General features: G+C 41.8%; 9 protein-coding genes across 18 annotated transcripts; 3 read left to right on the top strand and 6 right to left on the bottom strand.

The window, feature by feature from the left end:
- The first annotated feature begins 5835 nt into the window (after window positions 1-5835).
- LOC105012708 (tumor necrosis factor alpha-induced protein 8-like protein 2) lies at window positions 5836-14407 on the top strand. 2 transcript variants are annotated; one of them, XM_013135609.4, is made up of 3 exons: window positions 5836-6038; window positions 9986-10310; window positions 10815-14407. In XM_013135609.4, the coding sequence occupies exons 2-3, from the start codon at window positions 9993-9995 to the stop codon at window positions 11055-11057; spliced, it is 561 nt and encodes a 186-aa protein (XP_012991063.1). In that variant the 5' UTR covers window positions 5836-6038; window positions 9986-9992; the 3' UTR covers window positions 11058-14407. The 2 variants fall into 2 exon arrangements, with proteins under 2 accessions (XP_012991063.1, XP_010872029.1); XM_010873727.4 differs by lacking the exon at window positions 5836-6038 and adding an exon at window positions 9375-9728.
- A 24931-nt stretch (window positions 14408-39338) lies between these two features.
- On the bottom strand, window positions 39339-48366 carry gabpb2a (GA binding protein transcription factor subunit beta 2a). Of its 3 annotated transcripts, none has more exons than XM_010873725.5 (8): window positions 48222-48366; window positions 46480-46587; window positions 46194-46361; window positions 45842-46036; window positions 45442-45652; window positions 43103-43273; window positions 42110-42222; window positions 39339-41928 (listed from the first exon to the last, which is right to left on the bottom strand). In XM_010873725.5, the coding sequence occupies exons 2-8, from the start codon at window positions 46585-46587 to the stop codon at window positions 41566-41568; spliced, it is 1329 nt and encodes a 442-aa protein (XP_010872027.1). In that variant the 5' UTR covers window positions 48222-48366; the 3' UTR covers window positions 39339-41565. The 3 variants fall into 3 exon arrangements, with proteins under 3 accessions (XP_010872027.1, XP_010872028.1, XP_019905835.1); XM_010873726.5 differs by having other exon boundaries at window positions 45499-45652; XM_020050276.3 differs by lacking the exon at window positions 48222-48366 and adding an exon at window positions 47463-47838.
- A 3450-nt stretch (window positions 48367-51816) lies between these two features.
- On the bottom strand, window positions 51817-55446 carry mllt11 (MLLT11 transcription factor 7 cofactor). The gene is made up of 2 exons (XM_010873724.4): window positions 55318-55446; window positions 51817-53113 (listed from the first exon to the last, which is right to left on the bottom strand). The coding sequence occupies exon 2, from the start codon at window positions 53105-53107 to the stop codon at window positions 52832-52834; it is 276 nt and encodes a 91-aa protein (XP_010872026.1). The 5' UTR covers window positions 53108-53113; window positions 55318-55446; the 3' UTR covers window positions 51817-52831.
- A 425-nt stretch (window positions 55447-55871) lies between these two features.
- LOC105012704 (CDC42 small effector protein 1) lies at window positions 55872-71760 on the top strand. 2 transcript variants are annotated; one of them, XM_020050277.3, is made up of 5 exons: window positions 55872-56037; window positions 62067-62389; window positions 66941-67045; window positions 68345-68416; window positions 69837-71760. In XM_020050277.3, the coding sequence occupies exons 2-4, from the start codon at window positions 62207-62209 to the stop codon at window positions 68411-68413; spliced, it is 357 nt and encodes a 118-aa protein (XP_019905836.1). In that variant the 5' UTR covers window positions 55872-56037; window positions 62067-62206; the 3' UTR covers window positions 68414-68416; window positions 69837-71760. The 2 variants fall into 2 exon arrangements, with proteins under 2 accessions (XP_019905836.1, XP_010872022.1); XM_010873720.5 differs by having other exon boundaries at window positions 62064-62389.
- A 2289-nt stretch (window positions 71761-74049) lies between these two features.
- On the bottom strand, window positions 74050-82342 carry LOC105012705 (BCL2/adenovirus E1B 19 kDa protein-interacting protein 2). Of its 2 annotated transcripts, none has more exons than XM_010873723.5 (10): window positions 82164-82342; window positions 81545-81627; window positions 79725-79795; window positions 79389-79628; window positions 78161-78370; window positions 77907-78009; window positions 77656-77787; window positions 76485-76571; window positions 76174-76272; window positions 74050-75909 (listed from the first exon to the last, which is right to left on the bottom strand). In XM_010873723.5, the coding sequence occupies exons 1-10, from the start codon at window positions 82296-82298 to the stop codon at window positions 75885-75887; spliced, it is 1185 nt and encodes a 394-aa protein (XP_010872025.2). In that variant the 5' UTR covers window positions 82299-82342; the 3' UTR covers window positions 74050-75884. The 2 variants fall into 2 exon arrangements, with proteins under 2 accessions (XP_010872025.2, XP_010872023.2); XM_010873721.5 differs by having other exon boundaries at window positions 79389-79631; window positions 82164-82341.
- Window positions 82343-83043: 701 nt separating this feature from the next.
- LOC105012702 (exopolyphosphatase PRUNE1) lies at window positions 83044-99926 on the bottom strand. The gene is made up of 8 exons (XM_010873719.4): window positions 99527-99926; window positions 91525-91629; window positions 90381-90586; window positions 88988-89172; window positions 88630-88788; window positions 88142-88236; window positions 87366-87524; window positions 83044-86701 (listed from the first exon to the last, which is right to left on the bottom strand). Exons 1-8 carry the CDS (start codon window positions 99563-99565, stop codon window positions 86219-86221), a joined length of 1431 nt encoding a protein of 476 aa, XP_010872021.2. The 5' UTR covers window positions 99566-99926; the 3' UTR covers window positions 83044-86218.
- A 1722-nt stretch (window positions 99927-101648) lies between these two features.
- Window positions 101649-109789, top strand: mindy1 (MINDY lysine 48 deubiquitinase 1). Its single transcript, XM_010873717.5, has 10 exons — window positions 101649-101841; window positions 102232-103829; window positions 104696-104753; window positions 105092-105156; window positions 106996-107154; window positions 107244-107346; window positions 107587-107729; window positions 107840-108037; window positions 108228-108395; window positions 108676-109789. Exons 2-10 carry the CDS (start codon window positions 103110-103112, stop codon window positions 108754-108756), a joined length of 1695 nt encoding a protein of 564 aa, XP_010872019.2. The 5' UTR covers window positions 101649-101841; window positions 102232-103109; the 3' UTR covers window positions 108757-109789.
- A 166-nt stretch (window positions 109790-109955) lies between these two features.
- LOC105012700 (phosphatidylinositol 4-kinase beta) lies at window positions 109956-131782 on the bottom strand. 3 transcript variants are annotated; one of them, XM_010873714.5, is made up of 12 exons: window positions 131643-131782; window positions 122950-124335; window positions 117388-117615; window positions 116295-116528; window positions 115884-115993; window positions 115648-115752; window positions 115257-115380; window positions 115055-115168; window positions 114348-114499; window positions 114061-114193; window positions 113676-113796; window positions 109956-113284 (listed from the first exon to the last, which is right to left on the bottom strand). In XM_010873714.5, the coding sequence occupies exons 2-12, from the start codon at window positions 124318-124320 to the stop codon at window positions 113103-113105; spliced, it is 2874 nt and encodes a 957-aa protein (XP_010872016.2). In that variant the 5' UTR covers window positions 124321-124335; window positions 131643-131782; the 3' UTR covers window positions 109956-113102. The 3 variants fall into 3 exon arrangements, with proteins under 3 accessions (XP_010872016.2, XP_010872017.2, XP_010872018.2); XM_010873715.4 differs by lacking the exon at window positions 131643-131782 and adding an exon at window positions 124536-124904; XM_010873716.4 differs by lacking the exon at window positions 131643-131782 and adding an exon at window positions 124547-124904.
- An 882-nt stretch (window positions 131783-132664) lies between these two features.
- Window positions 132665-142519, bottom strand: rfx5 (regulatory factor X, 5). 3 transcript variants are annotated; one of them, XM_010873711.3, is made up of 11 exons: window positions 142412-142519; window positions 140951-141100; window positions 140712-140745; window positions 140533-140615; window positions 139976-140059; window positions 139277-139396; window positions 138819-138935; window positions 138409-138487; window positions 137283-137481; window positions 136975-137069; window positions 132665-136880 (listed from the first exon to the last, which is right to left on the bottom strand). In XM_010873711.3, the coding sequence occupies exons 2-11, from the start codon at window positions 141058-141060 to the stop codon at window positions 135906-135908; spliced, it is 1896 nt and encodes a 631-aa protein (XP_010872013.1). In that variant the 5' UTR covers window positions 141061-141100; window positions 142412-142519; the 3' UTR covers window positions 132665-135905. The 3 variants fall into 3 exon arrangements, with proteins under 3 accessions (XP_010872013.1, XP_019906058.1, XP_010872014.1); XM_020050499.2 differs by lacking the exon at window positions 142412-142519 and adding an exon at window positions 141754-141859; XM_010873712.3 differs by lacking the exon at window positions 139976-140059.
- Window positions 142520-143534: the final 1015 nt, after the last annotated feature.

Here is a 143534-nt window from a genome sequence, read left to right as displayed (position 1 = left end):
CAAACAAACCAATAGGGACAAAAGACAAAACGGTTGACACATGGTTGAAATTAAATTATACATAATCTCTGATCTTCAGGTATGGTCTTATGGTCTAAGTTCTTGAAACTCTTTTCCAGTCTAGTTTCAGAACAAAGCACAGCACTACTACGGCTAGCGTTAAAATTACTGATGATATCCTGGAAGCAATTCTGAACAGCACTGTGTTGCTTTTTTCATTAATTTGACACAGTAGACCATAAGGTAGATCGTAATCTTGGACTATAAATGTGTAGGCTAGACCACAGACCATTGATAGACCAGAGGGGCCCCATCCCTTTTAGAAAACATTATCAAGTTGGCGGTCTCCTCTTCAATCTCTGCCAATAGTTAGCTAGCTTCCTACTCCCCTGAAAGCCAGATGTGGTGAACCCCCTCAGATTAGATTTTGTCTGCTACAATAAGCATTTTGCCTTCATCACATATGTTTCTTTTATCAGAATTAAAGCAAATGTGTTTACAGTTTCAGCTTTCAGTAAATAGTACTGCACACAACTGTGAATCACTCAAGTAAAATAAGGGAAGATCTTGGCAACTGCCACGTTTTGCAATATTGTGGATTTGCAATGATGCAGAAAATTATGTTGGCCTACTTCTACATGTTAGAAACTTTACGTTTGTGCTCCTTCATTTTATTCTATTTCTACTAGGTTCTGTGTTTGTACTTGCTGATTGAAAGTCTACTAACCTACAGATTGAGTACACCATCATTTGTTTTAAACAAATACATGTAACATTTCATAATACCAGTGAACACATCTTGCACACAGGACATTTAATTCTGCACCCACTGATATTTGCACATTATTCGTAGTGACTGCAAAGAAAATGTATTGATCTACTGGGATTTTTTTAAGACAAAACAATCAATTTTTTCTGCTTGGAGTCAAGAGAAATGTATGTTTGTGTTTCTCTTTCTTTGCTTACAGGTGTGTTCCTCTTCTTAGATCAACCCTGGAAGATTGCCCACCAAATGTAACTAACCTCATGAGTTAACTGCACATCAACCTTTGATAGAAGTTTCTTTAGACATAATTTTTCAGTGATGATTAAGCACACCACCGGTCACCGGTTCTGTTCGTAATTTTTATGGACAGAATTTCTAGGCGCAGCCAGGGGCCGGAGGGTGTCAGGTTTGGGGACCACACAATTTCGTCTCTGCTCTTTGCAGATGATGTTGTCGTGTTGGCCCCTTCAAACCAGGACCTTCAGCATGCACTGGGACGGTTTGCAGCCGAGTGTGAAGCGGTGGGGATGAAAATCAGTACCTCCAAATCCGAGGCCATGGTCCTCAGTCGGAAAAGGGTGGCTTGCCCACTTCAGGTTGGTGGAGAGTGCCTGCCTCAAGTGGAGGAGTTTAAGTATCTAGGGGTCTTGTTCACGAGTGAGGGAAGGATGGAACGGTAGATTGACAGACGGATCGGTGCAGCTTCTGCAGTAATTCAGTTGATGTATCGGTCTGTCGTGGTGAAGAAAGAGCTGAGCCGCAAGGCGAAGCTCTCGATTTACCAGTCAATCTACGTTCTTACTCTCACCTATGGTCATGAGCTTTGGGTCATGACCGAAAGGACAAGATCCCGGATACAGGCGGCCGAAATGAGCTTTCTCCACAGGGTGGCTGGGCGATCCCTTAGAGATAGGGTGAGAAGCTCGGTCACCCGGGAGGAGCTCAGAGTAGAGCCGCTGCTCCTCCACATCGAGAGGGGTCAGCTGAGGTGGCTTGGGCATCTTTTTCGGATGCCTCCGGAACTCCTTCCTGGGAAGGTGTTCCGGTCCCGTCCCACAGGGAGGAGACCCCGGGGAAGACCTAGGACACGCTGGAGGGACTATGTCTCCCGGCTGGCCTGGGAATGCCTCGGTGTCCCCCCGGAAGAGCTAGAGGAAGTGTCTGGGGAGAGGGAAGTCTGGGCATCCCTGCTTAGACTGCTGCCCCCGCGACCCGGCCCCGGATAAGCGGAAGAAGATGGATGGATGGATTAAGCACAATTTGTTAAAATGCATCGTGAACCTGTATGGAACCTGCATGGATGTTAAAATTTCATTAATTATTCAAAGTGGTGGTGTTTTTGTCTCATAGTGACATTATACTAAACTATCTTATTCTGTACTAAAAGTGTCATGTTCTTTGACAGGAATAAATCCTGTGCCACTGCCCATAACTGATGTCAATTACCTGAAATTACTGACACATATTTCCAATTATTACAATAGTCCTTTTATATAAGCACACACCTGGGTGGGTAAACGCTTCTGATTGCATATATGTTGTGGAAACATAAGCATCATAAAATAAACAAACTACATTTTGCAGTAACTGAACGTTAGATGCCTGTTAGCCAGCTTAATATAGCAAGCCATGGCCACATGTATCTAATCACTGATAAGTATATAAAAAAATGATGACAACAGACCCAGTGGCAGAACAAATTAAGTCACACAGTATTATATGAGAACACCAGAGCAATATCTGTCTGTTGAAGTCCCTAGCAATAAGTCACATGACGTACACAAGGGCCAGGCAAGTTAATGTTTCCAACGTTTTTGGACTAGGAAACAACTACTGATTTAAAACCATGGACAGTTACCACAGATAACACAACACACTAAGGCCCACTTCCCTTTGGGAAGCCCAATGGGGGGGGGGGGGGGGGCATTGTCTGTTCCACTTCTCTTTTCATGCTAGCAGCTCAGAAAAATTCAGGTAGAATAAAACATGAGCATTGGGGGTTTTTCTCACTAAACTACATATTAGTTATATTGTACAGTGTCCTCCGTAAGTAATGGGATGAAAAAATAAAAAATTACTATGAGATTAAAGTAGAGAATCTTACCTTCAAGTTAAGGGTATTCATGTACATACCAGTTTAACTATCTACAAATAGCAACAATTTTATTCACAGTCCCCCTATTTGCACCAAAGTTATTGGGACAAATTAATGTAATGTCCATATTAAGAATGATAGAATGCGTCTAAAGAATGCGACCCAATGACCCCACCAGATGCTGCGTATCTTCTCTGGTGATGCTTTGCCAGGCCTGCACTGCAGTCATCATCAGTTGTTGTTTGGTTTGATATCTTTCCGCTTCTAATTTCATTTTCAGAAAATGGCACGTTTAATTGGATATAAACTTAAGAGATTTACTTGGCTAGCTGAGAACCAATCTTTGGACGGAGAACAAATCCCGACTTATTATGGCCGTGTGTTTGGGTCATGTCTTACTGCATGATGAAGCGCAGCCCAATGGGTTCAGAGCTGAGATTTGTTTGTACACAAGATGGTAATTTACCATTCAAATCTGATGCCGTTAGCAGCTCATATATAAAGACTAGTGAGTCAGTTCCAGTGTTAGCAATACATACAGAGAAATATGTGTGTAACAAATGACGCAGCAGGCTCAAGATGCCAGTGTTCGAAGTCAAAGTTTAACAAATAAAATCCAAGGCAAAATAAACACAACTAGGAGCGGTAATAACAACAACAAAACATTTAGACTCTATTTAAGCAGACAGTGACCTAGCCTACGATAGAAACAATACTCATCAATGAAGCAGTGACAAATGTGTGCCTAAATAGTGTTGAAAACCAACGTAACAGGTGCACACAATAAACAGGAGACAATGATCGGGGCAACTCGGAAACTGTGGAAATGGACGTGGCGTGTTGGGAACTGGAGGCCTGTGCTCATGGCGGTGTGGATGTGACAAAATGAAACGTATAGAGAGCTTTAAAAAGTACCAAAAGCAAAGTAGCGTATAAACTAAAGAAAAGACAGGAGTCAAAACTAAAACGGGAAAACCCTAGATAAGCAAACACGAAACATAAATGTGGTAAAGGAGGGAGGGAATAGTGGTATGATTTTGGAACACATGAGAAAGATGTTGTTTAACTCGGGGTCATGGATGGTTGGAGACAGGGTATTTCAGAGCCTAGGAGGTCCCCTGGAGAAAGCCCTGCCACCGCAGCTCTGGAGGACCTGGGGATGGTGAGGTGGCCAACAGACTGAACGTGTGGGCGTGTAGGAAAGAATGTCAGAGATAGGGAGGCCCAAGGTGGTGGAGGGCTTTAAGTTAGTAGAATGACCTTGTAATAAATGCATTGGGAAACAGAGAGCTAGTGGAGTTCACAGATGATGCGAGTGATGTGCTGACAGGACCTGGCGTAGGGCCAGCGGTGGGTTGATCAGAGATTTGGTTCCTAGGTAAATCTGATTGTCATCAGCATAGCAGTGGAATTTAGCGTAAGGTGGCTCTACCAAATATGTTATATGTTTGGGGGTCAGAGATTGAATACTTTTGAAAGGCACTTTATATAAAAGAGCAGCAAATTAAATAATATAAACTAGGAACTTCCTCCAGTAAGAACATAAGCTGCTGCCTATTAACTCTCCCCTGACTATTTCATTTCTCTGCCCAGTATTGCCTACTACTGTTTTTATAACAAGAGATGCTTGTTCTTGTGGAATTAATTGTAAAACTAAATGCAGGGCCTGACTAACCCTGGAGGTTTAAGTGTTACCTTGACAAAGATCTCTCCACGCACTGACCAGATTATTTCCAGAATCCAGAAACCGTCCTCACAGAGCACATTTTATTTTATATATTTATATATTTATTTTGGACAAGAACAATGTATAACCAAGCAGTGTAGGCTGACAGCAAGCAATTAACTTTCAATAAACACAATGGAAACATGCACTTTTGTAATAATTCTAGTGAGTAACAAGAAAGATCTCATCTCTCATCTGAGGGGGGTCCTGAAATATTTTCTTGGAGGCAGACTCTCCCTTTCCAAGACATTGCTGCTCTCTGGTGTCCAGTTCAGGCATACACTCCAATCAGGGGTCAGAAAAGAAACAACCCTCACTTCAAAGGAACAAATGTGGCAGTAGGGATGACTCAGTGGTGTTAAGTGGTTTCCCCTCATCCCCTCCTTACAACCATCTGCGCCACCTTCAGGAGGGATGAAGGTAGCAAAAGCCTCTTCATGTAAAAAAAAAAGTATAGTAACCTTTGAGTTCTGGAATGAAGTGCTCCACCCTTTCCTTTTGCAAGCAAGTCTGTGCAAAATGTGCCTTCGATCTGACCAAATAATGCTTTCCTTGAATTAATCATCCCACCCCTTTCCAATGAGAAGTCAGAACTCCAACGGTACAGAACTAAAAAAAATGTTTAACGCAAATATCTTAAATAATGGAACAGTTGAGAATGCGATAGCCTTTAGTGTGTGTTAGCAATTGTACTGTGCTTGACACACTTCCTTTAGGCTTCCAGGGAACTAGGGAACAAACATGGTGTTGCACAAGTTTGGAAGCAGACCCAACGTTCTTTCGCTTTGAGACCAAGAGGTTTGATTTATTATTAAAAAAACGACTAAGTTACTGCAAATCCCTAAATGTTGCCAACCCAAACACACACACACATATATATATACATAATATATATATTTATTTATACATATATATATATATTTATTTATACATATATATATATTTATTTATACATATATATATATTTATTTATACACTATGTCCACATATGGGATGCATAGAGTTAAATCTGAGAGTTATCACAGATAGGAGTCACCAAAAGACAGACAACAACCAACAAATGACCACAGCCTTTTTCCTTTCAACACACAAACGTCTGGGGAGGGAAAAATATACAGATGTTGACTGAGAGACAGCGGCCCCAAAGAAAAAGAGGAGGGAACAGACAGCGGGGGGGGTGGGGGTGGGGGGTGGTGGGGGGTGCAACTGATTCACCGGGTGATAGTGAATGCTGCAAGAATCGGAGGCAGACAGAGTTACAGAGAAACACCACTCTTGGGGCGGGCCCAACAAAAAAAGTTAAGGAACTTAATTTGAGGTAGACAGTCACAGACAGGGCGGTGGATATATCAAGACAGGGAACTGATCGGTCTGCCTGCGCTTCACGTGTAGCCTCCACTAGGAGACTAATCATCAGACTGCTGGGTCAATCTGGAGCCGTGAGCGCACAGGTGAGCACCTACTTAGCATTCCGTTTTCAAAGGCCTGTGGTTTGTTCCAACGACGGAGTGTCTGCTTGTGTCCCTTGGACGGCATGTCTTGTGATTGTCTATGTCTGTGTGTGTGTGCATGTGTGTGTGTTTTGTGTGTGTGTGTGTGTGGGTATACCTCTATTGGAAAATGTTTCGTCTGATTGTGTGTTTGAGTGTGTGTGAGAGAGAATTATTATAGCTGTCAATAAGTGCTGAGTTTCAGTGCGGCTGAGTCTGTACTATTGCACAAAACTCTGTGTTTCTACAAGTAACCCCGGAAGCCAGTTACCATCAAACAAGCTCAGACATGCACACCACAAACTGCATTAAGCACTAAAGCCTCAGTTGTATGTAAGACATGAACCATGTCCTAGAGAAAATATGAGTCAGTTATACATCCGTCAAGGTTATTTCAGACCATCTTTTTTAGCAACAACACCATGTTTATGCTCATCAGAGCCACTCAAAGACAACACTTAAAAACAAGACCTTGCAGGAAACAGAATGATACTTGCTTTCTAGCAGCTACAATCATACTGAAAAAACTCTGTGGGGAACTGATTCTGTGTGTGTGTGTGTTCATGTGTACATACATTTTTATGCCTGTTATGCTGCTCATTCTCCTTTATTCACGCATCTAGTATATCATTTATGATTGCTTCACTTTAATGTGAGCCAATATCTTCAAAGGAAACCATTTGTTATAGTATGCACCCATCTCCTCGAGCTCCTCGGGTCTGCTATCAAAACATCCTGTGTAGAGTGGTGACAGATTGGGGCAGATATCACTGCTCTACTCAGAATTAGTAGAGTATAGTTGGAGATTAGTTAGAGATGTGGACTTTGTCGAGCCGTCCAACGAAATAATAAAGCTTGAAAATATTTCGCGGAAAATTAAGATGAAAAAAGCTTGTCATTTTCTTCCACTGTGGCCTTGGGACTAAGTCGCTGTGTTAAAGCATAGTAAAACACATTCTCTTCCTTTGCTATCAAAACGTTGAGCGTGTAACCGTGCAAACGCATGGTAATGCCTTTTTGAGATCAAAAGTATGGCCTACCCATGTGCTATTGGCAAACACTAACCCTAAACCAGTCAATTAAGACAAACAAACATCTCCCAGGTCTAGGCCTAGCACAGTTAAATAGTAATGATCTCCTCAGTGTTCCTGGCATCACTTTATTTGGGTGCTCAAGATAATTTGCATTAGACTTCTCCAGGAGAACCCAGTTCAAACTGGTTAATCCGCATGTTACACCCACATTTCAGATTGTCATATGGGTAAATGTGTAGCCATTCGGTACCTCACTGTTTGATGCAGCGAATCATCTGAATGTGCTCAGTGCCATCCCAACCCCATAGAGAGACAGTAGGATCTGAGGGGTGCAGTGTTGTTTAACTTCTCCAAATAAATTTTTGTTTCTCTGTCTTATGACAGTTTCACACAGGAAGTTGGTAACTTCCGTAAAAAGCTGCCTCACATTTTCTAACACAACTGCCATGGTACGTTTGGCAGGTTGACTTTCACGTGTTTTAAGGAATCACACACAGGAGAGCTGTGCAACTGCATTTAAACATTTAATTTAACTGTGCCCATTAACTGTGCCCATTTTCAATGAACTGACCCAGAAGTTTTTATCGTTGGGTGAATCTAGTCCTACAGAGCTGTATGCTGTGTGTTGTTTTTACAATCAACTATTGTTTTTCTTATTGGTGTAAGGCATTTTCAAATCAAAATGAGGAGCAAATATAATAAGTTGATGTTGTAATGCTGTAATCAGGAACCATTTGCAAGGTAAAACTGGCAAACAGTGATGGGTACAGCCAGCCTATTAGATACAACATCTTGAAGGGAAATCAGTTTATGGTGTCCTACTATACAACTTATTGGAGTGTCTGGTGGAATCTCAGATGAAGCTTTTTCACTCAGCATGTCCTCAGGCCAGATCTTAGCAGTGATTTGCGTTATCACATGTGCACAAGTGACAGTATGTACGGCCTGTATTTTGTCTCCATGAGTTCCAATAGCATGGAGCACATGGATGCAGAACTCATGCACTTGGCATATTGCCTTTTCACCATAGACTGTCAAACACAATCATCGGAGGTCGTGTTAGCTTTCAAAATGCAGACTCTCGTAACATATTTCACCTGTGTTCTAGTTAAATGAACAAACATGGACAAACTCAGTGTTCTACACTACAGCAGACCTATGGAACATTGTGTGAACGTATTCTTATTATTTTGTGTATATGTACATATATACCATAGGTTAAAGTAATACAATCTGGATGATAATATAGTTAATAATATTGTAGTCGAACGACAGCACTGACGAATATTAATGTATGTGTTGGAAAAGATGACAAGCTCTGGACACGCATCGATTGTTTTTCATTGAATGATTTATTTCAATAAGATTTCCTTTTTGATGTCATTATTTTCATCCATGTCAATTATCTCATTATTTGTCTCAGAAGCTAGAATGATATGGTTAATTAAGCATATTCATAATGAGGAGGGCTACCTCCCTGCAAAAAAAACTGCCCAGACAGACGTCTTTCCCAGAGTTACTGACAAAATGTGATTTTGAGCGATGTAGGTAAAATAATGGACTCTGAAGGTTCTCAGTTTCATAGTTGTGTTTAGTTGTTTAAGGCTGCAAACATAATGTGATTTTCTTAATCCATTCAATTAATAAATGACAGCATAGATTTTATACATCATGCTTGCTTGTCTTGGGTGTTAGCCTTGGAGAAGTTAGGGAAGACATATTTTTTTATGTCTTCCCTTCTGTCTTCATTTGTTTATGAATTGTAGGTACACTTGGAGCTGTAGTGCTTTTGTGACTTCCTGTGCTATACAAAAACTTCTACTTTTCATACTATCGGTATCATCTAACACCAAAGCCTGGGTGATGTTACAACGTTAATACTACTTCCTGTTGGTATCCAAGCAACCATGCAGACCGTCACCCTGAGTCACAGAGTATTTCACTGAACCCGTCTCCTAGACCTAGAGGATATCAGATCAAATAGATTACATCACATTTACTCATTGAGAAGCCACCCATTTCCTGGCCCAATCAGATCACTGTGTGGACATTTATCCACTTGTGAAACTAGACTACATGAGAGGAGTGATTTTGCAATAACAGGTCATGCAGTAATCATACATGTATATTTAAGAACAATTAGAAATAAAGTACTTCATGTACTGCACAATTCAGTTAAGTCAGTCATGGGAATTAAGTCAGTCGTAGGTGAAAAGTATGTTTGTTCTATCCAGGAGCTTCCATTGTATAGACATTTTTTCTTTCTGATTTCCATGCCTGCATTGTTGTTGGCTTATCTACATGGAGGTAAAAGAGAACCTCTCAAATAGAGTGTAGATGTTAGATAGGAGAGTGGTACAGAAGAAATTTGAATATGATATTCTAAACTTGTCTCCAAGGCCAGCATAGAAAATGACCTCTGACCCTAATTGCATCTGAAGGGAAACCCCATACTGCTCCTACAATAAAATGCAGCTCCTCCGGCCTGCACAGAGGCAGATTAATGCCTTTATTTATTTCCTTTTTTTCCTCTTGACACACCCTAGACCTCAAGGGAGCAATAACTTTGGTTGTCCAAGGTCATAGCGCATCTTCGAACAATACTACTGACTGCAGTGTGAGTTCCCTTTCCTCCATGTGAATAATAAAGATAACCTGTGCCAAGTGTTCCCATGAGAGTTCTGTTCAAGTTCCTAAAGTTAAGTTACCATTAAGTTGTCTTTAATAATTTGACAGAAAAAAGCAGGACAATTCAGTGTACTAATGTTTCTGGAACAAGTCTTAAGTATTTTATTTTTATAGCCATAGTTGAGAAACACATAATCAGACATTTCATGTAACCCTTGTTTTATCAACTCTCCACTTCCATCTTAGAGGCAAAATGGAGTCCTTCAGTACTAAGGACATGGCCATGAAGGCCCAAAAGAAAATTCTCAGTCACATGGCCAGCAAATCCATGGTGCAGATGTTCATTGATGACACCAGCAGCGAAATCCTGGACGAATTCTACCGCGTCTCCAAAGAACACTCTGGGAACCGCACAGAGGCCCAGAAGGTTGTCAAGGACCTGATCAAGGTGGTGGTGAAAGTGGGCGTTCTCTTTCGGCATGAACGCTTCAGTAAAGAGGAACTCAGATTGGCTGAGGACTTCAAGAAGAAGCTGCATCAGGGGGCAATGACAGCAATCAGCTTTCAGGAGGTAACTTCATAGATACATTCAGAACTCTTCACAACTATGATCTGTACACAGTGTCTGATATGTCAAGTGGGCATTCTACTGTACCCTTACTGATAATACAAAAAAAATGTTGAAGTATCCGGACAGAAACCATTGGGAAACCACAATGTATTACATTTATTATGTGTTACGATTTTAGCCAAATAACTTTGCATAAACGCTAACAAACTACCCCTAGAGTGAACGTTCAAGATATCAGAGTAACTACCTAATACTAGCATTGTAAATGGTGACTTAACCTGTTATGTCTGTAGTTGATAATTTTGTGTCACTAACAGGGCCGGCTCTAGCCTTTCAGAGAAAACATTTTTTGGGCCCTCTCACAAGCAGTCAGGGGCCTCCAAGCAGTCGGGGGCCCTAAGCAACTGCTAATGTTGCTTATGCCTAGAACCAGCCCTGGTCAGTAATACATGTTTCATTAATATATGAGTAGCTAATATCGTACTCTCCTTTTGTCTGGTTCAGGTGGAGTTCACGTTCGATAAAGCTGTTATGACAGAGCTTCTGACAGACTGTCGGGACATCCTACTGAAGCTTGTGGAGAAACACCTTACTACCAAATCCTTTGGGCGCATTCAGCATGTCTTCAACCACTACTCTGACCCAGACCTACTGACCAACCTCTACACACCTGGAGGCCCTCTTTGGCCCAATCTCACCAAGATCTGCAATGGTCTGAACAAACTAGTGGAAGAAGGGAAGCTATGAGTGGCAATTCAAAACACCGCGGAAAAACAAAGAAACTGTGGCAAGCTAATTCAATGGGTTTTGAATTCAGTTTTCCCAATGAAAATCTGAATGGGAAAGTGGGAACCAAATGGGAACACTTACTCAGTGTTAGTTATCATGCGATTTCTGTTGGGATCTTTACAAAGACATTTTGCTTCACAAAATAAGCATGAGGGCTGTATTAATCATTATCACAATATGAATGTGCATGTTATCCATATCTGAGTACCTCTACCTCTTCCAAAATGCATTTAAGAATAAGTTGCAGCTAAGTAAAAGCCATTTGAATATGATATATGGAAGAAAGACAAAATTTTACAGAAATCTCCAATTAACTACTCACATTTCTAGACCTTTAAGAGATTTCACAAATACAACCTTCTTCTTGGTCTGGACTCCCTGTTTCCACTAAGATTCAAATACAACCATGCTTCTCCTGTTTAAGACATTAAGTACCTGGCTACTGTACTGGACTTTAATGAGACAGAAGTCTGCACACCCAGTCACAAAAGTAGCTAACCTCAATTTACCATTCAAGTGTATTATCAAGGACAACCACCTTAATTAGTGTCAGAGGGCAGAATGATGCCTGCAGCCTCAGTATCTGTCTGTTACTTTCTGAGCCCAGCTAATCACATTTCATTTCTGATAAAAGACTGAATTAAAATCCTGCTGCAAAGTCCTTAGCAATGTCAGGATTGGGTCTACGTCAGATTTTGCTAGGAGTTTGCGATCAATCAGTGTTAATTCCACAACCTTATTCCTTATTCCTTTGGCATCTCTAGCTTTCTGGAAACGCAGCAAATGAACCGCTTTTAGGACATAAGCTCAGCACAATAAAAAAAGCTTTGCTATTAGCTCCCAAATCTGATAAACTTTTTATGTTTTAAGATTTCAAAATTAGATTGGTGACTAGCAATGCGACAGCTCACAAAAACAACTTACTCTAACCAACTTCAGAAGTGGCGTGCTTCCGAAGCAGCACTCTGTGGATGTTGTGCAATGCGAGAAGCATGAGGCAATAATTGGCCATGAACCAAAACAATTTCCACAGGAGGCACAGTAGACCTGCACAGGAAGTGACCTCTTATGGTGCTTCTTATGCTTTTGCTGTTGTCTTAAACGTTTAATAAATATAACAACAGCAGTGGGTCATGGAACAATTTTTTCATATCCATGGAAATATTGCCTGTATTAAAAAACTTAAACCAGTTTTAAATGAACAATCTGCTCCTAAGTTTTCAACTAACAATCTAGCAACCTCAACTTCTACTGAGGCATGCTAAAAGCAGTCTTCTCATAAAGATCTTCTGACAATAGCATGACCTTGAGACAATGTGTATCAAATTGAGCACTAATAGAAAAGATGTTAGAATATGTAATCAATTGAATTGTCAATGTAATTGTCGGGTGAATCCAGTTGCATTACATACCATCATTTCAACATGTTATTCCCTTCTAAGCGTAATCCAAATTGACCATGTTGCTGAATCAATGCTGTCCTCTAGTGGGCAAGATTGGAAATGGCACCTTGTTTTTTTTTAAGGGAACGTTAATATCACTTCTACCGTAATAATTGTTGCTTCTTTCAAATCCAATTAATTTAACATCTTACATAGTTCACTGTACAAATATTACAGCAGGCTACAAAAAAGCCCTTCTCAAGCAAGACCCATACAATTAGCATGGTTACAATTAGTACAATTAGTTTTCCAAAAATATATTATACGATCAAATTATAAATATATAATATTATTTTATGTATTTTATGATCATTTAATCCCCGTTGTTTGGATCAAAGCAGAGGGTCGATCTAAGACAGATAACCAATGTTGAGTTGAACTCCATACATACCGAAATCTACGTGAAATGTTTGTTTACAATGGGCAGATAATGTGAAAAAGCAACACCCAAGTCACAGTGCAGGTGGGAGGGCAACCAAAGTAAAACGAACTGGATAATTACCGTCCAATGTGACCCTTGACAAAAACATCCGAACAAGTCTCAAGGATCACTGATCTCACTGATTTTGAATGCGAATACTGCTTGCAGTTAACTCTCAAGTTTGCATGTAAAAAGCCTTTTCTACAAAAGCCTCTATGTTCCTTGTCGCTCCTTGTTTGCTGGCTCATTAAAGTACAAGTTGTCCTGTTTATATCCAGTGGTTTGGTTGTTTCTCGTCCATAACAGACGCATTCATAACACATTGTGTTATAAACCGATGTCTGAGTACCAAGTGCTGTTTCGATCGTCAGGATCAGTATTTATTTGCTTGTTTGAGTGTATGTCTGCCACAGTCAAGATTACAACCACTGCTATCAACAACCAGACACTAACACCTGTAATGTTTACCTTGATGGAGGAGGTAGCTAACATGGTAACATTTCAGTACAGAGTATAACTGCGGAGAACTTGCCATATTGGTACTACTGTTATACATTCTTTATTTGTATCCCAAAAGTGTGGCCTAACACCATGGACCTTTGTCCCTGTTGCCCGCAGAAAAGGTTTTCTCTATCCTACAGTACAGAGAGTGGCTTCCAAAGTAATATCAATATATTCAAATGTTCATTAACTAATGTGCAACATACAGACGGATAGACATCAGTTCAATCCTGAAATGTCAATTGTTGACATTTTTCAGGTGGCAAATGTTTTGAAACATTTACTAATCTACAGCTTTGCATGTGAAAGACAGTTCCTGCCACAAATGGCTGAGTACATTAAGTTACTGCATCTGCAAAAGCTAGAACATATATTATGTACATCAGTGTAATGACATTAGGGGAAAAAATGATGTTACTCTTTTAAACACAGGCCTAAACAAGGCAACCGTCAACATAACACCCCTCGGTAACAATGCACAGGCCCTCTGATCCAGTCTGTTACATTTTAGAACTGCCTCATCTCTATAACAAGACACACCATCTACCCAAGCTTAGCTAAAACCATGATTTTTTTTACAGTGTGTGCCAAATTTCACCACTCTGTCAAACAGGACAAGACATGTAAACTTGTGGTTGATATGAATGCTGTAGCCTATGTTGAGTCTTGACAATTTGAAAGGTTTACCATACGTTGTTACAACGTGAATATCCTTGGCTGATCGAGCCAGTACACACCCATGTGAACGTTTATTGGTAAATAGTGACCATTTTGGTATTCATCTGAAAAAGGTGTTAATTGATCTTTACAGGTTTTTCACAATATGTTAACACAACTTTTCCCTAGGCTTCATTTTCCATTTCTATGTAACATTGTTTCGGTTTTCGCATTGTAGTTCCTGTTCTTGTTTCTTCATGTTTTTTATTAAATGTCCTCCATTCTCACTCTGCCTGTGTCCTGCCTTCTACCAACAATGTTACAGCCAAAACCAAACATCGTAGCAAGTACCAAAACTCTTTCCTATATCTTTCACAATTTGCCCATCCAATAAAGAATAAAAATACCATAAACATGAAAAATGCAAACATATTCTCAAAATCTACACAATTTACGTGGCCGTCCTGTTTAGTGAGAACATGGAATATTACCAGAAAGAGAAAGGTTTGCCGGCCTGAAAGCTGAAAAATTTAGCAATTACCTAGACCTACTCTCACTAGGGTTTTTCTTTCTCACGGTTTGAATGTGAACATTATAGGTGCCCAAGATGCAACTTCCTTTAAAACTCTGAACTGGACCACAGCCACTGTCAATTTGCACTTCTGGCTAAAACCACTGAGGGAGTGTCAACTAAGAAATGGCTATTTTGGGTTTTGTAAACTCTTTGTGTTTTATTCATTTCTGTCTATTCCTATTTTGAATACATGACTTGTATTTTTTTAAGCAGCAGCTTAAAACAAACAACAGAACATTCCTCCAACTGGTTTCTTTGGTGAAACACTGTTCGCTCCCACCAGTTAATTTTTTTTTAATTTTATGTTTAAGAGTGATCTAGTATAGACAGTTTGACAGGATGGGGGCATCTTGGAGGCAAAAGAAAGCAGAAACCAATGCAACCAGCCTGTAAATAACGATTAATTCCAAGTGATAACGTAACCACTACATAAAAACATTTTAAATAATTAAGTCGTTTGTAGTCATATTCAAGGGTTGTGATCAATAAATGTATCTTTATTAACACAGGGAAAAAGGTTGTGTAAAAAACGAGGTTGTGTAATTTTGTTGGATTGTCCATCCATTAACAGGGTGCCAGTGCAGGTGTGATGTTACTCAACAGCAGGGTCTGGGAATCTGGTCAGCATTTTACGAAAGGATGATTGAGGAACAGGGCAAAATACAGAGGTCCTTGAATATAACCTGATTCACACCTGAGACTGGGGCGAAGACTGATGTATCTACACTACAACAAACCGAAGAAAATAGCCAAGACAACGCTGGAGTGTCTGCGAACAAGTCTGTACAAGTCCATTAGTTGCCAAAGCCTGAACTTAAACCCCATTGGACATCTGTGGGGAGGCCTGAAGCCTGCAGCTGACTCTCCCAATCCAGTCTGAAAGAGATTGAGAAGATCTGCAAGAATAATGGTAGAAAAAGCCCAATACCAAACCTGGAAAACGTATATCCAGGAAGACTGAAAGCTGTGATCACTGCCAAAGGCACTTCTACAAGTGACTCAACAGAGGGTCTGAATACTTACGTATATGAGATTTATCCGTTAGTTTTTTATAAATTGGCATTATTTTGCTTTGTCATTATAGGGTATGTATTGTGTAGACTGACTGCCCCAAACTATGTAATCAGTTATACATTCAGAATATAACACGACAAAATGTGGAGAAAGTGAAGGGGTTTGAATACTTTCCCAGGCCAGAGTACATATATGGCATACAGGTGCTGGTCATAAAATTAGAATATCATCAAAAAGTTGATTTATTTCAGTAATTCCATTCAAAAAGTGAAACTTATATAATGTATACATTCATTCCACACAGACTGATATATTTCAAGTGTTTATTTCTTTTAATGTTTACGATTATAACTGACAACTAATGAAAAGTCCAAATTCAGTATCTCAGAAAATTTGAATATTGTGAAAAGGTTCAATATTGAAGACACCTGGTGCCACACTCTAATCAGCTAACCCAAAACACCTGCAAAGTTTTGTAGGCAACACAATCATGGGGAAGACTGCTGACTTGACAGCTGTCCAAAAGACGACCATTGACACCTTGCACAAAGAGGGCAAGACACAAAAGGTCATTGCTAAAGAGGCTGGCTGTTCACAGAGCTCTGTGTCCAAGCACATTTATAGAGAGGCAAAGGGAAGGAAAAGATGTGGTAAACAAAAGTGTACAAGCAATAGGGATAACCACACCCTGGAGAGAATTGTGAAACAAAACCCAGTCAAAAATGTGGGGGAGATTCACAAAGAGTGGACTGCAGCTGGAGTCAGTGCTTCAAGAACCACCACACACAGACGTATGCAAGACATGGGTTTCAGCTATCGCATTCCTTGTGTAAAGCCCCTCTTGAACAAAACACAGCGTCAGAAGCGTCTCACCTGGGCTAAAGACAAAAAGGACTGGACTGCTGATGAGTTATGTTCTCTGATGAAAGTACATTTTGCATTTCTTTTGGAAATCAAGGTCCCAGAGTCTGGAGGAAGAGAGGAGAAGCACATAATCCACGTTGCTTGAAGTCCAGTGTAAAGTTTCCACAGTCAGTGATGGTTTGGGGTGCCATGTCATCTGCTGGTGTTGGTCCACTGTGTTTTCTGAGGTCCAAGGTCAACGCAGCCATGGTATCCCTGTTCTTAATTGGCCAGCAAACTCGCCTGATCTATGGGGTATTGTGAAGAGGAAGATGCGATAAGCCAGACCCAACAATGCAGAAGAGCTGAAGGCCACTATAAGAGCAACCTGGGCTCTTATAACACCTGAGCAGTGCCACAGACTGATCGACTCCATGCCACGCCGCATTGCTGCAGTAATTCAGGCAAAAGGAGCCTCAACTATGTATTGAGTGCTGTACACGCTCATACTTTTCATGTTCATACTTTTCAGTTGGCCAACATTTCTAAAAATATTTTTTTTGTATTGGTCTTAAGTAATACTAAAATTTTCTGAGATACTGAATTTGGGATTTTCATTAGTTGTCAGTTATAATCATCACAATTAAAGAAATAAACATTTGAAATATATCAGTCTGTGTGTAATGAATGAATATAATATACAAGTTTCACTTTTTGAATGGAATTACTGAAATAAATCTACTTTTTGATGATATTCAAATTTTATGATCAGCACCTGTACATGGGCTATTTTGTACATGGGTTATTTTTAGTGATCACAAACGCCTGAAACCACAATTTGGCTGCGTAGTACCAATTAGAATCGCAGATATGGTAATATGACCATGTGAGTCCAATATGGTCCTGCGAAGCTGGTTATTGGCAAGAACGGAAATAAGCCAAAAATTATTTTGGCCTACTGTTGCTGTGTGACGTTTGGTTGCGCTATCAAGAAAAGTATTAGGAAAGGTCCGCACAGGGTAAGGTCAAACGGAGGAACAAACTGCTTAGTAGGGTTTTGCGAAGGAAACATGGCTAAAGACCAAAATATCTCATAGAGAATCTTTCCAGGCATTTTTTGGTCGATTCTTTTTTTGACATATGTTCAGTAGTGCTTAACAACAGTAAATATTGCTAATTGTTGAGAGACTCTTAACACAAATGCCAATGCAATACTGCTCCACAGCTCTGTTACTGAGATACTTATTGGTGTGTGCCCTTTTCTGTACAACCACACCACGAGACAAAGGCATGAACACTAGCGTGACATATGCTAAATATGCTGTAGCGAGGAGACAAAAAACTGTTGCAGATAAGTAACAGCTAAGTATATATATAGCACAAGAATGACCAAATACTAGGCTTTTTCGACTGAAAAAGAAAGGGTATGCAACTAATTTAACAAGCTAACACTGGTCAGCTCATAAACATGTTAATGAAATACTGACACCAAGAAACAGTTGGAAGCACAATCAACCGTTTAAGGCACTTTTTAGCCATTGCATGGTCTCTGCGACCTTACTCTGACCTGAAGAGGGATTGGGTAGGGCGACCAGACGTCCCAGGACTGTCCCGATTTCAAGCTGGGTGTCCCGGGTCCCGACAAATATCAGGAAAACACTAACATGTCCCGGTTTCCGACATTCACTACCAAATTGTCCCGGTTTTCACCACAGTGAAAACATTTATAATAATAATAAGCTAATAATAATACTGTAATGTTTCCACACACGAGTCGGAGCCAAACCAATAACTGTGTAGAATTGCGTAAAGCAACAATCTCAAAATCGGCCCCGCTCCACCAACAACAAGCACGCATGATGATCAACATGCGTGCATAAGCGCATATGTGCGCGTGTATTATTAACGAGCTGTTAGACAAGGGTCCGGGTTTGGGGGTTTGAAAATATGGTCACCCTAGATATAGGCCGAGTTAGTTGGTGGCATTGTTTCCAAAATGAAAGGGGAAAATCATGGCATGTGCGCCCTAGTCATATGCATTTATTCCAATGTATTTTTATTTTTTTTACCGGAACTCTAGCTTACAACCCTCTATTATCGGCATATCCAACAGCAGTCTTCAAATGTTTCTTCTTGTACAGAGTAATCATTTGATCAAGTCGTCAATGTTTTGTGATTATAGTGACATGACAATATTAGCATGTCATAGAAAATTCCTCTTTCCAAAAATCACTACCATAAGACATTTTTGATTGTTTTATAAAAAACATTGTGTATGAGTAAATGAGTACACAGATAAGAATATCAATTTAAATGACCTTGCTCAAACGAAAGTCAATAACAAAAGATCAATAATTTAGAATTATGACTCCGGATAATTGACTAAGGGTAGGCTATTAGCAAGGTATTTACATATTTCCATTGGGGAACACCTGCTCTGAGTTCCCAGGTGCAATTACTCCACCATTATCAGGTGCACATGTGCAATTACTCCATCATTGGTAAGAGGAAATACTTCGGATTTTATACATCTGGCGAAACATGTCTTGGTTCTATCAGTGATATTACTCTCGCAACTGGTTGCTATGGGAGACGAGACACCACCAGTAAGTATTCTCTTGTGAGGGAGTGAGGTATGAGAAGCCTAGGAGAGGTGCCAACTGGTAAGACGAAGAAGACAGCGCCTGGTTGAAATTCCACTCAAAAGGATAAGAGGCAGGCAAAGTTTTAGGAATTTTTGCTTTCACTGGTTGATGAACATGATCATGAAGGAGTAAACACTACTTTTAATCAACTGCACTGAGCTATCACTAATGAATACCACAATTGTCCAGAGAGCGGAATCTCCATTAGGGCAAAACAAATCTGCTTGACGCTGTTCGCGGGTAAAGAGAGGCAGCGCGGACCGGCGGACTTGTATCCTGAGAGGTATGCATTATGTGTTTTGATATTTCTAATTAAAACTAGACAAGTAACTGCGTTTGAATGGTGTTATTTGGTAATGAAGGACAGTTGAAAAAATCCTGGGGAGTGGAGGTGCGGCTGCTGCGTGGGTTGGTCAAACTTGACGTGTAAAAATAAAACTCGCTAAATAATGAGTACACCAAAAATAACACCTACTAATAACACAGCACTGTGTTTATAAACGTGGATATCAGACTTCACCACTTAAGCATGTTTTTCGTTTTTGTGGCACTATGGATGACACTCCACCACGATCAATTTGTAGGATTTATGTCAATATATTGGCAAACTGAAAATACCTACCGGACTGCAGTTTCAACTGTCCTAAACAGAATATGATGTGTCACAAAATACAATACTTCTTATATTTGTTAAGACGAATAGTCAGTCATGTTTGACAAAATATAATGTAGAATAATTACTAAATTATGAGGCAAAGATGAAGGTTAAAAACCTAGAGAGGAATCAAACTCTGAGGGGAGGCTAATCCTATGGTCCTATGGTGAAGATTATAAGAGTACATTACCTTTTGGGCTAAGTAAATGTTTTTACATATTCAGTTGACAGGCAGGTTAATGCATTTGGGCTTTGTCTGGAGTCTCCAAGTCAGCTGCATGGACAAGGACAGGGTCAGTCAGCTGCATATCCAGGTGGACAAGGACAGGGTCAGTCAGCTGGATGACCAGGTGGACAAGGACAGGGTCAGTCAGCTGCATAACCAGGTGGACAAGGACAGGGTCAGTCAGCTGCATGACCAGGTGGACATGGACATGGACAGGGTCAGTCAGCTGCATGACCAGGTGGACAATTACAGGGTCAGTCAGCTGCATGACCAGGTGGACAATTACAGGGTCAGTCAGCTGCATAACCAGGTGGACATGGACAGGGTCAGTCAGCTGGGCTGTGGGCTGTGGCAACAGGAATCATCAGGCAGCAGCAGCTGTGCCAACATGAATAACCATAACTCTGTACTCTCGATCCTTGACCATTTTCAACGTAGCTAGCCCCAGGTTGGCCCCGGCGTCGGTGGCCCTGCCCCCTTGTTTAGATTAATGGCATAATTAATTCCACAAAGTACCAGGATGTTTTAGGCCAACACCTTGTTGCCTCTGTCAGGAGACTAAGATTTAGCCGTAGACCTTTCAACAAGATGCTTACCCCAAAACCTACATCAAAATCAACACAGAAATGGTTGCATGAACATAAGCCTCCCGACCTGAATCCAATTGAAAAAATATGACTCATTGTTTGTGTTGTTTATTTTTTGCATTCCGTTTTGCTCAGTTTCCTAAAAGGCATAAAATACTGAGTTGACTGTAAGCACAATTCCTACATCAAAATATTTAAGGGCATAATTAATGGTCTGCTCTACTGTGTCTCAGGCAATTTCAGTGTTATATTTGTTTTATTTAAAGGCTTTAATATAAAAGTACTGTACAGTGTCTGTTCTTACTGTGCCCATTTTAATGCACAATACACACCCCATTACAATGAGTCTGTTTTCATATTTGAACATACAGGTTTGTACAGTTATCCATTGACTCATTCATATGTCACTCAGAAAAAGTTGTCAGCAGATGATCTTGGACTGAGTGTGCTTCGAACAGGGTGTCAGTGCAGCATCACATTTCAATTCTCAGAGTATCACTGGAGAACAATGCGCCTTTTAACACGTCAGGCTAACTTTATTAATTTCTAACCCCATTTCCAAAAAAATTGGGACGCTGCATTATTGCAAATAAAAACAGAATGCAATGATGTGTAAATAATGTAATCCCTATATTAAATTGAAAATAGTACAAAGGCAACATGTCAAATGTTGAAACTGAGAAATGTTAATGTTTTGGAAAAATACATGCCCATTTTGAATTTGATGCCTGCAACACATTTCAAAAAGGTTGGAATAGGGGTATGTTAACCACTGTGTTGCATCACCTCTTCTTTTAACAACACTCAGCAAGCATTTGGGAACTGAGAAGAACAATTGCTGTATTTTTTAAAGTGAAATGTTGTCCCATTTTTGCATGATATATGATTGCAGCTGCTCAACATTGCGTGGTCTCCTTTGCTATATTTGTTGTTTCATAATGCGCCAAACGTTTTCAGTAGGGACAGGTCTGGCCTGCAGACAGTTTAGCACCCAGACACTTTTGCTACAGAGCCATGCTGTTGTGATACGTGCAGAATGTGCTTTGGCATTGTCCTGTTGACATAAGCAAGGCCTTCCCTGAAAAAAACATTGGATGGCAGCATATGTTGCTCTAAAACCTGTATATATTGTTCAGCATGTATGGTGTCTTCAGAGATGTACAAGTCATCCATGCCATGTGCACTAATGCACATACCATCATCCACTACATTCCACTAAAGAATCGTGTCTGTTTTTAATGCAGTGCCATCTGAGGGCTGGAAGATCATGAACATCCAATATTGGTTTTCGCCCTTGTCCCTTGCATACAGAGATTGCTCCTGATTCTCCGAATATTTTAATGATATTGTGTACTGTAGATGATGAGATCCCCAAACTCTCTGCAATTTTACGTTGTGGTACGTTATTATTGAATTGTGGCACTGTTTGCCCGTGCAGTCTTTCACAGGGTGGTGAACCCCTCCCCATCCTCACTTCTGACAGGCCCATCCTCTCTGGGATGGTCTTTTAATACCCAATCATTTTACTGACCTGGTTGCCAATTGACCTAATTAGTTGTGTGATATTCCACCAGGTTTAGTTTTTTAGCATTAACCAACGTTTCCTCTCTTTTGGTACCTCTGTCCCAGCTTTTTTTTAAACGTGTTGCTGGCATCAGATTCAAAGTGAGCATGTATTGTCCAAGAAACAGCATGTCTCGGTTCAACATTTCATATGTTACCGCAGTACTTTTTCTATTGAATATAGGGTTATAATTATTTGCACACGATTCCATTCTGTTTTGCAGTGTCCCAACTTTTTTTTGGAAACAGGGTTGTACACACTAGAGGCTCAAACCTCGTAGAACAGTTAGAAGTTCTGCTTCCCAACAGTCGCCTGCTCAAGACGCCTGTTTAACATCAGGGCCGTTTCAGGCCCTAAACCTTTTGCCTCATGGGAGCCATGACTGCCACCAGACGCCGGATGCATAAGTGCTTGGGCCGTTACTGGCTATAGAGCTCACCGTACTGGTGCTGCGTGAGTCATCCAACATGACAACGGCCATTACCGCCACAGATGGAGATCGCAACGGGAGATCAATAACTATTACGCTTGGCTAATAGCACTGCTGATGCATGGCAGTGCAATGCTACCGCGTTCCCAACTGGGTTGGGGTGCAGCTGAAAGGGTCAGCCACGAGCAGTCGGTTAGACAGGAGAGAGATGTTAATAAATCCTAATGAAGCCATTTGTGTACTCAAGGTCTATTAGGGTTGTACAAAATGAGATCTAGTAAAGTAAGGGTTGCTTAACTATTGCCTGGAAGTCTTATTTGTGTTTAAAAAAAAATTGCACTGAGCAACATTTAAAGAGAATTTCACTTCCTAAACAATAAAAGTCAACATTTTCAGACAAGACAGATTGTTATAGTGAAACACATCATATCTGATCATTGGTTTAACATTTTGTTGCCGATGTGATATCTTTTGGTGTATTAGTAGTTTTCACGCAAAGTGCTTGAAGTACTTCAAGTTCTTGAATTTGGAGCTCAGAAATCAAGTACTGGAACACAGACTTAAAAAACATACTGTTAGATTCTATTTTTTTACTGTGTTTTTCCCCCCAATTTTGTGACTCCCAGCATACTGGGCACAATCGATGCCGTTCTGGTTCTTTCCGCACTGCTCACTCTACCAGGAAGTCTTGTTCAGAACCCTTACACGATTACTAACCCCACAATCACTGTCAATCTTGACTAATTGCACCACCTTCCCTTGGTCCATGGGCTAATCCGCTAGCAGGATTTGAACCCCAGTCTCGCAGGGATGCAGTTAACACTGCAAGGCAGTGACTTAATAGTCTCAAAATTTTAACTGGTGTCCTATAGTGGATGCACCACAGTAGACTGAGTCAGTGCAGATCCACCTGTTTTCTGCACCCATCTGATGAACAGGTCCTTCATTCTGTGAGCTAGAATTTATCAGATGAAATAGTGCAGTCAAATTGAACATGGTTATTGTATAAACATGAACAAGAATTGTACATCAAATTATTTTTTTAAATGGAGAAAGTTTCTGTAGCAATGTGATGAAATGTGCAATTGGTGTAAGTGCCATTTACAAAAAGATGAAAGACAACTTTGACAATATTACAGATGTTTTATTATAAAGATTTTGTTTCAAGTAGGTTTCATACAGTTGTTAAAGTGATGCTTCTGCTTCAATTTGAGTTTGTCAGTGATCTATCCTCCCAGGTTGTGTTGTATACAGTATGCAGCTAACATGAGAAGACAGCAAAATGAGTCATGCAAAGCATTAACCACATTCTTGTTTCATATTTAACTAGTGTTGTGGTTCATGTCGACAATAAACTCCATTGGAATTTATGAAAAATAAAAGAATAGATTTATCTTAGCATTTGTAAAGGGTAGAACTTTCTTCAAAGAGAAATTCTGACATGATGATGCTGATGAGGGAATTTCTATTCACTAGACTGAAGCATGGATGTCATTATGAAAAGGTTTGGTTGATAGAATCAACTATGTGTATTTTTGAATCATCCAGAAATGCTAAAATACATGCAACACACACACGCATCTTCCCGTTATAAAAACATGTGTTCCCTACTGTCTCCAAGTGTAACACATCCTTACTATCTGTTCTCTCTCTCTGGTCCTATCTGCCAGTAGAAGAGGTAGAATAATCACATTTTAGTCATGTTACAGTAGTATTATATCCTCCCACATGGATGTTTGGCTGGGATTCCAAGAATGTCAAGTACATGACTGGTCAGCGTTCTCATGATGTAAGTAATCTGTGCTCTCTGTTTGGGATCTAGTGCTGTGTTCTCTAATACTGTCTGTTTTGTGATGGATGAGCCATAATGGATCTACTGAAGTCAGCAGTGTGTTTTCAGAGATAGGGAAAACTCAGTCAATGTAATATCCAGCTGTTGACACCTCTAGTCTGATGAATGAAGTATTAAGATAGTCATTCTCAATTCCGCATTAGAATGTGGTGAGACAGGTGTCTGGTTGATTGAGATGTGTTTTAAATGAATCATATTGTTCTTAAGGTAAGAAACATATGTAGGCATCCTGTCAAGGTCTTTGTGGATGCTACCGCCTTGCAAAATGCATAAATGTGAATATATCTGAAAAAACTTGCACATGTCTAGGTGCAGATGGTTCATGTACATACTGAAGTTCTCGGGTTGTGCTGAAAAAATATCATTTTGGACTATATTAGAATTATCTGACAAAGAGCCCCTGACTAGCACCTGAAAAGCGGACTGAGGTGTAAGACTAAAATAAGTACTTATGAAGGGTCTGGAACACATTGGGGTATAAGCTAACCAGATGAATAGATAGAGACATTCTAGAACGTGGGTTCTGATCAACTGTGGGCAACGAAGTGGTTTGAATGACAAGGTCACCCAAGTAGAGAGACAGACAAAGACAGACAAAGACAGACTAAAAGACGGGCTGACAGACATTGAAAGGTAAAGGAACAAACTAAAATATGGACTCTGACCAGGCAATGAATAATAAAAACAGATGCGGATGTGAACAGACTTGAATACAAAATCAAAGAAGGAATAGAGACATTATCAGAGCAGTGAGAGAAGACGTACGTAGGTTTGGACGCAGCCAAAATAAAGCCCAGAGACATCCCCACGTGCCGTTCTGGAACATCCCTGTGTGCCCTGCTCTGCCTGCTCCTGTCCACATCTCTACGACGCCCCGGTGATCCCCTTAACCCCCCCCCCCCCCCCCCCCGTCACCCCATCACCATGACGGCACGAAGCGTGACCGTGGATCAGAGGCTGCCCAGCCTCTGTGGACTCCAGCTTTAGCACCGGTGACAACTCCCTGACAGAGCAGCCCCGCGCCGGGGAGCCACGACATGCACAGGGCCAAGGAGAAGGGCAGCCATCACGGCAGTATTTATTTGATGCACTCGTCTGGCTGGCAGTCATCACCGCCTCACCGACCTGTTTACCACAGCCAGTTGATATTCAACGCAGGGGGTCAGACTTCTGTAGCTGGCGTGCAGGAAGCGACTATTCGTCGCTTTAATGACGAGATGCTTAAAAGTCAGGCGTGTTGCTTTCCTACTACGGTGACCGGATGTTTTAACTGAGACACGTTTTTTGTGAGCTCACGATATGTTTGATGTTTGTAAGCCGACGTTGCCGTTATGGTAATGTTATGGAACGCTTTGCTGCCATGGACATCGTTGTTTATGCAGGGGTTACTGGGGCGTGACATCACTGATCAAACATTCTCATAAAGTTTGCCCCCCCCCATGGGTGTGATCGAACTGTGAAGCCTTTATTTGTGTTTATTTTGGCTCTATTTGAAATCAAACAATTACTATGATGTTAAAGGACGAGTTGTCAGCTCTTTATTTTATTTGTGTACATATACTGGGCTCCCAATTACGGCATAACAAAGCCTTTTATACATAATTTACTATTTCAGTACAATTTTGTACATTTTTAGTAGTACAGTAAAATGTATTTTAAAATATTGATTGAATATTTTTATTAAATAAATAAATCTGACTCATATTTAGATATGTAATATAAACATATTTCTGTACTGATGTATGTAAATGTAAGGCTTATATTTAGATCTGTAATTAGCAAATATGTGTATACATTTTTTACAATATGTCACATTTGTATATGGTTATTTGCACAAATATGATAGGTGAAATCATCAGAAATGACATATTTTCATTCTTGTATTCAACCGCTACATTCTATTCAACTGTACTTGTATTCAACCGCTCTGCATTGTAATGATGCACTCCACTCAATTCACACCATGCTCAGAAAAACGGTCTGATGGAAATTATATTTGAATCAATAAAAAAGAAGCCTCCGGGCAGTTTGTAGGAGGAAGAGCACTAGCAAGATTAAGGACCTTAGGATATTAGTAGAACTTCTTATGATTTATTACCAGCTAACTCCTGAAGAGGTTGAGAACTGTGCTTGTATTGAACTACACCAAAGGTGCAGTTTCCCCTGGAACTAGTTTTGAGGATACACTTACAATGTGAATGCATGTATTTATAAAGGTTGACGTGACTATGACATGGGTTACTCCTTTCTTTTATTTTCACTCTCCAACACAGTGACTCATTTTGGTTTTCTACAGGCGCCGGCCGTGACTCCGTCCTTACCTCTCCCGACCACACGCAGAAGACACTTGTGACAGCCAGTGAGGGTGAAGAAGGGGGGGAGACCCGACTTTGCCCAAGATGGACGAGGATTTCCCGAGCAGTACCCTGACTGCCTCTGGGTCCGGCCTGACCTCTGCCTCCTTCCTGACGCTGGAGGCGAAGGCAGCCTTCATCTTTGTCCTCATACTCTTCCTCGTCCTGGGTCTCCTTATCGTGCGCTGCTTCCGCATCTTGCTCGACCCCTACCGCAGTATGCCGTCTTCCACCTGGACTGACTACATGGAGAAGGACACGTTTGACTATCGCATCGCCTGAGGGGTCTTCCACATTGGAGGCAGCTGTACTGCCTTGCCTGAGGGGCTGGTAACCAGGGCTGGTAACCAGGACATCAAGGAGAACTATCTTAAGGGTACTTCTACAGGTCCACATTCGTCTCATTGAAAAGCATGCTGGGATATGAGCTGACGGCGGGTTTGAGGCCGGGAAGATGGCAGAAGTGCTGAAATACCAAAGGACTTAAAGGGTGTTGGAGGGACAGGGCAACAAATAGAAAAGCCAGGAGGAGGGAGCTTGTGTTATGTATGCAAACAATTCAGCCGGTCCAATCACGTAGCACAGCTGAATCCCAGCAGCTCCCAAACCCAAACGGGCATTCTGAGAAGACCGCCTTTTTGGACACAGGCCTTTCTAAAACATGTTCTAAAATGTTGGTTTCGGTAAAGAGGGTGACTTTCACAGCTGTAATCCATGGCCTAGGTTTTAAGTTAACTTTACCTAGTCATTCGTATGCAAAATCACAACCCTCTTGGGCCCCGACAATCATTCAGTCACACCTAAAAAAAGAATAAATAAGAAAGCTGCGATCACAAAACAATGATAACCCCTCCCCAGGAGCATCAGACTAACGCACATTAATTCTGGTCAGGTCAGGGTGAGAGCAGCCCCGAGGCTGGATGTGTGTGTTGTTATCTCTCAAATTAGCCTAGAATGTTGCTGTTTCCAGGTCTGCATTGAAATGTTGCCTCAGATCTGTTAGGTGTCATTTCTGTGGCTGTCACTGCAGCGAGGCCTGAGGAAGAGGATTTCCCCTCCCGTCTTCCTCTGTGTCACTGTCAACGGCATAAAATGCCCAATACGCATCTGTATTCCCAGCCTCCCTGGGATCTTACTGTTCACCGTAATGATAATCCGCGTGAAACAAATCCACAGAAACAGCAACTCAATACCGTGTACACGCACTGATAGGATTGCACTGTAGGCGTACTCGAACAAGTCACAGATAAAGAGGAATAAAAACGCAGCTGTGTGGGCTGTGGTACTGGTATTGTACAGCAGGTACTGGCATTGTAAGATGAGGCCACTAACATTGATACCTCAGTGGTACTTAGTTGTGGGAATGCAGTGTTCTACCACAGCAAATATCACTTACTGTCACACTTGATGCTGTTAGTAGTGTAGCACTTAGCTACGACGAGACTCTGATAGAACACTTGGCTAGAGAGACACTGCTTACACATGAGCAAAAAGTCAATGAAAGATAGTAGTAGGCTACTACTACCGCAACGCACAGCTCCAGAAAGTTCTAAATCCTCAGATTAATTTACTGTTGCTGAACTGGTGACCTGTCTCAAACCTAAGAGATTCATATAACCAGATTGTATTGTGGCTGTATTTCGGCACGTTCACCGAATGTTTTTTGCAACAAATTCTCTGTTTCTAATCCCTTTATTGCAATTGGTTTGGTCAAACCTTGCCTTAAGAAACGCTTGTTTATATTTTTTTAGATAGTTGCCCTCTTTAGGAGTTCAACATCTTTGATGAGAGTGTGTTATTTCATGTGATTTTTGTATTGGATCTCAAACGGTTGTTAGAGCAAGTATGCCCCTCTTTTGATGCTCTCAACTGGCCATTGTGCATGTTAAGGAAACAGGTGATTTGATTGTGTTATCAAATTGTATTAGATTATTTTGTTTGGTAATTTGACTGACATGTACACACACTGCCTGGGTTAAGTTTGTCATTTATTTTAGTACTCAGACTTACTTCAATGGATCAAAAACATGGAAGGCGAGAATTTCTGTTATTTCCTTTTTCAGTTTAACCTGGGACCCTTCAAAGTTGTGAGAAAATAGTTTTTGCATTGTTAGTGCAAACCATTCTTACAATTGTCTTAGTGCAAATTACAAATTGAATTACCCTCTGTAACATTTAAGACTTTTAAGGGCCAACCTGGTGTTTATGGAAAATGGTCCAGCGTTCCCTTGAGTCTTAGATCTCTTTTACAAGGATTCTTCTTGTTTTCATGTCTTCTTGTCTTGAATTTATATATTGCTCACACTAAATACTTTAAAGCAGCCTTGTAGAACAGTAAAACACACAAGCCATCTTGCATTTGATATCATCCAAGGTTTCCTGAAATATGTCATGTCTCTATTAGCTGTAGAACTGTTGGTCCCAAAATGCTGCTTAAAGTGCTTCTTTAATTCAATAATAACCAAATGTCAGGAAATCTTGTTGTCGTACACTGGGCCACCACAATTGGTTGCTTATGTAAATGACAGAATTACATTATTTATGTTTTCAACTTACACAAGGTCCAACTGAAATATAACGTCCACATTACATCCAACCACTCTAAACTGAAGGTGCAGCATTGGCCTGTAGTGTTACCAAAAATATCAGACATGGTCCAGCGTGGTCCACTGGTGGTAACCTCTGGATCTCCGCTTCTAGTACACAGGGACAGCTGCAGTGTAGGTTTAAATATGACCTACTACTCTTTCACCAAAAATTCTATCATCCATCCTGTAGCACCTTCCTGTCCAATAAAGCATTAAAATGCCTGAAAAATATACATCTTACAATAAACGTCTCACATAAAAAGAAACTCTACAAACAGGTTTTTTTCTTGAACAGAACAAATGTCATTACATTTCTGCATACTTAGAAGAATCAAACCTTTGACTTTGGCATCGGTCAGCTAGATCTTTGGTGTTGGCGACCATGTTAATTAAAGGCCCCCAACAGACGGTTGGTGTGGCCACGAAAGGAAAAACCCTGTTGTGATCTTGCACGCCTCAGCACACGTCAAAATCACATGCCGGCACAGCAAGGCGACATGAAAAATCTGTCATCGCACTGTCTGCTGTGTATGCCTTATGTGGCTGGTAGAGATGCCAGATTATTTTCAGTCAGTGGCAGTTTTTCCTTGACAGTCCCACAACTTGTCATATTTCTAGCATACAGAGTGGGCAGATTTAATCCTGAATGAATTCATCCACAGTGAAATCTGTAAGGCTTTGGTGCTGTTACACTAGCTGGAGGAGCTCGGCCAGTTGGACCGGTGTTAAGCCCTTTTAGATTCACAGACGGATCACATACATTTTTGGCACTAACATGGCTCGGACACGAAAATGATACCATAGTCAGGGGTTTGCTGTTTTTCTTATTTCTGAATGAAGCTTAAACTCAAGCTTAAAGTCTCACCCGCAAGGCAAAATATTAAAAACAACTGAACACACTTCAACTGTTTTCCAGTGGTGTTCATTTAGGAGGTAATCCAAGATTGCACTGAACACTGATCTCCGCTTTCTACTACCCAAAAGACAAACAGGCTTGTGGAGAAAATTACATCTTTTCTCAGTGGACCTGTTCCAGACTGATTAGACATGAAGTAACCATGGTAACAGTTTGATGTTTAGGCCAAACTGGTGTATCTTGTTGCGCACAGCCTGTCAATGGGTTAGGAAACCTCACTATTGTAAGTATAGTGTACTTCAGGCTTCCTGCAGGGTGATAAGTTATCAATATGTACATAATGTACAGTAAACATTTCTATCAAAGTATAAAAAATAATTTGCCATTAAAGTTTTACAGCCTTTGGCTATTTCACGCTTTTTTTTTCTAATCCTGCTGGATTCAGACTAATACTATTGTTTCAGCACCATCAAAATTCAAATGTCATTGTTTGGAGAGAAACTGCACAGTCCCTCTACATTCTGAAATCATTTATTGATTCAAGACACAGGAAATAGTTTGGTTAGACGTTCCTATAGAGCACATATTCATATTGACAGAGGCTTCCTTTTTCATCAGGGTGTTGAGAAACAGTGCTGTTGTTTAGCCACACAATTAGTGCAATTACACTTAATATGTACTGGTATTATCGGGAAATTCCGCAATAACCTTGGTACAAAGTTGCACACATACCCCTCCTTATTACAGGATATCGACCTTACGGATGGAAAAGCATTTCCTCATATTTCCCCCAAGCCAGTTTAGTTTGAATGCAACTCCCTATGTATATTAAACTTGTGTCAATGAGAATTCAGTTTCTCAGAATAAGATGTTTTAACAACAGTGAAATAGGCAGGACAAAGAACATGTTCTCCTCCTCATTCATATTTATAGCGTAAAACAATTTTTTCTCCTACGTCTAAACATTGAAAGTTGAGAACATTATTGTAAGGTGTTGCTGAAGAGCTCAGCTTTCGGCAGTATTCAAAGTTAGGCCACTTAACCAACACATTGTTTGCAGGAGCTCTGTGAGTGACAGGTCCACTTCCCACCTCCCACCCTACACCTCCCATATCACCACAACCTGCCTTCCGTTCTACCAATCTCGTGGTTGCTATGGAAACCAGATCCAAAATAGGATATGGGTAACATCGTCACCGGCTAGGGATATAGGGAACTATGGACCAGAGTAAATCAATGGGATCACTGTAGTCATACCTGTGAACATTTTCGATGAGCTGGTTTGGCGCTTATGTGGCAAAGATATACTAGCGATTGTATATAAAGGTACATGCGTTTAAAAAACCAAGGGCCTCATGCAATGTACCGTCTCCATGATGGAACCAGTGTTGACACACTTCCACCAAACAGTCTGATCTATAGTTATCACCTGATGCACACAGTCAAACCTCCATCAGCATCACTGAGATGAAAATGACTCATTCATCATTTCTATCCTCTACACCTCCCATTTCGTCTCATAATCCCCCTCTGCAAAATGACTAAAACTGTTACACAACCGCTCCTGGTAAAGGAAAAGGCTCATTTGTGCATAGCTTGTAGTTTAGTAACCTGCATGGGTCTCTTTGTGAACATTGCAACGAAGATTTTCATTGCGCTTGTGACTGGGCCATCTTGGAGATGGATTCCGGACAATGTGTCCTGATCGGACAGCCATTTGCTCCTTGACAGTCCTGACATTGCGGGTCTCCAAGGGCATACACCCAGGGCTAATTACTTTCTTTCAATCTCAAAAAAACCTTTCCCTCATGGTTCAGTTAATAGCTCAGGCTTGAAAAGACAGTATAGCAACCAAATTAAGTTGCAGCTGTGTAAGAACATCGAAGTCAAAGGCACTCTCTAGTGTGGAGAAGTTAAAAAGCGACAGCTACTTGGGCAAACACCCATAGTCCCTGCTCTCCTGCATTCTTGATTTAGCTTTGTAACATTGACATTTTTGTGGGATCAGACCATCAGGGAAGGTTTTGCTAGCTAATCAACTCAGCTCTATGGAAACTCTGTCACGAAAGGTTTGTTTTCATTGTTCCTATGGAACCTAGCTAATGTTTGTGGCGGTGACATTTTCTAAATCGTAGTATGTTTAGCATTGTTTAGTGTGTGATAGAGTGAGTGATAGATGCTTACAGTAGGTACTGTAATTCATAGGAAAAGACCGTCATCATATAATTGTCGTCAATTGGTCGTGCAGACTGCTCGGACAAGTGTCAGGACAGAGGACACAACATGGCAAGCCTGCTTTCTACCTAGAGATGTTACTTCTAACTTCCCATTTGACAGCTCTGCAAGAGATATGTCAAAACATTCTCAGTATTCCCCTGAGTATATCATTTTGCTTTATTGACTTCAGTTATGTCAGGACTGTATTTGAAATGTACAAGCAAACAAAAAGCAACTTTTTTGGAAAGTAAAAACAGTAGTTCTCAAAAGTATTCAGCCCCTTGGACCTTTCCAGATTTGATGGTGTTCTAACATTAAATTAAAATAGGTTTGATCAGAGGATTCTGCCACGAATTCACACAAAAAAAGTCCAGAATGTCAAAGTGAAACAGAGTTAAAAACTCCTGATCACATTCATTACGACTTAACACAAAATGTGGAAAAGTCAAAGTAAGGTGCCTGTGTAGATGTAGTGGTTTGTTTTTGATAAAATGAGAAAAAAAATATATAATATTACTGCAGAGAGTGCTTACAAAACCTATATCGGTGTAGTATTCCTAAAAAAAACAGTCATCTATAAACAATGAGTGTACAAATTGGTGCAATGAAGCAGGGCCTTGAACACCAGTTGGATATCACGAAATCGAGGGCGGGGGAACACAAACATAAACAAATGGTAGCTGTGGGGTGAAAGGCAGGCCTTGGCACCATGACACTAATGATAATTGTATTTTGTTCACTCTGATTAATAAAACAGTCTATGAACCACATCAGACTGTTTACTCTTGTCATTTCAATCAAGTGTATCATGCCAGGAATATACAAATGGAAAACAAATCAAGGATTAACCTTATTTGATGACTTTAAACAGGCAGTCCAAAATGCTTAAGAAGGAACATCAGCGCAAGCAGCAAGGAAAATAATATTCATAGAATGACTTTAAAGCATTAACCTGAAAGACAACAGCAGGGAAATGACTGATACTCCTGAGAAACCTGTTCTGGATAAAAGCCACAATGAACAAGAACGAAAAATGCTGACACAAAAAAACTGAACAGAAAGCAATAACAACATTCCACTAGATGACACTGATTATGATGACAGTCTTGATGAGACAACTGATGAGACCACCAAAACTGCAGTGGATGACTACATTTTCTACTTCGCCACTTTTGAAAACATGAAGTGACAAGAGAATTAAAAGCTTTAGCCAAAAAGATAAAACGGTTGTCCCACTTTATTGCAACAATAAAGTAGACTGTCGACAAGTGAAAATACTCAAACTTTTGCTTAAAGCCAATCTCCATGCCCTATAATTTTCATTTTTTAGTTATATGTATGTTTCTTGTCATGTACTGTACAATTCACGATTATGGCCTTGTCTCATCACAGCGACTCCATAGCAGAGGAAAGTTGGAGATTGAACAATCCTCCAATGCACATCTCGCCCAGACGTTCTTCTTACACCAGTACTTTAAACCAGGATAGTTTTGCCAGCACACAGGTTGGAGGTGAGTGCATTGCTCGGCCAACAACCATGATTGAGCTTGCAGGTGCCCAACCGTCCAAAAGAAGTTGCTCATATAGAGCACTAACAAAAGACAATCCTATTATCCACCAGTGGGGTGGCGCTGAGACAGTTTTGCATTGCCCCCCCCCCCCCCGCAGTAACTTCAGGCCCTGATTAATCCATATTCCAAGGCAATGAAAACCACAATCAGTTCAACACTCGCAAGTTTCTATATGGAATTTTGCAGCAATATTATCACTTCTTCATAGCAATTGCATTATTCAATAATGTAATACACATATGTGAATAAATTGCACATAAAAATGAATGCACAATACATTGAAATATTCCTTACATTGCCTTTTTACAGCTGTTTCAAAGGTTTTAATGCAACACATTCTCTATTTCAGATCAAGCCAATTTAATTTAGCAAGGTTGCATATGTTGCACATTCAACAATGTAACAATTTTATGTAGCAATTCATTTACAGTGGGGAGAACAAGTATTTGATATACTGCTGATTTTTCAGGTTTTCCTACTTACAAAGCATGTTGAGTTCTGTAATTTTTATCATAGGTACACTTCAACTGTGAGAGACAGAATCTAAAACATAAATCCAGAAAATCACATTGTATGATTTTTAAATAGTTAATTTGCATTTTATTGCATGACATAATTATTTGATCACCTACCAACCAGTAAGAATTCCGGCTCTCACAGACTTGTTAGTTTTTCTTTAAGAAGCCCTTCTGTTCTCCACTCATTACCTGTATTAACTGCACCTGTTTGAAATCGTTACCTGTATAAAAGGCACCTGTCCATACACTCAATCAAACAGACTCCAACCTCTCCAATGGCCAAGACCAGAGAGCTGTGTAAGGACATCAGGGATAAAATTGTAGACCTTGCCAAGGCTAGGATGGGCTACAGGACAATAGGCAAGCAGCTTGGTGAGAAGGCAACAACTGTTGGAAGAGGTTCAAGATGACGGTCAATCTCCCTCAGTCTGGGGCTCCATGCAAGATCTCACCTCGTGGGGCATCAATGATCACGAGGAAGGTGAGGGATCAGCCCAGAACTACACGGCAGGACCTGGTCAATGACCTGAAGAGAGCTGGGACCCCAGTCTCAAAGAAAACCATTAGTAACACACTACGCCGTCATGGATTCAAATCCTGCAGCGCACGCAAGGACCCCCGTGTCCAAGCCAGCGCATGTCCAGAGGAGGAATGGGAAAAGGTAATGTGGTCTGATGAGACAAAAATAAAACTCCACTCGCCGTGTTTGGAGGAAGAAGAAGGATGAGTACAACCCCAAGAACACCATCCCAACCATAAAGCATGGAGGTGGAAACATCATTCTTTAGGGATGCTTTTCTACAAAGGGGACAGGACAACTGCACCGTATTGTGGGGAGGATGGATGGGGCCATGTATCACGAGAACTTGGCCAACAACCTCCTTCCCTCAGTAAGAGCATTGAAGATGGGTCGTGGCTGGGTCTTCCAGCATGACAACGACCCGAAACACACAGCCAGGGCAACTAAGGAGTGCCTCCGTAAGAAGCATCTCAAGGTCCTGGAGTGGCCTAGCCAGTCTCCAGACCTGAACCCAATAGAAAATCTTTGTAGGGAGCTGAAAGTCTGTATTGCCCAGTGACAACCCTGAAACCTGAAGGATCTGGAGGTCTGTATGGAGGAGTGGGCCAAAATACCTGCTGCAGTGTGTGTAAACCTGGTCAAGAACTACAGGAAACGTATGATCTCTGTAATTGCAAACAAAGGTTTCTGTACCAAATATTAAGTTCTCCTTTTCTTAAAAATCATACAATCATTTTCTGGATTTTTGTTTTAGATTCCGTCACTCACTGTTGAAGAGTACCTATGATAAAAACGACAGACTTCAACATGCAAAATCAGCTGTGTATCAAATACTTGTTTACACACTCCCCACTGTATATATAATTATTCAACATTTTAATATATTTACATCAAATCCAAAAGTTTAATGCAAAATGTTCAATAGTAAAGCCAGTCTTCACAGTGATTCCATCTATGTCTCCAGTGGTCTCCTGGCTTAATAGTAGGGACGGTTCTTTGTGCTGGCTGATTATTCTGTATTTTAACAGGCATCCATCCACTAGTACCTCTGAAAATTACAAGCTATTGTACGGGTCCAAATATCCGCTCCCGTTCAGAAGACACTTGCACAACAAAATAATGATTTGTCCAAAGCAAAAGATCTGTTTGCGTTGGTTCTCCGACAGTTCTAATGTCATGCATTGTTTAAAGGACAAATCTATGATACCATTTATCAATTAACCTGAGTGATTAGGTTAAACTTTTCTGGTTGCAGTGCAATACCTATTAAGCTCAAATCCTGTTTGAATCCTGTTGCACATCAACAACACCTGGGGGACTTGGACCAGTGCTGGGATGGGAAATGCTTTGCCTCTTTTTGCTCTAGCAACTTTGTGTGGCAAGTCAGGAACCAGTAAACTCATCCACGGTTGTTGACCGGTCAATGCATTCTCCAAGCGCATTGATCCTGGTGAATACAGAAACAGGTTGTTGAGACGCACTCCCGAGCTTTACCTCTTCCCGAGCCTACTGGGAGTTGCTGTTATGGGGCTAAGCTATGAGCATGAATTGGACTTAGGTAAATTAGGACAGGACAAAAACTGAGTGCATTTCTTAAAATAATTTGGGGTGAATCTAACCAACCCAACATAAGTGCAATAACTCTTCTTGCACTGAGTATTTTTTGGGGTCCTGAATTAGGCAAAATGTGATGAACCATTCAACCTTATGTATATGTCATTTTCTCTACTGTGTCCGTTTCCATAGCCTTGTACTTAGTTATAATCCTTTTTGAGTCAGCCCTACCCTTGCAATCTGTGTCCGTTACATCATGGGGCTATTTTGTTTCCATTTTTTCTCAAGCCCTACGGCCACTGCAAAACAACCCCAAGCACAGATCGAAATACAAACTGCACCTGGGTTCACCAGAGACAGTACAGAAACAAAAATAGTCCACTCAAAGAGCCCCATTCTACATGCCCCTGTTGCCTCAGGCCTGAGGACGGCCAGCACTGGGAGGGAGCTGTTTTCCATTCCTGTACCACGCCTGAGCCATGCTGCATCTTGGCAGAGAAGAAACAACCCCCCCCCCAAATAGAATTCACATCACGCAGAAAATAACTACTAGGTGTTGTTACCCCCCAAAAATTGGTTTTCAGTTGTATAGTTAGCATATATTTACACTAACCTGGAAAGAATAGACAAGCAAAATGAAAGTATACAAAATCATACATTATTATTTGTCGCCTCAAGATTGTAAAGAGGAATGTCACCGTTTTGATGTCAACCATCATCATAACAGCACTCTAGTTGCTGTATCACAACGGAGCTACATTTCCACAATTTTTTTTGTTTTTCACCAATTAAAATACCAATGCTTTTTAGCACACTATTTACGTTTGTTGGATGACATGAAAATCGAGTTGTTTTGCCACAAGGTTTGCACAGGCATGTTCAGTCTATCCAGATGTGATTTACAATGCATTCTCATCGGAAATAGCAGGTTGAAGGACAGCAGGGACACATTTAAGAAAATGTCTCATTTTTAGTTCAGTTATGTTTTTGACAGACATACTGATACCAGTTAGCCAATTTGAAAAGAGCAGCACCCAACAATCTGAAAATCACACAAAATGAATCTGTTCTCACTTTCAGTTTGCAACAAATCAATCCAGAGGATCATGAAGGCTGTTTATATTTGTTTCCACTAATTATAATTAGGTTTTCTGACCAATCACATCTGTTCAGAATAGCTGTCACTTTAACAAGCTGAGGTATTGAAAACGTGTCAATCTCATCTACAATAACCTCTGTCGTTTTGAGGAGGAAAATAAATGCTTGTTAGACAGAATTCTCAGATTAAATAACTATGAAAATATAATTGTATTATTGAGCATACAATGCACATTCTAACGTTTTATGCAGTAATTCATGCTCAACTTTTAAGGGTGTCAATACTTTCCCTGTATACAATCTGCCTCAATTGGCTATTTGCAGCCATATGTGGTAGTATCTCAATAGGAGGTGATCAGTGTTCTGTACTTAATTTAACATACAACTTTGATATTAACGGAGAACGCTGATCCTAACACCATGTCTATTTTTCTTTCGTCTCTATCAATATTGGCATGTTTGTTGCCACTGTTTGTTGGATCGTAACAATGTATCTGGTAAAATCGGGATAATGCTGAAGAAATGAGACCCAGGTCATTGTCGGTTAAAGTGTACCTGCTACAATAAATATCGAACCGTGCAGAAGACAAAACATAGGAAATGGTACACGTACTCCACCCAAAAGAAATATCAAAGCATGTGCCGGATACTTCTTATACAATGTTTGAAAAACTTTAAGTCAAAGCTAATCAGATCCACAAGTCCCTCATGGTGAAAAGGCAGGGTAAAAAAGCTACAACTCTGAGCACAAAGAGGAAGTTTACATCACTATTTGGGGATACCTTTATTTCCTGCCAGAATTTCTAGGGACCGCTTATTTTTCTAGTGACACCCAGAAAGTTATTGCGACCCCACCGGATATACATTTCAATTTCTACATTCACTAGTACTCTGTTATAAGTAGAAGGAAATTGTTTGGATGTCTAAAGTTAACATTTCACCACATTCAGTAGTATTGGTTAAGGCAATATAATCAAGGGGAATGTACATTGTTACATAGGTAAAGATGAAAAGGGTGTTAGTAACATGCCTGGTCATAGTGCATACCGGCCATGCTTTTCATCCCATCCAGCACTAGTCCTCTGCACACAGGCAGAGCCCATAGAATGGGCCAGGTATGAAACCTGCTTTGAACAACTCCACTCCCAGTGGTGGACATTGGAGAACCACTGGTTTAGTGAACGGGTGATAGGTTGATATCTGCAATAGCCATTCAAAAGCCTTTGTAGACCAAAAATGGTTGAATGGGAGGATTGTAGACTAAAAGGCTAATCATTGTTCTTGCCTGTGGAAGATGCTTCTTGCTACAACATTGTTGGATCCCGGTACATAAGGAATACCTGTTACTGGGACTAAACTACCTTCTAATGTCTTCTGTGGAGTTCTGCTCCATAAATGGTCCAAAAGTAATACTGTCAGAAGATCAGAGGGACATTGATATCTAAATTGTACAGATTTAACCCTTTCTTTCTGTAGGCCTAATGGACACATCATGCTCAACCTTGTATAGTTTTAATAGGTAAAATGTTGATAAAGTCGCACAAAGCAGATGAACTGTAGTCATGTATTAAATAAAGCTTATGCTGACAGTCATTCACATGCAAACAGCCAATTGGTATTCCATTTCCATTTCAACTTTTTTTTAATCAAAGGGCCCAAACAGGCCATGACAACAAAGCAAACAGAATCCTGAAAAGTCCTTTGTTTTGGGGTGATGTCTAGCGAAAACATTTTTTCAAATCAACACCATGTCTCAAAGACTTCAAGTCTTGAAGCTCAGTGGGTATTCAATCAATTGTAGTCACTGTAGATCTGAGATACTTTGGTTTATGATATAACCGTAATCACATTTCTGTTTAATACAAAGGGTTTAGAAAACATGTCTAATCGATGAAGTAAAATGCAACGTCCACTTATGTTCGGCTATGTAAATTAACATTGGTTGATCTTAGACTAGATATTGTTCATTTGGAAATATTGTCTGCCTTTTTATTGGAGATTAATTACATTATGTAACTGAATTTGGGTAATCCAACTGATGTTACCGATTATAATTTGACAGGTAACTAGTGACTGTAACAGATTACATTTACATAGTAACCTACCCAACCCTGGGGTTATATACAGTCTGTTCACCTATAAAATCTGGCAGAAAAATGTTAAGCTATAGGGACCGTGTGCTTATATTTCATATATATATATAGGCAGTCTGCATCCCAGTGCATTCAGATACACTTAAAAAAATACCACTTTATATTTACATTAAAAAAAAGGCTTGCAGAGAGCATATAAAAAATAACTATCATACTTAAAGTGTATTGACTTCTCAAAAAGGGACAAGTTTACAACAGGTGAGTGAAGAGCCAATAAGCAGAACAGCCAGCCCCTTCTTCCAGTAATGACAAAGGGGCACAGGGTGGAAAAGCCAACAGGTCAGGAGGGGGTTTGTATTCTGTCCAACAACCTTCCATTGAGGAAAATTATATACACAATATTTACTCAAAAACAGACCAATGATCATTGTACATAAACATTTTAAACATAAAAATTGGAGTATATGATTAAACTCACAAAATGTTTCTCTATTTAAAAGCTGAACTCTAACAAAGAACTCTAAAAGATGGACAAGATGATCCAATACATTAGGGACATATCACAACTTGAGATTTACAAGCCTAACTCTTATTCTCATGAAAATCTCCCCATTGACATCAATCCAATCATTTCAGGCACAATGTAAAATAGCGTTCGCATCTCAAGTTTAGATGGGGCCCTTGGTGAATGGCAGGCAGAGATGACTTTCCTTTTACACCCTTTGCCCCTGAGTGCTGAATGTTCACCTAGAATCTGTCATTCAGTTTAGGAGGACACAAACTAAGAATTACAGTCTATGGCTCACTGCACAATAACTGTGGCAGGTACGTTAGGAACCGTCATAGTCAGGACACAGCTAATCTGACAGCCTTATTCCTCGCTCTGCAGCACGGTGCGATGGGCCTAAGTGATAAGCATCCAAGGGGCTTCGCGATGGCGGACACGTCAGCATCGTCATCGCCGGGGAGGAGCGCTGGAGCTTTTGCAACAGTCGACCTACAGTCGACGCGGCACCCTACGGAAGAGGCCCCATAACGACCACCCGAGAGAACAAAGATAAGACGCTGTAAAGAAAGTCAAAAACACTGCCAGTTACAGCTTTGAAACAAGTCATTATTATTCTGTCAATGATCAGACCAATAACATGCTGGGAATAGCGGGTGGCAACTCCATTCTCTGTAAGTCAAGATTGTTCTTTTGAGGCATAGAAATTTCCTTCGGGGGGGGGGGGGGGGGGGGGGGGGGGGGGTTGGCTAGATGGACGGGGGAACGGGTACACGGAGACCTGAAGGAGTTGAACGAAACAGTTCTCACCACGCACCTGTCCTATGGGCACGCTGGGGATTTCAGACTGTTAGAATGTCTTCACCATGCAGGCACCAAACTCCATAAATACCCCCAGAATGAGTGGACAGTGGCTCCCACGATGCATTGTTCTGGTGGGCACCTTAACTGAGCTGCAGGCTAAGCAGATCCTGCTTCCCAATCAACTGCCTTATTCAGCTCTTTGCTTTGCTACTTGTCAAGAACCCATGATCAAAGAAAAGAAAAACAAGGCAAACAGCACTAAGAGCAAACTAAATATGATACAAAAACATAGCAGGGAGTGGGGGGGATGGGGGCAAAGGAATAAAAAAAGGGTATGAAAACGCCTCAGTCAGTGTGTCCGTAACATCCTTCCAAGGTTAGGAGATTATCTCTGTGTGGGACGGCACCGACTCCACCAGGGTCACCTGCTCCTCGGCCGAGTCCAGCTCCTCGGTTTTGATGATGATGGCGCCTTCCTGAAGCACCACCTCCTCGCTGCTCGACATATCCACCTGCGTCACCTCCTCTTGCACCTCTTCCTCCTCCTCCTCCTCCTCTTCCTCCTCCTCCTCCTCCCCCCCTACAACCTCCTCCTGCTCGGAGGTGCCGTTGGTGTGGTTGTGCGACATGGCTTCCAGCTTCATGCGGTACTGCTCAGCTTCCTGCTCCTTACGCAGCAGCTGCTGCCGATACTCCTGGGCCTTCCGGTTGGCCTCCTGCAGCTGCCTCTGTAACTGCTCCTGGATGGAAGACCCCAAAAGTCAGACCGAAGGTCAGTCGCACCCCATGTCCACCAACAGCACCAGTATCAAAGCACCGAAACACCCACTTTAAGAATTAGGAGTCCAGAAATGTTAAATACAAATAAAACATTTCAATAAAATCGGTCGGATGCTTTGCACAAGATGTGGTCCCACTGACCGTGTCTCCAGACTCCGTGTGATTGGTCTCTAGTTTCCTCTTTCGGGCAGGTGGGGGCTGGGGATCCTCGTCAACCACCTCCTCCGTCACCTGATTGGCTGGCACCGCCAACACTGAAAATCAACAGACCAGAGCTCAGAGCCTGAAGGACCAGACGATGTCAACATAATTGGCTCTACATTTTAAATGGTTGATGAGCCCATTACTGAAAGACATTACTTATAGCAACACGTACCTGAACACCTAAAACACAAGCTGTGCAGTATTCATTAGCAGTGAGACATTAATGTGTTGAATAAGTTAATACCCAAGGGAAATTATTCGATTCCCAGAAAAAACTAATATCATAGCTTACATATTAGTTGATTATCCCTGATTTTTTTCAGAACATTACCATCTTAATGAATTTCAATCACTCAGCAAAAGACTACCTTCAAGCTGAAATGTCCCCGTTACATGATTTTTCATACTGAACCTCACTGAGATAATGACATTCTGAAGATTCAAAAGTATTTTACACATTTTATTAGGAAATCCCTGAATGTGCCAAAATAGACAATACAATTAAGTTGATTGATGTAATTTGATGGTGTATACTGACACCAATCACAGCTATTGAAGATAGAATGACACTAGCCACTTCGCAATAAAAGAGACTAACCAACACTAAATGTTATGACCAAGTTTGACAGGGTCATCCACCAGACCTTAATACAATGTTGACTGGGGTCCTTCCAACCCCCGTTCACCAATGGGTATGTTGGTTCGCAGAGTCTGATTCTTACGGTGTTTTTAACAAAAGTGGCTCCCTCAGAAATAGTGACATCTACTGTCGTAGACAGAAAAATAGCTATCAACTGAGACTCTTCTGAGCATATTTTAGTCCAGGTGTAGGATGCAGTAAACCGTTCAGAAACTGGACGGGGGCAATCGAGAGTGGCTACTGGCTGAAATGGAACCGTCACTGACAGTGACCAACAGAGTGGTTCTTACTCTGCTGCCCGTGTTGCATGGTGACAAAGAATGGCTGACCAAGCCCTCCCGTCTGAAGGTTGCCGTGTTGGTCAGTCACTATGGTGATGACCCTTTGACCTTGCTCATTCACCATGTGCTGGATGCTGCCAGGATCCAAAGAATTTGCGGCTATTGCTTCCTCAGAGTCCCCTGTGGTCACAGAAAAGGAAAGCAATAGTTAACGACAAAGGTATTTACTTGTGCTGTTAAGGGAGCATTCATGTGGGTTAACTAGGATGCTAACAAACTATCCAGAAGCCACAGATGTAAAGTTTCTATGCAAATTCATTAAAAAAAGATAGTGGGGAGAACAAGTATTTGATAACCTGCCGATATTGCAGGTTTTCCCACTTTCAAAGCATGTCGAAGTCTGTAATTTTAACACAAAGGTACTCTTCAATTGTGACTGACGGTTTCTAGAAATCCAGAAAATCACATGGTATGATTTAAGTAATTAATCAGCATTTTATTGCATGACATAAGTATTTGATACATCAGAAAAGCAGAAAAGGTATTAAAACAAACATTTGTTTGCAATTACAGAGATCATACGTTTCCTGTAGTTCTTGACCAGGTTTACACACACGGCAGCAGGGATTTTGGCCCACTCCTCCATACAGACCTTCTCCAGATCCTTCAGGTTTCGGGGTTGTCGCTGGGCAATATGGACTTTCTGCTCCCTACAAAGATTTTCTATTGGGTTCAGGTCTGGAGACTGGCTAGGACACTTCAGGACCTTGAGATGCTTCTTACTCCTTAGTTGCCCTGGCTGTATGTTTCGAGTCGCTGTCATGCTGGAAGACCCAGCCACGACCCATCTTCAATGCTCTTATTGAGGGAAGGAGGTTGTCGGCCAAGATCTTGCGATACATGGCCCCATCCATTCTCCCCTCAATACGCTGCAGTCGTCCTGTCCTCTCTGCAGAAAAGCATCCCCAAAGAATGATGTTTCCACCTCCATGCTTCACGGTTGGGATGGTGTTCTTGGGGTTGTACTCATCCTTCTTCCTCCAAACACGGCGAGAGGAGTTGAGACCAAAAAGCTCTATTTTTGTCTCATCAGACCACATGACCTTCTCCCATTCCTCCTCTGGATCATCCAGATGGTCATTGGCAAACTTCAGACGGGCCTGGACATGCGCTGGCTTGAGCAGGGGGACCTTGCATGCGCTGCAGGATTTGAATCCATGACGGCGTAGTGTGTTACTAATGGTTTTCTTTGAGACTGGGGTCACAGCTCTCTTCAGGTCATTGACCAGGTCCTGCCGTGTAGTTCCCTCACCTTCCTCATGATCATTGATGCCCCACGAGGTGAGATCTTGCATGGAGCCCCAGACCGAGGGAGATATGTCGTCATCTTGAACTTCTTCCATTTTCTAATAATTACGCCAACAGTTGTTGCCTACTCACCAAGCATGCCTATTATCCTGTAGCTCTAGATTTTTGTTTTAGATTCCATCTCTCACAGTTGAAGTGTACCTATGATAAAAATTACAGACCTCTACATGCTTTGTAAGTAGGAAAACCTGCAAAATCGGCAGTGTATCACATACTTGTTCTCCCCACTGTAAATGATTTCAATGGCACTTCAAGTTTATTCAAACAGAAAAGTACCTGCATATTTTTATGGTCATCTAGTTTAAAGCAAGATAAGAACATGGCTCAAACATTCAGGTTCCAAATAATTAGTTTTGTTGCACACAAGGGGTGAGAAATGTGCTGATAGAACAGCCAGCTGTTGCAAATGCACTACAATGGTCAATTAAACACTTCCAATTACAAGAAGCAAAAGAAATAAACAGCACAAAAGGTATAGTGCTTTCTAAACCTTTGCCATTATCCGTTTAACACTCGATTGCAATTAGAATTGCAGTACAATGATTAAGCGTTCAAAAGCATGATTAACTCTTGCAACAACCAACAGCAATGACGTTACAGCAAGACCTTATGCTGTGCAGGTGTGACAAATTTACAAAAACACACAAGCACCAATTCCTTCCAAAAATCTTTTGACCAGTCAGTTGTGTTTTTGGCAGCTAACCGATTAATGATTAACCATCAACATCCCTCAGATAGATAAAGACCTAAAGGAAACGTAAACTTGTGCCATAATACTTTGTGGCTAAAGGGATCCTGGAACACAGATGGTGCCGTTAACTAGGGAAACCGGCAGCTTTCATTTCCACTCAACATGGTGGACGTTTCTATTCTGTCCATAACAAAGGTAAACAGGAGCCTGCCAGCCAAAGGGCCTTATTTCATACAGTTAGAAAACTAGACAAGTAAGTTTGGTGTCTGTGTATAAACCCAGTAGCTACCAGAGTTGATGTGGTTGAGGAGGTCAGCCAGGTTGACCACACCCCCCTGGAGCCTACCCGAGTTGGCCTTGGTAGCGTTGTTGAGGAGGTCGGCCAGATTAACCACACCCCCCTGGAGGCCTGGAATGCCCTGGATGATGAACTGGGGTTGGGCTGGGCTCCCCGTCATGCCAGCCTCCGCATTCATGTTCACCTGGTTTTGCATCCCCTCCTGTAGATCGTAAACACATTGTCAACCACACTATTAGAGCATAGAACACATCATACAGGGGACACTGACAGGATAGACACCTAAAGGGTTAAAAACACCAGAGGACAGCTGTGTGGAGAAAAACTGTGGTCCATTGATATTGTGCAGGCCTTTCCAGAGGACACCACATGCAAGTTATGGTGTTTTTACCTGCAGTAAGAGCATAAGGTCTGCATTCTGGATGTCTGCCGCGATGTCAAACGGCGTCTTATCGAATTTACTGAGAGCGTGAACATCGGCTCCATGTTTGACCAGCGTTTCTGCAACCCTTTGGTGGCCGTTCTGGGCGGCCCAATGGAGAGCAGTCATCTTCAGCATGTCTTTGGCGTTAATGTCTGCTCCGCTCTGTACAGGTAGGGACCCAGGGAATGGAAGAGATAAATAAGACTTTGGCCAAAGAGAGATTAGGTCTGGATCTGAAATTGGTAAACTATATTTACAGCCAACCTAGGTTTTGGTCTTAAAGGCTTTAACCTCTAAAACAGATTAGAGACATGGGTACCCTGACTAATAGATCTACGATGACTGTGTGGCCTTCTGAAGCAGCCATGTGCAGAGGGGTCCTGTCGACTTTGGTTCGGGCGTCCCTGCTGACGCCTGCTCGGAGCAGAACCTCAGCAGTAGAGTAGTGTCCATGTTGGGCAGCCAGATGCAATGGCGACGTGCCCAGCTACTCAGAACATGGAAGATAAAATTCAGTCAAAACACCACACAAAGATGCTATCTTGTTTAGCCCGTTTTATTAATGTTGCCATTATAACAAACAGTTGCTAGAGAGGAATCACTACCCAGTCTGTGGTGAATGGAGCCCCGTTGGCCATGAGTGTCCTGACTTCATCGTCCTGGCCTTTCCGTGCGGCCTCAAGTAGCCGCTTCCCCAAATCCACCAGCGACATCTGAGGCACAATACAATTACAAAGGTGGCAGTATATTTTCACTTAGCGGCTCGTCTGCTGTTACTCAGCTGTTGTGAAGTTACCAGTTTACACCCATTACAGCTCACAGTGTACACATTAGCATTCAAACCAGCTTTTGAAAACAAAATAATGGGTTACCATTCTCATGCACCAGATGGATATCAATTGAAGGAACTCAGCCCAACCCATATTTACTAATAAATATGGGTTGCATGCTACATGAGGTTACACGTAGAATGAGTTTTGGGTAACGTCAGCAATCATGGAAGTATTTTAGTAAGGGACTAACAACTCAAACAGGAGTAATGGGGAGTAGTGCACAAGGCAACAGAAGGAGGTCCTTTCGTTCTGTCAGCTGCACAATCCTCCCAGCACTAAACGCAGATCCAAATAATTCACAATTTATTTTATTTAGGATTATTTGAATCTGCTGTGCAGTGTTAAATGGAACCAATGGGAGGGCACAGGATTGACATTTGGGAAGTCATGCTCTGAAGATAAAGTTGCCAAAAACTGCTGCTGAGTTGACTCAAGTGAGTCCCGAGTTCAGTCTGTCCTTCCTGCATGCTTATCTGACGTTCCTTCCACTTGAGCACAACACTGATGTAGAAACGAAGTTGGTTAGAGATCATGTACATTATTCGTTATTAATAAACGCTGACATCACAGTGACGGTTGCTAGTTTTCAATAACTTTTGACAGGGAATAAGCAGGCTAACTGAGGCAAATAGTGCTGTTGTGTAACTAATTACGTTGGCAAAAAAAATATGTTAATTAGTCGTCAAATGTATATAGTGCGCAGTTTTCAGCAAATAAATATATTGTTGTTAGCTGGTGGGTTTACAGAGACTCACGATTGCTACATAATGAGCACACTAACATCAGGCTCTCCAGGACGAAAGCCTGTTGATGATGGAGACGATGAGTAGCCATCTTATGAGCCTCGGTGGTGAAAACGAACAGGAGGCGGCCATGTGTCCCATTATACGTTAAATCATTCACACCCATTATTAAATAAACATCAACAAAGACATTTAAATACAGGACAGGAAACTCTTTGATATTAAGTTGTTGGTTTTCCGGGGGAAGTCAGTAGAGAAATCCCTATTTTACACGAAGAGAAAAAACTACTTCCACATCCGGTTAACAGCATTCTTTCTCGCACGCCTCATCAAAAGCTTTCGCGCAAATTTCTCAAATTTAGTGTTCGATTTATTTATTATGGCTTGATTGTCAAAGACGAGAGACGCGAGGACATTTACCAACATGTGCTAGTATTTATACCGTATCATATGAGCATGATGGTGCCAGGTTTGTTATCTAACCAACCAAGTAGCTAGCTCGCTAACCTTAGCAAGCGATTACTTCACTGGTAGCAGCAAGTGTTATTTAGTTAGCGAACTGTTAAATTATTTTAACGACACCACAAAACTTGGTATAACTGTTTGGCACGTAATGTGCACCTCGTTCCTCTTTTACCATCGTACATGGGTCTAAGCAGGCTTTACATAGTCAGATGTAATAGTGAACTAATAACAGCTAACGCTAACTAGTGTCCGAATCCCGATTGGAAGCCAGCTAGCTACAGTACAGTAGTTAACTTTAGTCCTTACCTTGATAACGGCGCTTCAAATTTATGCGCTTATGCTGCGGGCTTAAGTTCCTTCACTAGACCAGATTATTTTATCTGTTCACCTTACCTAACTAAAATAATGAAATAAATATTAATTTTTGTATTTTAACGGATACAAAGATGGCGGCCACACGACACCGGAGGTGGAAACCGAGCCCTTTTAACCCTCCTGTGGGCGGGCGCATTATTTTTTTTTAAAAAGTGGCAAGTCCTCTTATTAAGCGCAGATCCCAGATCAGCCTTTTGGCCGTTAATGCCGAGCATAGCTGATTGCGGTAAACATGCGAAAATGAATGTACCCTTTCCCTATCTGGTGCGTGGGGGGTTAAATTCCTTTCGATGTGTACTTTGAGCAGCAGTTTATTTACAGGTGTCCAGGCCTCTTTCTAAATCATTTCTGTTTACTACACAGACGTTTAACAGTTTGTCTCAAAAGCCAATTTTTAATTTTTGTAACTTTTAATTGAAATTATAATCACATTAATGGCATGCCTGAGGAACTTGTGAGGGACGTCAAAGGTGTGCTACTTGGAATAGTAAACACTGGGAGACCCGTTTTAGGATATTTTGCTTATAAAATCAAAAGGCCTTAGAGCTTCCAAACGTTTCTGCACATGTTTATTCTCTATTTTATGCAGTCTGCTCTATTTTAGAGAACACGTCTCTTTGGCAAATCAATCAAAGTATGTGTCAATCTTTGCAAGATGAGATAATGATCCATATTCTAGTTAACAACCTCATGAAATAGCATAGTGTGTTATACAATAACTCTATCAAATTGAATCTGCAATGAACATTATTCAATATTATTCATCCGTGTGGTATTATTCTGCATAATAACAATTTTCATGGGCAAAGTTGTCATCAGGGCAAGAAATTGGTACTTTGAAGAATCTACAATATGAAATAGATTTTTATCTGTTTAACACTTCTGGTTTCTACATGATTCCATTTGTGTTATTTTGTAGTTTTGATGTCTTCACTATTATTCTACAATATGGAAAATAGTCAACTAAAGAAATACCGTTGAATAACAAGGTGTGTCCAAAGATTTAACTGGTTGATTTTGATGATTGAATAAAGTTTATAAAGTCTATATAATGAAATCTCTCCTGGTGTTTTTTTCAAGTTACTTGATAACAGCATCAGCTATATCAATATATATATATAACCCAAAAGGAGGAGCCAGTTCCATTGTTATTGTAAACCTGCAGAGACTTGATTTCTACAATCAATTATCAGGTAGATTAGAAAATAATATTGGATAAATAAAACTTTTTAAAACCTTACCAAATCCTGTTTGTATAATAAACTACAATAAATACTGCAGTGCATTGTTGACGTTTTGATATATGGTTAAGTGACATAATGGTCCCATGCACAGTCTGGAAACACTTAAATCACAGGCTATTCTAAGAAACCAGTAGCTTTGTTGTTAACCAAATGTTTTTATGAAGCAGTTGTATAGTATTGTTCCAATAAGAATTCTGAATTCACTGAGAGCTATCCGGTAAATCATATTTAGGTCCTGTTTAATTTGTTTTCTGCTAATATTATGTTTTGGGCTTTTGCTGCACAGAATGTATTGTATGGGACTTCGGTTTACTTCTCTGCTCTTCCATATCTGAAACAAAAAAGACAATCACTATCAATCATAAGATACAACTGTTTTAGTATGCCCCACCACCTATGCTCACAGCATCAACAATGTCAATTACACATTTATTTATTGAACAATATAGCTCATATTACTTGGTGATTTCAGTGACCATTGCTCCATAACAACTATTGTTATAAAGTTTATAAACTTCCTATAAACCTAGGACAATTGTTAGAAAAAGCAGCAGTTTTGGTGCTTATAAGGCCATTTATATATCTGATATATTCACTTTTTTTTGTCAGTTGTGATTTTTTTATCTAACGTGTTGTTTTTATTGTAATACCGGACTCAGCTGTGAAAGAGACCTGGGTCTCAGTTGAGTTCTCTGTATAAATAAAGGTAAAATAAAAATAATAGCTTAACCAGATTTGTTGTTAGCTTAAAAAATTTTTTGGAAGGCTAGCAAGCAAGCAAGTTAATTTATATAGCACAATTCATACATAGAAAAATATAAAAATTCAACAACATTAAAACAACAAAACAACATCATAATAATAAAACATAGAATAAGAAAATGAAATTGGATAAAAACAGGATAAAACATAGGAAGCTATAAAAGCTGTAAGGCTAAACAGCGCGATTAAGTTTAAGTGCTCAGTCATAGGCGCGTGAAAAGAGTAGTGTTTTTAACCTGGATAAAAAAATGTATATGTTTGGGGCACATCAAAGATCTTCTGGTAGTTTATTCCAGTTGTGTGCAGCATAACTGCTAAACGCAGCTTCGCCATGTTTAGTTTGGACTCAGGGCTTTACTTGCTGACATGTGTTCATGGATCTATGAGCCCTGCTCGGTTTATATTCTTCAAACATCTCAGAAATGTATTCAGAGCCTAAACCATTCAGTGATTTATAAACTAAAAGCACCACTATAAAATCTATTCTGTAGCTAACTGGAAGCCGCTGCAGATTTAAGAAGTGGAGTGATGTGCTCTGTTCTCTTGGTCCTGGTTAACATTCTAGCAGCAGCATTCTGAATGAGCTGCAGCTGTTTTACAGTCTTTTTGGGGAGTCCAGTTAAGAGGCCTTTACTGTAGTCAACCCTACTAGAGATAAAATCATGGATGAGCTTCTCTTGGTCTTTTTGGGACACCAAGCCCTTGATTCTGGCTATATTTTTAAGATGATAGAATACTGTTTTGGTGACCACTTTGATATAACTGTTAAATGCTAGGCTGCAAAGCCACCACACATTTCTAAACTACCCATGGGAGCATTGCATAAACTACTCTTATGCAATGCTCCCATCCCAATGGCAGTTGAAAAAGCAAGAAGATTGGTGAATCCTTGTTTATTTGCAACCGGGAGGCACATTTTATAATTTTTGCTACTACTATAGATTTCATTATATATTTTCTAGTTGTACTTTCTTTAGACCACTAGTTGTCCTCAGTCATAGTCACCAAAGCTGCATTTATCAAGCTGGTCTCTCCCTGCTCCTAACTGCCTGTTTTGTGGCTATTTTGCTTCCTGGAGTCTTGAATCCAGTATCAGAATATGTTAATTCAATGCCTGAAACTTTTTAGAGAAATATTCGTACATATGACACTCTTCTACTTCCATTCAAATCTAGAGTAAGAACACTTCTTTCACTACCACAAAAAGACTGTAAAAATTTTAACTTTACTTAATAATTTATCATAATATGTTGTCCATATCACCATGCTAGAAGGTAAACTGTTTGATTTTCTCTGTTGTTAGAATTATGTTTGAAAATAGTTGTACCATGCATAATTTATTTTTTTAGAGTTCTAGGATCTATGTAGGAATAGAGACTACTAAGTCTGTTGTTTTTAGTGAAAAGACAACATTATATACATTGTGTAGCTACTCAGCAATGATACTATCCATGCACCAGTGATGCTATCTGTGTGATTGAGGCATTTGTTTAAAATCATACATACATACATTCACAAGATATCTTTATCAATGTTTCTTTTATTTCCAAAAGGTCAGACAAAGTATGATGAGTCACATTTATGAATGTACTGCTCAGGCAATCTCACACAAAAGGCAGCTAAAAATAAAAGTATGTTACAACTTCTACTACCCTACTTTTAAGAACACAGTCTGACACAATTAAATACATTCTTTTTCCTTCTTTTCTTACAGACAATTCCTTGCCATGATATTCAAACCAAACTTCAGACAGTACAGCAGTTTAAATGCAAAAGATATACTTTTTAAATCAACTCTGCATTCACATGTATCTTGTCATTAGACTTGGTTAAGGTCTGTTCATGGCAGACTTAAAGCAGCACACTAAAATAATTAGGTGGATTTGAGCTAACTAGTGTCTGTTTTTGATACAACCAATGCAAAGCGCAAACGACAGTCATGTTTGTGGCCCCCAAAGAGCTTGTACAATATCTGTTCTGTGTAGAGGTGCTTCAGACTACACCTGGTGTTTATCAAGCAAGTGACAAATACAAATACCTTCTCCTGTTTATAAACACTACATTTAGACACTTCTAGGCTTGGTTGGCACTACATATTAGGCTAGGTCATAGGTCAAGGAAAGTTGTCATTGCACTTATTAGTGTTCAAAAATGTAATGTGGCTTCTTTGTGTCACCATACAAATTACAAGTGTGTACATCTTTAATGTGTGAAAGAAATTCACTGCAAAGGCTTTCCATTTCAACTTAGTTAATGACTCACATTAGTAAGTCAAGTAGCCCACATGTGGAGATGGCCAAAGCAGAACTGCCTATACTGATATTCACAATGCCAGTCTCCAGAAAGTTAAAACGCCCACCATTCTTCTGGTATTAATCTGAGGTTATACAAAATAAAAAGCACATTACAGATTTATACAGATGAAGTACTTCTTGGGCAGACCAGAAACTTGACAAAAGCCATGGTTATCCAGAAAGGGTCAGTGAGGACATGGTGGGGTTTTTACAACGAGTTGGTTGAGATATTGGATGTTCCTCACAGAAGCAGATTGAAGTCGAGGAGGTCGATGCTGGGGATTGGCTCTCTCCAGTAATTAAAGGTGGTGTACTCTAACAATTCAGCCTCCTTGGCCTCTTGCTGCTTCCTTTGCTTGGCTTGGGCAGCATTCTGTTTCTTGGCTGCCTTCTTGCTTTTCTTGGTTGGCTTGGCGTTAAGCAAACCTAGGTCTTCCAGCTCAGACAGATCTGGGGCCGAAATGGGCTGTCTCCAGTAGAGGAAGGAGTCATACTCGCTGTTAGATTTCACCAGCATTTTTATCTGAATATAAAAGAGGACAAATAAAAATGTGATTTTGGATCACGGATTTAAATGGATTAGACATACATACTGCTCTGATGTTAGTCCATACATTATATTTAACCTGTTACTATGTTCTAATACTTTTCAATGGCTCCTTAATAATCATCATTTATTCCCAAGGATCCCTATAGCCAATATCTTGATACAGTATCATAACCTTCAGTCAGAAGAGTTCAGGTAAAGATACAGAAACACAAATGGTCCAAGAATTAAGCAGGTTTTTCTTGAGATGTAGATCTAGGAAAATCCCTGTTGCTCATTTTAACCCATGAGTGTTGGCAAACTGAAAGAAATAGCGTGTATGATTTCTAGTTATAGTGTTTTAAAACCTAATATGCAAGTGGTTGTAGATATCAATCACAAAGATAGCAAAATCATCCCAATTTCTGTCTCATTATGGCATCAGGGATTTCATAAATACCGCTATTCTGGCAACCTTGTGATTTAAAAATAATAATAATAATAATATTCCAAAGTATTCTTTGGTTGATCTGTCCTGGTGACCTATTTGAATTCCTGTGATAGTTGCTTAACCCATTGGTAGTGTCAGCCACATAAATAAGCAAGTGTGACATGGCATACATGAGAACATTTATGCTATTTAAAAACATTTTATTTTTAAACTTCAGAGCACCTTCATGGTTCTACTTCCAGTTATGGTGTAGTTTAAAATTGCCTGTTTACAATTGCAAAAACTTTTTCTAAAACAAATGATATCAACACAGTAAAGCCTAATTTCAATATAATTTCCAACTATAACTAGAAGCTACCGTGCTTATAGTGTCTGTCTACAAACCCTTGAAGTTTTTCACATTTTGTTGTGTCTAAATCTCAACGTTTCCTGCATTTAAATTACGATTCTGTCCCATTGATCTACACACCATGTTCCACACCTTAAGAGCGATTTTTGTTATTATTATGAAAAGCGGTATGCAATATATATATATAATATATATATATATATATAATATATATTATATATATATATATATATATATATATATATATATATATATAATGCTATATATACTGCTCCGGAATAGATTAAGAGACCACTGCACCTTTTTCTTTATTTTCTTTCCTTTCCAAAAAAAGAAAAAGGTGCAGTGGTCTCTTAACGTTTTCCTGAGCTGTATATATAGCATACCGCTTTTCATAATAATAACAAAAATCGCTATTTATTTGGAGATGGCCAAAGCAGAACTGCCTATACTGTCATTCACAAAAATATTATATATATACCCTTTCCATCCTTTGTTTTGCGGACGACATGTTTGCTTTTTACTAGAGTACAAATGACCCCACCCGGGTCAGCAGGTTATGACCTATTCAGTCGGGTAAGGATGAGCTAAAGTATCAAGATGCTCTACAACACGATTTTTAAAATGCTTCAATCAATCTTACTTTAATGTACAGCTGTAATATAATGATAAGCGTCCTAATACGCTTTGATTTATCAACAGAAAAGTATCTAAACAAGAGCGGTAGAGAAAATGCACCTTATGACGTAGCATAGATGCCTTAATGATGCCGACGATGGTGCAGTGGTTAACGCCCATAGGCCTGAGAAATCATTTGAGATTTTTATTTGGACCTGTATCTATTTTTTAATAATGTAAATAAAGATTCACAGGCCATGACATTGCCTTTTTTGACTGAATGTCATCTGTGCGAACGATGGAGACTATTTCAGAAACTGGGTCATGAACTAAAAATAGGGAATCTGAAGAAAACGTTCCAAGCATTCAGGCCTACCTCAAACAAAGCACGATCACGCGTTGTATTTGCACTTTTGACAATTCGAAAGTTACTCATTTTGAATTGTGTGTTTGATAAATGTTAGGCCTATTTGATTTAATAGCATAATATTGCATAATTATACTATCGACTACTGAATTGAGCTCGTTTCTTATTCTAATAGAGAAAGTGGAAATCACATAAACGTTAGGCTTACTAGTTACACTATCTCATCGTCTTAAAGGTCTATAAAAAAAGAAACATTTGTTAGTTTTGGCTACATATCATTATTGCGTATCCCCAGCACAGGTGTAATCTATTCTGTAATATATTTTAAATGTAGATCGCCGACGATAGGAAAATGAGATCAAAAAAGAAAATCGTTTACATTTCAACAAAGCAATGAAAATAAAATATTGTCTTACAAGGGTTGGCTGACAAGGCTCCTCTGTGTTTTTGCTGGGTATGCTCGTTCGAGTCCGGTGGCGATACTGTAAAATCCTAGCTCAACCGGCTTTTTCAGCACCAGGGACAGCCACTCCCACAACGCATCTGTGACAGTAAAATGCGCGTGCATTCGTGACTCCAGTTAAATCTCTCCAACTCAACAACCTATTCTTGAGCATGAAGAAAATATATATGGGTTGGTATTTTAAAGAATATATTTGAAATTATATATATCATAATGAAGATCTGTTAGGGTAATAGAGATGGACAGTTGACTTATAAAGACTGGACAATGCCATCTGATATAACGAAGGTCTTTAATAGTCACAACAAGGTTATGTTTAGTCTAATGACTCATGTAAATGAGAATGGATTGCGTAGTATTGTGTGCCTAGTACCAAAACTGTCCTGTAAGTGGCAGTATTTACGACGGAATGACAGAAGTATCTTCTACCTTAAAATTTAAGGTGCGGCCTTTTACATCCATAAGGGGCGCTGTTACACTTACTGGCAATAGATAAGCTTGAAAAATGTTTTTTTTAAACATCTGAATTTCCTCATTGAACAACTTTGAACCACACCTCAAAAAGCCAGAGAAATCGTACTAGTTCGTTGAGTTCTATACGCTGGGATCTGAAAAGTCGTGAAGCCGACATTACTGGATATCCTGATTTTTTGGGGCACATTTAACAACGAGGGTAAGTTAGCGCCAAAAATCTGCCGCTTGAGATGAGAATTAATTCTTAATGTGGGCTACATATTCTGCAAATGAAAGCGGGAAATAACAGTACATCGCTTATCAGTAGTCGGCTACTACGTGTAGTTAGGATTAAACGGTTACAATGTAACGTTGTTTCTTAATAAGAGTCACTTGGTCAAACCCAAATACCATTGTGTTAGATTGTCGGCTAGATCTGTCCTGCACTTTGAAAACAGATTTTGAGCAATGATGGGATTTATTTACTCAGAAACAGTTTGTTTCATAAAAATGTAGTATTAAAAGTACTATTTAGATTAATACATCATTAGGCTTAGCTTATTGAATAAATACTGTAGGCCAACTTTTTATTTGTTTTTTAACAACTTCTCACGAGAAGCTTTTGAAATAGCTTTCTGTCCATTCCATACCATTGTCAGGTGTATTCAAACACGTGTTAGAGTATTTAAAGTCCTCACAGTTTCATTCACTGTTTTGTGGTTCAACACCGACTTACAATAATGTTTAAACATTTAATGACATTATTCCCTCCCTCAACTAATAATCTATAAATCAGGGCTGTTCAGTGTCCCACACGTCTGGTTGTCAATGCTCTCCTAGTAAAGGACTCATTCAGACCTACTAACTAGGCTAGCAGGTAGTAAACAATTGTGTTTTGGCCATTCAGGAACAGAACTGAACACCCGTAGACACTGAGTACTCATTTAGTTTAAGAGAAGGCAACTTGACAAATTACATACTCTGTCCACGACTTAACATTTTTGGGCAGTTCTGAATTAGAGGTCTACACTTTTTTTTTTTTTTTTTTTTTTTTTTTTACGGAAGTCATGCTTGCGACAGTGACTCAAAGTTGAATGCATGGGGTAAAATCTGCCGTTGTGGTCTATTTATAGGAGGACTTTATTTTGGGTTACAACGATCGGTTTCGTACTAGCACAGAGCTGAGTTTTGCTTCCCTTCACAATGTTGTGCTCCAACTTGATGGATATCCTCACAGCTTTGGTGTCCTTCTCATTACATTTCACTCTTTCTCCCTGATCCTTGTACCTCCACATCCCAACCACCTCCCTGACAAAGCTATTCGGTTCAGAATCTCTTCATCTTCATGAATTATCTTGCTTTATTGACTTTCACAGATCTCAAGTTTACCTCACCTTACATTACCTCCAACTTCCACTGGCTTGGAACTTGGTCTCTGCTGCCAGTTTTTGGTATAATAATACGTGTTCAAAACGTGGTAGTGGTAGGATATAACTCTATGCAGGGACATCTGTTTTTGGTTTGTTAGGGTATGAGGTGATCTGCACTGCCAACATGCAAAACTGAGCCTGCCTGGCATGATGTAAGTGCACTTTACCCTTGCTAATGTGGGTCCCAGTGGTGTAACCTATGACCCGTCATACACAGGGAACTTGATAATTCCAAAAAAGAGGGTAGGAAATGTCAAACTAGCGGATTTGAGTCATCAAAGTCAAGGCTGCTGTTGTACAGTAAGTGGAATAGTCACATTCATTAATTTGTTGGTTGTCCACAAATGATGTGGATACATCTCAATACCAGACCACTTTGAAACCTGAAAACATTTCAGTACCTTGATTCTTTTAGAGATCTATCTCCTTCATTAATTTAGGCTTTTGAGTCAGTGTCGTGGAGCATCTCTACATCTATTTATTTGGTTGATTGAAAGCAACCAGTAGATCTGAAGTTCCAACACAACAAATATAAACGCCTAAACCATCGAAATGAGGATGGCAGTGCAGACGATTACATATCTACCTGAACTAGGACTGGCATAACTGCTGTCTAACCATGTGACCGACTGTTATGGATGAAGACTATAATGAAAATGAAACGACATGAGAAGTTTACATTGTTCTGTGGAAAAAACAGCTGAATGATGAAGGGATGGCCAGGTGTATGTGTAGTTCATTATTTATTCTGCTTTAACGTGGAGTTTACAGTCTGGTGTGATTCAACTTTGTTGCTACTTGCTGAAACTATAATTATGAAATAAAATGTGTGGTTGAAAATAAGCAAGTTTTTTCCCCCCATTTTTTATGTTTACTGTGATTATCGTGGTCATTTGGCTGGATAAGAACCATCATTAAAATTCTATGGCTGTAACACACCCCAAATTGGATTACAAACGAAAACACCTGAACCATTGGTTTGACCGTTGGTTTTGATGGTGGGCAGTGCACTGCGTTTTGTCAAAGAGCTAGGTTGTTCCCAGGCTGTTGCTTTAAAACTGACATAGGCCATATTTTTAAAGGTGCCGTTAACCAGTTGGAAAGTAAACCCGGCCTCATGAAAGGCCTCATTGTAAGTCTACCTTTAAAGAGACTGGCCCTTTCCTGTCCTGACAGTGGGCATCTGAACCACATCCAAGATTAAAGCAGGTTGTTAGGAAGGTAGCTTGCAGGACTCGTATTTATCTGCATTTCTGCTTTCTAATATACACATTTTCTTTGCTAGGTCATGGGTTGCCGTTAGAGCTGGATCTATTAATGGTTTAGCGCATTGTTAAGTTACTCTGTACTGGCAGACGCCAGAGGCATTGTCTTATTGCGTGTAATGCGTCCTGGCACATTAACATTTGAGAAACACGGCATTATGGGTTTAGGGATCTTTCCATGTGATGTTTTGTGCGCTTGTGGTGCATTTACTCTAGGCTGAACATCTTATATCATCAATATATGAGCTTTTGCCCTAATTCTTTTATATTATTTGTCCATGCCATTATTTTTCTATATGCAGTGATGGCGACGTTGATGGTTTTTATTTAGATTGACTGGAAGTTCTGACAATTTTGCAAGGGTGTTAGTTTTGCCACTAACCTCTTACAGGGGGGTTATTTTAGCACGTCTTGGCATTTTTAGCCTCATCTGTGTTTAAGTTATCAGGAGGTAGCATCACTTTCAGCCTACCCGATGAGAAATTAAATGAACAAATCCAGGCTGAGTATAGCACCTTTTACTAAATGCCTTAAGTCAAATTGTTGCTTTTTTTGTTGAAGTCTCATGATGCATCACATGCAACCTTCTGCTGTAGCTACATTGTGGGGTTTACCACATCTCAGTTAGCATCATTTTAGAAAGGTTAGTTTCATCTCACCATGGTTCTTAGTCATACTTGTTGTTGTGGCTTTTCTGCCTGTTTATCACAGAAAACTGTGAAGCCTCTGCTGATTACGCGCAGATCATGTGAAATCTAGACTGACCCGAGTCCAGGGAGGAAGAATCCATTGTGTTTTGTACATAGGTCAACCTGAAATCCCCTGAGGTAATAATCTATCCGACAACCTTTAAGGTTTTTCGGTACTTTCTGTGAACACTTGAGTGGTTCCCATTTGTCAATAAGATACACAAGCATTCATAGTTCGCTGGATGGCTTTGGCCCAAAGGGGAATGATTGTCATCGGGGTGTCCTAACAGGGTCAACCATTTGGACGGTTTATATCTTGGAAAAAGGAACAATTTGCGGCACCTTGAATGATAATTGACTAAACTATGGAATAAGATCCAAGTGTGTCCAGCAATTTAGCAGATTATTCTCCAGAATTGGCTTGGCAATGTTCTGACGAGGTCAGGCTGTCCATCGTTACTCTTCAGGGGTGAGAAGGAGTGAGCTTGAGATCTCTGGAGACCCCTTAGAGATGTAGAGGGGTCTTACATGTATCTGTGCCTTTGACCTCATGGGCAGTACCAATGAGGCTATTGCCATTTTAAAGTAGTACTTTTGATTGTTAAAGGTGTGAAGTCAGTATATTACCAATCCATATGCTCCTAGTCTTGAACCAAATCTTGTCGTTCATATATTGTGTCCACTGGTTGGCTGTGATCAATGGCTGATTGCTCCCAACCCACGGGAATCCTCACCCAGTTTCTGACTGTAAAGTGTTAGAAACCAATAAGGGCAAAGTGCATGTAAAAACAGGTTATATTCAAGTAGAGAAGTCTTTACACATCTATGGGAGAGCCCCATTTTATTTATACCAGATGATGAGCATGCCATCAGCCACCAGATGAACCACAGGAGGGAATTTCATTGAATCCTTACCTCATGGGACAAGTATTTTAGACCCCCCCCCCCCCCCCGTCTGGTCTTGTCTGTGGTTTGAGTCATGGGTAGCTTGGTCATGAGGTTTCCTTCCTCTAAACTGTGTGCCTCAGGAGTATTCCTGTTGTGCCACAGACAGTTCTAGTTCTCCATATGAGTACAGTGGTCTCACAAAGCTGTGTCCATCCGACTCCTCAAATGCACCTGTGCTGTGGGTTGATATTAAAAGGGCCAGACATAGAGGGGTTAAACCCACAGGTGTACCTGCCCGAATCGCACAGACATTGAGGTTGTCTCAGCAAGCGTGTGACTCAAGGGAAATGTCTCACGAGGCACCCATGTCCTGTTTGTCTCATGCCGGCTTTCAGGTCCTTACGTTGGTGATCTAACGACAGAGTCAGTTTTTCTGGTGCTGCCTGCCTCGCCGTCCCAGAACTTCTCCAATCCCCGGCCGTCACTGTCCAGCACATCCCCTTTGGAACCGCCGTGGTGCCTAGTATGCCGTCAGTGCTTGTGCAATCAAGGGACCCGCTGTGGTGTTTTGCCCCACCCAAATGTTTTCCAGAAATGTGTGCTCATTTTAATGTCTGAAAGAGGTTATTTAAAGCATTTGTGTACATGCTTATTTCCTTTTTCGAGACCAGAATGTCCTAACCTTACACGAGGACACGAAACCTGGGTTTGGTGTTAAGGTCAAGCATAGAAGTTTGGTTCTTGCGGTTTGGAGAAATATTTTATTTCTATTTAAGAAACTGTTGTCCTGTAAATATGCTGTGTTTGTGAGAGCCTGTGAGACTCCCATCACACACATTCCAAAATGGTTTCCTGCCTGTCTCTTACAGCCTCTGGGCATGAAAAGGCAGAGCTGGATGACATCCATGTCATTATGAGAAGTGTAATCAAACAATCGGCTGTGTGCCCAAGGTAACCTTGAGTTCAAGCCCGGCGGTGGAGGACAACCTGCAGAAGCAGATAACCCTGAGAGGAGACGTGAACCAAAGGCATCAATACTCAAAGAAGGCTGTAACATATATTGGCGGGGTCATCACTGACCACATGAAACGAGGCATTGAAACAGTAGGTAGTAAATAAACCTGATAACAGTGTGGGCACGGTTCTGTTTCAGGCAGCATGGAGAGTATACTGGAGACGTGGGTTATCATGTTGTCTCGTCTCACTTCCACGCTTGATATGCCCGATGAACCAGATGGGAATGAGCGAAAGGTGAATGGAGGATGCTGAAGTCCTTAGAAAGGAAACTGGTCCTTACAAACATGTTTCGTCTTTGGAATGTATTGTCCCACGTCTCGTTAGGACTGTTATTGGTCTGCTAAATGACCGGTTCATCATTACAACTGTTTTGAAAACATTTACTTCGTGGGTAGATTTTCGCCTACACTCCTGACTGCATGTGCTGCTGTAGAAATGGAACGATTCAGGCTATTTCTGTGTGCTCTGCTGAGGGAGGGGCTTGGTTGATACAATATCTTTTTTGTTTAAGTAAGGTGGAACAAAGTTTCAGCACGTCCGATCTTCAGTCAGCTGTTACAGTGGCTACAGTGTTCTCTTAATATTAATGAATTAATGTTCTGTGACAGCAAAAACACACCGTTCGGGAACCATAATCAATTGTGATACATGCCATATACGTTTAATGTAATGAATGTTGGTCGAGTTTTAAAGTTGTGCTTCTCTAACATCTCCGAAGACTGCATGTGGGCTTACTGTAACAATGTCTGTACTTTGATAGTGAAAATTGTTTGTCTACAGACTTGCTGGTACATGTCCATGCACATCCGCACACAATAAGTGGTCTGTTATTGAAGATCTAATGGACGTGTAGCGATTTGACTGTGCGCTGCCATGTCCACCTGCAAATGGTTCTTCTCATTCAGTCTGCGTTGACATTAACTTTTCCTTTAATCCTCTGATGTCTTCCTGTCTCAGCAGGTTAAACCCTAAAGTGGCAGTAAGTTCTTCAATCTGATTGGATTCTGAAGAAGGATTAAGACGACGGAAGGACTGAAAGAATCAGGACCTGATCATTTTGGGGGTCTGGGTTTGGGGTTTGACCCAACTTTGGATATCTGATGCAAGGCATCTGGATGCACCAGGAATATCCCAAGATTGAGGGTCACAGGGGTTACCCGTCTTCACCATCCTGCAGGGCGGCGACAGAGAGCAGGGCGGTAATTCGTCAGAACCGGAGGAGCCCAGGAATGAGCGACTTCTGGCACAAGATGGGCTGCTGTGTGGTGGCCAAACCCCCACCGGTGAGTCTGGGCCAGATTCTCTTCATTTACCCATAGCGGTTTAAAATTCCCATAACTCTAACATTCTCTGTCAGGTTTCACAAAACACCCCATTTAACAGAGGTATTGGATACTATAATAAACACACAATGCACTATGGATTGTACTCCATAAGCTTACTCTTTATTAGACCTTGTCTTGCCAACTTGTTTCTCAGAGATAAAGGTTCCTGGAAAATCTTGCAGCCAAAGGCAAGATTTTTACATCCCAGGCTGCCAAGGAAGCATATGCTGATGTACCACACACTATAACTTAGAAGCATTTTATAAAAATGTTTACATTTGCAATCAACAAAATAACTAAAGCTTTATTTGTATATTAAGTGCATTTGGAAAATATTCAAACCAATTTGACTTTCATCAGATTTGTTTTTGTTACAGATTGATGCCAAAAAGTATTAAAGAAATTATAAACAATCTACATACTATACCCCAAAATAAAAAGCGTAATAATTTATTAAAGATGGAATATTAAAACAAAGATCTCGTCTACCTAAGTATTCAGACCCTTTGTCATGATGCTCCCAATTGAGCTTTGATATGTCCTGTGTTTTTTGGTCGTCCTTGAGATATATCTAGAACATGATTGGAGTCCACCTGTGCCACATTTCTTTGATAGGACATTGTTTAGAAAGTGTCCTGTATGTATATGGTCCCAGACTGCACTGTGCATTTCTGAGCAAACACCAAACCATGAAATACAAGGAACTCTCCACAGACCTCTGAGAATTGTTGAGAGTCATAGATCTGAGGAAAGTTTGAAGCATTGAAAGTTTCCAGAAGTGCAGTGGGGTCCATCATTTTGTAATGGAAGATGTTTGGAACCACAGAATCTTCTAGAGCTGGCTGTCCAGCCAAACGAATTAACCAATGGCCACTAACAGAGCTCCATATTCTCTCTGCGTAACCATCTCTGCATCAGTCAGGTCTTTGTTGTTTAGTGTCTAGACAGAAGCCACTCCCAAGTAAAAGGGATATGACATGCTGTTTCAAGGACTCTGAGAGCGTGTCATATTCTCTGCTCTGATGAGACCAAAATCAAACTATTTGGGCTGAATGCCAATATCTGTCTGCCAAAATTCAAGGTACTGCATAGTGGTGGGTGCATCATACTATAAGAATGATGGTATGCTATCTTGTGCACTCTGAACCAGAGTTCACAGGAACGCAAACTGGGGTCAAGATTCATCAAGACAACAACTCATATCACAGAGGGAAGAAAATGCTGGGGTGGCTTTGGGACAAGTCTATGAATGTCCATCAGTGGCCCAGTCAAAACCCAGACTTAACCCTTACTGAACATCTGTGGGGCGACCTGAAGATCACAGTTCACTGATACTCCCCATCCAATCTGATAGCTTGCGATCTACAAGAAAGAATGTTCTTCAAATCCAGGTGGGCCAAGCTGGTTGACGCATACCTAAAATAATTAAAGCTATGATTGTTGCCAGGCGCTTCTACAAAGTACTTAATAGAGGGTCTGAATACTTAAGTACATGAGTCAAATTTCTTTGATAATAAAAACTAATTAATTGGCCTAATTTTCTAAAGATGTTTTCTCTTTGACGTTATGGCATATTTTGAGTAGATTGATGGCAAAATGTTTTATCATTTATAAATTTAATTTATACCACAATAAAATGTGGAGAAATTGAAGGTGTCTGAATACTTTCTGAAAGCCCTGTAAAAACACAATCAGGGGCTTCTTAATGCACACTTGGAACAGCCAAAAGTTAAACACTGCCTAAAGACCTTTCTACTCATTAGATTATATGGCAAGATGTTACGGGAGACCCCATTAAATGCATCAAAGTCCAATAAATTTGTTGGCAAAGCCAGATGTATTTATGGTGTTTTTTAGAGGACATCTGCAATCATTTACAGACATATCTTTAAACGGATGAGGTTTAATAGCCTGACGTTAAGGGGGCATACACATCGTGACGGATATATTGAAAGAGTGCCATCTTTTGTTACTGCGCTCTCCCTATACTCAGTTAATACCAGCAAGGGTGTGTGGAATACAGAAAATCTTGCATGTAAACAGATAGGAAATCAAAAAGGCGAGGAGAAAGAACATGGCTGCTGTAAGGGATATTCCATGTTGTAGCATCAGAGTTTTGTCTTTTAGTTTTTTTTTAAGTTCCATTCCTGAACTACTTTGGCTAGCTTAGTTGCTTGTATGGGCCAAGCTAGTGGTAGTGGATGGAATCACAAGAAAACCCACAGCAATTTACCCACAAGAAACTCCACAGCCATCTCATGTCTTTTTGGGGTATACATTCAAGTCAATATCAAGACACTAGGCTATTTTCACCACTACGAACATAAAGATGTCCAGCTGTCCCACAATTTGTGTCTGTGTGTCTATTTTTTCTCTTTTTTTTTTTACACACACAGATCTTTATGTTCATTATGGAAAACAAGATGTGGAGTGAATTATAAAACCATGAAATTAAGAGCAGCTAAGATGTTTGAAAATAATGCATGCTCTTGAAATAATGAATATTGCACATAACCTTGTTTTTAAGTGTTTTACTTTTATAAACGTTGTAGTAAAACAAGCTGATATTATGGGTTCTGCTTGGGTACAGTTAAACTAACCACATGATGCACTTATCCCAAGGTCTGGATTGCCCTTTAAGTAAAAGTGCTATTACTATTTATAATTTACTCACGTGAAGGTAGCCTAATAAGAAACAACAATCGAAAACCATGTTAAATCATACAAGAGAGCCTGTTTTAGGTACTCTGTGTAGAAAGGAGTTCTCATTCTCCTTGTATCTTTCCTTGAATACACATTACACATTCAGCCCTTTATTCAGAGTAAAAATTGTTCCAACGTCATCAGGAGGATTACCTCATCATCAACACACCCGTGTGCTTCCCGGCATCATTGACTGGCCCATAGCTTAATCTGTTATGTTAGCTAGCTAATATGTGACATTGGTTTGCCCATCAGTAATTTTTACATTTGTTTGGAAGAGCCCTGTATGGATACGTGCATCTATGTTATCTTATATTGTGATCGGATGACTTATGAATAATGTCTAGCTATTTTATATAATATTCCTCTAATTTACTATGTTACCCACAACATTCTCATTACCGCTAGAATCAGGGGAATAGTTACATGGTAGGAGAGGGGATGAATGAGCTAATTGGAGGCTGGGGATGATTACTTGGCCATGACGTTATGAGGGCCATATTTTACATTTAGCCAGGACGGCAGTGTTAACACTTACAGGAATGGCTAGACCTACAGAAGCCTGGTGTCATCAGGTTTTTCAAAGCAAAACAAGTAAATGGAATCATGGCAAGCATTATAAGGGTGAAAACTGAATAGAGGTCCTTCCGATGACTGACAGAAAATATCAACGCAAAGTGCCCGCAGAGTGAATTAACTTCCCTTTTGCTCCCCAGAAGCGACCCTTGACCTCCTCAGGGCGGAACCCTTTCCTGACCCGCTTTCTTTCCATGCCCAGGTTGTTGCTGGTAGAGTTGGGTAATGGCCATTTGCGTCCGTCCATTCCCACTCGTCAACAATGAGCCCAGGGGCTCAGCAGAGAGGAAGCCGTCTGGGCCACTGTCCCACGGGAGGCCTTTTTCCCTCCCTCCTTCCTCTTTTTTTTTATTTTTAGGGCCGGTGTTTGTTCCATTGTGGGGGAAACACAATATACAGAGACACTGCTTTCAATAAACACTTGATTTGGACCGTCTCGGGGGGTTGGGGTGGGGAATGGACCTGTGCCATCACTGTATAGAGACCCTTTTTGTGGGCAATCTCTGGAGACGTTAGTAGTTTGGATCTGCCTGTGTCATTCCTGTAATTGCTACCCACTTTTTCTAAGCATAGGCTATGCTGAAGGCATACAGACACCAAACTGTTGCCATTCCACAACAAGGCATCGCCTAAAATAAGTTGCTTAGCGACTGTTTCTCTTTTGCAGCACACACAGCTGACCAATTAGCTAGGCCATCCGTCAATCGGCCACTGGATTGTACAACCTCCAATTAGCATAACTTATAGTTTTGTGTTACTCAATGCATGCATCGCTGCCATTTAGGAGTAGATGTCAATCAGCTTGGCATGTCTTTTCATGTTTCAGAGGCGGTTAATGAAATGCCAAACCAGTACGGTGTTTGTTCTAGTTAAAAGCCGTAATTTATACTCAAGTGATGCACACCGTAAGGTTTCCGACGGCGCTAAAATGACCAAATGTTTTATGCAGCCAATACCTGATGACGTTCACGGTTTCCATTGACAGTAAAACGTTAGGTGTAGTTCACAGAGTCAGTTTGGTGACAAAATGTCTGTGGGAATGACTGATACCTCTGCCATGCCAATGTGGCAATGAGAAGACGCCTGATTCATTGGTTATGTAGGCATGCTGAGACCGCACCCCCCCTCTGCCTGCCACAATTTTCTTTCATTGCGGTTGCTCTGTGACCGAACTGTGCATTTGCCTTGCCGGGTTTCAGGTCACTGACCAACAGTTTGCGTTTCTTTCAGAAGAAGAAGAGGAGGAAGATTGACCGCAGCATGATCGGAGAACCCACAAACTTTATGCACCTTACACACATTGGCTCTGGAGAGATGGCAGAAGGTTTGCCACCAGTATGTATGAGATTTATGAAAATATTGCATTGATGAATACATGGGTTTGTTACTGTTTTATTTGTATATTTTTTATATATATGTTTTACACATACACACGCATGCCAAATTAATTTAATGGCCCAATTTAGTCATGTAGATGAACTGTAAAGCCCACGTGATAACCAATGTGGACAAATATAAAAAATGTACAGGTCCGTACAGCTACGTAGCAACTACCGATTGCTGCTTTAAAGTTTCCCTTGGACAAAATGTATAGAGAAACACAAAAAAACATAGATACCCTAATGAACCGCTTCACTAGTCCAAGCCAAGTCCATTCGCCGGCTAATAGATATTCTGCTAACCAACCCGTCATCTGCAACCAGCCACCTGCAGACCCACTTATGAATAAGGCTCAGCCTGTGCCAGGGGAAAAGGGTTCCTGTGAAATGAAGGCCCTAAAATGCACGCCCTCTTAGTTAGCAGTTCCAAAGGGTACAGAGAAGGGACAGGGACGAGGGTGCAGCTGGAAGGCCGGGACCAGTAAATGAAAGGCCCCCTCTGTGTCCCGCAACCCTGGTGGAGAATTGACCCAATCATCTAGGACAGGAACCCAAAACACAAGGCCTTTCCTGTCCCTGTTTAAGGGGAAGTCTGACATCCCGCTGAAAACCAAGTCGGCTCGTCGCCGTGACTATTTGTTGTTTAATTAGATTTGACGACCTTTGAATGCAATAACGAGATTCGAGGCAAAATGAGACCCAGACATTTTCTGTTTACATAAAGTAGTTGGCCGGATTATGAACCACAAAGCAAACTGATCAGAGCCAACAGTGTACACAGACAAGGTAGACAAACGCCACTCCCACTTACATAACCCCATTATAAAACCTCTGAATAATCTGGACACTGCCTCACCTGTTTTGTGTTCCCAAAGCTGGTCTGAGTTTCAAAGGATCAGTCTAACGCCACAAAGTTAGTTAGAATTGTAGACTTGTGTGTGTGTGTGTATGTGTTTATTTTTATTTTATTTTTGTCATTCGGCAGATGATCTTATCGCTCCAGTCCACATACCTTTAGTTTTATCTGTTAAGTATTTACCAAAGTGTTGCCATTGGCATACGAAATATACAGTAGTAATAGGGGTCGGAATCAGACCTGTCACCCAGCTGCAGTTTCAGTCAACCAGCAAGCACTCCATGATGACAGTCATGCCTGGAAGAATGGCAGATTATTAATGTGCTCTGTCTCCACTGGCTAAAACTCTCCCAGGGACTGATGTTTCTTACAGACATTTTGTTCTTGTCCCCTCTGCAGTCAGGGTCGGTCCAGGAACAGATGAGGTCCAAAGGACCCAGTACTAATGGTAGAAGCAACCTCTTGTAGACGGTAAGTGCATCCAATGCTATGCTAAACACCCATGTACACACACACACTCTTCGGATCATGCTGTTTTAGAGTTGGATAAATATTATGACATCCTGGGGAACATTGGAACATCGGTCAACCAGTCGTTACTGAGTATGAGAGTGTTTTCTTAGCAGTGGTGAAACGTGGCTATTGGACCTACAGTAGGCATACATGAGAGGACATATTCTCTAAAACATTTGATCAAACTGAATAATCCAGACAATCACAGCATCACTCATAAAATTTATGTAATGCTTTTTTTGATGACATCCTAAATTAATCAAACAGTGCTCAATCGGAGTACGAGAGGAGCTGGAGTGGAGCGAGTGTAATTTGATTAGAGTGCAGAGCGTTTAAACGGTTCGCCAAATTCGCCAGCATAGCCTATAACTTGCTGTTGAATGTTGACAGCTTTTTCTCAGACTACCAAGATGTTTTTAAGTCCTCAGTGAGGGATGTGTGGTAGTACGGACTGTTTAACTTCGCTCACAGCCAACTCTGACCTGTGCTTTGGGCAGCAAAACAACAGGATCCTACCAGCTCAGAATAATGTAACAATTTGGAACACCCACAAGGTGTACTGACCGAGCTATGGTCCACCTGTACTAATATAACCCCAACAGTCATGGACACATGATGTGAGAGCCGGAGTCCCAAAGTGACCAAATGCACTCCATGTAGGCTAATCACATTTTATTAAACCGATCTACAAGGTTGTTAGGAAAAAAAAGACTAAATAAACAGCCAATTCAATTGCCAGTAAGCCCCAATAATGACAACACAAAACACATTGCCAAATCAAAATGTACCACTAATACTTCCCATTGCGACATAAATTACCAAGTTCAACACACAAGTTGAAATGAAACATTTAGTCTCGCATGGACACACAGGGGCATGGACACACATGGACATGGACTTATCATAGACTGCTAACAGCAAGCAAGCTGCAAAAAAAGACACTTACCAGATTGAAATGTGAGTTTTTGCTGAAAGTGTATTTTCTAAAAGGCAGATGTGGACAGATTAGCCAACATAATTGTTGAAAACACCGGCTGGAGCAGCTTTGAAAGTATAGTTATTTCTTCCCTGTTAATTATTTCTTCTCTGGGCCTTCTCATTAAGGCATAACTAATTTGCCTCCAAAACAGTTGCGGCAAAAAATTATTAAACTATCAACACAATGTATTAAATAATACAAAATTATTACATACAAAATATATCTGTATAAATCATTAGGGATTCTCTGAAGGTGTAGAAGGCTTTGGTGAGGCCACCACTGGTTCTTAGTCAAATTGCCTGTTAAAATATGGGTTAAAAAAAAACCTTGACTGTATACTGTGAATATTTTTTTAACTGCTGCTCTCCAATGACATCAGGTTTTTTTTTACTGTTTCAGACATAACATGGACCGGTTGAGAGACTCGATGTAAGCATGTCATTCGTTTCCTCGGACCCAGCCTCAAGTCAACCTGTGTGGACCACCTCTACACATTGTACTTAACCACTCCAGCAGGCGAAATCAGACCCCTTCTGCTCCCCATCCAGCCTGGCCCCCTCCATGAAATGACTTCATTTCCCAGAGTCCCGATCAGCCCCCACCATCCAGTTTCAGATAACCAAAAAAAAAAAAAAACTTGACTCTTGTCTTGCAGAGGGAAAGTACCCTGGATTCACCCTCAGCATTGGGGACTAGCTCCGATTGTGTGTGGGCTTTTAGGTTTCTTTGTTAGAACATAAGTCTTTTTTAGACTGCAGACTACTGGCAGATTCAGATTTTCCTATCGGTCTTAAGCAAGGTATTGTCCGAACATTTCACATTTCTTAACAAGATCGCCTAACAACTGATAGTGTACTTACAAAACCACAAACAGGTTTTCCTTTTTTAAACCCAGTAATGGTTTTACTGCCTTATAAGTGGTGAACAATGGGAATTGAGACCAACTGTTTCCTATAGCACAAAGACAAGCAGGCATTTCCAATATCTATTGCCAAAGTGCTGTGGCACTTTTTTTTTTTTTTTTGTGGAAACAGAGTTGCTCTAACTGACGACCAGGATGTGGCATCAGACATGGCTCCGCCCACTACTTTTCTGGAATAGTTTGATATCCAATCATGGCAGGACTGGTGGAATGGGAGTGGTCACTGCTGGCACATTGCCTGTTTCACATGGAGGATTCTCTAGTCTTTCTCACACTCACTCCACTGTTATTAGTCACCCGGTTTGTCTTGCCAAAAATCAAGTGTTTCATTGATAATCCCTGAAACATGCAACTACCTTAAGTGTTATTGCCAAAGTTTTGCCTTTGTTTATTCAGTTGTTGTTTTTTTACCATACATGCTATAACATCAGCAAGTCATCGCTAAGGCTTTCTGTCTAGAATTACTTTCAGACTCTCTGTCCCAGCGGTTTTTAACAAGTATCCTGTAGACCATTCCACACTGAAAGATTGCTGAACAAGACCAATTTGGGATTGAACCAATCGACATTCAACCATTTGCCAGCTGAATGTCAGACGCAAGAACAACTCATTTGCTTGATCTATAAAAAATGAATTCTGCAGGGTTATGTCATCAAAACCTCAAATGGATCACAAACCATGGCAACTTGGCTTTTGGTCTCCTGTTGCACTGTAAGTCGATGTTGAGACATGCTCATTGGCTTTTCAACTATTCTGAAAGGAGACCTGATGGGCTTTCTGTTTCAATGACAATCTCCAGTTCAGGTTAGATGAAACAGAGTCTACAACCGTTTAGAAAGTGATGCCTGATATTCTTTAATTTATTTCTTTTTGCTTTCATTATTACACCACGCATGAATATTGAGTGCTAAACACTGCAACAGTTTTCTTCAATATTAGGTTTAGCGGCTAGCATGCTACAGTTTGGACAATTGCTTGCAGTATGAGTGAGTTTGCATAGATTTTTTTTTTCTTCCAATTATTTCTTGTTTATTTGCATTGACAGTACTTTTTGTCAGCTGTGGACCTTTTTTAAAGTTCAATACATTTTGTCTGTTTTAAAAAAAAACATTTTCTTTGACTGAAGAAATACAATGTTTACAATGTTTGCATTTTATTTGTTCCAGTCTGTCTTGGATGTTGCACTGTTTCCCTGGGACCCCTCTTAGATTTGTTTTTAATTGCACATAAAACACAGTCCTGCTATGACGATAAGTTGGCGTATGGATATTTAACAACTGGTTTTCAACTGTTGCAAACCTGCCCTGTAAGAGTCTCCCCCCCCCCCCCCCCCCCCCCTCATTCTTTTATCCTTTTCTGGGCATTTTCCCTCGTGAAAATACAGTTGCCATTTCACAGATGTATCCGTGTGTTTACTTGAAAGTATTCCCACATAGAAATTATACCCTGTTATTATAGAGTATAGAATGTTGTATAAAATGCTAAACAGACCTTTCCTGAATTCCCTGAACTCACTCCCTGTTCCTTAGTTTTTGTCCAGATTAACAGAAACATTACAAATAATTATTGATCTCAATCTCTGTGTGCTCTGAGGAACAACACTACAATTCAACTTCCTTTTTTATAACAGCCAGAGCAAATCTGCAATATCTCAGGTGGAGTCCTTTGATGTTATGGCAGGCATTGTCTAGAATCTATAGACCTCTCTCTGCACAACTCATCCTACTGTTTTATTACAACCAGCTGCCTAAAACCACAGTAATCTCAACAACCTATAATAACATTTCTAATCTGTGTGAGTAGCAGGATTCTAACCATGGGGCAGAGCGCAGACTAACACATTATTACCTCCTTGACTGAGGAGAGGGGGTATGGAAAAACCCAAGATGTGGTAGGTGTAGTTTGGCGTAAACAATGTGTGGGGAAAAGACTGGAGCTATTGTCTGCACAGAATTGAGCTTGAATGTGACAGAAGGGCAGGGATGATCCATGGGCTACTGGTTGGCTTGAGTTAAGCTACTGGTCATTTATCTACGTAGACTTAAAGACTTTATATTTGACTTAAATGTAATACAGTATAGGAACCAGAAAATATAAGTAGCGACTTTTTCCAGATTGTCCATTAATGACCGATGAAATGGATTAAGACATAATTTAAGGTTATAGAGGATTGAGAGCTTTCAATCTTTAACATGAAACTGAATTGGTCACAGCTTAAATTACAGTAAAATTCACTGTTATTTTTCTCAGCATTATTAATTTTACTACCGTTCCTATATATTGCAATCTCTCTTTGCACCCAAGGCTACCGTACATTATATATATCTTTACAATATATTGTCTTTGTTTTTGTCAAGTGTCTCCTGACCAGCCCTCACCATGAGGTTTACAACTTCTCTTACCCGTCCCTCTCCAAAAAAAAATTTTTCGAGGATATTATTCCTTCAACAACACTACTTCCTCCTTAACAATGGACTCTGATCCTTTATAAAACATTGGGCATAGCCAACCGTTTGGACCTTGGGCACATACAAACACACACACTGCCTGTCCTTGGCAGGGCCCATCGCCTAAATGAAGTCTATGGCCCATTGTGCTTCTTGATTACTCTAAGGGCCATTGAGCGATAGGATCGGGGCCTTGAACGAGATAACAGCTCCTTTCCGAAGCATTCGGGAACAAGAAGTCAGGCTGTTTGTTAATACATAACATGGGCTGTTTATAAAGGGGCACTCCAAGTAATGACTGGCAGTAAAGACTCCGACTGCGTTTATAGGTGATGTTATCATCAAATTATTGTGGTTAAATGAGGCAATACCAAGAAAAAAACAGAACCAACATCAGACTTCTGCGCAGTCTCTTAGAATGATTGTGACTCAATGCAGTCAATAAAAATGCAAGCCAAAGATGAGCCATCTACTCAATATGCAACCCAGAACATTCCATGTGTTTCTAATCAAGGGCTTCCTTGAAAACAAATCGTGATGCATGCATAATGAAGAAAAGCACACTAGTGGAACAGGGTGGTCTAGTGGTCAAAGCCTCTGTCTCTGGCTCACATAAACTGATGCAGTAGGGGTTGGAATCCAACCTAATCCTATTTCACAACACTGGTCTTTTCTACTGTCTTTTTTATCTAAATAGCATAAAATGCCCAAATATAGTTTCGGAAAATATTAAGAGACCACTGCACCGTTCAAAACATGCATTTTAAAACCTGAATGAACCACACGGTCCTCGATCGGATCTTCCAAGCCTGGATTTCCCGAACAAACCAGCAGTCCCCTGTCAAACTTAGTACTCAACACTTTGCAAACGTCAGCCTGGTCCCAGTCTCCCACTTCTTACTCTGTTCCTGTTTATTGAGTTTCCCCACAGCCACCTCACTTCCTCTCACTGTCAGGGTCCATTTCCTGTGAGTCCTGTGGATTTGTACAGCCATTCTCACCTTCAGCGCTCTGGATCATATACCCCCTAGTCTACCTCTCTTTCCCCCTCCCCCTCTTTCCCCCTCCCTCTCTGGGTTCCTTTATTAAGTGCTGTATGGAACAGGAGGAAGCCGATGGAGGCCAAACACCCCCTCTGTACCAAACAGAGCTCCTAAAAACAAAACACTTCTCCTGTCCTGGAAAACATGTCATAGTTTATCTGTGGTCCAATTTAGAGCTGCTTCCAGAGAATGACACTGGACATGAGACAATGGAGTTTATTCACAAATATGTGTGTCTCTTTCACATGGACAAGTTTCCTATTAATAGAAATGTACAGTAGATGTTGGTGGAATCCAATTCGGTAAACATACATTCATGGATCTGTACATTTATGACATAATCCACTGATTCTCTTTACATGCTGTACCAAATGGAGCAACTTAGACCGCTGGATCAGTCCAGGACAGAATCCCTAAGCGTTTTACAGGAACAGGGTTGGGATGAACACTCAAGAATCAAAATCAATCAAACGAGCACTGCAGCATGCACAGAAGCTTAATTTAACTCGGGTGACTTACATGAGATAATATAATAAGAAAAAACCTACAACTACTACCACTCCCACCCCCTCACAAGCATTCTTTCACATGTTTAATTTTCTAAGCATGTGGGCTGGGATTATTATGAATACACAACATAAACATTTTTGTGACCGCTTTGACTAGAACCTAGCCTTAGTTAATCAGAACCCAAAATAAATATAAGTTGAAAAAAATATACAAACATACCATATAGCTTACAACACGGTTAAAACATTCATTCTAATATCATGGATGGGCTGTCGTTGCATTAACACCTCTGGCTATACATCTGAGAGGGATAACATTCCTTTTTTTTATTAAATCAGGGGTGGCCTGTCCGCTTAGTTATTATTATAATTTCATTATAAAAGGACTAAATTAAAATCACATTTGAAGAGCATTGATCCCATCAGACATATCAAAGTCAATCAATTCGTTCAACAATTGCAGTCGGATATAAACGAGCTTGCTTGTCCCTCCTGGATGCATCTGTCTGACAGCCTTTATACATCAGCTAACATGGTTTTATTGCAGATGGATGGTTACTCAGTGATATCCCCGCCTTTCATAAATATATCCCTTTTATCAAAGTTGCTATTGTTATACATAACCGTGCATAACAATAATGAACATAATAAAGAGTATCTGGACATGGAATGATATAAATTGAAAACATTATGCCATCTGATTATGCCAAATGTCACTGATTAATTGGAGCAAAGTAAAGAGAAAGATTAAAGTCGCCACCCGAGAGGACTAAAAACCAAGTGAAGTCATAGGTTTTACATTCGTGTTGAACCACAGCTTTGGTAGGAAGCCATTGTCAATCTGCCCGCTAACATTAATGACAGCCATCCATTATCTAACGTCAGTGTAGTTAAAATTAAATGAAATCCTGCCGATAGTATGCAGTAGTTCATCGTGGACTAAATCTGTTTTCTAGAACTGTTCCTTGTAAATATGCGATATGATGTCAACCTTTAAAATGAACTATGTAATGGAAAGACGTGATAACCTTTTGCAAAACCCTGAAGTCCAACTTATTTACATTGTGTAAATAACGTATCTGGAGCTACAACAATTTATCATACTTACAACTGATCTCTGTCCTTGTGGCTAAAATAAAGGTAACAATTTATTTGGAGACTTTTCATCTGTCTTCTAACCCTTACCCAAACCTTGTCCCTAACCTTAGAAAGCAGTTGCTTACCAACAGAATTTGTTCTATGTCATGTATGACTTTACATAGTGCAGCTACAGATGGATATCAGGACTCATAAAGTGTAACATGGATTAAACATCCGCGTCTATAGTCCTTGACCAGCAAGATACTTTGGAAAAAGCTGTCTTATGTAGTGTCATAGGACACAACAGATGGTAATGTACTCTGATACTGGACAGCAAGTGTCATCCTCTGGGTCAAGCCGTTAGTCGCCAAATTTAAGCCTTTCTGGGCCCCTGTTTTGGCTTTCTTACACCCTGCACTCTGGTCCAGATCACCATTTTGAGCGTGTCACCTGTACATGTTTTCATCAACCCTGTGAAAATGGAGAAAGATCTAACTGAACTGAAAATCAATAAATCCATACACAAAGCATTACATGAGATGTCATTTTGGGAGGTTTTAACACTTTTAAGCATACATTCGCTAGCGGTGGTTACAGAATGATTAAGAATGACTGATTAAGAATGATTCAATATTAGTTACACGTCCCACATACAGTGTTCAGAACTTGTCCATTTAGGGGCACATTATTCTAGCTGACTGTGAATGTGTGAGAGAATCTGATGAGGTCACTCACTGTCTGACACAGTCAGGGATCTGCACACGCTCAGTAGGGATGTGCTCTGACAGCTGCTGTAGGCTGCCGACGAACTGAAGCTTGCGGCTGAACTTGGAGCTGTAAGTAGGATGTGAAGTCATCAGTTTCGTGTGAAGACGTAGTCATCATTTCATGGAATAAAAGAGTGGATTGGAACAAATTAAAATAGAGATTACTGTTGTAATATCCGTCCTGCTTCCTCCTGTATCTGTTTCATCTTAGTTCTGTTTTATTGATACGAACAGGGCTGATTGAGTAAAAAACAGCAGCCATGACAGACTTGACGTCACCTAAGGAAGGGCTTGATGATGGTGATCAGGGCCTTGATGTACCAGGTTGGGTGGACGACATATAGAGATTGAAGATTCTTCCTCAACCTGTGTGGACGAATAGATAATGTAACACTTGTTGTTTCTGTTGATTAAATACAAATATATATGAAAAGAATCAATCACATAATAATACTTCAAAATAGTAAATAGTTTCACCAGCTCTCTCTCCATCATGATGCCCCGTTATAAGAACCATATCTTTACAAGAGGTTCTTTATGAGACTTCCCAGACATAAAAGGCTGAGCTCAACCTCTCTCAGTTAAAAGTCAGACAAGAGGAAGAGAGAAGGGAAGTTGACTGAATGTGTCAGGTGTCTAAAGACTATGCTATTAATAAAATAATTTTAAATCCTCCCATTTAGTGCATAATGTGTAATATGTTCTAATGTATAGGTAAAATCACTACCATAACTAGCCAGGAAAGCAAGTGTTTTGGTTACATGGGGCACAAACTGGCACACGCATCACATGGTACACACATTTTGGGGACACTTTGGCTCGACCTTGCCACTTTTACCACCAGTGGCCATAAATTGCAGACTGCATCTTTAAAAGCCATTTGGCAGGTGGAAATTAACAGCAAAACTGACTAGAAATATGGGCGATCAGGTTAGTGTGTTAGTGTCTCTACTGTGCACAAGCCTTTAGACACTGTTGTACATCCTGTTTCAAATATGTACTGGACATTACTGGAAGCAACAAAACAATGACAAAAGTAAAAAGAAGGAGTGATTCACTTTTGAACATATGTAAACAAGAAGGACAGAGAATCGAAATAAAACAAAAGAAAAGCATTGACTTCAGAGATGAACTGAGTTGAAAAACTTTGGACTGGAGAGAAAATAAATAACTTGAGACATAACACTGGCTGTGTCCCAGGCTAACAATCTTGCAGTAATACCTTGATAGGTTCCTCTCTGAGATAATAACCTGAATGAATAAATAATCCATAAATGGGCAACAGATGACAACTTCAACATACTCAGACTGGAACATACCCAACGACTTGAAGACTCAGGTCTTGACTGACATCTTGAGGATGAGAATGACAAGTGGGAAGACATAAGTTCTGTCAACCACTGTGGATACAGGACCACCGGCCAAACCTGTTTGAATAAACATAACTAACCTTTTGTCAATGGTGGTGTAGCACTCCCTCAGCCAGCCAATGGTTGGGAGCTTGTTGCGCTCGGCCATGGCACACAAGTACACAATGACATAGTTCTCCTCCACCATCAGATCCAACGTGCCCACGAGGTACCTGCAATGTATTGTGGTGTTTGTTTGTGGTTACGAGTGTCATCCTGAAGGGTGGTCAGTTCCACTTAAAGTGTCTTAAGAATGTGGTTAGCTTTCTTTTAAGAAAGTTAGCTTTCTCACCTAAACAGGTTGTCCATGACAACATGGTAGTTCTCACTGGTGTTTTGAGGGAGATAGCAGGAAGAGAACACAATGATGTCATTAGATTCATCTCCATAGTAACCTGGAAGCAAAACAACATTTGAATGAGGAAAACAAGAGGATATAAAAAAACGGTGATCGTGCTATTTGTGTTATCCATGTATGTCTTACAACAAAGAGCTCACATTCATTGTGTGTCAAAGGTTACGAAAGCAGTGGGATTCAGGACTGACCCCCATGAGACAAGACTCGAAGGTAAGGTTCCAGTACACTCATGTTGACTAGACTCTCCTGAGGTGGGTCACCTGTGCAGAACCGGCGCCACCTAGTCCCTTGGCTGTCCACCTGGTCGTGGTCCAGACAGCCCACCCCCATCTCCTCAGGTACTGACCCACTGCAGGGTTTGTGACGAGCTGATTTCATGCCTAGATTAAGGAGGTCATCTGTGAATGAGAGAAAAAGTTCCATTGACCATTTCCCAAAAAGTACGGAACACAATTCAGCACACATCTTGCACCACTCCTTTTTGAAGCGCTTGGTGTCATTGTACTGCTGGAGGAACCATGACCTTTGATGGGAAGCCAGCTTTCTGACACTGGTTTCAACAATGCACTCCAAAATGCCTGGGTATTCTTCTGATTTCATGATGCCATGCACATGTACATGCACATGTACCTAGTGTCAGAGGCAGCAAAGCAAGCCTAAAAGTTCACTGAACTGCCTCAATGTTTGACTGTGGAAGGTGTTCTTTTCTTGGGCTTTCTTACATCTTCCTGTCAGCATTGGGTGTCCTACCATACAACCCCCTTTTCACTTGGTTGACAAGGGATGATGCGAGTTGAAACTGCTGTGTCTGAAGGTCAGCTTGAATCTGGGTAACAATTTTTCTATGAGATCTTCTATCAAGTTTTCCTGGCCACGTTCAGGGATGTTGCCTACAGTGGCGTGGGCCTTAAACTTCTTGAAACACATTGGACACAGGAATATACAGGAACACAAATGCCTCTACAGATGGAGTTGTAGCTTGTCCATGCTCAGCTACAATCTTGTCTGAACTATTTCTGTGGTTTTCTTTATTTTCTAACTCACATAAAACAGGAGAACGAGTCCTTTTCTGTATTCAACCTGACTGAATGACTGACTTTCATATAGCAGGTACCTGCAACTCACCAGAGGTGGGTTCAATTCCAAAGTAAAAGGGATTCACTTGCTTGAAATCCAATTATGTTAACCACTTCAAGAAGATGCCAATAATACTGTCTGGGTCATTTTAGAATGTTTTCATGGAATAAGGTAATATTTAGTTATATAAATAATTATCACAGTTTTGTTCCACTGCAACCAAATATAGAAATTATTTGAATAAAGTGCAATGAAAATGAAAGAGGTTCAATGACTTCAGGGACAGGTCTTGGACCTGTCAGAGTGAACCAACAGACCTGAGGTGAAGCCGTTACTAACCCTCTAAATCCAAGTCCTGCCCCGGAAAGTGGAGGGACTCGCTGTCCGAAGGTGTTTCCATGGCGTCCAAGTCAATGTCCAGCCCCAGGTCTTCGTCGTCGGGGGAGGGAGAGAGGGCAGCCGTGGCATAATCATCGGACACGGTCGAGTCGCTGCGATCTAGCGTCAGACTCAGGGCGGGGGCCACCAGGCGCCTCAGTCTGGGTCGTGACCCCGTCAGAGATAGGCTCCTGGGCGGGGCTGCTGTGACACAATCATCGTGATTTGCATTAATACGGAGGTTTAATAACAATGACGGGGATGTTACCACGTTAGTGCTTTAAATTGAAGTGTTACCTGGCCTGCCTTGGGTGAACTTGGATTTCTTCAAAACTTCATCATTGCAGTCAGCATTGCTGGTAGATGACCTACAATGTTCAGAGGTTACATTTCAATTAAATTTAATACGATTGAGATGTAACCTCCTAAAGATGTATAGGTATGTCATTGTGTGAAATAATGTACAGTGAGGGAAAATATCATTTGATCCCCTGCGGATTTTGTACGTTTGCCCACTGACAAAGAAATGATCAGTCTATAATTTTAATGGTAGGTTTATTTGAACAGTGAGAGACAGAATAACAACAAAATAATCCCGAAAAACGCATGTTAAAAATGTTATGAATTGATTTGTATTTTAATGAGTGAAATTAGTATTCGACCCCTCTGCAAAACATGACTTAGTACTTGGTGGCAAAACCCTTGTTGGCAATCACAGAGGTCAGATGTTTCTTGTAGTTGGCCACCAGGTTTGCATACATCTTAGGAGGGATTTTGTCACACTCCTCTTTGCAGATCTTCTTGAAGTAATTAAGATTCGAGGCTGACGTTTGGCAACTCGAATTTTCAGCTCACTCCACAGATTTTCTATGGGATTATGGTCTGGAGACTGGCTAGGCCACTCCAGGACCTTAATGTGCTTCTTCTTGAGCCACTCCTTTATTGCCTTGGCCGTGTGTTTTGGGTCATTGTCATGCTGGAATACCCATCCATGACCGATTTTCAATGTCGTGGCTGAGGAAAGGAGGTTCTCACCCAAGATTTGATGGTACATGGCCCCATCCATCATCCCTTTGATAAGGTGAAATTGTCCTGTCCCCTTAGCAGAAAAACACCCCCAAAGCATAATGTTTCCACCTCCATGTTTGACGGTGGGGATGGTGTTCTTGGGGTCATAGGCAGCATTCCTCCTCCTCCAAACATGGCGAGTTGAGTTGATGCCAAAGAGCTCGAATTTGGTCTCATCTGATTACAACACTTTCACCCAGTTCTTCTCTGAATCATTCAGATGTTCATTGGCAAACTTCAGATGGGCCAGTACATGTGCTCTCTTGACCTTGAGGGTGCTGCAGGATTTCAGTCCTTCACGGCGTAGTGTGTTACCAATTGTTTTCTTGGTGACTATGGTCCCAGCTGCCTTGAGATCATTGACAAGATCCTCCCGTGTAGTTCTTCACCGTTCTCATGATCATTGCAACTCCACCAGGTGAGATCTTGCATGGAGCCCCAGACCGAGGGAGATTGACAGTTCTTTTGTGTTTCTTCCATTTGCAAATAATTCGCACCAACTTCTCACCAAGCTGCTTGGCGATGGTCTTGTAGCCCATTCCAGCCTTGTGTAGGTCTACAATCTTGTCCCTGAAATCCTTGGACAGCTCTTTGGTCTTGGCCATGGTGGAGAGTTTGGAATCTGATTGATTGATTGCTTCTGTGGACAGGTGTCTTTTATACAGGTAACAAGCTGAGAATAGGAGCACCCCCTTTAAGAGTGTTCTCCTAATCTCAGCTTGTTACCTGTATAAATGACACCTGGGACCCAGAAATCTTTCTGATTGAGAGGGGATCAAATACTTATTTCACTCATTAAAATGCAAATCAATTTATAAATTTTTTGACATGCGTTTTTTTGGATTTGTTTGTTGTTATTCTGTCTCTCACTGTTCATATAAAACTAACATTGAAATGATAGACTGATAATTTCTTTGTCAGTGGGCAAATGTACAGAATCAGCAGGGGATCAAATATTTTTCTCCCCCACTGTATGTGTATATGTATGTATGTACAGTACATTTAACATTTGTTAACATTTGTTATGTTAACCATTTAATATAGGTGACCTAGGAATTGGAATGTCCTCCTCTTCTTCCTGTTCCTCCTCTCTTTGCTTCATGTTGTTGCTGTGCAGGTTCTTGCTAATTTCCTGTAGTTGTTGAGAACACAGGAGGTATGAGCACAGCCTGTTGTTAGAGTCATAACAAACCATTTGGCCTGAACAAATGTCTAAACAGCTCTAACAACTCAGAAGCAACTCCAACTGTCCATTCATATTATCTTTGAGGAGAATGACAAGCATGAAAATAAACAATGTCATGGATTTCATATAATAAAAACAGTTAATATTAGAAGATTGACACCAATAACAAGTTCACATAAAATTATAGGAGAGGATACTGAGGGATTTGTTCTTATGCTGGCCTCTAGTGGGAAAATGTAGAGATGCATGCCGTTTTATTGAGTGTGGTCAAGAAAGATGGATCTTTCACCTTTTCGTACCTTATTTTTCAAAGCTTGTCTAATAATGAAAATACACACTGACCTCTGCTAGACCCTAACACCAGAAAGAACACATCAGGCAGGGTATCTCGCTTCGATTCATGCAACAAAGTAGCGAACAAGACTTGAGACAGGAATGCAAATGCAGAGTTCCACTATAAAACAACTAATGTGTACCATTACCTTGTGGACGGTGTTCAGTTCACGGGCCAGCCAACTTGGTGATGTCTTGGGAAAAGTGCAGTAACTGTAGTGAGACAATTTTCGGCGAAAATAGGTAACTGTTAAGGCTTTGCTGAACTCATGACGAAGCCTCATTTGTGCTGACACAATTGCCACACCTGAAAGTCAAGGTGTGGGGTATTTATTGTCAGCGCTAGCCCATCCCTGTAACTAAGGCAATGTGCATAAACTGCACATGCTCAGCTTTAGGGTGAAAACATGCAGGAGCCTGCCCGCTCAATCATCTGGCACTGTAGGCTATTAGAGGCTATAACATCACTGAAAAACAACTTTGCACGGCGAAACTAACGATTGTAAAATAAGCAGACGTGAAATAAGCGACGCTTGGTCTCAAATGTTATACAACGAAACACAGTAGTCATAACACCTTATGGCCTACCCTAGACATGGAAAGGTCCATGTAGAAAAGTGGCGTAGGAAAATAAGTTAGCCAGGATGTTTTGGGAACCCTGCACCTCAGTGATTATGTACACATGATTAGCTGAATCACTGCTACACCAGAAGTACTTTTTTACTGTTTAAAATCACTCCAAACGGTTCCTCATTCATTCAAATAGGGCTGGGCCTTAGGAGTTGACAAAGATCATCGGACAGCTTTGCACTTTGTTTCCCCTTGGCAGTGTGTGACATACAGTCAATTCACAGAAAGATGTTGAGACATGACCAGGAATGGAACACGCTCACACGCATGCTCACATACAGCATATAGTGAGGAAAGTGGAGAGAGCCTATGAGGCAAGACAAAGCTGACCGCTGGGTAGTGAGTTAGCGAGAGAAAAAATGCACTTGGAAGCTTTGAATCAGATAACCAACCCAGAATCAGAGAGCCTGAAGAAAACCTGAAGGCAACATAAAGTGTTAAAAATCCATCCATTTTTAATATGACTGCGTATTTTAACATTTTCTCTTACTTTCTAATACACGTGGTTTCTAGTTTACTCTCACTTACATAAAGGAATCAGACAGCAAACACTTAACATATTGCATAATTGATAACAAGGGAAGGATGATTCCTGATTGTCCTGCATTATAACATTCACAAAACAGCATGTGGAGTGGTTAAGGGATATCTTTGGATTTAAGTCATGGAAAAGGTGAACTAGTTTGGCAAGAAACTTAAGAAACAACATTGTTAATTACTTGTTGTCATTCAACCTGTTTGGACGTTCAACCAGTTGAGCAAGTCAGTCTCTTAATTCTTAAACATTTTGAGAGATTAAAACAGAACAGAGTATATACAAAAAACGTAACCAAATATTCAAATAAAAAAGCAAACTAGTTTTAGTACCCTCAGATTTCTTTTTTAAAAGTTCCCTCAGAACATACTGTAGTGAATATATGACTGAGGGAATATAAGGCTATGGGAACATAGAACTGAGGGAACGTAAGGCTATGGGAACATAGGACTGAGGGAACGTAAGGCTATGGGAACACAGGACTGAGGGAACGTAAGGCTATGGGAACATAGGGCTGAGGGAATGTAAGGCTATGGGAACATAGGGCTGAGGGAATGTAAGGCTATGGGAACATAGGGCTGAGGGAATGTAAGGCTATGGGAACATAGGGCTGAGGGAATGTAAGGCTATGGGAACATGGGACCGAGGGAACGTAAGGCTATGGGAACATGGGACCGAGGGAACGTAAGGCTATGGGAACACAGGACCGAGGGAACGTAAGGCTATGGGAACACAGGACTGAGGGAACGTAAGGCTATGGGAACATAGAACAGAGGGAACGTAAGGCTATGGGAACACAGGACTGAGGGAACGTAAGGCTATGGGAACACAGGACTGAGAGAATAGGTCCCAGAGAACCGAGGTGTGTATGCACATCTCTGCAATACAACCATTTCAAACAATTTCACCTACAACCAGCTAATGAGTCAGACACATCTACGTCAATGCAGTAACATTACCTCAAATAAACTTGTCACTAGTCTCAACACATTCCAGATCTGATACCATCATCAGCAAAGAAATTCATAATTTTCTTGTCCCAGACCTGTTGCTGTAGCATTAATAACAGTTGACAAGAGTACAAAATTCTGTGCGATGTCTTCTCTAATCTTTCTTGCTTACATGAATCTACTGTGCTGCTTGAAAGTATGTGAACCCCTTGTGCAATTACAGATTTATTTTGTGCTCACCATATAATTTTTTTTTAAATCAGAAAAAATAAAATATTTGACATAATAGGCTTATAGTTCCATTTGTTTGTTTAGTAGAAGTCATGGCAAAAAAAATGAAACTAAAACGGAATTAGTGCAAGTGCAAAAATAATTGAACACCAAGTTGCATTGGTTCCACTAGGTAAGTAGAATAAAGGGGGCAAATAATCGGGTACCAAATATAAAAATAAAGTAGGGATCTTTAGGGAAGTGCTTGGATGGGACTCTGATGAACTGAGCCAAGAAATACAATCAGTTTGGGTTTACCCATAAAGGTGAATGTAAAACACCCATGTCGAGAGGAAAGGAGATCTCAGAGGACAGGAAGAGGGTAGTGAGAGTACATCAGTCTGGGGAAGGCTAAACAACCATCTTAAAATAGTATTAGCTCCATCAGTCCACTGTGATGGAACCATTTACAAATGGAGAGCATTCAACATGATTGTACACCTTTCCAACATATCACCATGACCCACAAGAAAAATAATCAATCAGGTAAAGGCCAACCAAACACAACATCTGGAGATTTGCAGACCGCCCTTGCTTCTTCTCAGGTTACTGTGCATGCGTCAACAATAAAAATAACACTGAAGTGAAATGGCATTCATGGGAAGGTTTCTAGGAAGAAGCATCTGCTGTCAAAAAAGAACCAAATGTCCCGTCTTAATTTTGGGTACCAGGAGATTCTTGAACAGAACGTCAGGCCATCAGTCAAGGAGCTAAAGCAAGGCTGAAAATGGTGACCAAAGCCTTCAAACAAATATAACAAACAAAATCTCAGGAGAAATAATATTGGTGTGCTAATGGAGATGCCACAATAATTGAACGAAGAGGTTCGCATATTTTTGTTAAATAAATCACGTATGTTCAATAAACAATGAAAATACATGATATATTTTTGTGTCCTTTGTTTGTAATTACTTAATTACGAATTGGGTTTAGCGTTTAAGGATTTTACGAGTGTATTTTAATATTTGCTACATATATCTCCACATCTCTATACATCTCTCCCTCTCTGGCAGCAGAATCTAGGACAGTATGAATTTTTTTCTTCCGTTATTCTCAGATGGATTTTCACAATTAGTCGAACTGAGGGATGGGAATAACCCTAATGATAATGTCTTCAGGACATCACAGCAACCAGGAAAACTCACACGTATCAGGAAACATCACATGTTCAATCATCAGCTCACTCACAAGCTATACATAGATTCTGTACACTAAAGATCAGACACCTCAGCAATGTTCCCAGACCAGAACCACACGGTGCAATGACGGATGTCTCACACAGATGCAAGATTCTCCTTCGTCATAAAGATTCACTCAGTTGTCTGTGACACGATTTACGTACTTTAGTCTTTTAGGTATTCTCCATAGATTGTCCTCATTTCCATTTGGAGGTGGTCTTCACCTGTAAAGCATCTGCAAGCGCAGGGTGATTATAGTTAGATGGCCACGGAAGTCCAGAGTCATGTTCATTGGGGCTCTCAGCGGGGCAAAACATTTTGCAAAATGAAACAAAGTTCATGGACAGGCAGTTTCCTTCCGTTTTGTTTCTCTGTTACTTTCCATTTTGTTTGAGCCCAATCCTGTTTCCATTCAATGTCGCTGGATATGTGGACAGCAAACCTGGAAGTGCTGTACAATTTCTGACTCACCGTCCACGCCCCCAATCCGACTGTCATTTTTATCCGCAATCTGATGGCCCTTATCAAATTTACAAGTAGTATGCCTCTTACCTGGAGCTCTACTTGTTCCAGTCTGTTGCTTCAAGGACCATGGTAACAGTCAACAGGAGTCACGTGAGTATAAAGGCACCAGCAGAAGTCTATTGTTCACCTGGCCAGCTGTCATCTGTATTTCCCTCTGCCCCCCCTCCCAGGTGGCTAAACTTCTCCAAAATGGCTTCTGCGCTGATCCGGGGCAGGCCGTCGTCCAGAGGACAGCCCTCTACCAGGCTGTTCATGGGAGTGGCCGGCACCTGGAAGTCATCCTCCATCCCAGAGTCCTCAGAGCCCAACAGCCGGCGACGGTGATGCCGGGAGGCCGAGAAGCAGCGGGGTCGATTGTCAACGTCCATACCGGGTGACCCTGTGGGGTCAAAGTTGTCTAGTTCCTCAAAGTCCTCGGCCTCCCCACAATGCACTTGCTTCAGGTTCCACTCCTTGAGGAAGTCCTTGAGGACTGGCAGTACTTTCTTGCGAGTGGCGAGCGCGTTGCCTTGGAGATAGGACCTGATGTCATTGTAAGGGCTGCTCATTGGAGAGAGACTCAGGGATGGATTCCGGGCCTTTTCCAATGCGTGACTTACCTACAGGACACAGAAAAACATGGTTAAAATGTTATACTATTAACAGTTGCCCCTTTTGACATTCACTAATATTCTCAAACTATCATAGATGTATAGACTGTGGAGTGAAAAGCATTTTTATACACAATGACAGGCTGTGTAGACTAGATTAATTTACATTACAAATCATGGAATATCATAGAATAAGACAAAACAATACTTTACCATCGTTTCTGAGGGACAATGTTAAAAAGCTAAAACAAGGTTCTGTTGGTAGGTTTGCATACTTAACAGACCAAATCCAAATATTGTGGGATTATTTCATGTATTTGAAATAGTCTCACAATATTTCTCTCACAAATGGACCCTGTGGGCATCATTAACCAGATAAATGCTAGCAAAACTGTTGCCACAGAGGCAGAAATTAATTTATGCAAGAAGAAACAAACCCCCTAAGAGAATGTTGTTTTTAACATCCCAGCATGAATCCGTAGAAGTACTTTATTTTAAGCTTTGCATCTTAAAAAGTACATAAGTAACTTAATATATACTGTATTATAAACCACTATTTTATTGTGACTGTTGGGTGTCAATCTTCTAGTCTAATTAGGGGATTGTGGGAAGTATACCGTGGTAACACATCACAGGGTGAATATTAGATTAGACGTGACAGTGCAGTTCATACCTGCTCCCTATAGAGGGTGCTGGAGCTATATACCGCCAGCTGCCGATGAGGCTCACATTGTTCATTAAACGAGATTGTCATGGCAACCACGGCGCCAAATCCATGCTTATGACAGAATTCACAAAGCTCCTGTAGTATGCTTCTTCGCTGTAGGAACATCTGTCAAACAAACAGGATGTACAGTTCAAACAGTATTTGAACACAAATGTAAAAATGCCTTTCAGTTGGAACTGAGAAACTCTAGTTGAACAGAATGACTTTTCTGATGTACACTCCATGAGTTACAATTTCTCTATTGACTGTGGATGATGGCTGTTAACTAAAAGACCCTGCTCATGTCAGGGTCTTTTAGTTGCTACAAGTTCGGCTTCTCACTGCTAGAGAAATATAACGGAGCTGTCAGTGCTAACAGTCCTGCGTGCTTGAGGCAGAGGCTTTATTGACAATATTTAGTATTATGAAATTATGGTCCCTCAAGATTTAAAGAATGGCCTGCAGGGTAAAGGCAAATTTGTTAAGAATAATCATTGTTTTTTTTAAAGAGCAATTCCTGAGAAAAACAAACGCTGCGTAAAGCTTCACTCATCTGCATTTGTTGTCAGGCAGCTATTAAAGAGCAACAAAGAGGCAAACTCCTTTGGTTTACAGTGCGAGCGCAGTACCTCACCTCATGCCGTCTGGTTTCACTGCTCTTGCGAGTGTGAAAGCATAGTGGGATAACAAAGTGACAGCAGAGTGGTTGAAAGGAAGTAACGGCACGGATAGACAATACGTACGTCAAGTGTCATGTACACAGCGCTTATTGCCAGTGTCAGGTCGCCACAGGAGACCACCTTCATGTCCTTCAATAGGATCTGCTCTGTAGAAAGACCTGTGACAGAAGCAGATTTTGGACAGGCTTCATTACAATGGCAGTATAGATCATATGAGAAGTAGACCGAAGAACATAACATAATAAAATACACCTGGAACAGAGCAGGGGCTCCTACCTAAAGGTTTTGACATGTTGTTTACTTCTAGATGGTCACTCCAGAACATTCTTTTGAGGTTGTGTGAAATGTCTCGCTTACTCTACAAACCTGTCTATCAAACGTAGGTAACACATCACTGAAGCCCTATGCAAAAAAACAATGCTGTGATATTTCCATAAACATGACACTGTTAAGGTTAAAACACGATTGCCCTGAATGTCGAGTGATGAGGCGGCATCGTTTTGTGCACCTGCTAGGCCTGTACCAGCACCTCTCCCATGGCATGTTTTTACCTGAGACGTCAAACTTGGCGCTCTGGAGGGACTGGAAGAGGGCGCCCCTCGGTGGCAGGTCAGAGAAGCGGGACTCCAGTAGGCAGGCCACTTGTCTGTCCTTGGGCGTGACCTTGCCCGCCTCAGGCGACATGTTGACGCAATCCAACAAGATAGCCCCTGTGTATGCACACTGTCAAGTATAGGTGAACTGAGCCAATGTATGGTTCCAGCTGGCACTGGCAAATATCGATTAATTCATCGTTAATCCTGCCATATTCCCTGATGCCTAGTTTTCTGGCAATGAGGGATGGAACATGTTTTAAAATGTTATAGAGGACGTTAGATACGAGGGGAACTGTTGCCATGTCAAATTTACCATATAATAATTGGGCGACCTGTCTGTCTAGCACCTCAGGTGCCTTGTGGTGAATGCGCTCAGTCACCAAAGTGGCACAGGAACCCACGGTTTCCACGGTGACGGAACAGGAAGGGGAGGGTGTCCTCTCGAGGTGGTGGTGGTCGATGACTTCCACAACCGCCTCCTCCAATTCACGGTCGGCGCTACCGGGTAAAGTCAGGGTGGGGAATCATACATCCTTAATTATGCATTTTAAACCTTTTTGACATATACATTCTTGGATAAAAACTTTTGAGTGGGCTAGTTTTTGAGTGGGAAAATGCTTCCGGAATCCAGGAAACAGGCCCTCCACATACAGTTATCAGGCTCTTTCCCAAAACGCTGTCACGTGCTGACAATACTTACAGTGGCTCACAAAAGTATTCACCCCCCTTGAGGTTTTCTACATTTTATTGTGCTATAACATGATATTAAAATGGAATTACTTAGTAGCAAATTGTTCTAAATTAAGTACAAGTATAAAGCACAAAGTAATTGGTTGCATAAGTATTCACCCCCTTTGCTATGGTGCAACCAATTAAAGTCACATAATTAGTTGAATGGTGTTCCCCTGTGTGCAGATCAAAATTATATATGTGTATATTTCATGTGATTTCAGGTTAAATACACCTGTCTCTTGGATTTCCTAACGATAATGAAGACAAAGGAATATTCAAATATAGAGATATAAGAACATTTCCAAGGCATTGAACGTCCCCTGGAGAACAGCAAAATCCAGAAATTGAGAGAATACACCACAACTGTATATCTGTCTTAAATAGGGCATCCTCAAAAACAGAGGATATGTGAGAGAAGGGCACTAGCCAAGGAGGCCACCAAGAGGCCTACAGCAACTCTAAAGGAGTTCCAGTCTTCCACAGCTGAGCTGGGAGACACTGTGCATACTGCAAGAATAGCCTGGGTGCTTCCCAAAGTGGCTTTCTTGGCAGAGTGGCAAAAACACAGCTGAAAACTGCAAGAGACCCATGACTTGTCCTGGAGTGACCTAGTCAAAGCACTGACCTCAATCCAATTGAGCATGTGGTAAGATGTTAAAATCGAACATGACGGAGCTTGAGCAAATTTGCAAAAAAGAATGGGCAAATATTGCTGTGTCCAGACTTATCCAAATAGACTCATGGTTGCAATTGCTGGCAAAGGTGCCAAATATTGACCAAAGAGGTTGAATACTTAAGCAATAAAATATTTTCTGCTTTTTATTTGTAATTATATTATGACATATGTAGCTGATACTGTAGATACCAGAGGACTAAAGTCTGAGATAATGGAAAAGTTATGGGGAGACAGGGACAGAAAAAGTGCAAATACAGAAGAAAAAGTTCATAGAAAGAGTCCTGTTGCAACAGCTGACCTAGAAAGCACGTTATGGTCCACCAGGGTGAGCGCCAGCCTTTTGGCTTTATGGAGCCCTGCCAGGTCCACCTCATCACGGAACACCAGAACCTCCAGCGGAACCCCGCTCTCCTTCAGCAGGAGAACATTGTCGGACCGCAGGGGGAATTCGGCCCTCCGGATGTTTAACACTGGCACAACCGTCTTCCCCAAGCCTCCAGACGTCTTGGTGGAAACGGAAGATGGAAAGAGAAGTGGAGAGAGGGAGGACAGGACAAGGGAAAGGAAGAGGGAGACGGGGTCATAACAGACATCTGACACCACAAAACACCTTGCTGCTGAGGCTGGCTGAGAGTCCTCTGCTGAGATTCTGTCCATCTCCTCAGGCCCTTGGGGGATCTTGAGTATCTGAGATTGTGTGAATATTTAATGAGAGGTGGGGGGTATAGGCTAGCAAGCAGCTTTAGCTAGGAGTTAAGGAGGACGGAGTGATCAATGCTGTGTTAAAGGGGGATCGGTGCACACCGTGGCCTGGACAAAGACATTGGTTTTTATGCTGCAGTGTCACCCGAAGTAAATGAATCCACTATTTTGCTTTCAAACAACCACAACAGACTCCAGAGAGTTTACATTTTGCTGGTATTAGACGTCCTGCAGGTAAAACATTTCTGTAATACTACTTCATAAAGCAGTATTAACAACGTCATTTCTGTAATACTACTTCATAAAGCTTCATAACAACGTCATCACAACCATGTCATAAATATGTTGAGACATCATGATTATGACATTGCAATAAAAATATATAAGGGCCATATAACAATGTCACCATAACCATTAAATAAAAAATATTATTATAATATGATTATAAAAGTGCTATGTAGCCTTTAATATTTAAGATAAGCCAACATTGGGCTTGGTGGGACAAAATGAATCTCCGTAAGCCAAACAATCCAAAAAATATACATTGTTCATAATGACATTAAATTAATGAACATTAAGGCCAAGAACTTAAAGTATAGGGGCCCCCCTTTCATCTGCCCTGACGTAAAGTATCAATATCTGTTACAGTATAGAAACCTAAACATAGGAGGGGTTGTGTTCGACCTGTGATCAGGGATTCACTTTAACAGGCCGTACTCTCTTGGAACAGTCTGACTCACTCTGGACAGAAAGTAAGCGAAGGCGAGGGATGACACCATGGAATCAAGGTCACAGGCCTCGTTGCCAAGAACGACATGGACCCCAGAGCTGTCCTCCAAACAGACCTTAGGAGGGGGAAAGTAAGGAGGAAGGAAAAAGAAAGGTGAGAGGAAAGTGGTACATTTCCAGGCAGTCTTTCACTTTGTACACAGGTTATTTATTTCTTTGAGCTAACTGCAGGCAGGTAATGAATAGCTTTGACTGAGCCTACTGACAGACTGAATGGGTAGCCTTGTTGACTGAAATAGTCAACGCATCATTTTTCTTATAAGGGATTTTAGATTCCCTTCAAATAAGGTCTGTGTTTTGTTTAGTCTTAACCTTTTGATAACCCTTTTGTAAATCTCATCAGAAAAAAGTGGTTCAAATTTTGATTTGGATCAATTCACTCTACAAAAAAAGATTGGCTAAATACTGGAAAAGATATTGATATTGATAAAAGTAATCTTGTCCTTTAGATATTTACAAAGTTATCAAAATGTAGGTTGTATAAGGCTACATGAAACAAGGACCTTATTTTAAGTGTCTAAAAATCCCATAGGGAAGAAATGATAGGTGTAATAACGCAAAGAAAACTGCTTTTCAAGCCATTAGGTTTTGTGGAAATTATAACTCATACTACTTCAGTCTATTTCAGTCAGGCGCACAGTCAACAGTTATGATCTAGCCTATGCTAACATATTTGGTCTGCTGCTTATAAGCTAATAATAGAACATAGCCTACAGCAACAGTTCCCAACCTTTTTCAGTTACTGTACCAAGAATTGAATTAGACTTTGTCCAGACAGTCCCTGAGGTACAGTACCCACGCATGTTAATTTCACCAGGAAAATGGTCTCATGAGTCCTCTCAAGTACCCCCTGTAGGCAGGCCAACTACCCCCAGAGGTCTTAGTGCCCCTATATGTGAACCACTAGCCTACAGTATATGGTTAATACCAATGTCATGAGTGAATGTGCAGCTGCTTTGACCATTGACCTTCTTGCACAGGCAATGAGATCCCAGATAGCAATACATGGATATACAGGACTGTAATGCTAAAGACACCTTAAGCAAAAATTAATATGCATGTGGATAACATTCTCCTCTATGTAACAACCTTCAAACTAGCATCCAAGCCTATATTTGACTTAATACATTTGTTTGTTACCTTTGCTGGATACAGAATTATTTTAAAAAATTCACAATTGCAATTTCAAAAACAAAAACAAAAAAATTTAAAGCTAACATCCCTTTTCAGTGGAAAAATGTAAAGCAAACATACGTTTTTGGGCTACCTGTGCTGGATTTGCTATAATGATTCTAGAAAAATGCTTTTATGAACTATTGTCAAACCTTCCATCTGGGAATATAAAAATTATACACTAGGTAAAAAGGAAGTATAGGCTTTCCCTAACTTTATCTACAGGTGTGCATATATGGTATCTCACAGATGTGAGTACACCCCTCACATTTTTGCTAATATTTGATTATATCTTTTCATGTGACAGTGAAGAATTGACACTTTGCTACAATGTAAAGTAGTGAGTGTACAGCTAGTATAACATTGTACATTTGCTGTCCCCTAAAAATAACACAACACACAGCCATTCATGTCTAAACTGTTGGCAACAAAATTGAGTACAAAAGTGAACATTTCCAAATTGTGCCCAAAGTGTCAATATTTTGTGTGGCCACCATTATTTTCCAGCACTGCCTAACCCTCTTGGGCATGGAGTTCACCAGAGCTTCACAGGTTGCCACTGGAATCCTCCTCCACTCCTCACGGAGCTGGTGGATGTTAGAGACCTTGCGCTCCTCCACCTTCCGTTTGAGGATGCCCCCCAGATGCTCAATAGGGTTTAGGTCTGGAGACATGCTTGGCCAGTCCATCACCTTTACCCTCAGCTTCTTTAGCAAGGCAGTGGTTGTCTTGGAGGTGTGTTAGGGGTCATTATCATGTTGGAATACTGCCCTGCGGCCCAGTCTCCGAAGGGTGGGGATTATGCTCTGCTTTAGTATGTCACAGTACATGTTGGCATTCATGGTTCACTCAATGAACTGTAGCTCCCCAGTGCCGGCAGCACTCATGCAGGCCCAGACCATGACACTCCAACCAACATGCTTGACGGTAGGCAAGACACACTTGTCTTTGTACTCCTCACCTGGTTGCCGCCACACACGCTTGACACCATCTGAACCAAATAAGTTTATCTTGGTCTCATCAGACCACAGCACATGGTTCCAGTAATCCATGTCCTTAGTCTGCTTGTCTTCAGCAAGCAGACTAAGTCTTCAGCGGGCTTTCTTGTGCATCATCTTTAGAAGAGGCTTCCTTCTGGGACAACAGCCATGCAGACTAATTTGATGCAGCGTGCAGTGTATGGTCTGAGCACTGACAGGCTGACCCCCCCCCACCCCTTCAACCTCTGTAGCAATGCTGGAAGCACTCATAGGTCTATTTCCCAAAGACAACCTCTGCATATGACGCTGAGAACGTGCACTCAACTTCTTTGGTCGACCATGGCAAGGCCTGTTCTGAGTGGAACCTGTCCTGTTAAACTGCTGTATGGTCTTGGCCACTGTGCTGCAGCTCTGTTTCAGGGTCTTGGCAATCTTCTAATAGCCTAGGTCATCTTTAAATAGAGCAACAATTCTTTTTTTCAGTTCCTCAGAGAGTTCTTTGCCATGAGGTCCCATGTTGAACATCCAGTGACCAGTATGAGGGAGTGTGAGAGCGATAACACCAAATTTAACACACCGGCTCCCCATTCACACCTGAGACCTTGTAACACTAACGAGTCACATGACACTGGGGACGGAAAATGGCTAATTAGGCCCAATTTGGACATTTTCACTTAGGGGTGTACTCACTTCTGTTGCCAGCGGTTTAGACATTAATGGCTGTGTGTTGAGTTATTTTGAGGGTACAGCAAATTTACACTGTTATACAAGCTGTACACTCACTAATTTACATTGTAGCTAAGTGTAATTTCTTCAGTGTTGTCACATGAAAATATATAATCAAATATTAGCAAAAATGTGAGTGGTGTACTCACTTTTGTGAGATACTATATATCCACTATATTGGGCTTGGTCAAGCTACTTTCCCCCTAAGCAATTATGCCCCAGTGTCATTCAAATGGCTTGAAATGGGGAGTGAAGACTCTCTACTCCATTGGTGCTCTGATAATGTCCCTCTACACCTTGACAAATCACCTTACATACTGGAGATGTTATTAATATAGCAGATACTCTTAACCAGAGAAACTTTGTGCAGTTCGTGCATAAATCTTAAATAGTTTTTCATAGAATAAATAGTATTAATTCACATAATACACTCTCTTTGACCATTGACCAAAACAATTACTGGAATCCCCCTCTGCCCCTTGTGACCTTGCATTTGACTGCTGAGGAGATTGAAGGGGCTTTTGCTTACTTTCAACAACATAGAGAAAAGTACAACCTTCCTAGAAATAACTTATTCCGGTACCAGCATAAGATGCTATGAGAGAAAAAAAAAACCTGGATTGAAAAATGCAACACCGTCTGTTAAATTGTCACATTAACCCGCTCTTCCACAAACAAACTTGTATCTTGTCTATATAGACACATACCAATCTGCCAAACCACTGTCTGCGGAAGCTAAAAGGTCCACAGAAGTGGGCACTGAAACATTTATGCCAGACTGGGAGGATAGCTTAGAGTACATACACCTGCTCTATAAACTCTAGACATTGTCTCATTCAATTAAAGGTCTTATATGTAGACTACACAACTAAAAAAAATGCCTTTCCCTGACGCCTTTTCCATCTGTAACAAATGTCAACCTTTGGAAATCACTGCAACTGTGACACAGTCTTATTAGACTCAGTGGGTTGCTTTCTTTTGGACACATTTTGCCTTCGACTGGTACATCCACTGTTATAATGAGTTTGATAGGTATCTCTTAATCTGTGACAAGATTAAAGACAGTGTTATTACTGACACAGGGGAACAATGCCTTGCTGTAATAAATTGCAGGCAAAGAAGTGAAAGCCCTAAATGCCAGCGTGTGCCAATATGGGCCTGTCAGGGCCCAGGGGGCAGCTCGCTCTCCTCGTTTAAATTATTTTTGCCCAAAAAGCTCTATTTAGGTGGCTTTCACTTCTTTGCATTATAATGCCTTGGGTCAAATACAGACTGAAATAATTGAATCAAAATAAATCACTGGGTGTAGCCCAGTGGGTGAAGAGACTGGGCCCATTGGCCGACATTAAAAGGCAGCCAGGGTGACTGCACTGCAGTCTATGTGGTGTCATGGCCGCCCACCACTGTACTCTTTCCTCGTCATCTCTCTCTTCCCAGCATGCACGTCACTTCCCATCAGCCATAGTAGCTGGATGACCCGGGCAGAGAAGCACGAGTCACAGGAGGCTATATTTAACGACAGTGTGTGGGCAGCAGAAGCAGCAGAAACATCAGACAGTGACTCTACGATGACCCGTGGCAAAAATAAAGATTAAGGGCAGCCTCTTCTACAACCATGGTAATCCTGTATTGCGGTCTCCATTCATGGAGAAGGCTAGCAAAGTAAACACTGGTGAAAAGATGGCAAAAACTCTTGGTGGGTGGGAAAATGTACGCCAATGATACAAATATGGAAGGGTAGAAGGGTAATGTTGTGACAGTCACATGATCATGACAGGACCCTTCTGTACTTGTTTCATGTGCCATTACACAATAGACCGCAAAGGAGAGTGTTAATGGGAAATGCTAACTTTTTAGGCTACGGGATAATTCACACGACGTACGGCTGAAAAACGTCAATGACGGTCGTCCTGGTATCTCACGCTAATATGAATTCAACCACATTTACAGAACATTACATTTTAGGCGTGCCTTTGAGCGCGGCGTTCAATTTAGGGATCACTTTGAGACACTTTATCAGCTTCATTGAGTTGAAATCTATGTGTCAATAGTGTTCCATTTATTACTCTAGCATGCTGGTTACTCTCACCAGTCCCCCTTACTAAGTGCCCCCATCATAGCTGTCATTCCATCTGGTTAATGTAAAACCCCACCACATAGAGTCCGTATCTCTTCAATCCACTTATCTCAGGCCTCAGGGATTCGGGGAGATAAGGCGTACACAGTGATGAACTGTGTGGATGGAGTATCAAGGTGTTTGGCGAGAGGCAAAGAAATTAGAGAAATGCCCAATTCTGCTTGACCCTGACTAACACGACCCACGTGATTCACAGCACTGGGAGAGGACTTCTGGTGTCAGGCAGGCTATTATTCCGGCTTATTCTGTGCTTCTTTCTTATCCCAATCGATTTCAGTCCTCCGCTCGGATTGACCTTTGGTTGGGAATGTTATTTAAACCTTTGGATATGTATGGGATCATTTTAGGTACAGTTACGACAGCAAACTGATTGATGAGGAAACTAAATGAAACCATTTAAACCATGTCAGAAGGTTTAAATGGTTTAAATAGGCCATCTTTATGTTGAGCAACAATTCTTTTTTTCAGATCCTCAGAGAGTTCTTTGCCATGAGGTGCCATGTTGAACTTCCAGTGACCAGTATGTGGGACTGTGAGAGCGATAACACCAAATTTAACACACCTGATCCCCATTCACACCTGAGGCCTTGTAACACTAATAGGTCAAAAATGACTAATTGGGCCCAATTTGGACATTTTCACATTAATGGCTGTGTGTTGAGTTATTATGAGGTGACAGCAAATTTACACTATTATACAAGCTGTACACTCACTACTTTACATTGTAGCAAAGTGTATTTCTTCAGTGTTGTCACATGAAAAGATATAATCAAATATTAGCAAAAATGTGAGGGGTGTACTCACTTTTGTGAGATACTGTATATCCACCATATTGGGCTTGGTCAAGCTACTTTCTGCCTAAGCAATTATGCCCCAGTGTCATTCAACTTGAAATGGGGAGTGAAGACTGTATCTCAACAGTATCACCTACCGGTAATGACATTATCATACCAACAGAACTATGGCACCCACCGTGAAGAAACCCACCGTGACCTACAGTATAATGAAACTCTCCTGTCTCTATCCGCTCTCTCAGTCGATTAAACATATTGGTAGTCCTGCCCCAACACTGAAATGACTGGGTGCAACCAAAACATGTCATTGTGAAGTGATTATGGGAAACAGGAGCATGATGAGGGCAGAACCAGTGCATATGTAGGCATTGGACTGGCATACACAGTGTAAGGCTAGTTCTCCTTGTTTCTGCTCCACAGTGGGTAGTCAGGAACAACGGCAGACGTAAACATCAATACTCTCCAAACACATGAGGAGGCCCTAACGCAAAGCAAAGATGGCTAAACTGAGGCGCCCCAGTGCTCAACAGAACACAAAGAAATGTTGTGTTGCACTGTGCAGAGACAAAGCTTGGCCCAAATGGTTGATAAGGACTAAACAGAAACATCTGACCACAGGCCAGAAACATTACATCTAACAGACAACAAGAGACAGAGAGCATGCCACGAGGTTTTCATTATGGCCATATAAAATGGAAAGTCATGCTTGGAGGGGGAGGAGGCTGGCCAAAAAACACTTTCAGGTGAAAGAATCAAACTCACTGGCTTGGGAGCGTAGATGGGCTATCTATCGCTAAAAGCCCTCCGAGAACATTGCCAAAGGCTCCTGGTACACGGCTGCCGCCAGTTCATAGCACTCCATTTCATCTCAAAATGGAAACAGGCCCCTTCAAATGCTACATCCTAATGTGCCATATGGAGATGCTTCTAAAAATGGCATTCAGCTCAGTGTAGTTCTTAAGGTTTTAATCCATTTTACATGGAGTCTCAAATCTGTGATGGCTCTGCCATGATATCCCCCCACAGCTGGTCTCTGACGAAAGGGAAAAAACGAAAGTAAAGGCCAGTAATGGTGAGTCCTGAAGAGTGATGGCCGACCTCTTAAAATTAGATGGCTACCCTTATAACCATTTGCCTTTGTCTGACAGCCAAAGACAGCAGTGTCTGCAATTCACATACGGCTACAGGGAAACTGGGGGTTGGGGGCGGTGAGATGTCTGCCATCTAGCCATAGTGACAGAGGTGCCACCTAATGTCACTATTAATGTCACGCGCACAACAGTCAAGCTGTTGGGCCACAGGAATCTGGACAGGAAAGCTTTAGTCCAGACTGAATACAGAGAAGGAGAGTGTCGTGGCTACATAGCCTATAGACAATGGAACCTTTATGTAAGGGGACTCTGTATAGTGTTCTAGAGGTGAGGGTAGGGGAGAGAGAATTGCAAGTCAAGCTCTTTACACTTCACTAAAAAGCTAACGTGATAAATCATTAACCTGACTTTATTGTATAGGCAAAGTGACAACTCCTAGACAAAAATGCTGTAAACATGCACACAAGGCTATAAAGGAAGTTTAGGGTAAAATTATTCATGCTTTCTGACAACTATAGCTATTCATCCAACATTCATTATTCACTAGCTTCCCCGGCGTGTTAGACCTTATGACAGTAACACTTTAAAGAAAATAGTATGGCCTATTCATCGTCTTTATGAAACATATCTATAAAGCATGAAGCATAATGTAATACACTCATCGTGTGTAATTAAGCTACACTGTAACTTAAATAATTATTAATGCAGTCTTAATTTTAGTTGACAGTGAGTTTGCCAGAATATCCATACATTCCGAGTAATATAATAGTTATTCGCTATGAAAGCAGATAAATCTTGCAAAGTGACCATCGCCTGTGATAGTATCATAAACTATTTGATTATCCAAATAAATGCTAAACACACACACACACACAAATATATATACAAATTCAGTTTGCTCCCTATTAAAATAAACTGCCCTCTGGGCATTACAAATAGTCCATGACAGACAGCAGAGGTTTAAACCTAAACACCGTTATCTGCCATATCAAACCAACTGAAACACGACCAAAAAAAACTGCTTCGTAGTAAACGTGTTAGTGTGTTCCTACCTTTTTGGCAGCGCTACATCTCTGTAGAAACACCTCCATTTTCGCCAGAGTACAGCACGCCCGGTATGTTATCTGTAACAGAATGGCTGTCCTCTGCAAAGACAACTTGACAAATATTATTTTCCTAAACACGTTTCGTAGCAGCTCCTCCTGAAGCGCAGCGTATAACCGTTATTGTTTAGTGACGCGACATGCAGGTCCGGGGACCGGGGATGGTCTGTGGAGGAATGGCCGCTGGTCTGCATATCCCTCATATAAAAGTCCCACTGCCCGGATAAGCTTTTCCCTAAACAGATCAGCTCCAAATAAAGTCTGATGTTACAGTATAATGGTTAGATGATTGATCAGAGTCGTCGAATGTACATGCGGAAATGTACACGCTAGCGCCTACACGTCTACATTGTCATAATGCGTGATCGGAATTATAGATGAATAGATCAGGTCTATTTTTATATTATAATTTTTTTGGGTCAATTTGAGATAGAGGGCTATTCATAAAAGAACCAGGGGTACAGCCCGCACACCCAGGCCTAACAACGCCACTGCGATTGATCCAGCCTAAATCCACTGAATATGCCACATTTAGTTTATAAAATGTGTAGCCGCAATGTAGTAATGTAGTAGACATACACAATGCTTTCTGTTTTATCCTAGGTATTTTATTTTAGATTTCAATTTGTTGGAACTATTAGCTTCAGTGACCCCTTAAATTAAAGTAAATTCTCTACAATGCTAACATGCCATGTAGCATATCCCTAATACAGGCATATAAAACAGTGTTTTTTTAAATGGTAACATAAAAATATTATGCTAAAGGCTGAGCAAAAAGCATGTCTAAAATTTCAGTCAATATATTAACATACCTCCCCTTTATCACCTACTGTCATCAAACACAATACTGTTTTGTTCAAATACATTATATATTCTGTTATTTTTGTTTAAAAAAAACACTCATCATAGGCTTCTCCAAAGTGTTCACTAAAAAGATATCTACCATGCTTGCCTTTCGATAAACAAGGAGAGAACACTGAAAAACTGTATATAAAATGATGTGGGGTCTGTTGTGCAAGTTGAATTTGACACTTTGCAACTTGTCACACAAAATGTCCATACATTACAAACATTTTAACCACCATAAATCTCTATAACAAATTGTGGTGGGCTGAATGAGGTATTTAATAGCAATACTTACCATTGTTTTCTGGTACATTTAAATTTTGAGCATGAGACAATTTAGTTCTCCAACTGCTAATATAATAGCAGTAGCTGATAATAGCAACAACATTAGTGAGCTACATAAAACTAAATGTAAAAAGGGTTGACAAAAAAATATTTGAAAGCATGCTTTCTTTTTATACACATTCAGTTTTCACTTGATTTTACCTCTGATATTTTTATGACATTACTGATGGCATTCTGGTGGATTTCAGTCACTACAAACCAAAGACCTTCGAAATGTATTTTGGTTAACCTGATTTAAAAAAAATAGTGTGATATATTGATTTTTTCAAGACACAAATCTGTGACCCGGCCATTCAAAGGGCCTCTACATTTGTTTTCCATGTTACAATTACAGCAACCATACTAGCTTGTTAAACATCTGACAACTTCACACTGCTGGAATAAAAGAAAGCTTTCGTTCAATAGCTTAACCAACTGCAACAATTACATTGTTTAGCTCCTGACCTCTTCAGTAGCCATTTCATAACTTACTGTATTTATTACTGGTTTATTTTACGTTAGCACCTTGTTAGCTTTTAACAAGTTATAATTTCATAAATGGTGGAAAATTCACAAAGCAATACCAACTGATGATGAGTATATTATATAACCGAATGCATACGATCTCCTAAGACTGTTTTAACACCGACATTATTATGAATAAACACTAGTCATTTCTTTCATATCACTCCTTCCACTTGTGTCCCCATGAAGATGAACCTTCCAATTTTTTATGTACATTGATTTTCTTTTTTCAGTTTTACTGATAGGGTTTCGCTGGCACATTCTACAGAATACGTGTTATGCATGTACGTTGTTGCTTCACATCTAAAACTGGTGTTGCCTGTGGCTAGTGCTCGTGATGTCATTGTTTACAGACTGTGATACAGGAAGTAGAGTACGGAAGGTGCGATCGCGCGAGGAAACAGTGGAATGTAAACAGCATGCCCGTTTGTCAGCCTGCGAAGTGCGAAGCTTTTTAGCGTTAAGTCAATTTGTATGTTTTGTTCAAAAAAAGCAATTTGGTCCGGGTCGGACAAATAACTGTAGGTTTCTTGAGGTTAGTGACATTTCAGCTGTCAACTATCTTGATGGTAAGTTTATTTATTTTTTGCTGGTCAGCTACTCGCTAACATTACGTGCTAGCAAGCTAACAAACTGCCATCATCATCAATACTACTAATAACTGGTTGCAGGGTAGCTAGCTAACTATTAATGGGCGCTTTCAACATCTGAGCTTTGGCAGAAGGAGAGACAATTATGGGCAGTTCTGGTGTTCAGATTTGCTTCATAGGCTGAATATTTTCTTTTACCATTACTTTATGTCATTACAATGGTAAGCTAGTCCTAGTTACGTTACAGTACTTTCAACTACCAGTTTAAGTATTGTCATGTCAACCTCGGGGTCAGCCCCTATATAATACATGTGTTTTTATGAAATAACTGGAGCTATTTTTTTTTTAAAACGTACGTTTTTCTTGCAGGTCTTGTACACTATGGGTATTCGAATACACTAACCCGCTGCAGCTGATTTTTGGGTTATTAAGCGACGAAGTCAACCATACATTCGAAAAACATTCGGAGTCATTCATGTCACGAGGCAAGGGACAAGTTGAAGTAGCTTAATCTACCCTGTCATTTGTTATGGCTGAATATCCGTCCTGGAAGTTTTAACACCACGAACTCAACTCTTCTGTCTTTATATGGTGTATTCCCTTCTACCGTTAACGTAACCTTTCACTAGTTTGCTGCTGTAATTTTTCAGGCGCTATCAAACCAAATATATTTGACAGGGAACTGTTGGTATCTTTCTGTGTAGTTGACAGTAGCTTTGCTGAACTTTACCTATAAAAGATTCTAGTTTGATTCTAGTATAAATTCATTTAGATTTTAAGTAAAGGTCATTATTTTTAACAGTAGATAAACTTGTAGTTTTACACTTGCCCTAAATTCACCAGTAGCTTATGTACACTGTCAAAGGGGTAGCCTAGTTGTTAAATGAAACTCCAAAATTGAATTGAAAAAATGCGGGTAGAGAGAGCCATATGGAATCTACACAGTCATACAGTTTGAATGAAATAAAAAAAGTGTGCTGGCCTTTGGATTCTGCTGTAGCAGCCCATCAGCCCAATCTTGCAAATTAAGGACAACATTACTCAGGAATACCTAGGAACTCATAGTTCAGTGTTTTTTCCTCAAGGTTCACCCCGAAGGTCGCCAGTGTTAACACTGTGAATATACTTAACAAAAAGGGCAGAGTTATTATTTTTTTCCTATTCTTCTAAAGCCTCTGAAGTAGTCTTTACTCACAACTTGGCCTTACTTTCTTTTGATTAAGTGCTAAGCTGAACATTTCTCAGCTATGGCTGATTCTGGCACTGGGGTAGTGAGTGGAGATGTCCTGAGCATAGTCAAAGATGACTGCTCTTTGATAGAGGCCCTGTCTAAAGAGGGAGATCTTACTCCTGGGTCGCCTGTGGCTAAAGAAGTAAGCCACAAACAAGAGCCCTTGGATGAAGAGTACTCCATTATCGTCCCACCAGTGAAAATAGTAGAAGAAGAAAATTCCGGCAAATGCACCGAAACAGCGACCACACCAAACCCCATTTGTGCGTTCATTTCGGAAAACAACATAACAGAAAGCATTCGGCACACCCCACCGAGCCAAACTCTGACAGAAGGGAACGGGGAGAGCTCGGAGGCCACGTTTGGAAGGTCGGAAGAGCAAAGCCAGTCGGCCACCACCGACTCAGCCTCCTTCTCCATTCCCAGCTTGGAGTTCTCCGAGGCCAACAATGGGAATGACGAGCCGTCGTCTTCCTACTCTGCGCTGGGGATCGAGGGTCGCTCCCCCTCCGCTGATGCCCCCTGCCTGTCCGAGGATGTCGTAGTCGGCGCCGCCACCACCCCTGCGACCACGGATGGAGCCACAGCCGCGCCGGACCAAGACCCCATGATGCCAGCCTACTACTTTGTCAAATGGATCACCTGGAAAGAGAAGAGGACACCCATCATCACGCAGAGTGAGAACGGGCCCTGTCCCCTCCTGGCCATCATGAACGTCCTGTTTCTGCGCTGGAAGGTAAAGTCAGTTTCTATAATTTAGTACTTAAAGGTTGACTCGGCAAAATGATGATGCTGCCGCCCGCAGCGCCGCAGATATTTAAATAACGCTCTCATGCGGTCATGCACAGTGTCTGCACACGTGCAGTGGTTAGTTTGAAACTTACCGTGCGATCAAGAACCGAGGCGGAGTGTTTGCGTCATGGTTGGAGTTGGGGAAATGTATCCACTGTGCTACTTTCTGCATCTACACCATTTTGCCTAAACTACCTTTGAGTGGTACCCTTTTTCTGGAGCGTATTCATTCCCCCAAACTTATGTTCGTCTGGTGTGAAATGTTTTGTCACAGTGGAAACGTTTACTCCAAACGGCCTTTCTATATGCCGTAAAAAGCTGTTCAGTTTATTTTAATTCGTAAACAAAAGTTGGGTTTAAGTTCACTTTTCTTAATTGCTGGCTCTACCATCGGGAGAGAAACATGAACCCTACCATCATGTATGACTTTGTTTCTGGCCCGACACCTTCTAGGTTCAGGAGCCGTCTAACAACAAGTAGGAAAAGCATGGAACTCTCCTTTGAGAATTGTGACTGAGGTTTCCACAGGGTGATCATGTCATCCTTAGGGAGTCTAGCTCCGCAGGCCAGAAATAGTCCAAGAAAATGACCCAGGAATGACAGTGTTTCCAGAGGCTTGTGTGACAGGTTCATCTTGGGGAGTGATCTTACTGACTCCTACAGTCTTGTTTGTACCATCAACTTGAAAACAGCCTGTGACTTTATCTTTGGAAATGCGTCAACACACAATGTTTGTACAATTGCAACAGCATGTCTGCTTCAGAGTTGATTGTTCAAAAGGGCTTGTAAATCAACATAATTTGTCCACAGGCCAAACTACCCGCCCAGACAGAAGTCATCACCACAGAGGACCTGATGGCTCACCTTGGTAAGAACCATGGCAATGCATTATCCCCACTTCCATGCAGACGAATGACTAAAGCCATCGCTTTGGGACTTCATACATTGCACTGAGGATGTCATGGTTTCATTTGAGAATTTAACACAGACAGTATCTAAATGATGAATTCTAGTTCTGTGTATTGCTGTCTGGCAGTAATCGTAAGATCGTCAATGACCTATCCTCCAGGAACTGAAGGCTTAGTCATTGAAAGAGTGGGCAGATTGGAAAAACAGTCAGCTCTGATTATTACCATGAATAAATACATTATAACATGCATTCCTATTTGGTCACTCATGGTGTGAGAACCCCATTTTCTTCCACAGGAGAGTGTGTACTGTCTATCAAACCCAGGGAGAAGGCTGAAGGAATGGAGCTCAACTTTCAGCAGGTAAATCCCGTCTTTAACACAAACACAGATGGCCGCCTGTCCACCTGGCTTATTTTTTGCCACTCCCTAATCGGCGTGGTTTGTTTCCGCTGTCGCGCTCCATGCACAGGCATGTGTCTGTCGTTTGTGTGCGCTACAGAGCGTGTGAAGTGTTTTTTCTTTTTAAGAGGATGTGTTGTTCACAGTGGAGGTGCCACACGGTGCTGTCTCTCCAGTAAAAGCAGCGGTGTCATCAGTGCTAAGCCACAACAGCCCACACTAGAGTACAAGTATAAGAAGCTTAAGGAACTAGAGTACGGATTAAAACATACTACACTGTGCCTGACACTAGAAGGTGTAAGACTAAAAAACAAAGTCACCTGAATAATTATTGGCACCCTTGATAAACGTGGGAACGCTATATATTTTTGTATTGCGATTAACCAACTACATAATGGCCCAGTAAAAACAACTGTATTGTGTTCTTCATTTGTTCCTGTTTCACTGAAGTACAAAAGGAGGTAACAGACACATGGGAAAAGGTAAAGAACTCACTAACTAAATAAAATTAAAAGAGGCGTGGTTAAAACCCCAATTATAAACCGGTTAGTTGGAATCCTAAGTGCTTAATGGTTGATTACGTGGTGCATGAGACCGTATATCGCAGGAATGACATTACAGTACTTTTTATTGCTCTAATTGTGTTGGTATTGGGTTTATAGTAGGCTTTCACGTGTTTCTGGTATATGGGCAATATACCACAAGCTAAGTGCTGTTTGCAAGGCACCCCCATCCGCGGGGCTTAAGAGCAGCTCTTGTCTTTGTTCTATTGGCTATATAGCACCGCCTCTTGTGCATTTTATCTCAATTATCTTCTTCCAAAGTGACTAATGCTGCAACCCAACCCATGTTCATATTGTTTTTAGTGCCATGATCTTACCACCTGACATAGATTAAAGCGCAGTTATGTGTGCTGTTTTGACTTGACACACTTTTCTAGTGGGGTGTGTATTCTAAAACCTTGTTTATTATTCATTTCTAAGCTTAGAGGATTCTAATCAGTTTCTTAATTTTACACAAACACCATTTTGTAGGAGTAAATCATGATGAAACCACATGCAAAACTGATGGGAAATCATTCTGAACTTTGTTCCACAAGATTCCCCAGCACAAACTTTGCCTTCTGTAGTATAATTTATCACAGGAATTTTAGTGTCCCCTGTATAAGAAAATGGTCTAGAAAATCTGATCTAGAAAAGGTGTAAAGCTTCTGTGCAATGAAACTAAAGGCAACGTTTAAGTAGGATTTGTTTCCATCTTGCCTAAATTTAATCTTTAATAAATACTCATGCTAAGGTCAGCCAGGATCATTCATTGTTTGCAGCGTACCGCGACCAATACCGGCACACCCGAAAAGCGTGGGTTTGGAGTAAAGCACGATTGGCTAGGTTGGACTTGTCAAGTCACAATCTAGTGACTCTTTTGTCTTTTAGCCAGAGGAGCTCTGGGAATCCTTACCTTGCAAGGGGAGGGTACACAAAGTACTGAAAACAGGGATTTCGCTTTGGGACAGTTTTGGCGGACAGAGATTCATATTTATCTTGAATTTTCATTCAAGAAATAGGAATAATTATTCTGCAAAACAGCCTGTAATCCTTTGGGAAATACATTTATTAGAGAAATCAGTAATTATTAAATCTGTCATTTAATAATGAAGTACACAGTATGTTCCTCATCTCGAAGATTCCGGTACGTCTCACTGCCTGTTTATTTCTTTTTTCTACAGCCCGTTTCGCTCATCAGTGATTTTGAAGGGGCCATACTTTCAATATGAAATCTTTGAATTCTTTGAATCTGCAGAACATGAGCGACGCCATGGCGGTCCTGCCGAAGCTGTCCACGGGTCTTGACGTCAACGTGCGCTTCATGGGCGTTTCAGACTTTGAGTACACCCCAGAGTGCATCGTGTTCGACCTGCTGGACATCCCCCTCTACCACGGTTGGCTGGTGGACCCTCAGGTGAGGAGCAGTGGAATCTCTCTCTACTCCTAATGTCTCCGGCCCCTAGTAGTGAGCTTCTCTTCCACATTCCTTTACTCCTTCTCCAGAGCCTGGAAATGGTGTCAGCGGTGGGAAAGCTGAGCTACAACCAGCTTGTGGAGAAGATCATCGACTACAAGCATTCGTCCAACAGCAGCCGCGTCAGTGAAGGTACAGACCATTCAAACTCCTTGCTTCCCCGTACATTCAAATCCTTCTGGAGAGCTTCAAGCGGTGCGCACGTTTTTCAAGGCCAGCTCTAACACAGCGGTTATATTTCCGGTGTTTTTATATTGCATTGCAGTCTATGCTCCCTCACTCGTTCTGTGGCCCGACTCTCTGTAGTGAAACCATTCTCCACGCTGTCTTACGTATGTTTCTCTCTCTCTGTCTCTCTCTGTCCACGCTCAGGTTTGGTGGCGGAGCAGTTCCTCGAGTCCACGGCGACCCAACTGTCGTACCACGGACTTTGCGAGCTGAACGCCACGGCCAAGGAGGGCGAGCTGTCGGTCTTCTTCAGAAATAACCACTTTAGCACTATGATAAAGCACAAGGTACCCAGAACAGTGTGTGTGTATGGGAGCGGACCTGGGGGTTCAGCCAGTGCACCGTTACCCCACCCAGCATGGGAACACGACTAACCTTCGACCTTGTCACCCCGCAGGGTCACCTGTACCTTTTGGTGACTGACCAGGGCTTCCTGCAGGAGGAGGGCCTAGTGTGGGAGAGCCTGCACAATGTGGAGGGCGACGGCAACTTCTGCGACTCTGACTTCCGCCTGTGCCACCCGCCCCAGAGGAGCGCCGCGGTGATGCAGCCCGAGGACCTGACGCCCCAGCAGCAGCAGAGGCAGATCGACCAGGTCGGCTAACTCCACCACACCTCGTGTCCACGTTCACTCCGCGTTTAGCGGCGTTAAGTTTCCTTATGCGTTTCCCTAACTGTCCGCCCCGGAGATCGGCGCAGACTTTGGGTTGCGCATCGATCTCAGCCTCTACGCCCGTCTCCGTGGCTACACGTTCACTGACCCGTGATGTGTGCTCGGTTGCCAGGACTACCTGGTGGCCATGTCTCTGCAGCAGCAGCAGGGGGTGGCCCCGGGGCCCCTCAGTGACCTGGAGCTGGCCAGAAGGCTGCAGGAGGAGGAGTATCAGCAGCAGCAGCAGCAGCAGCAGCCGCAGCAGCCGCAGCCCGGTCCCTCTCAGGCCCCAGGACAGCAGGTAACCAACTGGTCTGTACGTTTGAGGGCGCCTTCTGCAGGCCTTAATGTGGTACTACAGCGGACCTCAATGTAATACAATAAAGAGGTTTGGTTAAAAGCGCCCCCTGGTGGTGTGCCGACACATTGTTGTTTCTCACCACAGTGCGGCCTTGTAGTACTGCGCTAGTGCTTGGTACAAGGAAAACCTGCTGTTCTCACATGCTGAATAAATCCCTTTGGTCATCGCAAATGTCCTGCGTTGAATATCGTCCTGGTCTGATGGCTTGTTTTGCTTCTAGGGGAGAGGACAAGCTGCGTCCCAAACGGGAGGTCAGAGGAGACGGGAGAAGAAGGATGATTCGGACTGTGCCATATTATAGCGTCGCCCCCTCCCTCTTACCCAATAGTCCATGGTCCCTCTGATTCCAGCCTGCACTTCTGTGCATTAAGCCAACCTCTAACACACACACTTAAAGTTAGGGGTTTGTGCCCCCTGCCGCCACCATGCCAAACCCTCCGCTCACTAAACCTAACCTCCAGGTTGTACCTCAGCCACTACCTCCTCACCTCACCTGTTCTCCTCTGAGCATCCAGGCCAAAAGGTGGCAGTATTAATCCCTCTGCAGTCCACAAGGTCAAATCGAAATGTGAATTAAGGCATTAGAGGAAATTGAAGGATGTCCAGCTATCACAACCTTCTGGGGGGGGGGGGGTTGTAATCATGCTCTGGTTTGGTTTCTCTGGCACTTGTTGGTTTCCTTTTGATTGATAAAACAAAGGTGGAAATGGAATGCCCGGGATTACAGTTCTGCTGGGTGATGTTTCTATTACTTAAAATCGCATCGTATTTGGCCTCTTTTTCCCCAGTAAAAATAGGATTTTTACAATTATTGGGGGGGGAAATACTGTACATTTTAGAGCACAAAGACAAAAAACCCTTCCTGTACAACCCTGTTCGTTTCTGAAACAGCCTTAGAAAGTCCTGTTTTTAAGCCAACTCTGTGGGTAGTGGTCATCAGAGGCATTTCGTCCACGATGGAAACTCTGGTACATTCCTTCCCAATGACATTACGGAACGATGCACAATTATGCCTAGCCCAGGAAGAGGACTCCGTAAGCCTGACCGAAAAAATTAAGAAATTGGCCTTGAGGGTCCTCCGTTCCCCAAGGTCCCGTCCGCTTGGGCCTTGCCTGTCCTGTAGTGTACTGTAGTTTGTAGCGGGGGTAATTATGCAAAAGGTCAATGGATGAGGACTGTAATATAAGGTGTTTAGTTGGAGCGTGTTTAGAATGGGGCTGGGGCTTTTAGCCAAACACTACAGTACTAGACCACACCTAGATGCCATATTAATCGTCGCCACTTCTTTTCGCTTTGTATTTAATTTGTCAGTAAATGAAAATCTAAAACTGTTATTGCGTCCAATGAATCATTTGTCTTGTGAATGGCATTCTTGTGAAATGTACTGCAACAAAAATACTGACTATTCATTTGTACAAGGTATCTAATCAATGCTACTTCCCCCCACCACACACACACACACACACACACACTCATTACAAATGTTAAAGGAAACTAATACAAATGGAAAAAAAAGCGATTTATTGAATGAGTCATGCATTTAGTCTCAACATGATAAATCTGTACCGAAATGTCAAACATGGGAAGTTTCTTAATGAGTGTTAGTTAGACTTATGAACAAAGTGGACAAGTACATTCTAAACGTCTTTAAAGATTTACTGGAATAAGAATTGGGTTGGTGCTAACAGTAAGAAAATTTTATTCAAGACCATTCCTTTTTCAGGGGGGTATAGCTTCAGACTGTCGGAGGCACACCTTGCATTGAACAGATACTTTATAAATAGAACATATCTGATCCATACAATGGATGTGTCTGCAGTGGTCTGAACATTGTTCTGCACTACCACTTGACCTCATGGTCGTCTGAACAGACAAGCCTTTAGCTGGTGTAATACTGTACATGGACAATAGTCTGTTTCTTTGTGGTTCTGATTTAGGAGACGTCAAAATCAACTCTCAGTTTTGACTGACAGAACACACAAACAAAGATAAATGCACTTCAGAGTTATTTACATAATCATACAGAATGATGCTTGGGTAGGAATCGAGGGAAAGGCAAATGAAATATTTAGACAACAGCAAGCAGGTGTGCTCAAATCTTCACTTCCTGCCTCGCCACTTTTTATGACTGTTACACCTCTCAATGCATCAGTCTGCTCATGGGATGACCGCATTTCCGGAGAGAAATGCACGTTTGTTACACATAAAAGCCACCCACATAGGACATAGCTTTTAACGACAAGACTTGAGCAGTTCATGTTAAAGGCTACCCAAGCCTGTAGTTCTTGAAATGTCTCCAATACTGAATATGTTTGTGTCAGAGACCGCAAAAAAGAGAAACCATGGGTTGTTGTCGAGTATCATATAAAAGAAAGTCAAGTTGTGAGAGATACTGGTTTTAGACAGGGAGAAATAAACAGACAAAGACAAACAGACAGAGGAATGAAATCATCACTCCTATTATTTACAATGTCTACTCAAGGCCAACCCTGTCCAGATTGGTCCAAGTTAGTCACAGGAATGCTTCGGAGCCAAACCGAGGAACATGTTGAGCAGTTATTAAATATGCAACCCAAGTTAACACACATACAATAATAAACGCATTACTATCTACATTTTGTTAGAGGTTAAACACTTACATTAGTGGAACATCAATGTTTTTTTGTTTGTAATATTTTGCATAAATCCATCGCCACCATTTTGTAAATTTCACCACAGGTAGCCATTTTGGTTCAAAATATGAACCGTCATTAAGTGCACGAGGCTCATCACTACACTAGCGTTCATTCAAGTATGGTAGTTCAAAAGAGTGACATTAGCAAAGGCCCAGACAGTAAGGGTTGGTATGCCGCGGTCGGCATATACACTGATTAGCCAAAACATTGCGATCATTCAGAGGTGAAGCGAATAACGTAGATTATCTCCTAACAAGGGCACATGAGAAGCTCTGGGAAGATTAGATGGTAAGCAAACAATCATTTCTCATAGTCAAGGTGTTTGATGTAGGAGAAATGGGCAGGAGTAAAGACCTGAGCGACTTTGACAAGGGCCAAATTGGTATGACAATTCAATAATGGTTGCAGGAGGAATGTGTCACAACACAGTGCATCGCGTCCCGTTTTCTTTTACATAACGTGGATGGCCGCCTATGTGTGCGCCGTTTACCTGGGGACGTGATGGCACCAGGATGCACTGTGGGAAGACGACAAGCCAGTGGAGGGAGTGTGGTCCTCTGGACAATGTTCTAGGTAAACCATGGGTCCAGGCATTCATGTGGACATGTTTCACCTACCTAAACATTGTTGCAGACCTGGTACACCCCTTTCATTGCAATAGTATACCCTGATAGCAGTGGCCTCTTTCAGCAGGATAATTTGCCCCGCTAAACTGCACGCATTGTTCCGGAATGGTTTGAGGAACATGATGAAGAGTTTAAGGTGCTGCGCTGGCTTCCAAATACCCCAGATCTCAATCCAATCGAGCATCTGTGGGATGTGCTGGACCAAAAAGTCTGATCCATGGTGGCTCCACATCGCAACTTACAGGACTTGAAGGATCGGCATGGAGGACCAACAGCATATTAGGCAAGTGGTCATAATGTTTTGGCTCATCAGTGTACACTGGAAAAGTGTTCTGCTCTTTCCTGGTGGTTTCACATCCTAGGTTGACCATGAAGCCAAGGGCATATTCAGTAAGGACACGTCCCTAGATAGTTTTTCTATTTCAGTTGAATTGACGTAGATTTTGTTTTATATTGACGTTTTCATCCGTAACACCAAGCGTGGTACAGATGTTTTAATAAAGAGCCCAGATGTTGTCTGAAACTTAGACTGAAATGAAACAGTTTCTATTATCAAAGATGGGAACAGAATAAATGCAACAGGCAGCTTTGTAGCATGCTTGGCCCACTAATAAGAGATGCGTTGGTCCTAGTTCACTGAAAACTTCCAGTTCGTTTTTAAACAATCTTCATAACATTGTAATAGCATTGTTTTCAACACACACACTAGGGGTTTTCATAGTCTCCCCCTCTTCAGGCTGGCTCAGTCCTGACAACCACAGACGTTTCAGAGAACAAAGAAAATGTCCATTAGAAAACCTCAGCAAATGATGTCTTGTGCTTTCTTTATCCATTGATAGTGGCTCTTCTCGATGTACATTTTGCTAACAAAGAACAACAAAAATAGGTACATTTACAATACATACTACTATGTCATCCTCTCTTGTAGAATCAATAAACAGGACAACAAGCAGCTATTTCTCTTTCGTCCACTCTTGAAAAAAAGTCTGATTATAGGACCCTCCCCACATCCAATGAAGTACCTCCTCCAATATTAATACTTCATCCTTGTCGAGCGTCTGATTAACTGTGCGTTATTCCCGGTTTCAAAACAGTCAATGCGGTAAAAGTCCTGTGGATATACGGACCAGAGGGAGAGAAGGTACATACTCCCCTTCTACAAGGCCAAAAGAAGGACGACGGAACGGTGGTCCGTCTAAAACAGAGTTTGCAAATAGGTCCTGCAGCACTAATCTTCCCCTTGAGTCCCATTTCATAGGTCTGCTGCCCACATCCGTGACGTGTATGTGTGTGTGTGTGTGCGCGCCCATGATTGCTTGCTTTCCGATGTGATGTTGGGCATCTGTTCACATGATGCCGTTGGTGAAGTACTGGAAGCCGTCGTAGAGCTTGGTGGTGATGGAGCGCATGGAGCCGTCCACCATCTGCTCCACCAGTACCTGCAGATGCTCCTCGGTCAGGCTCATGTGGAATCGCTCCTTCAGGCTGCGGATGGTGCTGGAGCCGTGGAAGCAGGGCAGGTGAGAACCTGGCGGGGCGGGGGGGGGGGGGGGCAATGAGCGAGTCAGAGGAGTTGCAACCGGGTCCACGGGACAGAAGGGTGTTGAGCACAAAACAGCACTCTGCTACCAAACTTCACAGATGCACTGTTCTTAAAGCACAAACATTTAGTAAATTAATCTGCAGAGCCTGTTAAATATAGTGTGTACAGTAGGTGTATGTTCTCTATTACTTTTTTGACATTTTGTTGGAAATACAATTTTAAAGTAAAATACATGATTCTCAGCATTATAACCTGAATGGCTTAATACCAACACTACAGAGAAAGAGAACATGGAGTAGACAATTGAGAACGTATGGAAATGGTAGAACCGTACAACATATTGACCATGCTAATACCCTATTTTAGCTAGCAGTACCTTGCTGCATGATCTCCACTATTTGCACCACCTTCTCCATATGTTTGCGAGCTGCTATCAGGCCCTGTAGCATCAGCATCTTGTAGTAGTTGAACATGTCTCCATCCAGGCCTCCCATCACCTGAGACACAATCCAGGGACAACAGAATGTTTACAGAATGTTAAAGTACATTCTAATCCAATTCTCACTGGGATTTATAACGCACTGCTCTTTTAACCAGGAACTGGGTCAATGCGTTGACAACCTCTGTTAGCTTTGCAGAGGCCCCAGCTTACCTGAGGGAGTCACTAGAGCGCGATGAGACCAGGAAACACCTGCTGATCATGCTTCTCTCCAACCCTGACGACAAGTCATTCAAATTCAAATGTTTTTTATTTGACTTACATCCACAAATTCGCTGGTGAGCTTAAATGCAGAGGTCTCAAAACCCAGGTTTCTGGGCGAGCTGGACAAGATGAAGCCAAAGTCGATGTGGATGATGTGACCCTCGGAGTCCAGGAGGATGTTCCCATTGTGTCTGGAGAAAAACAAGGGGGAAATAAGAGAAGAGTTAAGAGTGACTACAGGGGACTGGAACACAGAAGAGGGTCGGATGCTTTGGTCGATATCAGACCACAAACAAGCTCAAAGACCCAGGAAGCTGAGGGGGAACAAAGAAGAGGGTGGCCCACCTGTCTTTGACCTGCAGCAGGTAGCAGATGAGACTGTAGCCGGCACAGCTCTGCACGAAGTTGCGCTGGGCTGTAAGGAAGGCCTCTGTGGTGTAGCTACCATGCTCCTGCAGGAAGTAATCCAGCAGAGACAGCTGGCTCTGTTTCCTTACCTGAAAATAGACACAGACACGTCATTCCATTATTCAATAAGTAACTACAGAGGGATTCAATTATTAGATAAAGCTACCGGCACACAATTCCATTCTTACAGAAAAACCTACTGATAATGCATTCCATTCTTACAGAAAAATCCTACTGATAATGCATTCCATTCTTACAAAAAAAAAATACTGATAATGCATTCCATTCTTACAGAAAAATCTCCTGATAATGCATTTCATTCTTACAAATAAACCTACTGATAATGTATTCCATTACTCAATGAAGCTACTTGGCCAGGCATCCCATAATTACACCAATAGCTAATTATTATATTTAACAGCTACTGACACAGTATCCCAAAACTACTGAAATGTCATTCCATAAGAAATAACGTCAGATCACAACACAAATCTTCTGTTTACCAGTTACCCTCAAACCTTTCATCTCACAAGAGCAGTCCAAACAGTATTACCTAGCTAAACAACTCACCTTGGAGTTATTGTTAGGAAACTTTGCCATGACTTGAACTGCCCGTAGGCACATTCATTTTCACGGTCGCTCACCTGGTGCAGAGAGACAGCGTTCAGCACAGGCTCGATCATCCCACTGTCCGATGACATCACCAAGATCTTATAGGGCTTGATCCAAAGGGGCACCCTCTCCTGCTCCCAGATGGACTGGTGAGGGGGAGGCAGGGAGTGAATTAAGGCTAATCATAATAATTCAGAGCATTTCCGTGCAATGGGGCTGTGGAGTGGATCTCACCTGCAGCTGGCTGAGGACCTGGAAGGCCAGCAGCTCCTGCCTCAAGTCGTCCCCGCATTTCACGATGACCGACAGTAGCCGCCAGTTCGGTAGGTGCCCATAGGGGGAGCCCTCCCGTATCCGTCTGAGACGGGAGAGAGAGAGCAGGAGAAAACACAGGAACACACCAAGTTCATTTACAAGTCCACAGTGTGTTGGATTGTTCTCGGCACATTTCTTAAAATCGACTGGACCGTTATTTAAACGGGCGTGTCAATTAAGGACTGATTCGTATTTCCAGTGGCGTAGAGCTAAGTGGGTGGAGATGTAGCTGCAAGGGGGGGGGGTTTGTATACAACAGTATAATGACAGTTGTATGCTGTCATTATACTGACGCAGGTCCATCACCTACCGGACTTTCTCCTCCCAGGGCTCCTTCAGCGCCACAGCGGAAGGGTCCTCTGGATCTCTTCGGAACGTTGTAGGTGTGTGGGCCAGGTTCTCCGACAGGCGTCGCCTGGGATAAAGGAAAGTGCGGTTGTCAAGCTGTTATCCACAGTAGTTGTATGAGTGGAACGCAAATGCAAAAAGCTCCACCAAGCAGGCCAAGAGATGCTGAAAGTCACAGCAATTCTGTTCCAATGTTACCTGATGTCGCCGGCGGCTATGAAGACTGGCTCCTTGCTTTCGGTGCTGGTGATGCTGTCCACAGAGAACTGGGAGATGTTGTCACTGCTACTGGTGTGGCCTTCTGGGAGCTGGTACCAGACAAGGACCCCAGAGTTAAAGTACATTCTAATCCTTTATTTGTGGCTATATTATTTGTTTGTTATGATTTTCGTTTGTTGGGAAATTTTGTTGGGAAATCACTTCCCAACTAGTGTCTCATCGTCATCAGGGGTATGACATTGTTTCGATCAAATACGATCCAGTTTGGGCTTAGTTGTGGTGATTCTGTAGTGTACAGATGAGTGCTGAAGCTGAGCAAAGTTGCCAACCCCTGGCCCACAACACAGACATCAGAAAGTGACGGTCACGGTGGTGGCCGCCGGCACCCACCTCCACTTGCAGCTCGCCGATGTCGTCCACAGCCCAGGCCTCGTCGTCGTTGTCATAGTTAGGCACAGTGGAGAAGCTGCCGGCGCGCTGCTCGGCCGTGATGGCCACGCTCTCCGGGAGGAGGTTGTCAGCCGAGCGGGCGCTGCGGATGCGCGTCTCCGGGATGCGCGCAGGAACCCCAGACGCCTCAAAACTCTCGCACTCCAAAACCTCCACGTAGATGATGTAAGGGGCCTGAGAGGTTGGAGGTTAGTGAACCGGTCAGAGGTCAAATTCAGGGACTGGATCTATTTTGGAGGGCACAATTAACCAGAAATGGCCATGGGCAAAGAAGCATTGTTTTTCTACGTGTACCAGAACCAAGACTACTTACCTCGTCTTTCTACGTGTGTACTAGAACCAGGTGTCTTTACCTCGTCTTTCTACATGTGTACTAGAACCAGGTGTCTTTACCTCGTCTTTCTACATGTGTACTAGAACCAGGTGTCTTTACCTCGTCTTTCTACATGTGTACTAGAACCAGGTGTCTTTACCTCGTCTTTCTACGTGTGTACTAGAACCAGGTGTCTTTACCTCGCCTTTCTACATGTGTACTAGAACCAGGTGTCTTTACCTCGTCTTTCTACGTGTGTACTAGAACCAGGTGTCTTTACCTCGTCTTTCTACGTGTGTACTAGAACCAGGTGTCTTTACCTCGTCTTTCTACATGTGTACTAGAACCAGGTGTCTTTACCTCGTCTTTCTACATGTGTACTAGAACCAGGTGTCTTTACCTCGTCTTTCTACGTGTGTACTAGAACCAGGTGTCTTTACCTCGCCTTTCTACATGTGTACTAGAACCAGGTGTCTTTACCTCGTCTTTCTACGTGTGTACTAGAACCAGGTGTCTTTACCTCGTCTTTCTACATGTGTACTAGAACCAGGTGTCTTTACCTCGTCTTTCTACATGTGTACTAGAACCAAGCGTCCTTACCTCGTCTTTCTACATTTGTACTAGAACCAAGCGTCCTTACCTCGTCTTTCTACATTTGTACTAGAACCAAGCGTCCTTACCTCGTCTTTCTACATTTGTACTAGAACCAAGCGTCCTTACCTTGTCTTTGGAGTTGAGCACCACAGCCTGTGTGTGGGGCACACGCACCACATGGTGGTCAAAGGCCGCAGTGGGCAGCCAGACGCGGTCAGGCAGCTTGTGGTTGAGCAGCGACAGCTCCGAGATGAGCCGCTGGGTCTTCTGCTCCTTGGTGGGCAGAGTGGCCAGACGCTTCCCGATGCCCATCAGGGACTTAATGAACTCCCTCTGAGGCGTCAGACGCAACGGCTACAGGGAGGACAGAGAGATGTTAAAATCTAGACAGACGCATTTCCTGTTCAAAGAAATAATATTAATAAACATTTCCCAGCAACTGCAAAATAGGCGGTACAGCAATTCCAGACCCTCCACCAATAACTAATCAAATATGAGAAATGAGAGGAAGATTATTACAACAGAATAAAAAGAACAAGGAAAATATATTCTAGAGATTAAGAAGGCTAAAGTCAATTGCAGTATCACATATTAGCAATAGGGGGCATTAGTATTACAGTGGCTAAAATGAGGTAGTTAGCAGAAATGCTGATGCCAAACAACAAGCTCTCGGGGTCTAGGAAATGTTTAGGTGAATGTAAAATGTCCTATATAGGCATATTTAAGGAGCAATATTCAGTAGTGCAATATCCCAGTAAAAGACTGACACAGAGAATCAGAGATTGAATGTTTCCGTTAAAATGTAAAAATAAATAAATATGCACAAGAACTACATTTAAAAATGTTCACTGATAATTGTTACGTTGTCCTTGTGTATAGTGTTTTATGATCTGCTAAACTAGAGTCATTGGTTTTTAAATTGACATACAGTTTCAAACTGAGCCTTGTTTTCACTCTGCTTGTAGTTGATCCCCCAAACTGTTTCCCCCAAGCTTCTCTGTCACAATTTTTAATTAATAAACAGTTAGGGGGAGCACGGGAGTGAAAGGTCACATAAACATTTGTAAAAGTTCCATTTATCATGGAATTTCGAAATACTTTTTTACCGTTATTTTACCAGGAATGTGAATTCTTATTCACAGCAATGCCCTGGGAGAAATAACGTGTACCTTTCTTGTTCAGGGAGAAAATGACATGGTTTTTCAACATTATCGCTGGGATTGGAACAGGTGACCTTTCTTTTACTGGACAACACCACGGTCAGTCGATATCTCAGAAATTAGACAACGAAAGACATACATTTTCAGGTTCACAAATTATCTCATTAAGTTACAATATGTGACATAGGGACGGTATTATTTCATTGTGTTAAAACACATGAGCCAACCAGAAATTAGCTGATTTGGTAAGTTCCTAATTTACTGTTGCTTAAGGCTAACCATGTAAAATGTGTTAAACCTTTGTAATTGTGTCACACACGAGACACTGGAGCTGGCATGCCTCCAATCTACTCACTGAGCGCAGTCTAAGCCCATAGTCTTTACATTTAATAGTGACTATTGACTGAAACGGTTTTCTTGACGATAAACATCATCTAATGTGGAGAAAGTGAATGGGTCTGAATAATTTCCCAAGGCACTGCACACATATTAGTAAACTGGTTGGTCTAAACACTAAAGGGCCTCGATATGGCATTGGACCACAGCTTATTTCAAATCCCCATTTTCCACGATGAGTAAACATATTTTATTGCATTTCTTTGAGGTGTCTTTTTGAGTTGACAGGCAAGCCAAATGCTTTCCTTTGCATTCCACTTTTTTAGTCTGATGTCAAAGCCTTTCCTGTGAAGCAGTGTATATTTCTGTTCCATGACCAAACGTCATGACTTCCTGAACATCCCGTCCCCAGTCGATGGGCCTTTCTGTTGAGGAAGTGTTCTACTATTACTGGAATCTGATTTCCCTGGAAACCAGAACTTCATTTGATCTGAATGGAAAACAAAACTAACACATTCTGGACAACATGCATTATGAAAATAAATGGACGGGCTGGGTATAAACAAAAAATGGCCTTTGAAGAATTGAAAGGTGATGCTGTAGAGTAGAATAGTCACCATCTTCATGTCTTTGTTCTTGTCAAATAGGCCTAGATCAGTGGTTTACATTTTCTTCTAAAATTGGTTTTTATGCAAAACAATCCAATGTTCCCACGTGCCTTTATTTAATTTACAAATGCACAGGACAAATATTATATATATTTATTTTACAAATTGCTGAATATTTAAAATAACTTCAAGGAAGATGATGCTCATCAAGCTGTTGTTTCTCTCAACTGTGGTAAGTTGAAATTACCTACAGGGTATGAAATAGTAATTGAACCAGTTTTCAAGAGAACATTCTGCTTTATTGCACTCTTATAAAAAGGGTACGTTTTCAGTGCTAATGACAAACAGTAGGTTTCTCCTCAGATGAGTGATGCAAACCTAACCTAAAAGCAATTAAAGGTAGGATACTGAGGAATGTATTGTACCTGAACAGACAATGCGGCTACACTTCGAACCAAACAGGGCCTGAGGCTTGTGTTACCCTGGGGAAAGCAACAAGGTGTGGCATGATGTCAGCATGAACCATAACTGTATGGCACTTGTACTCCAGACAGGTGATTTCCACACACAGGACCAACAGAGCCACCTCAGAGGACATAAATCACTGCCAAAAACACACAGCCTTGCTGATAAGGAAGTAATTCCAAAGACTTACAACTGAGATTTGTCAAATCAATGTTGTGAATCGGGTCTTAAGTTGGTTCAGGGATACTGCTTGGAAGTATATGGAGGCAGTGCCTTTTTGCTGCTTCGGATGGTTGAAAGCGGTGTTTGAAGGGATGACACTAACAGCTGGACATAATATAGGCCTGGGGAGGTGGAGTCTAAAGCTGCCAGAGAAAAGCTGTGATTGCAAGGCGGTGTGGCTTAGGTTGTTTTGCACGATATATAAAAATCCCAATCATTTGTGTAAAGTGACATCTATAGTTCAACCTCTCGGGCAGGTTTACATTGGAACCCACGCTCCGGGAAAAGACAGGAAAAAAGGCGAGCCATCTGAATCAGTCACGGTGCCCCGGCCCGGTGGCTCGGTTGCCAAGACAACACAAGGCGGGCAGGAAGGGGGAAGGAGAGGGGCATGCTGGGCACTGACAGCTGAGCCCAGACTGTAAACAATAGGGCCGTTATGCAACACCCACTCAACCTGCACTGCGCTCACATTACGGCAAAAATGGTGGAGATATTTCACAGCGTTCTTGTTCAAAATGGTGGAGATATTTCACAGCGTTCTTGCTCAAAATGGTGGATGTGTTTCATAGCATTATTCTCCATCATCATCAATACTTTAATGTTTTCTCTCGCTGTTGTAATCCAGAAAAAGCAGCAAGAACAAAACAATGTTGAGTTGTTGAACCTGTAACACGGACTGAGGCCTCTGAAGTCAAGTGAAGCCTCATAAGCCCATACTATCTTTTGGTATTGTATACATTATCTAAGCAGATAGGGCTGCTTTGTGTCATTCGTAAAAGGGCAAAGTCAATAGACCAAATGGCATGAGTTGTTAGTTGGGTTTCAGTGAATGCAGACCTGACACTGATTAAACAGGGATCATCACACAATGCCAGCAGGAGATTCCATGCAGGCACAGGTGGGGAAGGAAGCACAGCCCAGCACAGGAATGTTAAGATGGCGTGCTCACGCTTTCATTTGCCAACACGTTATCAACGTCATCGCAATTGTGTGTGTTCGACTAAAGTTCGGAAGGAGAGAGCGACGTTGCCAACTACGTAAGCTGGTTGTCATGGTCTGTTTAAGGTACAGTTAGAATGCCTAGGCCAGCTTAGTCAAGACAACTCTCGCAAAGCAATGGGTCGCAGTGAGGTAGATCAAATGTGAGCCCGCTTAGCTCATTTTACTTCTCAATATATGTTTCAGTATTACACAGGGAGACCAGCTGTCGTAACGGGGATCGTAATCACAAACCAGGAGGGAGTAGAAAAGAGAGAGAGGATATTAGTTACATGACAGGATATGTGGAGGATATTAAAAAAAGGCCGGGGTAATGAAACAGCAGGGGGCGTAGGTAGCAGAGAGAAAACGCACAACACAGCAAGATGTCCGGGAGCAGAGTGAGTAAGTGCACTTGCCCAGAAAGGGTATTAAAAAGAAAAGTGTGGACCTTGAAGGAACGCAGCGTAGGAGATATTAACCCGGGGGGTGGGCACCGCTCTACTCAGGTTCAGCACAGACTCTAACTTTAATCATATAACCGATCCCTGGATGAGATGCCAAACCGGGTCTCAGTTAAGACAAAGGCAAGGCCACGTAGAACACCTCCCCTCCCCCCCCCCCCCCCCCCCAGACGTTCTTTCTCTGTTCACTCACAAGGCGATCATGGGGAAAGCACACGGACACAGGCTCTCAAGCAACCAGGACCAGGGGCATGGCTTTCACGTGATTTGCCACACAGACCGTATCCCTCGTAAACACCGGCGCAAATCCCGCCCCCGACGCAAATGGGCCCATGATAACATCTGGTACTCAATCCGGTGTTTGAAGCGATAGAAAGAGACCCACCCGAGCTCTCCATTCTGGAGGGACCCGCCCTCGCTCTGACCCTGAACTCTGACACCAGCTGCAGAGCATTCTGCCTGGGAGGTTCAGTTGGAAAAGACCTAGGGAGGAGGCTACATATCCAAAACAATAGGGAGGGACCAGAGAAGTGGGACAGATGCTGCTTAACCCCACCCCCTTCTTTAGAAGCTCGACAGATGGTGGTCCGGCTAGACCGTAGAAGGTTCTGGAACGGCGCACAGTTTTCCACTGGTCATGTTATTGTCAGAACAAGAAGACGAGGCAGCAAGTTGCATGCGAACACTGCAAATAATACGTCTTGCTGAACCGGCACAATCCAGTGTTAGGCTTTTTTCTTTTTTAAGTCTCCCTGATTCTGATTCTAAGTGTTTTGTTAGATAGATGGCCATTTTACTAATGACAATAGAGGTCAAGAACTTGTTATTCAGGGTAGGGGCCTCAACTAAAGTTCATATTCAGGGTCTTCTGTGCTAGGGACTATAAAGCAGGGCAAAATGTATACAACATGCCTACTATAATTAAAAATATAATAAACCCTTTCATTACAGCCTCAAAGCGCCTGAACTGGATCTGTTTTTTTAATGTTTTTTTTGTTAAACATGCCAGAGCTTTTTTTCCACTTGTAGTGTTGTAGCATCACCCAGACAGTTTTCTCAGTCAATGTTCCATTCTGGCACTTCTTTGACTGGCTGAGATATTTGTGGTAGTGGATAAACTCACAAAAACAACCAAAGCAACTCCAAACCCATCTCATGTCTTTGCAGGTTATAAACACACACGCACACACAGGCACACAAACAGGTTATTATCACACAAGGCCATATCTAATATTACAAGCATAAACGTTTATAGCTCAGACTTAGTGAACTTCCTGTTCACCCCTTTTATTGGATAATTATGCAGCTAGAGGCATATCCGTTTGTGCTCTAAATATTGGAAATAGTCAAGTGTTTTTACACCGTGTTAAGTCCCACATGCACGTTTTACAGTGAACAATTCCCACACAACACTCCATTCCTTCCTAAATACATATTCTGAAAGCCTCTCACCTCATCATAGCCACATTCCACCTTGGGGTTGCTGGCTGTTCTCTTCAGGCTAGTCCCCAGGCTCGTGCAATGTGTGGCGTCCGACTTGGAACGCTGGTGCGTCCGTTTGGAAGGTGAGAGGTAGGCATCAGCAGGGACAACCTGGTTATCAGGGCCTGGGGATGGCTCCCCCGTGTGTCGCTGGTGATGGTGGTGAATTCGGGAGCAGTCCCGTAGCCCGGGGCAGCCGCCAGCATCAGTCGGGGTGACCCCTTTAGAGGCCACGTGGGGCTTCAGCTCATCGGAGAGGATCAGCTTGCGCAGCTTGGTGCCACGCGAGTGGCGCTGCGTAGAGATGTGCATGTCGGAGGAGTAGGCGCCCAGAAGCCAGGCCGTCTGCAGGGAGAAGGCGATGCTCCGGCGGCAGCGGTGGACCACGTACGGCCGGATCGCGTCGCCCATGTCCTCGTCCATGTGCACGTACATGTTGAGCAGCTGGGGCAGGTGGAAGTCCACTTCGTCGTCCGAGAAGCTGAAGAGGCGGTTGCCGATGTATGCCTGGACGCCGGGCTCTTTGGACTTGTAGAGATAGGAGATGGCCATGGAGACGTCAAAGAGCTTCGACTCAAACAGCCGCAAGAGCAGGGACTGCTTGGCCGCCGCCGAGGACTGGTCGTTGTTTGGCTGTCGGGGATGAGGACACCTCCGCATCGTTTGTTGGGGAGGATGGGGCTCTCCTTTCTCCTCTTTGTCATCATCTCCTTCTTCTTTAATTAAGCCTGTGTCACAGGGAATATGTCGAGGAAGATCACACATTTCATCTTCTTCCTCTTCTTTAATGGAACCTTTATTACAAGGCTGTTGGCACGTCAGCTTCATTGGTTGAGGAGGATCAGACAGCACTCCCTTTTCTTTAACCAAGACCGTGTCACAAGACTCCAGGTATATTGTTCCATTGGGCAGATGCCGTTGCGAGGCGCACTTTTCCAATATTTCCGGTTCTTCCTCAACCTTCAGGAGTTTGACCTTCTGCAGGACCTCGTGACAAGCCTTGAGGGCCACTTCCGGGTCGATGACCAAGTCCAGGTCCACAGCAGCGTCCTCACACAAGTCCAGGGGAGGACTGCAGCCCCGCGTGCCATCACTGCCACTGCTGCAACCGCTGGGGCTGGAGCTTCTGGGGCTGCTAGAGCTTCTGGGGCTGCTAGAGCTTCTGGGGCTGCTGGAGGAATCATGCTGGTGGTTGGGGCAGTCCAGGGAGCAGTCAGAGCAGGAGGATGAAGAGGATCCAGGAGAGGAAGGGCAGGAAAATGTGGAGGCAGGAGACAAAGACGGACTGAGGTGAAGTGCCTCAATCTGCGCAGGGGAGAGAGCCACTTCCATGTCAGCCATGCTGAAGGGTTAAACCTGGAAGAAAGAAAAATGGGAGGCAGTGAATCAAGAAAGAAATCAAATGAAAATGACAAATCTTTCACTGAAGGAACCACAAATAACAGTTGGAAATATAAGAGGGGCAAGTCTCTCCATGACCCTATTATAGCACTTTAATACAATCCAGTAGATGTGCAAAAAAAAATAATCACAAAGCAAATAAACAAAGTTCCAACCAGTCGAATACCAAAAGGCCAATCGCATCCAGATCTGTGACGAACATTGCACTCTCACAGCTGCAAATACAAAGTTTCCCAGAATGACAGAAGTCTTACAGATGTGTTGGAGGGCCTTTCCAATCGCGGGGGGAAAGGGATTAGCCTAAAGCAGGGACAGGCAACTTTTATGGAAATGGGGGCCAAACAAAAAACCCAACATAAAGCTTGACCAGTTTTAAAGCGACATTTCTTGTACTCCTACTTGTAAAATGCTAAAGACGTTCATTTTTTGTTAAAATGCTAAAAGACATGTTAATCTACCAAGACAGTAAAAAGCATCTGACACACAACTACAATTGTATTATTAACCCTTTATAACCCCCCCCCCCACACACACACACACACACACACACACACACACACACACACACACACACACACACACACACACACACACACACACACACACACACACACACACACACACACACACACACACACACACACACATTTAAATATATCTCTTTAAAAGGACTGACAAAGGGGAACTGAGAAATAGCCACACCTCCTCAGTTGTTCAGCAGGTTTCAACATGCAGTCAGCTACATGGCTGGAGGCTATGTGCAATTGTCCCCTATGAATACCAAAGGCTTGAGCAACCAGTGAAACTTACGGTATAGCAACCCATTTCCCTTTATCAGTAACTACCGTTTGAAGGACCGAGAGTGGACCTCTACATTGGCAAAAATGTGCAAAGGACACGCATGCTTCCGTTTTCAGAGAGTAAAGCTTATTGTCAGAAGACTTGTACTCCCAGAGTCCCTTTTAGAACATATCCTGCGTGGCTAAATTAGCTCTTTCTGAACAATTCTCCTATGAGGGCCATTTATATAATATACATGGCTGCCTGTACATAGGCTTAATCACTTAAGACTTAGCGATAAAAAGTTGAAGTTGTCTCAGGTTTATTTACACCAATTAGAATTAATATATGGGTCACAGTATGCCTACAATTCCCATGGGCCTCGTGTGGTGGTGCAAATAGTCTCCACACAATCAGGGTTAGGTGACATACAACTTCACCTTTGTCACACGCTAGCTACTACTTGTGAACCTCAACCAAGGTTGTTGGCCAGTGAATGAGTTCTCCAAGTGGATGGATGGACTTCTGGGATTGACTGGGTTGAGTACAATTCATCAGGATCCCCATTAGCTAGGCTTACTACACACGTAGCACCAACCCTTCCTGGATGCAGGTCCTCCTATTCAGACTGAGTATACAGTATATTGTTTTAACTTGCTCTCTCGGATATGGTTACGTTTATAAGGCTGACGTGTCAGTTTAACTAATGGTCATGTCCCTTTGTCAGCAGAGAATCAGAGGGCATGAATATCCCACATCGTATTGGTTTGTGGTATACAAATGTTTCCATTCCGGCCTCCAGTTTGCAAAAATAAAACACAGTAGCAATCTAGTTTCCTCTCAGTGTTCAACGTTTACATGTTGAATCATGGGTATGTTCAAAAGCACAAATGATCACGTGGCTAATTTTAAACCCTCCGAATCTGCAACATTTTGTACCTACGATTCGAACATTAACAAATGCTATTATTTCAAGCTAATGCATGGATAGTCGCGATGGGCATTCCGAATCTTTTCGGTGAGCAGTCTTGTTGTGGCTCTGCTCATGCAAAAGGACGTGTGGATTGAGGGGTGACTAATTAGGGGAGGGGCAAGTTATTGCATCCACATATCCATTAATTCCAGCCTACACCCTTTTTTTGTCTGGTCAGACAGTACACGCCAATGTAAACTGAAACATCACATAGATGACTGTCAGACAAGGTAGATTTTCCCTCTCTTTCATAGTATAAAATAAGCATGTCAGAGTCATTGGCATAGGACAAGCCTAATTAATTTATCGCAGAACGTTGTTTAAACCAATCTGCACACAATGGAGGAGAGACGGACTTTCCCTTGCATATAGAGTATCAATTAGCAGTGACCTGCCCAGAGCACCAAAATGGCAGTCATCAGATTTCCCACCGATGTTTCCAGACATGCTAGAAAAGCACGATTACATTTTTAACAGCTCGAAGACATGGCACAGCCTTACCTCATGTTTATTCAGATAAATGTTTAACTGACTTTAGAAGTTGTAACCAAATTGTCCACATGACACATTCCTCTGGACCGGGGTTGGTCTTGTGATTTGGTTACAGAGACGATACACCAGTTGTCACTAGCTTAAATTATTTATGGAATAGCAAAAAGTATTTTATTGGAATTTTTAAAAGTATTTCATTTATTTTCTTTAAATTAACATGTTGACAAGTGAAGGGCATGCAGGCTGTGTTTCGTTATGATTACAGCGGTGATAGACAGCCCAGATGAGTCAGGGTCGTGAGGTTATTCAATTAAACACAGGTGACTGTGACGTAATGGAGCCTGGGCCGGATCCTCCAGCCCCCAGAGCCTTGTCGGGGAGGGGTGGGACGATGGCTTCCAGATGTGCGGCTGTAGGAGTGGGTGTCTGCCTCCTCTTTTCATCTACACACAAAACACACACATTCTGCTGCTGCACTCTGCAGGACATTCCTCTGCTCCTCTAGACAGGGAGTCAAATACAGGCACAAACACAGCCAATAACACGTGCCTCTGTGGCATCAACAAGTCTGTGTTGATGAGTTTGTCTTAGTTCAAACAAGAATGTGAGAAGGTTACTAACCAGACCAGGTTTCAGATGCAAATGTGCACTCTGTAATTATAAATGGCCCTAATTAACTTGGTAAAGCTGGAGTCAAATGTTGGATGTTCCCTAAACATTTGCATTTGGGTGTTTCCAATAAGGTCAATGGTGCCACATCTCTCACTCCAAACGCAAACAACATCTAAGTTGGACTAAGCAACTAGTGATGTGGCAGCAGAATGTACAGCTGTAGACTGGCTGAGCATAGAATGACATCACCCTTTTAACAAACAACATAAGAACTGGCCATAATACAACCTCTCCAACTAACACCGCAAAATAACGCATACGCTTGTATACTCTAAAATGCCAGTTGCCTTCTGTAATTATAAGGTCTAGAATGGACATATTACTATGCTTGGTGGTTGCTTCACCTAGTGCTATTTAAAATGTATGCATTTGCTGCAAGTTGCTCTTGACAAGCTTGTCTGCTGAATTACTGAAATGGAAAACAAATAAATGTGGGATTCAAAATCAAACATTGTATAAATTTTCCTCCAATCTCATGGCACCAAACGTTATGGGAGGGATTAATATAACGTCCAAATTAAGCATAGAGGTTTAATATTTGTGTGGATACGGTTTGTATGCAATAATTCCCTAAAGTCTGCGACCCACTGACCCCACCAGATGATGACGGTCTTCTCTGGTGATGCTCTGCCAGATGATTAAAATCTTTTATCATTTTTGCCTTAAGTTCAATTTTGAGATCGACTTGGTCAGTGAAGACTTTCTGGCCCTGAAAAACATGCCTAGGTGCTACGGCACGATTTGCTTGGTGACACCGCCTTAAGATATGATCGAGCAACATCTAATTCTGCGGCAGCGCCTGTACTTTTTGAGGAGGCTGAAGAAGGCCCGCCTGTCCACCAAGATTCTTGTTGGTGAGAGCATTCTGACCAACTGGGCCACAGTGTGGTTTGGCAGGTGCCACGTTGCCGACGGTAAGGCCATACAACGGGTGGTGAAAACCGCCCAGCACATCGCTCATGCCCAGCTCCTAGACATCGTAGACCTCCAGCGCAAGCGGTGTCTGCATAGGGCGCGTGGCATCATCAGGGACCCTTCACACCCAGGCCACAGACTGTTTGCCCTCCTGCCATCACGGGTCTCTTCGTTGCCGCACCAGCAGGCTCAGGGACAGTTTCTTTCCAGCTACCGTAACCCTGCTGAACTCTGTGACCCATCACTATCAATACCCACCCGCCCACCGCTTAGTACTGCCTCCCAGGGACCTTGTTGCACTACTCGCTTTGTACAACTGAACTCTGACACTGCCTTGAAAAGTCTGATACGGACGTTTTCAGTTGTTACATGTACGTGTCAACCTCTGGAACCTCAGCTGCTATACCTGCATTTCAGTTGCACATACTACCTTACACCTCCAACTTGCTCAGTTGCAGTCAGAATTGCCATTTGTACTTGCATTTGCCTCATCGCTTTGCCTCACAACTATTCATACATATCACACACTTGTACATACATATACATTTTCTGCCCTCCCCTATTTGCCTTCATTGCAAATTTACAATTGCCATTTGCACTGTATTCATCTTCATTGCACATCTATACATTCCACTCATAACATACACTGTAGTTAAAACTTGTAAAATTCCTGCCCTCTTCAATTAGCATTTCTGGTTAGATGCTAAATGCATTTCGTTGTACTGTACTCGTCCTGTTCAATTAAAATACCGTTGAATCTAATCTAAAGAGTTAAAGGTATTTGTTAGTTATACTTTAGCTGACATGTTTCTGCAAACTTTAGTGTTAATTCTGTGGCTGCCGTCTTCAGTAACATCAATGAAAACCAGTAAGCCATTTCTTGTGGCTGCCATACGTGTTCAAAACATCCTTTTACCGATGAGGTGCTATGCTGTGGACCATGGTCAGCCCCTCATTCCTGTTTTCTATGCTAACTAGTGGTTTGTACCATGCAGTATAGCCACTGCAGTTCTACTGGTGAGATGTCTGCACATGGTGTTCCTGATGTCAGACAGCAGTTTGTTTTTCTCTCTTCCTTCCCTATGGTAAAACATTTTCTGTCACCCATTGTAGACATCTTCATTGAACTACCAAGCCATGTGTGGTTACTTAGCTCACCAGTGGAAAGGTTGAAATATAAGGTGTTGTCATTTCTAAATGGTAAAAAGAATATGCACACAAATAAGATACCCTATAACAAAATCTAACAAGCTATATTTTTTATAGATGTTAATTTCAAATACAGAACCAAAAGAAGAAAAAATGGTGTCCAAATAATTATGGAGAGTATTATATATAATGAATATCTTTACATGTGAAAGTGTGATAGGAGAAACATATCAGCAGGCATTTTCCATTGTTCATTTGTTTTCCTTTTTCATTTCTGTGGTGAAGGGTTCTGACACAAGACAGTCAAAACAACAGGAAGGGATGTATGTTACTGACAACAGGGTGGAATATCAAGCACAAAGCCCTACATCTCCCCTATCTTCCTTTATTATTTAATGAGATAGTGACCCACTGATGTACCCAGGCTGAATAACACTGAATGGTGTCTCGCTTGGTCACTGTAACTGTGACCAGCAGGATCAACGGCCAACGTCCGTATTTGCATCACAGCACAGATGGCAAGGTTTCTCTCCTATAACTAAACGCATTCAATAATCTGGCACTGCTTTATATCACAGCAAATCTCTGCTAATACCATGACTTCACAGAGAACATCCCCTTGCTTTCAGTGGACCTACACTGAAAAAACTGAGTCATCGCATCAAGTGTTTGAAGGGTGGGAATGGGTGCTTGTTTTGACAAAAATATTTTTAAAACAATTCTCCAGTTCTTTTGTAATAGGGCCTGCAAGTAAGCCTTTCAATGTGAGTGTACACATGTGCTTAACACGCATGTGAAAAGTATTTTGAATTACTTGTCCAGGTTTATGTTGAAGACAGGCTTATTAAAATGCTAAATGGACTTGGGTGTGAAGTTCAGAGTCACGTGGAACACAGGCAGGCACAAAGGCTGAACTAAATGTCAACCTGTATTAGGCAAATACAATGATTAAGTTGGCAGCGAATTTGAGGTGAGTTATGAGGGATGATAATATTAAATTGTGATACATGTAAGAATTTTGATCTCCATTGTGTTTCAGGGTTCAATTCAGGAACGCCAACGACGGGGCACCGGGGAGACGTTTTCTCCTAGGCAAAGTCTCAAGAGGCGCGTGCAGTTCAAAACAATGCGCAAAGGTAACTATCGGTCATCACGTGTCTACTTGAATTAATATTTCAGATCCCCGGGCAAAACAACTAATTCTCATATGGAAAAACAACTAATTCTCATATGAAAAAATCGAAGGAGGTAATCTTACGGAGTAGATCGTACATAATTCACACTTTTACTCACCATTCTCGATTCCTACTAGCTAACTTTCCTGGTTACTCATGATGCGGGGCTTGGAGAATCACTTCCGAAACGGCATGCCCTAACTGTTTTTTGTTTTTATCCTCAGATTATATCAAATGTTACCGTAACGATTTAATAAACAAGGTCATTTGTTTGCTTACGTTGTGTCTACAAACAAGTTGGCGAATCCAATGTTTGCAATTAACTCTTACTAGTTACTTACAGTAACTACAAAATGTGGGCTATATTCATTAAAGCTAGCAACCGCTAGTTATCGAACGAGAAAAACTTCACTGGCCAATGCCCAACTAAGAATTACTGGTTTATGTTTTTGGTATTTGAAGTACGTTCACAGAAGGCCCTTACATTTGGTCATGTGCGTTTTTGTTTTGCTTCTAACTGCGCGAGCCAGCCAGGTTAGATTAGCAGGACTGGCCGCCCACTGGTTCAGCGGTGGTACAACCCCTGGTTGTATTATGTCTATCGACAGGGGGTACTTCAGAAGATTCATGGGCCACATAGGCTTACTGGTAAAATGCTCTTCAGAGGGTACTCAGTCCAGGGCAAGATTCAATAGTTGGAACAATATGGTTGGAACCGGCACTACCCTAGCCCGTTCTAGCTAGTTAGCTAGCAAGCCGTGGTACCACTTGAAGATCCTGAATGCTACAGTACTAGTACATCAAGCTAAATAGCTAGCTATTTACTATTAATATTTTTTGATCATTGGCGCTTATTTCGCGTCTTTAAACGTATACATGTACATATTTTTTAACTCAAACATACCTAATAAAGTAGGACTTTCCAGATTGATTTGCTCGCTATGTTAATAACGAAATAGCTAACGTGAGTTTAATGCGTCGCCCACTGCACTGAGTGAAGAGCAAGAAAAAACATTCCCTATATTAAAACGGTAAGCCACCACTGGAGCCAGATCCACACATCAGTAGTTGAATGCCGTAACGTCGGCTAAAGTAAAATAACTTACCTTATTAGTAAACAGTTAAGATATTAATATCTCAATCCATCCATTTCATTTTTAATTCCATTTGGACAGACTCTAGCTCCCCAGCTCGAATCTCATTCTGATGCTGCGCAAATCCGAATCAGTTCCTCCATCCGACGGATACGCCTCAAAATAGTTAAAAGGACAGATGACGCCACAGCGTCATCACTGATCTGTGGGCAAGTGAGTTTGTGAACAAATGCCAAGGAATGATGCGTCTTATCCAATGATATATAAAAGGGTGTTTTTTTTAATACAGCGCTGATGTGGTTTATGCTCTCTACTTAACATTGTGCGCTTTAGAAAGAGGACCTTAATAGCAAGCAATGTTAGAAATAGATGACATTGGAATATCAGGTAGCTAAAGCCACCTTTTTAAGCGACTAAATGTATAGTAAAAACTTGAGTCTTTGGATTTTTCCCAATTTAGTTCTGTGACCTGATATCAGGAAGGTAGGTATTATATTTGCCTTTTGGACCCACTGCATTGATTTGCATTAACTCTATGTATGTCTGTGGATAGCATTCCACCTGGTGGCCAACGTGGAAGAGACCAGACGCTAACAGACTACTAGAGCCAAGATGTTTCAATGGGACCAGAAAGTGAATGGTAGTACCACAACCTAACTACAAAAACAAAAAGCTTTTGAGCAAATTAATAGATTATACACGTTAACACACATCATACTTCACAGCAGGCATTTCTGAAATGCTTTGTATATTAGCATAAAAAGAAAAAAACTCCCAGTGGTGAATTGTACTTTGAGTAGTAGTACCACAATGCACTTTTTCCCCCTGTGGCCAGGAGAGCAAACTTCAATTTTATATTTGGTTGAGTTTCACAGATTTTACTGAACAATCCCATTTCTCAGGTCTCAGACTATAATCTGGAAGAACCTGAAATGGGTTCAAACAGCTCCATTGCCTCAACAGGTTCATAATTCTCACTCCGCCTTCCTTAATGTAAGTTAAACAACTGAAACAAACTATCAACACAACATCTCTCCAGTTACCTTTAACAACATTTATTAGTCAGCATAGGAAAATATATTCACATTAGTTGTTGGCATCATTTTATTTAGCTCTGTTTTTAAAGGAAGCATAGATGTAAATGTCACAAACCTCTAAGACAATGATTTACAAAAAACTGCTTGTAAACAATTTCAAACAAGGGCATTCAGAGTTGCACATATGTATAAAATGACTAACATATAAGGTGCAATACTCTTACCAAATTAGGATTATTTTGTGCAGACCAATTATAAATAATTTAATTTTCAGGAATAAAGTGCAAAACCTGAGGGATTATGATGGTTAAGATAATACATCCCCATTTTTAAACCCCTAGTCAATACACTTTGTTTTAAGATATTACTTCTAAACTACAAGAGTAACAGTTTTGTTTTGTATTATTATTGAATCTTAGAATAAAATAATCACTGTCACATAAAACCATGCATGGATTGATTTTTTTTTCTGTTAGTGTCTTTAACATTAAAGACATTCAGGTTAAAACTGCACTTCAAATGAACAACAACACAAATGATAAATAAGATTCTCATAGATAAAATAAAAACCAATAGCAAAATGACTCATTCGCAATCTTCAAACAAACTAACCACAAAGCAAAGCCATGAAGCTACATAACCACTAAATAGCTAGCCGGGCTAGTTTAGAGGGTTACCATCATCAACAGAGCAACTGCAGTGCTTGACCGTGGTCGGTCAGGATGTGGCTTGACCGCCAGTGAAGGTCAAGGCACTGCTACCCGGATCCCGATCCTTATCTTTGATTCTTTGACCCGTTTCTTTTGAGCACAGGCTCCACAGTGAAAGTTCTCCCACTCATTCATTCACTTACTGCTAAACTCACGTCACTGCACATAAAAGGACATGCACTCAGGGAAGAGGTTACCCATGTGAGTCCGCTCAACATTTTCTCTGCAGTTTTCATTCAAACCCAGCTCTTGTTGATATTAAACTGATCTGTCAATTGATTTATAGGACTCTGAGATCATTGCTAGCTCATAGTCTAATTTCATTAATAATGATAAGCTGAGTCTCTATAATTATGCGCATTCACTTACACCGTTAACAGATCAATAGAGTACGCTACATTAGGGGCAGCCAAACTTCCTCACAGGGAGCAAAAATGTTTGCAGGATTTCGTTCCAGCTGTGGAACAAACATGTGATTTAGCTGAAGTCCAATACGACTAGCTGATCCGTAGAAAAAAATAGCTGTGAAAGAAAATGGCTGGGCAAAAAAACCCTCTCACCCATTAATAATCCAAGAATTTTGGCCACCCCTGTACAGCATACTTGCTGGAAAGAAACATCTATTGTGGACATAAGGACATTCTTAAGTCCTCACCCTTACAGCAACAAATGGATCATGAATTCACAGTTTGTCTCTTCTAAAGCCAATCGTTTTCAGAAGAATATTAACATGTCATAGGCTAGTATTAACATCGAATTCCATTGTCCTTCTGAATTCTGTAAAACCTGACCTGCTCTAAAAAGGAAGTCAACATGGGTTGTTCCAAAAGTAGGCAAACTGTTTTTAATCATTATTTTAACATAGTTTAACAACGTTATTAGAAATGATGGCCTCTTCCCTTTTTGCTTCCTTCATATCAGTGCAAATATTGTCATCTGCTCCAATTTCTTTTGAATAGGGCTGAGATCAATTTTAAATCTATTGTCAAAGGACGGAAGGAAAGTATATACATAAAAAAAACATAACCAACCTTTATAAGGTTGATCATACTTTGGATGATATGCTGGGTTTGATAAACGCGTATCAGTATCTTACATTATCATGAACTATTATGTAATGCACTGGTGTCAAACAGGTTCCGCAGAGGTTCTTCCAGTTTTCACATTTTCCTTCATCAATTAGGTCACTAATTAGTTAGGATCTCCGTTCACCTGGTTGTCTTGGTCATCATCAGGTACCAATTAAAAGGAAACACCAAAAACCAGGATAAGCTGGGCCCTCCATGGAACTGGTTTGACACCCGTGATGTAATGCAATGTACCTCATAGTAGCACCAACAATGTACACAGGCCAAGGTAGGCAACCCTGGTCCTGGAGTGCCGCTTCATGTTTCTCACCGAACCGGAAGACTAGGCGTGTTGAACAGAGGCAATATCTGAACTGATTTAGTAGCCTAGAAGGCTAAGTCAAATGCCTAGTTGGAACACGGTCCTTCAGTAGCAATGGCACTTCAGGAAGAGGTAAACCTGCCCTGGAGAAAGACTGAGGCAAAACATTTGTCAGTGGGTCGCCTGTTGACTCTGCCCCGACAGTTTGAAAATGATATCTTAGTCCTAGAGTGTATAAGGTACAGCGCACATTACTGGCTTGGCCACACCACATTTGCATTAGCATAGCATCAGACTAATTCATTGACTATATGAGTGCTAATATTCCGCGCTGCTGCATTTTCGATTCCTCACCAGGCTGGCAGGTTTGTGCTTTGATGCTTTTGCCTGAGTTGAGGGGAAGTTCTAAACTACAAAGGCATAATGAACTACTGTTTGTCATCGTAGTCTGTCTATATGTTGTTTACACTGCTTTATGTAAGCCAAGTTGCCATCAGGAAGTACTGTAATATTTCCATCACACCCAGGTAAATTCTTGTGTCTCACTGCAGCTTAAATCGTGTCCCAGTTTGAAGGTTTATACTTTAAATGCTGCTCCACCAGCATGGAGTCAGGCCTTATCTCTTGCTCTGGAAGCCTGTTTGAAAGCACAACTACAAACATCAACAGAACACAACCAAAGATAGAAAAAACTACTGATCGAGGGGAGAGTAGCACTCTCAAGGAGAGTAGCACTTAGAACCTGGTTAGGTCCGAACCCGTAAAATACCCCCTCGTCATCTTCCCAACAACAAGAGATGTGATCTCAGGAGTACAGAACCGCCTTCATCTCTCTTCGCTCACAGTTACACAGACAAACATGCAGTTAGAGTCACAGCAACAACAAAAAAACGGCCCTTTATACATTGTCAAGTGCAATGGCTGATGGAAGGTTAACAGGGGTTAGTAGTGGTTTGGCTTCATCCATCCTTCTTGGCTCTTAGTGTTGCCAATCTCGGATTTCCGCCAATCGCTGACACTGGGTGGCACGGATAACCTCTACTACCTGGGGGAAGATGAACGAGGGATTGGGGGTAGTAACCCTCACCCTTTAGTGCTCCCCTGGGAAAAGGGGAGGGTGAGGTTGGGTACTGGGAGGGCTAGGGTCTCTCAGCCGCAGAGCTGTCGTCAGGCGCCGGGCAGCCCTCCGTGCTACCCTGGAAGGCGGGGATGGGCAGAACGTCTGAAAGCTCCATGGGGGTGAGGGTGATCTCCACCTCCCTTTGATCCTCCAGCGTCGTGGTCAGGCAGTGCTGGGGGTGAGACTGGGAGCTGTTGTTGTTCTTGGTGCCCGCCATCGGGGTCCTCTGGATGACCTCCACCAAGGCCCTGCTCGGGTCCCAGTTTGGGTGGCCGGGCCCCGGGAACAGCAGCACGGGCCTCGGGTCGGTCTCCAGTACCACGCCCCGCTGCTCCGGGTCACCAGTGTCTGCTACCTGATGCAGCTGACCCAGTACCATGGCCTGCTGGTCCTGGAACAGCACCTCCACCACCTGAGAGGAGGAGCAGGCTTTCTGGATCACCCCCCCGGGGTGCGACTGGATGATGGGGGCTTGGCTGACTGAGGGCAGAGGTGGAGGCTGGGGAGCGGCGCTGTCCTCCGGCCGTGGCTTCCTTGGCCGTCCCCGTTTCCGTTTGGCCGGGGTACCTCCTGGACCAGGGGCCCCAGGAGACTCTGGGGGTCTTTTGGTCGTGGCGCGGGCCCTCTGCACCACAGACGTCTGTGCTACCGGTGCCATGGTGACTGGCGGGGCTTTCTCTCGGTCGGGGTAGGAGAGGCTGTGCGGGAGGATCATGACGGGGAGAGGGCCCCCTTGCTGCTGGGGCAGGGCGGTCATGGTGATGACCTTAACTCCTCCTGTGTCTTTGGGCGCCAGCGAGGGGGGCGAGGAGCGCACTGACAGCTGGGACTTGTCGGGGACGGAGCTGCGAGGCAGGATCCGGGGCAAGTTCTTCATCAGAGCCTCCACCTGCAGGTCGCGACCGCCCGGGCGCACTGACTCCGCCCCTTTGGTTGGCTTGTCACTGGACTGCGGTTTCCCCGGCGATGACTGATCCCCGACTTCCTTATCCCTCTGACAGAAACAACACGGCTGTGTTAAGGTGGTATGGCTCGTCATTCCAGCTGTTAACGATGTAGTCTTTGAAAGGCTTTTGTCGATGCACTACCTTAACTTCCGCGCTGATCCCCTCTGACTCTGGCCCACCTCCTTTCGACGGCACTGGGTTCTTCTTGATCGCCTTGGGGGTCTTCGCAGGACCTCCTGTGAGATAAGACAGAAGTGACAGTTATGGCGTGACCGCGGGGGGGGGGGGGGGGGTGTATCTGGAGATGAGACCGTGGGCGATGTTAGGATTAGCCGACACGCTGGCTGTCGCTGCGTCCGTTTCTCAACACATTCCAGCTGCGTTAATGTCAGCTCATAGAACAACATGACAGGCCTACTGACGCCACTGGATGGGGAAATGCCACTTGCCTGCCATGGCTGCGGAAGTGACCAGCTCGGCCTGGCTGCAGCGCGGGTTCACGATGTGCTCCTGCACAAGGAAACGTGCGATCTCCACCACCGTGTCGAAGGAGCGCTTGAGGATCTTCTGGGCCCAGTCACAGATGAGCTCACAAGCCGCCTCCGTCACTTCCTGCTTGTAGGTCTGAACCAGCTCCGTCAGCTCCGACTGCAGAGAAGAAGTAGTTGAAGTACCTTGGTAGTGAGGCTGGACAATATTAGGATGCCTGCATTACTCTCACAAATGGAAATGTATACCACTTCACTTATTGTACGTAACAACATCTACATTTTATGTCCTGTGTCTTGTATACTACTTCTAGTGATATGTAACGTTCCCCTGGAAAAACATCTCTTTGTCCGGAGGTGTAGGTGTCCCGAGGCAATCTGGGAAACTGAGCTGATATTGAGTTGAGCTTATAACTTAAGCAAAGATATTTTTTCCACTTTATCTAAGACTATTTTGCATAAGTCATCATGACCCAAAGCTGGTTACCCAAAGTTGTTGAGGTAATGGTCAATTTAAAATCCAAAACCTTCTGCCTGAAGACCAATCAGCATATGGCTAAATGTAGGGTTTACAATTCTAGGTACAAACTATAATTCTGGAATTCCTTTGAATGAATACTGTTGTTTTTTCCCAGTACCCATATTTATTAACAAACATCATCTTACTGTTTGAAAATCCACTGTCTGACTGTCTACATCAGTTGGTGGAAAACAGCATCCGGAACCTTTGAACCTTCAATAATTACATAACAGCAATCTCTAGACAAATCCCCTTAAGAGTGTCTGGGAATGTGATGTTGGCTACCCCACTAGATAGAGACAAATATATTTACAGTGCTATTACATAATAAGTACATGAGTCAGATATACGTAAATACAGATTTATTCATCATGATTTTATCATGAAGATACTTCTGTACTAAAGTTGTCATCCTAAGCACAGTTGAGTTAAGTCCTTGAGAACGAATCCTTGTTTTGTATGTAAAATACTCATTTCACTTTGAATATATGTGGGGTAGGCTGCGCAGGTAAAATAAATATTAATCCTTTTTAGATTTAAAGGCAGCAAAAACAGTATTGTACATACCGGGTCGTTTTTCAGATCGAGGTTTGGCAACAATGGCATGTTTAGCACCGTCTTCCTGCGTATTCCACTATAACAATACGTGTCAGCAAAGGAGTTAAAGAACGCTAGACAATGGATGACGTCAGCATCAACACTTATCACAAAACAGATGATGGTTTCATCTCTTCTCCTCAGTGACAACATTCATACACATTTCCCACTAAAGTACTAAAAGCTTCAACTAGCTTCAACTGAAACAGTGTGCATGGGATGTGCTGAAGTACAAAATCCCATATTTGTGTGACAGTGGTTGAAATTCCATCCAATACTTGATGTGTAGGTACTATACAAAGGAGTCTGTGCAGTTTTAGCAAGCAAAAGTGAAATTGTTTTAACGCTGAAACTTTAAGAGACTCCCAAACAAAGGATATTTGGACTGTCCCCTGCCGCCGAGCCTCCGGGCTTTGATGTTGGGGAAGATGTCACGGATGATCTTCCCAAAGTTGGCAGCACTTAGAGGCCGTTGCTGCAGGTTATCACAGTATCTCCTGAGGAAGGGGGGGGGGGGGTCATCACATATCATGACTTTTCATTAGGGCACATTGGATACAGATACAAGGAAAAACTTGTCCAGGTAGTCCAAGGTGTTTTATTTACCATTAGTTCACCAGATAAGTATTCTAAGTCTGATTCTGAACCAGGGAGCAATTACAGTTAAATTGTCTTGCTCAGGGACAGAACACAGGGTTTTCACCTTGTCGGCCCGGGGATTAGAACCAGCGACCATTTGTTTACTTGTCCAACACTCTATGCTAGGCTACCCTGCTGTCTGGCTCAACAGTGCATTTCCAATGGGCTGGCGGTGCCGAGCCTCGTGACATGAACTCACTTGTACGTCTCGTAGACGTCTTGCTTGGGCAGGCATGTGTCTGCATGCTCCTCCAGATGGCTGCGGATCCAGTTGCAGGTGTGCAGCTGGTCGGCTGTGTTGAAGGAGCTGGGGTCACTGCTGCCCGGGAGAAACACAACACACATCAGCCCATCGCAGCAGCAGATAGCTTTCGCTGATAAGAGAAAACCTTGTCCTTGTGGATGGAAAAATGGGACGGTTAAATGTAGACATTAACTAGTTCTGGCGGTGACATGAAATAAACAGCGAGGAGGAAATATGCGTGTCCAAAACTTCTCCACCGGTGCTGAGCAAAAGTAAATAAACACATATGATTGACGCTGCTACTGCTACATGTCTGCACTGAGAATAATAATATTCATAATAATAATAAAAGTGAATTATTATTTGGAGAGCACCCAAATAACAATCCAACAACTTGAATCATAGTGTAGATAACACATTTATAAATGACAAACTACAGTTGGTGAACAGCTTCTAACAGCCTTTTAGGAATCAATGTAAGTGCGATGTGTTACTGGGAAAAGTCAGTATGTGACAGAGTCACTGGTGGTTAAACAGATGTGCAGTAGTCAATATGTGACTCTTACTGAGCTGGGCTCCTTCACTGTGTGTTTGTGTCTGTGTGTATACATTTTGACAATAACACCCTTGGGAAATATGGACCTCATCCCTTACCTTGGTAGCGCTCTGTCCTCCAAAGCTGACATCGATGCGGAAATACACCACCGCCTAAGTTGTGCCAGTGGGGCCAATGCCAGACTGAGAAAAAGAGTTTTGGGAATTTGGTGCGCGTGTTCAAGATGCATAGGACCTACACAGTCTGAGAACATCTGTTGATCTGCTCAGACCTAGGTAGGATCTGTGCATCTCAAACCCACACAGTGACATCCAGATCAAAACTAAACTACTCGTCCGCAAGCTGGTAGACACAGTACACCGTCCTCTACACGCTCGCATCCAAGACACCCGATGTGTGTCCGACACACTGAATGGAAATCGAACGTATGGAGGAAGTCCATCTGGCGGTGGGGCAGCGCTTGAGGAAAACATACTCCGCCGACGAGTGGCCCAAGGCGAAAGCGTCAACCGCTGCCACAACGCACACTGGCCTTTTTTTGTGGGTCACAAGTCAGCCTCATCTGTCATCCGAGGACCCACAAAATGGTTCCGGCCAAACGGACAACCATACAGCGCTAGACCCGGAAAGGACTACTGATGATTTCGGGGCTCACCTTTTCTCGCTTGAACTAGGGCCGGAAGGCAGCTGGAGGTATAGGTAGAGCTTGTCGTTGTCAGAGAAGCGCTGCACATCTTGCTGTGGGTAGGCAAGAATTAGGAGCACATATGGGTCTTAAAAAAATCCTGCACTATTCCAATTCACACACAATACCAGCAATGTCCCGACACTCACCAGGATGACGTCCACTTTGCCCTGTACATTCTTCCTGCAACAACAAACCAGAAATGCAATTCAGACACGGAGAAGTGGTTTCTGAACACTTTCCAGTTCCACTGATTGGTGAGCTGTATGAGATAAAAAGCTTTGAAGTGCTGGCTAGGTGTCAGTTATACCACACCATACTTGTCCAGAACACTATTGTCCTTCTTCATCATTTGAGTTGTGGCTGTGCGGAGACGGGGGGGACTTACGAGATGTTGCTCTTTAGTTTAAGCAGCAGCAGGCTGGGCTCCGTGTCGCCCTCTCCTGAGTCCAGCCCATCCCGCTTGGAGGGGTCTGCCTTCAACCTGTCCTCCGACATGGTTTACTCACACGGCGGTGGCAAAAGCACCCCGGGGCCTCTGAAATTGGGAATGCGGGAAACATTTCATAACACTTTTCTATGCACCGTGGAGTTTGTTGGGGGCTGTCATTGGAACACTTAAACAAATTATAATTTGAGTTAAGATTAAAATAACTACTCCTAAACATCCAATAATGCTGCTTATTTAAGTTAAAGCAAAATGGAATGTCACAATACCTGCTTTTCAGGAGGGCAACACTTGAGAATCATACTATGATAACGCTAATCATGAGTCGGTAGTGTTCAATCATAAGACATAATGGAATGCAGTAACAAGTGAAATAGTACATTTGTTTAGTGTGATCATGTTAATCAATGTCTTAAACAAATATTACGGTGCATTTTATTATTTTGTGTCTGGTAGTGTATACACAAGATCAATAAGCTGTATGTAACCAAAATAGAAATTGAGCAGTCAATTGAACAACCAGGGACACACCCTCCCACTACTACTGCACTGCATTATCAGTGTCTGGAAAAATAATAAGATGTAAGGCAAGATGGTGTCTGTGTATTTCCAAAACCGAACACTGACAATAAACAAGGAGAATTAAAACATAAGTTTTCCTTGCCATATCATGTTTTAGGAATAATGCAATTGCGCATTCATTGAGCGATGACAAGAGTGCAATCGCTGTCAGGCAGGCTCACCCGGCTGTCACTAGCATCGCGCCGAAATACGATGAGAGGGAAGGCATGGTTTTGGAGTACCACTAGCACTAACAGCCATGACATAGATATTCTACTCACTGGCTTTAGCTTCCAGTTATTACACATCGACTACTATCATTCGAAACGGTTAACAAGATGTTCTACATTATCCAATGTTCAATGCGAGTAGAAACCCGGGCTAAATTCTCGTAATGTGCATACTTCCCGCTTTCTTAGTTTATCTGCACGTTTCACTGTGGCTAGTAGTGGCTACTTGCTAACATTTGCTAAAGCAATCTGACTAGCCTCACACTGGTTGTTTCCAGGGGAAAGACATGCAAATACAGCCTACTAATTAGAGTCCGGGTGTACATCGATTTACAGGCTTTTCACGCGTGTTAACTTGCGAGATTCTACGTATGCTGTTTTTATCGTAGTAAGTGATTAGCTTAACAGTTAAACTAGCTGACGTTAGCTGGGCTAGCTTTAAATGCTAACATTAGCTACCAATGAAACACCCTTTGGAGCATGAATTGTAACAGAATTCAAACTTTTTCAACAATATTTCAAAGTATTGTATAAATTGCGCATATTATTGTGTGATAGTAATGATAAAAACTAGTTTTAGTATTTATTTTATAAAAGAAAAAGAAAGTACCTGAGCCAAAGATACAGCAAAAATCCCCTCTTAGATTTTTTTTTATGATTGGACAACTATGTTATGTCTGCCTGACTACAAAGCAAACGTCAATTCCAATTGGCGAAGTGTTCTAATTCTACTCAGATACCAAGTGTAGGTTAAATTCGATTGGTTCGATTGCTTTATTTTCTTGTTCAAGATTATTCTGATAGGAGCAGTTAGGGCTTGTCTGCCCAGTAACTGAGCATGTAGGTAGTCCGAGGAATTTATGCCTAGTGACAGGAACCTGATTGGCTTAGACGTTCTTTTTTGGCGGATTTATCACTACGCACAGATCTAGAATCAGTTTACTACTCCAGATTCCGAAGTCAATCGATTTTCAAACTTCTAATGTGAAGGACACCCAAATGTTATGAGCCCCTTGACCAGGACTCCCCATATAATGCCAAAAGTACACATTCAATGTTATGAGTCCCCGCTTTTCATTTTCGGAATTAAGTTTGAGGGCAATAAATCCCAATGGCATTCCTGATATTGTAAGTATTGTCCCACGAGGCTGAGAGTATATTATGCAGTTTTAAAGCAGATTAACTGCCATTCTTTATAATTTGCCTTGGCTTAGGTTATGTTAATATGCTATCTGAGCAGGGCCAACCCAAGTATTTATACTTGCAGGGATTTGGTCCCCTGGAGGGTGTGCCCTGAAAACTAGAAATTTTGAATATAGTAACAAATAAATAAGTTAAAATTGTGTGTGTTATTATCATCTTATTTATTTATTTATTTTACATTTGGCGCCCACATGCCTCAGTTTGAAAAGCCTTGTCTTCCCACAACTTAATTTTGCAGTTACTGATCAATGTGACCGTAAACAATCATAATTAAAACTAACAGTTCTTGATGAGCTACTTATCTTTTTTTTATTATTATTATTTTTAATTTAGAACACAATTCTTTACAAAACACAATTTACTAAATCTCTCGTTGGGAGACTAAAGTGCAGAACATGGTTAAGTAGAACAAAATACAATAGAGTAAATACAAATAATGTAAAATAAATTAAGGCATTACAGGCCATGAGGCATGTCAAAGTTGTACACATACATATATTGTCCTCAGTCTTTAAATATTCTTAAAGATA

Source organism: Esox lucius, chromosome 10, assembly GCF_011004845.1.
Source record: "Esox lucius isolate fEsoLuc1 chromosome 10, fEsoLuc1.pri, whole genome shotgun sequence".
Taxonomy (NCBI): Eukaryota; Metazoa; Chordata; class Actinopteri; order Esociformes; family Esocidae; genus Esox; species Esox lucius.
This window is presented reverse-complemented; position numbering and strand designations above follow the sequence as displayed.

Coding starts and splice junctions, on each gene's coding strand:
- LOC105012708 (XM_013135609.4), top strand. CDS start 9,993: ATGGAGTCCTTCAGTACTAAGGACATGGCCATGAAGGCCCAAAAGAAA. Junction 10,311..10,814: donor CAGCAATCAGCTTTCAGGAG/GTAACTTCATAG, acceptor TGTCTGGTTCAG/GTGGAGTTCACGTTCGATAA.
- gabpb2a (XM_010873725.5), bottom strand. CDS start 46,587: ATGTCGCTGGTGGATTTGGGGAAGCGGCTACTTGAGGCCGCACGGAAA. Junction 46,037..46,193: donor TCGTAGATCTATTAGTCAGG/GTACCCATGTCT, acceptor CTACCTGTACAG/AGCGGAGCAGACATTAACGC. Junction 41,929..42,109: donor ACACGGAGTCTGGAGACACG/GTCAGTGGGACC, acceptor TCTTCCATCCAG/GAGCAGTTACAGAGGCAGCT.
- mllt11 (XM_010873724.4), bottom strand. CDS start 53,107: ATGCTGGTGAAATCTAACAGCGAGTATGACTCCTTCCTCTACTGGAGA.
- LOC105012704 (XM_020050277.3), top strand. CDS start 62,207: ATGCAAGGCATCTGGATGCACCAGGAATATCCCAAGATTGAGGGTCAC. Junction 62,390..66,940: donor TGGTGGCCAAACCCCCACCG/GTGAGTCTGGGC, acceptor CGTTTCTTTCAG/AAGAAGAAGAGGAGGAAGAT. Junction 67,046..68,344: donor TGGCAGAAGGTTTGCCACCA/GTATGTATGAGA, acceptor TCCCCTCTGCAG/TCAGGGTCGGTCCAGGAACA.
- LOC105012705 (XM_010873721.5), bottom strand. CDS start 82,298: ATGAGGCTTCGTCATGAGTTCAGCAAAGCCTTAACAGTTACCTATTTT. Junction 79,632..79,724: donor GTTCACCCAAGGCAGGCCAG/GTAACACTTCAA, acceptor ATTGTGTCACAG/CAGCCCCGCCCAGGAGCCTA. Junction 76,273..76,484: donor ATCATCAAGCCCTTCCTTAG/GTGACGTCAAGT, acceptor TCCTACTTACAG/CTCCAAGTTCAGCCGCAAGC.
- LOC105012702 (XM_010873719.4), bottom strand. CDS start 99,565: ATGGAGGTGTTTCTACAGAGATGTAGCGCTGCCAAAAAG. Junction 88,237..88,629: donor CGCCAAGTTTGACGTCTCAG/GTAAAAACATGC, acceptor CTTCTGTCACAG/GTCTTTCTACAGAGCAGATC. Junction 87,525..88,141: donor CTGTGTACATGACACTTGAC/GTACGTATTGTC, acceptor TTTGTTTGACAG/ATGTTCCTACAGCGAAGAAG.
- mindy1 (XM_010873717.5), top strand. CDS start 103,110: ATGGCTGATTCTGGCACTGGGGTAGTGAGTGGAGATGTCCTGAGCATA. Junction 108,038..108,227: donor AGCAGAGGCAGATCGACCAG/GTCGGCTAACTC, acceptor CTCGGTTGCCAG/GACTACCTGGTGGCCATGTC. Junction 108,396..108,675: donor CTCAGGCCCCAGGACAGCAG/GTAACCAACTGG, acceptor TTTTGCTTCTAG/GGGAGAGGACAAGCTGCGTC.
- LOC105012700 (XM_010873714.5), bottom strand. CDS start 124,320: ATGGCTGACATGGAAGTGGCTCTCTCCCCTGCGCAGATTGAGGCACTT. Junction 115,994..116,294: donor TCGGCGAGCTGCAAGTGGAG/GTGGGTGCCGGC, acceptor GTCTGGTACCAG/CTCCCAGAAGGCCACACCAG. Junction 114,500..115,054: donor ACGCTGTCTCTCTGCACCAG/GTGAGCGACCGT, acceptor GTCTATTTTCAG/GTAAGGAAACAGAGCCAGCT.
- rfx5 (XM_010873711.3), bottom strand. CDS start 141,060: ATGTCGGAGGACAGGTTGAAGGCAGACCCCTCCAAGCGGGATGGGCTG. Junction 139,397..139,975: donor GAGGACAGAGCGCTACCAAG/GTAAGGGATGAG, acceptor TCTCCCGGGCAG/CAGTGACCCCAGCTCCTTCA. Junction 138,488..138,818: donor GGCGGCAGGGGACAGTCCAA/ATATCCTTTGTT, acceptor CTTTGCTGACAC/GTATTGTTATAGTGGAATAC.